Source organism: Catharus ustulatus, chromosome 6 (assembly GCF_009819885.2).
Source record: "Catharus ustulatus isolate bCatUst1 chromosome 6, bCatUst1.pri.v2, whole genome shotgun sequence".
NCBI lineage: Eukaryota > Metazoa > Chordata > Aves > Passeriformes > Turdidae > Catharus > Catharus ustulatus.
Genome location: NC_046226.1, coordinates 59,737,870 through 59,881,580, shown reverse-complemented (window position 1 = coordinate 59,881,580; position 143,711 = coordinate 59,737,870). Strand labels below are relative to the sequence as shown.

General features: G+C 40.8%; 4 protein-coding genes across 4 annotated transcripts; 2 read left to right on the top strand and 2 right to left on the bottom strand.

Annotated features, from left to right (window-relative positions):
- Positions 1-8,500: 8,500 nt before the first annotated feature.
- On the top strand, positions 8,501-16,710 carry OLFML1 (olfactomedin like 1). Its single transcript, XM_033061472.1, has 3 exons — positions 8,501-8,885; positions 10,652-10,940; positions 14,200-16,710. Exons 1-3 carry the CDS (start codon positions 8,769-8,771, stop codon positions 14,976-14,978), a joined length of 1,185 nt encoding a protein of 394 aa, XP_032917363.1. The 5' UTR covers positions 8,501-8,768; the 3' UTR covers positions 14,979-16,710.
- Positions 16,711-29,824: 13,114 nt separating this feature from the next.
- On the top strand, positions 29,825-115,967 carry PPFIBP2 (PPFIA binding protein 2). The gene is given in 28 exon segments (XM_033063621.2): positions 29,825-30,200; positions 47,080-47,177; positions 57,844-58,058; positions 78,045-78,134; positions 81,443-81,556; positions 88,757-88,888; positions 94,414-94,506; positions 96,910-97,018; positions 100,050-100,111; positions 100,605-100,680; positions 101,302-101,399; positions 101,574-101,638; positions 101,890-101,958; positions 102,315-102,375; positions 103,883-103,924; positions 105,451-105,601; positions 106,818-106,850; positions 107,395-107,533; positions 108,128-108,256; positions 109,238-109,388; positions 109,535-109,646; positions 110,086-110,174; positions 110,883-111,005; positions 111,358-111,483; positions 112,220-112,408; positions 112,950-113,120; positions 114,622-114,714; positions 114,717-115,967. Coding segments are annotated over 27 exon segments (2,850 nt in total). The 5' UTR covers positions 29,825-30,200; positions 47,080-47,113; the 3' UTR covers positions 114,771-115,967.
- A 1,264-nt stretch (positions 115,968-117,231) lies between these two features.
- LOC116998170 (NADH-cytochrome b5 reductase 2) lies at positions 117,232-123,723 on the bottom strand. The gene is made up of 9 exons (XM_033063622.2): positions 123,632-123,723; positions 123,387-123,533; positions 122,757-122,829; positions 121,612-121,718; positions 120,492-120,621; positions 119,706-119,789; positions 119,167-119,252; positions 118,507-118,606; positions 117,232-117,584 (listed from the first exon to the last, which is right to left on the bottom strand). Exons 1-9 carry the CDS (start codon positions 123,644-123,646, stop codon positions 117,412-117,414), a joined length of 915 nt encoding a protein of 304 aa, XP_032919513.1. The 5' UTR covers positions 123,647-123,723; the 3' UTR covers positions 117,232-117,411.
- A 780-nt stretch (positions 123,724-124,503) lies between these two features.
- On the bottom strand, positions 124,504-139,727 carry OVCH2 (ovochymase 2). The gene is made up of 21 exons (XM_033062821.1): positions 139,719-139,727; positions 139,228-139,365; positions 137,862-137,953; positions 136,956-137,128; positions 136,647-136,742; positions 135,231-135,382; positions 134,454-134,649; positions 133,333-133,356; positions 132,498-132,588; positions 132,254-132,387; positions 131,697-131,837; positions 131,289-131,419; positions 130,810-130,903; positions 129,927-130,058; positions 129,477-129,554; positions 128,681-128,867; positions 128,398-128,467; positions 127,632-127,827; positions 127,225-127,376; positions 126,757-126,925; positions 124,504-126,334 (listed from the first exon to the last, which is right to left on the bottom strand). The coding sequence occupies exons 1-21, from the start codon at positions 139,725-139,727 to the stop codon at positions 126,312-126,314; spliced, it is 2,478 nt and encodes an 825-aa protein (XP_032918712.1). The 3' UTR covers positions 124,504-126,311.
- Between the last annotated feature and the right edge of the window lie 3,984 nt (positions 139,728-143,711).

Below are 143,711 nucleotides of genomic sequence, written 5' to 3'. Positions count from 1 at the left end.
AAAATAAGCTAGTGGCCAAATCTGATGTGTCACTTTTATGCCACACGAGGCAGTGACATCTTTTTGCACCACCTTTCAGGCAGACACACACAGAGATAATTTTTTTCAGAGGATCTGAAAGAATATACACAATATCTGTGCATGTATTAGAATATACATGACACTAGAATATACAAGCACTAACACAGACCCTAATTCATGCTCTAAGGCTAAAACAGCTCAAAATACACATTTTAACACTGCCACACACAAATTCTCTGCTAACTCTGCCATGGCAGCCCAGCAGGACTGCAGGGATTGCTTAGCAGGGACTGTTCCCCAGATGAGCCCAGCTGTGTTCCTGCACCCAGGACAGGGACAGTGACAATTCCCCAGGGATGTACAGTCCTCCTGCCAGGGCAGGAGTGCACAGGGCAGGCACTGAGGCTGTGGCAGAACGTTTGGGTGAGATGCCCACATTTCCTGTGCAGAAAAGGCAATGACATCTCACTGCTATACCAGCAAGCTGAAAGATGCAGCAGTGTGCAGGCTCCCAAGTGTCAGGAATAAATATGTCTGAATGTGTCCCATTGGAGGGCTAGGCTGATTCAAGTGCAGAAAAGATATCTCCCCCACGTACAGATGCTGCTTGTCCTCTGCTGCAGAGAAGCACAGCAGGAATTTTATGTTTGAACATATGGACGAGTTAGTCATGCCCTATCTACTCAGAGAAACAAACAGAGCCAGGTTGGATGGCTTGCAGGGCAGAACAGCTTTTCCCCTTTTTTTTCTTTTTTTTCCTATAATCCAGTAAAAGGCCACAATGGTGGCACTGAATTTCTATTTTAATCAGTTAACAAAAACAGTTTCTGATTGTCTGGCCAACTGAGGGCTAGAGAGATGGAAAATTTTACCAGATATTATCTATTGCTGAATGGATTCAGTCCTTTGCAGCCTTCCTCCTAACACAAGGGTTTCTCTTTTTTCCTAAGAAAGCTCTCTGCAAGCTGCATATTTTTATGACAAGACTGAAATGTTCTCAGCAGAAAGTCACATTTCAAACCATACAAATTCAGTGTGCACTGAGCCCTGGCAGGTCAAAGGGAACAGATCAAATCCACTTGGTCCAGCACTGTGCAATGTTGTACACTGTGCACAGAAATGTGGCACTTTTTTCCTGGATGGACATAATGAATTTGGGAGATATGACAAAGCCTGGGGAAGGGATTCAGTACAACAATGCTAAACAACAGCCTGACTTCTAAAGAAGAATTAAAGAATTGGTTATCTATTATTCATGACAGCTTAACTTGTTTCTATCCTTTCCAGGCAGCACAGTGCATCTGCTTTATTATTCATCATAAACTGGCACCAGGACCAGATTTCATCTGATACTCTGACTTTCAGACCTGATGGTGCTAACCTCAGACAGAGCACACAGGCCACTAAATCCATTTCTTGCTGTGTGTTGTTGTAAGTGCATGACATATTGTTGGTTTTTTGCAAATATTAGGATAAATGCTATATGTATCATGTTAAAATAGCTTTTCTGTATAAATATAAGCTTTTTTTTATTTTTCTTCTAATAGCAAAAGGTTAAACATAAGTTTTTTAAAAATAGTATGCTTAAACTACCCACTTAGTTAAAATAACAACCCATAAACGTGTAATAAAAGCCCTACAACTAACACAACAATTATCAACACTCACCAACTGCAAAAAACCAAAACCACCACCCAAATTAAAAAATAATTTTAAAAAATTAAACCCGCAAACCAAAAAACACGCATGCTCTAAAAAAGCAAACCCAAAAAGTAGCCTTACTAAACAGTTTCCCAAAAAAGTTAAACTATGCATAAAAAACTATAAATATACAAGTTAATGTATCGTAAAATATATTTAAAAGAGCATTCCCAGAGCAGCTTTGTGCTTTTGGCAACTTGCCAAGCACCCACCCATTTTAACCCTTTGCTTTATGTGTGTCTCCTATTGTCTTTTTATTAAACCTTTTAAACTTTACCAAAACAGCAAAACGTGGTTTTCACATGTGTCACACCTGGAGTTCACCCTGCTGGTTTGGAAGAGGCTCTCTCTAACCTGGAGTTCTGTGTGAATGTCTTGTTTTCTATCCACTTTCAGAAATTGGGTGCAGCACACTGAAGGAAAATATGGAAGTGGAGCTTTGAAAAATGTCAATTTGGGAAGCTCTGCAGCTTGTCTGTCAGGAGACTTTCTGAACTAATGCTCAGATTAATGTGCCTCAAAAATACATCATCTCTTCTTATGTGCTTTCTTTGGTGCTTATTAGCTCAATAGCCCTGCTTTGCACTATAATCGTTAAGTTTATTTTGCTTGGCTTCTCTGGCATGCATCAAGGATAATTTTGAGATCATAAATTGGCTGGCAGAAATAAGTCAGAAATAAAAAAGATTGAAATGACCAAGTTTTTTGGGGGACCAGAATAAAGAGACACAGGAATCTATACCTGTAGATCACCATTTGAAGTCAGAATATGTCTCTTTGGCTCAGTTCCTGAGTGCAATTCTTAATTTTGAATTCATCCAGAGAAGCATTGTCAGAAAGTGTAAAAATTTCAACTAATTTTTCCAGAAGTAGAAATCCCAAGACTCCCACATAGAAAACTGAGAGAGAACAAGACAGGTCTTAGTAAGATTAACAATTACCTTTAGACCAGGATTTGGTGATAGCAAGCAGATATAAATAGCAAGAAAAAAATCCCATCATCAAAATCAAAATCACATTTTGATTTTTCTTTAAAAGTTTGGGTTGTTTTGTTTGGTTTTTTTTAAAGCTTCCCTTGCTTTTAAGTGTGACTCTGGAGTTTAGGCTTGGCCTGTCTTCCCCTGTAGGACTCATTTTTACTGCTAATGTGAAAAAAATAAAGAAAAAAACCAGCACAATGAATTTCACCCATCCTCATCAACTCCCCTTCAGGGCCTTTTCTGTCCTAGTTCCCCCAGTCCATGGATGTTTTCCTGGCTTTTAGGTTCAGGGCAGATTTAATTGGACACTTGCTAACACAACTCCATTCCACTCAGCTCAAGTTTTGTGGCCATCCCCAAAATCTCTGAATGTGGCAGCAGCAGCCACCCAGAAACTCAGTGCAGGAGCAGAGTTTTGGTTTGAACACAAGGGTTTGGGTTTGAAAAGAAGAGTTTTGGTTTGAAGCAAGGCAAGCAGAGAATCCTGAGCCAGCTGCACATCACTCCACCACAAACCCTCTCCGTACCTGCCACTGAAACACCAACATTTGCATTATTCATCCTCACTAAAGCTATTTCTTCCACCAGCTGGTGGCATTTAGTGAGCATTTAGAGGGAGAGTTACTTGCTAGGTTTTGACAGCTTTCCCAGGTATTTACAGAGCCCTTCTTGGTTTTTTGCAACACTTAAGTACAAGTCATGAATCTATTTCTTCACTGCAACAATAAATGGAGCAATACTACATGATTAAATATTACCTTGCCAGTGTTTACCACACCCAAAAAAATAAACAAAAAACAACACAAATAAACAATAAAAACCCTGGAAACATAATGTCCTAGGCATTGAACATTTAAAGTTCAAAAAGTGTCTTTCCAGCTTTTCAAAAGTCATGCCTCACACATAAAAGGCCTGTTTGAAAAATAAACATAACCAAAAAAACCCACACCAGGCATTCTCAACTGAAATGAGTTGGGCAAATGTCATAATCATTTCCTGTAAATACCCTGAATTTAAAGCAATGTCATTTTGGCTACTGCACTCCTGTGAATAGGTTTAATGAACATGAACATTCAAGCAAAGCGAATTTCAGTGACAATATTCATGAGCACACTGGAAAACAAGCCAAGAGCAGTGAAAACTTTAATATTGGTTTATATTGAATTGCATAATTCAAAGTTTGCTTAGTTCTGGGCTTGTACAGATTTAAGTTTCGAGCTACTAGGAATTGTCTTTGATCAACAGAACTGGGGTGGTGAGTTTGGCACTGAAAAAACAAACAGACCATGCAAAGCAACTGCACATGGCTGATTTTTATGCCAGACTATTTAATGATCCATGTCCAGATGAAGTTCTCTGGATTATTTTAGTGGTTTTGGGGGCTTATAGAAAAGATGGGAACAGGCTTTTCAGCAGGGCCTGGAGCAATAGGACAAGGGACAATGGTTTTAAATTAAAAGAGGGTAGATTCAGACCAGATACAGGAAATACATTTCTTACACTGAGGGGGGTGAAACACTGGCACAAATTACTCAGAGAAGTGGGGAATGCCCCATCCCTGGAGAGACTCAAGGCTGGGTTGGGCTAGACAGAGCAAAAGGAGTAAAACAGGTATTTCTTGAAAGGATAAAACAGGTATTTATTGAAAGGATAAAACAGGTATTTATTGAAAGGATTCACCTTGGGCAGTGTCCCCCCCAGCCAGGGCTACACCCAAATCAAATCCAGGCTGGATCCTGGTCAAGAGTTTTTACACTTTTGTAAGTTTTGGTTCATCTTGGGGTCAATTATCCAAGCACAGCCCCAGGCTGTGAAGTCTCAGCCCCTGGTTTGCCCCCTTTCCCTCACTGTTGTTCCTTTGGGTACCAGTTGTCCCTGATTCTCCAGCTGGGAAGGAATTGTTTTGTCCAACTCCCCTGTGAAGAGAACTTACTAACACCTAACAGGAAATTTCAGAGTTACACACTAATCAGCAGAGATTCTGAAAAATAAAAAAGCTGAAACTCAAGGCATCAGCAACACAAAGTTGTTGATTTTGCCATGATTCTGCCATTTAACTAACACCATCTATATGAACAGAGTACAGCTTTATCTCCCTTCCATGATTTCACCCACAGAGCCAGTCCTGATGTGAGCACTGGTTTTCCCTGCAGCTGCTGAGCATCCCAGGCTCTTGCCAGTCCCAGAGAGCTCTGCTGATGCCTTGGGTTTTAGCTGAAACAGCTGTAAAAACTGATGCAGATGAAAACATGCTTGAAATGATTCCTCCTCTGTGCCTCTGAAAGAACTATTCATGACAATTATTTTCTTTGCATAACACCCAACTGTACAAGACACTATTACTGTTAGATATTTATTACTGTTCATTATTGTCTATTCTCATTATTGTTATTGTTAATTACTGTTAGATACTTATCCATTGTTAGGTATTTATTTACTATTAGCTATCTGTTGTTAGTTACTTACTATTGTTAGATGTTAATCTGTGGAATTGTGTGTTCCAGCTGGGTTTGCCTCTCAATTTCCAGAGCTTGGGAGCCGCCTGGTGGAGTTCTCTGATTCCTCTAATCCTCTAAAAAATGGACTCAGTCCCAAAATCCTGCCAGTCCTCCCCCTTATCTCTGCACTCCTGGCTGATATCACTCCCAACTCTGTTTTGTTTTGTTTTTTTTTTACAGCTGAGCACCACTAAAGGACTTTGCTCAGACTTCACATTTGTTGCAGAAATTTTTTGCAGATATGTGAGTCGTTTTCTGAGGTATAAAACTGAAGGGGAAAAAAAAAGAAAAAGTCTGCAGTGGAAGGACTGGAATTCAGTGTTGATTTCCCACTGTGACAAAGATCTTTTCTAACCTCCCAGATCCCAGCATCAGACCAGTGGCCAGAAGTAACAAGGAACTTGGTTCTGCAGAGCCAATCTTCACAAAACTAGAAAATACAGAAGTAGACCACGACACTCTTTATGTTGTCAATACAAAACATCAGTCTGATTCACCAGCCTCAAAAGCTACCAAAGCAGGCAGCTAAAGAAAACAAAACTGAGCTAAAAATTGCAATCACCAACAAAATCCCACATGAGCACACTGGGATGTCACTGGTGCACCAGGCTGAGCAACAATTACTCTGATGCAGGTGTGCATCAATTCAGTAGAAAGCTCTGAATCAGACTCTGATTTTCCCTTTTCATCTATTATTGCTTTGCATGCTGAGGTTAACTAAAGATGAAAAACATAATTAACCTTGTTTTAAGCCAGTTTGGGAGTAAAATCTGGTGTGTCTGTGCACTTCTTGGATCTAAGTGGTAGGAGTGGGGGTTCCCACTTGTTTTCAGGGCTGTAATAACACAGGGCACAGCATTGGGATAGCTCAGGAAAAGCCAAGGGAAAAGGCTGAGGGAATCAGGGATCTTCCCAAAGCTCAAAAAGAAAAATGTCTTGTGATTCCTGCGAGGAGCTGAGACACCAGAGTGGGACTGGAGGAAAAAGAACCTGATTTAGTGTGGCACTTCTCTAGTTTTACCACCTGAAATGACAGAAAAAGACTGACTTATAAAAAAGCCAAAACAACAAAACACAGAATGCAATCCTATGAGTGAAATAATATCTGAAGGAAATGTCATTTTTCCCCCAAATCAAGTACACACTCTGATTTCAACATTGCTTTTAAAACACTGAAAGCTCCATCCAGCATCTGAAATCAAAACCAAAAACACAGATGGAGCTGAAAATGCCTGCTTTTCATTTGAAAATATCTAACAGCTGTCAAAACAGACGCCCAATTGTAAAAAGGTGAAATAAATGCAGCAAAGAAGCAGCACTGACAAAGGATAACATCTCAGCCAGAGAGAGGATGAGAACAGTGAAAAGCCAAATTCACCTGCATTTATACACTTGTTTTCTTTTGGAGGTGTGAGAGGTCTGTCAAATCAAGGGGGCAGTGGTCACGAGAAGGAGTTTCTTGAGTATAAAAACTTTTTGCTCTGTTAGTGTGTAATATTCTGTGCACTGAGAACAATGCCTTCCCCATCTCAAACAATCCTGCTTTAAATCATCATCTGACTTATTGATTTATTTGTTTGTTTGTCTGTTTGTTTGTTAGACAGATAATATGTAGCTGGGGAAAAAAAACAACAACAAAAAAAGAAAAAAAACCACATTTCTGTGTTTATCTAGGTTGAACAGAAGTGGAAAAAATACCAGAACCAAATCAAAATAAATGTAAAAACCCAAGAAATCTCAGGGCTTCACCAGGTGCTGCAGCATGCCCACCCAGAACTGTGCATGGACCATCCTTGCCATTGATAAATGAGATCAGGGTTCAATAAACATGGGAATGCCTCATGTGTAGAAATCCTTGGAAGCTTCTGGAGGACTCTAAGAAATGGTTGAGCAACTTCACAGCATCCAGCCCCATGTGCAGAATGTTTAAGCTTATCCAGGGTGCACAGCAGTTCAAGATATTTTATCTTTTAGATCATTTTCCCTGCCTTAAAGGAAAGAAATTATACATCTGTACCTTGACTTCTAAATAGGTGTTCTTGAAAGGAACTTGAAAATTATGAATTCTTCATCTCCCAGTCATTTCCTGTGACAGATGTGAGACTCAGAGAACAGCTCTGAAGGATTCCATACTCACCTCAGAACTTAAAAAGGGATTTTTTTGGTCTTCCCTGGTGTTGCAGCTGATTATTTTGTGGAAAATAAGTCAGCATGTGATGTCAACATGTTCCATAGGACAGAATCAAGGAAATACAGAATTCCTAAGGTGTTTTGTTCTCTGTCCCCTCAAGAAGGAGCTCTGGAGTAAAGTGAAATGTCACTGGAATGAAAAATCAAATATTAAACTCTCTGTGCATCACTGACTGTGCCTGTAAAGAGGAACTGCCAAATCATGTGCCCCTTTTGGGGTAAATACAGAATAAAGCACAGAATACACAAAATACAAATATAAAATACGGAATGCTCATCTGTGCACTTGGGTGAAATTTGCCTGCAAAGCACACATAGCTAGAAAAATCAAACACATGGAGGGAAAAAAAATCTGCCTGCTGTGGCACACACACTCTTAATTGTGCAATCAGTCACATGCTTGCACATGAGGCAGAAAAAAATGGAAAACAAAGCTTGGTAAGTGTGAGGAGAGAAAAAAAAAAAGTAGAAAAAGAAAATGGGAGGGGAAAAAAGGGAAGAGGTGGAGAATTCTGAGAAACAGAAGGAGTCCAGCTTGGCCTTAGATACAAAGGGAGCTTTCTAAGCTCCCAACACATGGTTTTCTAACAAATAGAGTGTTAGCATGGCCAGGAGTTCTTCCAAATAAAGCATTCAGTTAGGAAAATGATGAAATAAAATAAATACAAATTGCCTCAAATGTAGTAGGCTCATGTAAGTTAATTATAATTAATTTTTAAGTTGGACTAAGTAGAATTATTATTCCAAAATTAGGTGGCTGCCATGAACTCCACTAAAGTGACACAGAGCTGTGCTAAGGGTGTTGATTGCAGCTGGAAAAGCACTGTCAAGAGAAAAGGGAGAAGGAACTTCTTTTAAAAATAATATCTCTGGAAAGCAGAGATAAAATTCCAGTCCTGCTGTAAATAGGCTGAGCAGTGGAAGAGAAATCCCTTTCTTTAGATGGTTTTGCAGGCACAGACATTGAGCACAGACCTCCCTGTGAATCCACTCTGGTCACACAGGAAAGCAGATGGGAGGAGGAAGGAGGGGAAAAACAAATTACTTTTATTTGCATTTAATAAAATTTGGCCTACAGGCTCGATGTGACTCAGTGCTGAACATCTGGGACTGATCACAGGATCACAAACTGAGAAGCAGTCATCTGGCTCCTAGAAATAAACACATTCAGTCCCTCTGCTTTTAGGAAAGCTACTTCCCTTCATGGTGAAACTCAACAGCCATTTTAAGTCCTTTTAATCTTTTCAGCCACAGCATGTTTGGCTTTTTAGGAATTTTTAGCATTTTTTCACTCCAAGTGACGGTAAATCAGATCTGACCTTGGGCTGGTGGTGTTTGGGAACTCATTCATTGCTCTCCCCCCAAATTTCCTGGCACCATGGCAGCCTTGCAAGGGCATTTGCTGCTGATTTTTGCATCCCTGGGAGCAGGGCAGTGCCTGCTGCAGGATGCAGCCCTGCTGAGCTACATGGACCAGCGTTTTCTGTCTCTGGAGGTAAGTGCCTGATGCTCCTTCTGCAGCAGAAGAACTCTGGAAATGTGTGGAGGTTCTGAGCCCAGGGCAGCCTGCATGATGTACCAAATCAGGAGGGTGGAATTCCAGCTTTTTCCTAGGAATGAGTAAAATCATTGCTAAAAATTTAACTGCAATGATCCCAGGTTACCACACCATTTGTTGCAGAGTATCATTTCATAATGTCAAGTTTTTATTCCATTATAATTTTTTTTAATGACATCAGTGAATGTAGCTAAAAATGCAAATGTCTATATAGTAAACAGTCACAGCTCATCCTAGGGAGGAGTATAAACATTTTGTATTTATTAGGAAGGAGATAGAAATTTATCAGGCATTTTTCCTGTGTGCAGATATCCCTACCTGCAAGGGTATTTTAAGGCACATTCATGCAAACCAGCAGTGTGTCTGCACTCTGAATAAACCCTTAATATCTGGGAGACTGAAATGCAGTCCTTTCAATTCCTTGAATTCCTTTCAATTCCTTATATAAATGCACCAGTCCTTGCTTCTTTTTATTTTATTTTACCAGGACTGCATAATGCCTCTTCAGTATTGGTGTGCTATAATCATATATTGTTTATTTTAAATTATTGGCGTGTCCCTGGCTCCTGGCTGCCATTGGCAGACTTAGAGAGAAGTTCTAACTTGCCTGATTTCACATCCCTTGTCGTACAAAGCCCTCATTAGTCTTATCTTCCCAACACAGAAAGAACAGAAGGATTAACTCGATTTTCTCTTCCCATTGTGTGGATTGAGATTTACATTTTCTTTGCCACTCTAGGAGTAACTTCCTGGCAATTTCTATTCCTTTGGCACTCGTTAAAAATGAGGTAACCTGGGGCATTTGGTGCAAGGGGCACAAAAGTAACAGGATAAAGAGTGAGGCAGATATTGGAGGAAACATTTAAAATAAAAGTTTTGTAGAAAGTCATTAAGCAGCTTCCTGGGGACTTGTATAAATGAGGGAGAGAGGAGGCAGCACATAGAAACCGCAGCTCACAAGGCAAACCAACCAAAGATCTGCCCAAATTCCTCATCTTCCCAAAGTGCCAACTGGGCTGTTATGAAAAAGCTGAATTGCAAGAGAAACTGTATTGCTTACCTTTGGAAACACATAATTTGAATTTAGGTGTAAAGAAATAGCTTTTTGGCTTTCACTGTTTGGTTTTTTGTTGGTTTTGTTTGTTTGGTTGGTTGGTTGGTTTTGTTTTGTTTTGGATTTTTTGGGGGGGATGTTTTGTTTTTTAAAGCAAAGAAACAACACAAAACTTCCTCAACTACAGCATTTCAGCAGTTTCATTTTCACCTTTAAGTGAGTGAAAAATAGCCACACCAGATCCTGCCTTGGTCAGAAGAGGTGTGTTCATGTGAAATGTTCATGGCCGTAGATTTCCTGCAGAAAACTCTTTGTGATTGCTTCAGCAGTGCTCCTACAGGACGAGTTCCAGGAAGTTTATGGGAAGCAATTCACCAGAGATCATGAGCTCTTAATTACCCCTGGCTGCTCCCATCAGAGCACTTCTCTCCTTTCAGGCAGCAGAAAGGAGTATTTTCCTGTCAGCAACCACGCCAAGTTAAAAAATGGGGATTTTTGTGCAGACTTTGGAATTTTGGGGAAGTGACACCCATCAGCAGCCCCCTGGGATGGGATGGGTGGGTGCAGGGGCTCTGGGGAGGAGGGAGCAGCATGGTTTGCATCATGAGTGAGGTTCTGAGATACATCCATGTCTTTCCTGTGAGCCAAGAAGAGGCTGGAGAAATGCACCCAGGACGCGCTGGAGTACGCGGAGGAATTCCGGGAGTTCTCCAGGATGGTGTTGTCCCGCCTGGCAGGGCTGAGCTCTGGCAAGGCTGAGCTCCAGAGGGAGGTGGAGGGCTTGCTGACAAGGCTTGAGCATGCACAGAGGGACATTGACTATTTGGGAGCCACCATGGATTCCAACGCCTGCGTGGAGGTGAACGAGGAGCTGCTGGAGCAGCAGCTGCTGGAAGAGGAGCAAGGGAAGAAGAGGCTCCAACTCCTGCTGAATGCAAGTAAGAGCAGTTCATTCCTCCAGAGCTCTGGTGTGAACCACCCCATGTGTGCAGGGATATGTCCTAGTTTGGAGGACAGGTGTCTGCTGAGAAAGGCAGGAACTTCTCTTTGAAATGGAGAATGTAAAGCCCCTCCCTCCAAATTATTATAATTTTGAAATCAAGGGGCTCTCAGACAAAGATATGGGAATTAGGAATAACAGTTCTTTTCTAGGGAAATTAAAATAGAAATACAGTACTACAAAGAAACAAACTCCAAACCCTGACAAAGTCAGAGTACAACCTGACACCCCGTCAGGCAGGGTGTTGGTAGCAGTCCCATTCCATGGTGGCTGCATCCTCCTGCAGTGACAGATGTGGCTCAGTTGGAGCAGTGCTCCTGTACAAGGTGCAGTTTCCCTCTGGAGGTCCAGGGGTGATGTGGAGAAATCCGGTTTTCCTCTGGAGTCCAGTGGAGAAAGGGGCTCCCTTAGTGTCCCAAAACCTCTGTTTTATCTTGGTGAGAAATGTTGGGCTCTTCCCCCTGGCTGGAGCAACTCCCAATGGGATGCAGTAATTTTATCAGTCCCACAGTGGGACTCAATGGCCATGAGCAGAAAATGACTGGCTGGAGGAAGGATGGGTTGTGAAAAGATAAAGAACAATGCCCTGCCTGGTTTCAATGGATGGCCCATTAGCAGAATATCTCCCATGGAGATCAGGATCACTGCCCCCACGCTCAACAGATGGTGATAGAACAGATACCTTTTATCACACTCTGTATTGTAACTCAAGACATTGTAACAGATTTTCATGAGCTGTGTGAGCCCCTTGAGGTTTGGTCTTGTAAAACCTATGGATATGCAGGTAAGACATATGGAAAATACAGTTCAAACATTTGCTCAATTCCTTGGAAGTTACTTTTCATTGTAAAATCTTGCATTACTTCATTACAAAATTAGGTAAAATCCTCTGAAGGTGTGCTCTTGCAAAGTCCAAGGAAAATACATCTCTGAGCACTGCAGCTGTGCTAAGGAATTAATGGTGGTCTTTGTTTTTTGTCAAAACCTCAACTCAAAAATAAATCCATGACTTAATAAAACAATTAACAATTTGTGTCTGCTTTACTGTCCTGCTCTGTCATCTTTCCTCTCCTTTTACTTTAATAAGAGACCACGCTGGCTTGGCCATAAGCAAAGTTTAGTTCTGATCTGAAAATCAGGTGTTATGGTACCCAGCATGAAGAATATATAGAATATATCTATAATTTTTTGTAAACAAAATGGCATTTTATAATTATATTTACCTTAAAAAGTTGAGGTATGGATGTAAATTATGTATGGTAGACATATTTAAAGTGGTCTGCTGTCATAGTAGTAAGAAATGGAGAGTAAATAATGAGAAATACAAATTGTAATTTTCAAAAAGCCAGTGAAATAATTTTACCATTATCAATTATACAATTCCAGTAGAATTGGGCTGATTAAATTTTACACACAAGTTCACAATTTCTTCCTTGAACTTTTCAAGCAGATCAGTTTTAAGGCAGGTGCTTACAGAAGCAATCACCTATTCTGCTTCTGAGCTCTCTTCATACTCCGCAATTCAGTGCTCTGAATATCAATAGCTCTGTTTTTCATTCAGAGAACTTTTGAACATTAGGCATTTTTTTCAGAGGGGGGAAAAAATTGGGGATTTTTAAATTGACTGTGGTTAGGGCACTTTGAAAATTGTATCTTTCTGAGAGTTTCAGCAGGGAAAAAAATTGCTTTCCATTTTCCTTTGTGGGAAATTATTGCTTTTAACTTTATTGTAGCAGTTCATAGCAACTTTATTTTCAATTTATTCTCTGCTGTCAGCACCACTGACTACTCTACTGTCAGATGCTTTTCCCATTGCAATTGATGGCAAAAGTATTCCTTGTGCAGATTTTACAGCACTTTTATAAAGTAGGAAGATCCTCAACTCTGGAAAATAGCAGCTCTGCTTCTATGCTGTCATGTCTTAACCAGACTCTATGATTGTTTTTGCTTAGTCACTTCAAAATGTAGCAGGAAAGAGGTTTTTAAAGTCCACTGTGTTACTGGGCTTGGGTCAACTTTGCACATAGAAAATATCAGACAAAAATCTGATTATTTCCCCTGCAGAGGAAGGCACTGCTAATGTTGCCTAGGGTTTTTGATTCAGCAGCTTTAATTTTTAGATTTAATTTTTTTAATCTGTCTAATCAGTAAATGTTAGGTTGGGGAAAGCTGGTGTGGCTTGCTCAAGGCACTTCCAGAGTGAGGAAAAGAAAAAATCCACGCTGTAGCAGCAATATCCAAAAGCTTTGATGAGAGGGTATCAGCACACAGAAATGACATAAAGATTGCTTTCCACAGGCAGCTGGAACCTTGCCACTGACTTCAGTAGGTTCAGATCAGGCCAAACAGGGGGGCTGGCTTTGCTTTCTCCATTTCATCTGCTGCCAGAACTTCCTGCCTCAGAGCTTTGTTTGTCCTGTTTACTGGAAAGGCTGCACTCCACTGAAAGCAATCCTTTAAACTTCAAATCACTCTGGTAATTCATGAGTGCCTTTGCTAAACAAGCTTGTTAATATGCTTTGCCACTTGGGGTTTTTGTTCCTGGAAAGGATGCTGCTTGATAAAGATCTGAGTCTGAATGCCTGGGTCCTCACAGGCTTGGGCTTTCTGGTCTGAAACATCCCTGCAGAGTGCCCAGTGTTTTGGCTTTCTGTTATGCTGATCTGTTTTTATTTCTATTTATACTAAAAATGCATAAAAAAGAAGCTACTTAAGGATAAGACCAGTCCTGAAACAAAAATAAACAAAATACATGTGGATAATGGATTTTAATTTGTGTGCCTCCAATAAGAAATAAACCTGATTACTTTACTGAGTTGATCTAAACCAGAAGTCAGCTCTCTGCAGTAAAAAATTATGGCCCTGTAAAAGGACAGACAAGAATAATCACAAAATCATTAACTGTGCTCTTGGTCTCCTCTCAGACACACAAACACCCAAATACATAAATCCAAATATCCAAATAGAACAAAACCCAACACTTTATAGGTAGATGAAGACACCACATTTTTCTCAGCAGGAATACCTCACACAAAACCATTTTCAGCACCACTTATCACAACCACACTGCTGACACCTTTACTGATGGATTGACTAGAGATGAATTAAAATGAAATTAAGCAAATCAAAGAAAGGAAACTAGAAAAAATACAGATATTCTAATTTAATTTTTTTTGCCTCTGGGTATTTCCTTGCAGGTTGTGACCATGTGCTGGCAGGCATTAGGTCCCTAAAGGTGGTTAGGAAGACTGGAGGAACGCACGGCTCTTGGATGAAAGACCCTGGCAAAAAGCACTCCAAGATTTATTTACTGAGTGGCTCTGTAAATAATGTGGTTTTGGAATTTGCAAACATCATGGCTTTCATGGGAAACAACCAGACCCTGAAGGCTCACAGAGTGCCCCTGCCATTGCCCTGGGAAGGAACTGGCCAGGTCATCTACCAGGGCTTCCTCTTCTACCACAGGCACGGCTCCCTGAACGAGATCATCAAATTCAACATCCAGAAAAGAAAAGTAGTTGGCCAGATGCGGCTGCCAGGGGCTGGAAGGATGCCTGCCTACCAGCTCTCTGCCCAGACCAAAATAGACCTGGCTGTGGATGAGCAGGGGCTGTGGGCTCTCCATGCAGAGCCAGAGACCGGGGGGAACATCGTCATCACCAAGATCAATGCCGAAGCCATGGCTGTGGAGCACAGCTGGGACACCCCCTGCAGCAGTAGGGATGCTGAGGCAGCTTTCATGGCCTGCAACACCCTCCACGTGGTCCACAACTCTCCTTCTGGGGGCTCCTCCCGCATCCAGTGTGTTTATGATCTCCTGGGGGCTCTCAGTGCTCCCACAAACCCAGGGCTGCAGCTCCCAAAGCGCCCAGGGAGCCACTCCACGGTGCATTACAACCCCAAAGAGAAGCAGCTCTTTGCTTGGGGTGATGGCTCCCAGATCATTTACAAGCTTCACACAGAGAAAAAAGTTTGAAACCTTTAGCAGTTTTCAAAAACCACCAGTCCCAGGTCAACACAGCCATAAATGTCTAGTGAAATCACATTATTCCCACCCGTTACGAATTTCATCCATTTTACACAATTTAAAGCTTATGCAGCCCAGCAATCTTCATGCCCAATTAAGAATATGTGAAGACTCCATTAATATAAATTTCATGATGGCTAAATACCACACATGCACACCCTGTCCTGGTTTAGGGCAAATTTAGGGAGAAAACCTCTGAATGGGGTCCCTTTAGGAAACAGACCCAAGCAGAGTTTCCCCCAGCTGGCTAGGGGAAATATTTCCTTGGAGAGAAGTGGGAAAAAAGGACAGTGGAAAGAGGACATCCCCTGAGATTAGTCTTAAAGTCTAAGGTCAATTTTTAAAAAAATTATTAGCCCATTTCTCACAGGTTGTCTTCCTGTAGAAACTGTTTTCTTCTTCAATGGAAATCAAATCAGAAATCCTCCCTGCCCCAAACACAGTTTGACAACCTTCACAGCTCTGAGGATCACTGTAGAAAGCCTTCCAGCAAGCAATACAAAATCACATGCTTCCAGAGAAATCAGATATAAGTTTTAACAGGAGAGGTTTATTTTACCACAAGATGTAGGAATACACCCCCCCCCACAAACATGGTTTGTATTTAACACAGAACTCATAGAACTCACATCAAGGCCACTGCTACTCATTAAACTTTTAGAGTATTCCCATGAAAATTCCACATTTCTTATCCATGTAGCTGCACAGACCACTGCTGGTCCTGCCAAATATTCACTTTTATCAGCTTCAAGCCGCCACTCCTCACTGGTTTTTGAGCATATCACTGTGTGTGTGCTCCTAGGTGAGCTGCTCTGGAACACACACTGCTTTTAAAGGTTTCACATGTCATTCCTTGGTGTTTTTGCTCATTGGGTTTTTTCACCACCTGTTTGGGAGGCATTTTCCCCAATGTTTCAGGTCACTTCCATGGGTCACAGCAGAATCTTTCTCATCCCATCCTCCACCTCCAGGAAAAGGTGGCTCAGAGGAGCACAACAGGGCAGGTGAGGGCATGGCACTGCTCACTCCTGGGTTTGGGAGCCACAGATAAACTCCAGGCATTTTTGTTTCAAAAATAATGTTAAAAATGTTAAATAATGTTTTAAAAAAATACAGGTGTAGACTGTATTTTTATTTATTTTAACGACAGCTGCATTTGTCTAATAGCAAACAAACCAACACACCAAAAAAAAATCCCCTCTGAATAACCACAAATAATGGTACTTGAAAAGCAATCCACAGCTGTTGCTACAGCAAACCCATTTTGTTCATTGGGCTCAGAGAGCTGTTCTGTTTAAAAATAGCTTGCAGAGAACAGCCAGAGTCAAGGAATGGTTCTGAAAAGGAGTCCCAGAGTACAGTTAGGGGTGTATGGACTGCTGGACTGCACCAGGGATTCTCTCTGCCTTCAGCAAAAGGAACTTTGTCCTTCTAACAGTCCCAGGCTGGGAGGGAGGAGAGCTGGCACTACTTTCTTGCTTTAACCTGGGTTAAGGGCAGTAAAAAAGTTTAAAAAAAATTAAAAATATAAAATTAAAGCCTTTTATTCCTCGTCCGTAAAATGACAACCATGTAAATGCAAAATGGTATCAGCCACCTCTGCAATGCTGTGAGAACTTTCACTGGAAAGGATGTGTGACTTTCTTTATTTTATTTAAGGAATAAAGTCTTTGGATATAAATATGGGATGAGTTCTGCTTTGTAGAAAAGGGATTCTTGGGATGTGCTTTGTGCCCCACTATAACACAGCAGGGGAAAGCCCATAATCTTCTGTAGAAAGATTTTAATGTGAAACCCTCAGAAGTTCAGGCAGGGCCTTCTCTGAGCCTTGTTGCCCTGGAAATCCAAACTTCATGATGAATTAAAGCCCAAGGCGGGGTGAAGCACCCAGAAATCCCATCAGCAGCAAAGGGATGTTAGAAATACATATTATGGCATTGGCTTTTCACAAATAGTAGGGTAGATACTATATGTGTGGTATTGAAATGGCTTTTAAGATATAGTTTTCTTTAGGAGTGACATAAGCTGATAAAGTGTCTTTGTAATAAGTCAACTACCTGCTTGGTTAAATAACACCACTAAAAACACCTGCCACTGATACACCAGCTACCAGCATTGACCATGTGCAGAAATTAAAGACCACGACCCAAATTAAAACTGATCAAAAAATAAATTAAAACCACAGCCAAAAACCACACATACTCTAAAAAGACAAACTCAGGGGGTAGCCATGCAAAACAGTTCTTAGGATATATAAAATAGTTTATAGAAAAGTTTAAAAATGTATGATGGGTCTGTGAATACGCAACAGGCTGATGAATTTAAGGGTGTCTCCAAAACAGCAGGGGTGCTCTCAGCTGAATGCCAAGCACCCAGCCATTTTGCTTTATTGCTTGTCTTATTGTCATTTATTAAACTTTTTAAAATCCAGCAGGAAAGTGAACCTCGTTTTTCCCAGGGAGCCTCCATAAAAGGAGCCCATAAAACAACTGCTGCCTGCCAGCCCTGCTCCCCCATGCCCTGCTCTGCCCCAGGAGGGAGAGGAGATCCTGAGTGCTCTGCACAGAGCCCCAAGGGACAGGAACAGCATCCTCTGGGCCATGGGGCCAGCACCACCAGCACTCTGTGGGAGCCACTGAGACAAGTTCCCCAGCCCTGCAGGTGCAGGGGGGCCAGCACTTCTCACTCTGAGCTTCACTCTTGCTCCATTTTATAGTTCTAAGATGAACTTTTGAGCTGGTTTTCCTCAATCCCCATGGAGATTTTAGTGTCCCATGCTGTAATGGTGGTGTTTGCACCACCTAATTAGCGGCTTGTCTTCATTTTCTTCTGTCTTCACTGAGAGTCAGGGTTAAAAACATGAAGGAGATGAATTTTCTCATGTTGGGGATTGGTTTTTTATTAAATCTTAAAGTATCGAGAGTTCAGCAACACTTCTAGCTACCAGCTAAAAGTGAGCAAAATGGAGATTAATCCAGCTGGTTACAAGGTCTGTTAAAGCTAAACAGTCCAACAGAAAATTAACACCCATATTATTTATACTTCTGAGCCAATAACCAAATTCCCATGACCCTCTGTGCAGCACTGACTGTCCAACCAAAAATTACTGCCTGAAGCCATGAAGAAGAAGGAAGATGAGCACCACCCAAAATCCTCCATCCTGTCCCATACCTATTACATATTATAAAAACCTCAAATTCCAAACCCTTCACCATGTGCAATCACACACTTCTATTTAACCACACACCCATGATTTTAACTCCATCACTCAAATTTGGAGCCTTCTCCAAGGGCTCAGGTCCAAAGCAGTGTTCTGGGGGGTCAGGGGCTGAACACAGAGGATCATCATCAGGACCAAAAAACACCAATGAGCTTTTGACCTTCACCATCTTTATAACATCCACTACTGCCCCTGCTCCCCAAGTCCTTTTGAGCTACACTTGCTCCATGTGCTCATCCCATGTGAAACGCTGGATTTTTGCTTCTGCACATCCAGACCTCCCTCTGCTCTGAGAGCACGATCCTCCTCCTCCCAAAGAAAGCATCACTGCTCAGTGTCTGGCTGTGGACAGCAGAGCAGGGTGTGATGCTAAGAGCATGCCAGTTTAACTGGGTTTATTTTTACAGAGATGAGCTTGTTTGTCAGAAAATAATCTTCCTGTCTCTTTTTCTTCTTCATTCCCTCCAGCCTGGATCTGAAGGATGAGAGTCCCTTTTAGCATCCATGCAAGCTGCCACCATATCAGAAAACACACTCTATACCTTCATTACCTTTATTACAGGTGGGTTTATCACTAAAAAATGCAACTTTTGCCTGCCTGCTGTCCCCTGCACGTTTTCCCCCTGTGCTGTTTCCCACCAGCTGCAGGACACAGCTGCAGAAACATGCATGGGAAGCTCAGCAAAGAACCAAACCCACTAAAATACATCTCTCCTAATACTGAAGAAACAGCTCCTCCTGAAGGCAGAAATCAGCACCTGTGGCTCTGGTTTTGTTTTTTTTTCTTGAGTTGTTGGAACTTTCCATGGGTTTGCACCACATGTAAGAAAATAGCATTCTATTGCACTTCCACCACACTGAGCCCTGAGCCCAGAAAAAGGAATTTACAGAATCCCTGAATCACTTTCCTTCTTATTTAGGGCTGGGACTGACTAATGAGTCTGTAATTACAGGGCTGGGGCTTTTTTTTTGGCTTTTTGCACTCTTTCTTAAGAGTAGGAGAGCAAGGAGAAAAAAAAAATCTGTGGAAAATATGTTTATTTCATGAACCTTTAGAAGCACCTCTAAAAGGAAATACTTCTGAGGTGGCTAATTTTTGAGAGCTCCTAGCAGACACTGACCTGATTTTTTTTTTTTTAAACCACAAAAATCAGCAAAACCACAGCCACACAAAGTGGTGCTGTCATTTCTGACTGTACCAGAGCAGGAGGCATTTCTAGGGTGTAATTCTTCTCAAACTGTGAGCTCAAAGACCCTGAGGTGTGTTGCCCTCACTTCCTGTCATGAAGAGAGCAGTGACAGCTCCAATGAACACACACCAAACTTTTTCTGCTGCCTTGGGTCCCTGCAGTCAAACCATCAAGTCCAGTTCCTCGTGAAGACTCAATTTTTGCCCTACAAAAATTAACCTGAAAAATGGGCAAAGAAAGAAAGATAAGGTGAGATAATGCAGTGAGGTCAAGGGCAAAGACCTACAATTAGGCAGGAATGATTTTCACAATTCCAGAAGAGCCCAGGGCTTCAAAAGCAGATATTGCAATATTGTAGTACCGTAATATTATAATATTGTAAAGCAGAGGAGAAGAGCTGGTTCTCCACCCCACCAAGGGACAGAAATAATTCAGCCTGCAGTCAGGTTAGACATTAGACAATCTGAGTGCAAGGCACAGCCCTCAGAAATTTTACCTCAGAAATTGCCAGGGACAGAGGACTCAATTTCCAGGAGCAATATTGCATTTTGGCAGAGGGTTGATCACACAGCAGTTGCCTGCAGAGAGGAGGAAAAGTCTCTGAGGCCCTGCCTGAGTCATCCTGGGATGAAAAGTGAGAAAAATGAATTTATTATCAAGTGTCTATTTTCTTAATAGGAGTCTGTGCTCCTCCTGGAAACTGGGAGCCCTAAAAAGATAAAAAATTACTCAGCTAGACCAATCTTTCTGTATTTGTACATGGGGCACTCTCTGTGATCTGGTGTTGCACTCATTTGCCTTTGAAATATGATTGGCATAAAATCATTGAAAAATTGAACATTTTGTAACTCTCATCTGGGTCCCCTTGTCCTGTATTTGTGATACATGAGGTTAGAAATAATATTTTCATTCAGATGTCCAGTAAAGATCCCTTTAACAGAGGATTATTACACTAGTTTGTTCTGTGACCTCACCAAAATTTTCTTCTTCTTAATTAACTGGAAAAGGAAAGAATCCAACATATGAACACTAATTTCTAATGCAAAGACTCAGTTCATGAACTTGTTATATATTTTCCTGTTATCCAATCCTTAGTTATAATTAATCCTCTATATAGAATTTTTGGGAGCAGGACTGATCTTATATTTTGTACCTCTCATCTAATTCCTGAAACTCTCTGTAATTATTAACAAATACCCAGACAGAATTAAGTGCTTTTGTGGGCTTTATAAATATAGACTTTTCAGACTATTTAATTAACACATGTGCTTTATCAGAATATTTAATTTAAACAATGCATATGACCAATTGCTTTTTTTTTTTAAAGGCCTTATGGTGCTGGCATCAATACTGCTCATTTTCTTCAGCTGAGGATCTGAAAAAAAAAAAAAAATGTAAACATCATTTCCTGTGCCCATTCTCGATTTGAAATCAATATCTGCTCTTCTCAGAAGAGCTACAAAGATTTATTTTGGCTTGGTGCTCACAGTGCATTTTTCCAAAAGCAATTTTAATGTGTCTGCAAGCTGCACCCTGCTTTAATGCCAGCCCTCCAGTGCCACATGTACAGCTGGAAAAAAAAGCTTTGGTATAGAAAAGGTGCAAAACCTGGTGTAGAGCCTTGTACAAAACCCCAGAAAATGAGAAACATGTCTGAAAATCAGATATTTCAGTCCCAGGGGCTGAAAGGGTGTGCAGAACTTGCATCACTGGGGAAAACAGGACCCCTAAAAAGTTCTATCTCAGAAACCTTTTCAGCAAAAAGAGGAATTCTGCTGAATGCTGTGAATTGCTCCCCCATTCTGAGAGCTAGTGAGTATATCCAGGAAAAAAAATGCATTTCCTATTCCGTTGTTTGGCCTTAAAATGCAAACATAAACTTTCAGGATTAATGACAGCAGTAAAGTCAAAAATGTATTGCTCTAAATTTAAAGAATTTGCATGCTAAGAAACTGAAACCACCTCCAGGCCACCCTGAATACTTTATTTTCCCCCACTGGTATCAGAAGATAAAGACTTTGAATAAATCTTTCCCTCACTGTGTTTTTACTTAAAACAATGTTTGTTTTACTAACCAGCAGGTATGAAGGTTTTTTCTGTGCAAGCTATCCAAAATATGTTGGCAATGGTCATATGCTTGTGTGTTTATGAAAAACAGAAGAGATCTGGGTTTTTTATGAGAAAACGTTTGAGCTCTCCCCACCCACGTTCTGCAATGTAAAACTCCACAGATTTATCAGAGCACAGCACTGATATCCAGCTGGGACAGTTAAAACTTGAAGTTTTTTACTAGACAGGATTTTACTGACTCCCTCTACTGGAGGAAGAGGGCAAGGGAGGTGCTGCTCGTCATGTCCACGAGCAAAATTTTGGGTGAAATATTTTTATTAATATTTATATTATATTTGTATTATTATTTTTATTATTGTCTGATACTACTCACAACACCAAATTAACGTCAACCCTGGAAATGTCAGTATCCATAAACATTGCTTTTCATGTCAGCCCTGTTTGTGTCCAAACTAAAAGAATTTCTGGGGCTGTTTGGTGAGGAAATACAACATCACATGAGTGACTCACCAGAAAAACAGCAAGGAATGCTCATAAACAAGAGGTGAATACTTTTATTAAAAGGAATGTGGTGTGTACACAGGAAGAGGGCCCTGGTATCTGATGATGCACAAGCAAAGCAAAGCGGGAGAGAAATTCCTGTCCTTATTCATTCCATTAGTTCAGGGAAACAAATATCTCACCTGTGTGCACTGGGCAAAGCCAGGGGTTCAGGTTCTCCTATGGTGAACCAAGGAGATTTTTAAAGGAGCCTGGAAAAAGTGAACACCTTCCTAAATGTTTCAGCTAAAAATCCCAAGAGAAATCTTAAGATCTTAACAGCAGAAAAAAATACAATAATTTACAATAGCAAAAAATGAAACAGTTCTAAGGCTGAATCCATGAGCCACAGTTCAGACCTGGGGGAGAAAGCCTCTGTCTAAATCTGTAGCTATGACAGAAATGTCAAGTTTGTGATACTGAGGTTCTTCTTATCATTCATACTAATTATAAATATGATTATACATATGCAAAAAAATAGACTTGCATATCAAGAGCAGAGCACTTCTATTGAAACAAATAAAACTACAACAAAGGTGACTGGCCATCATTATTTCCTGTCCAGAGAGGATTTTTTTGGGAGAGTGAACCCCTTAACTATTTAACAATACAAGTCAGAGACAGACTGCAAACAATAAAGTAATGCATTATGACAACACACACTAACAAATACATCCTGAATTTAAGATTGCATCCTTGTAAAGAACATTAAACTACAACTTACAGTAATTTCACGATTATAAGCCGCACTGATTATAAGCTGCACGTTAGAGTGTGATAAAAGGTATCTGTTCTATCACCATCTGTTGAGGGTGGGGGCAGTGATCCTTATCTCCATGGCAGATATTCTGCTAATGGGCCATCCATTGAAACCAGGCAGGGCAGTGTTCTTTATCTTTTCACAACCCATCCTTCCTCCAGCCAGTCATTTTCTGCTCATGGCCATTGAGTCCCACTGTGGGACTGATAAAATTACTGCATCCCATTGGAAGTTGCTCCAGCCAGGGGGAAGAGCCCAACATTTCTTACCAAGATAAAAACAGAGGTTTTGGGACACTAAGGGAGCCCCTTTCTCCACTGGACTCCAGAGGAAAACCGGATTTCTCCACGTCACCACTGGACCTCCGGAGGGAAACTGCACCTTGTACAGGAGCACTGCTCCAACTGAATCACATCTGTCACTGCAGGAGGATGCAGCCACCATGGGATGGGACTGCTGCCAACACCCTGCCTGACGGGGTGTCAGGTTGTACTCTGACTTTGTCAGGGTTTGGGGTTTGTTTCTTTGTAGTACTGTATTTCTATTTTAATTTCCCTAGTAAAGAACTGTTATTCCTAATTCCCATATCTTTGTCTGAAAGCCCCTTGATTTCAAAATTATAATAATTTGGAGGGAGGGGGTTTACATTCTCCATTTCAAAGAGAAGCTCCTGCCTTTCTCAGCAGACACCTGTCCTCCAAACTAGAACAGCAACTTTCCGTTCTTTGTCCATACATAAGCCGCACCTGATTATAAGCCACACTTCGGGTTCGGACCAAAATTTTAGTCAAAATGGTGCGGCTTATAATCATGAAATCACTGTACACAGTGTAAATCAGTAAATCCCAGGAAATCAGAACTCCTGCAGCTGTGGCACTGAGACCAAGCTGGAAAGAACCCTTCTGAGAGAGGTTGGGCTGGAATTAACTGGGTGGTAAAATGTGCATGGAGCTGTGCAGCTTCTACCCTAAAGCTGTGGTGCAGTTTCTAAGCTGGTTGATTTTAAGAAAGCAAAAATATATCAGGAGACATTTTCCTGGTGACTTCTGAAATGTCATGGAAGTGCAGTGATATATGGGCAGTCATCTACAAAACGTGTTTACAGTTCAAAGGCAGGGCAGAGGGAAGAGACTCTTTAAACTAAAAAAAAAACAAAAAAAAAACCCGAAAAACCAAAAACAAAAAAAAACCCAAAACACAAACAAGCAAACAAACAAACAAACAAACAAACCTCTAAGAGTGAGGAACTGCTGAAAACCTGCAATAAAAATAATAATAAAAAAAGGTAATAAACTAAACAGTCTTAGGTGCAAAATCAAGTCTCAGAAAAACACCAAGTTTATGTCTGAGGGTAGAGAGAGGAAGAAATGAAATGGGAGAATGGCTGAAATTCAGATTTCAGGAAGTACAGCAGGGTTCTTTGACAGGATCATTTGTAGCCCATGAAGAGTTCTGCCTTACAGGAAAACCAAACAAACCAATGCCATAACACAGGCACAATTCACGCCTATATCTTACTAATTATTATTATTAATTATTATTATTATTTATTATAAGAGGGACAGCACCACTCACTGGAGACAAAACACTGCTGAAGCAGCACTGAGCAGTGAAATTAAAATTCAGGTACTGACTTGAAATTGGATATTCATTTCCATGGATTTCCATTCATTATTCTTAAAAATAAGCACCATGTTATTCTGTGCATGAGAAGGAAATGCCTGCATTTCTTTTCTTTTTTTACTTTAATTTTCTTCCTGCAGAGAAGCAAATTCTTTATTCACACAATGCATTTTTATACAGTTTTTCCCAAACCTCATGTGCAACTTTAATTGGTTAACAGCTTTCTTGCCAATTAGTCTGTTGGTTAGCAAAAAGTATTTTCCTTGTCCATCAAACCTCTCTATTCTTGAATTGTTTACATATTTCTTCACTGATTCTCATGGGGCAGATCCACTGTTTAGTCAGATGTGTTAATGAACTCTCATTTACAAGATTACTTTTGCAAGCTGCACTTAGCAGAAGTGACAGGCTAGCTTTAATTTAGCAGGCTTGATTTTATTTATTTTTCTTTTATAATTCCTTTACCTGTCTATGACCCTTGCCCATTTGGTTTTCCAGAGGAAGATATTCAATCTTGGGGGTTTGATTTTTTTTTTTTTAACTAATCTTATACATTACTGAAGCATCTCAGTGTCCAATTTAATGCTTGTGTGAATAAAATATATAAAATATATATTTTATATATATAAAATATTATATATATAATATTATATATATAATATTATATATAATATATACATATACAAATATCATATTTATAATATATATGTACACATATATATAATATAGATACACCTATTATCTATCTATAATATGGATTATATATATATATTTTTTATTATATTATTATACATAATAACGATTATGTAATGACACTGTGACCACACATTTTTGTTGAGATTCTTATGGGTTTATAAGGGTTTTTCACACTCCAAATCTTTCCATGTGCCCAGCCCAAGGATTTTCCCCTTGCTCTGCAGAGCTCAGGCATGTGAGCGAGCTGCTGTGTGTCAGCTGAGTTCCAGGAGCTGACCCTGCCTGCTCTGCCTTAGGTCAGGGTTACATGAAAGGGGTTTGGGATAATCTTGCCTAAATCCCAGCCCACAGCTCGATCCTGCAGCTAAACCAGCACAGGGTGTTTTGTTCCATCCCAACGCCAAAGGGCACAGCCAGAGCTGCCCCCAAAAAACAAAAAAAACCTCAGAAAAACTCTGAGCTCATGGCTTGCTTCAGCTGGGAAAAAGAGGGCTGTGATTTTATTTATTTATTTATTTATTTTAAACAAAACAAAACCAACAACAACAAAACACCACTGGTTGAGAGATTTCCTGAAGAGATAACATGACAATAGATATCTTTTCAGTCGTGAAACAGCTTAGTAACACCTTATGTAGCTCACACGAATTTCTAGCATGTTTGTTGTGGTTTTTTTCCCTACAATGAATTTAGGCATTTTCTAAATTCCCCAATGCTGTGACTGAAGCAAATCCCATGACTCAACATCACCTGGTGGAAGGAGATGGAACACCAGGTTATTTGTGCTCTTTACACAAATTCATATTATAAATTCTGTATCTCCCATCTGCCCGATGGTGAGAGCAAATGCAGGTGTTGCAAACAGCTGTGCCTGCCTGAAAAAAACACTCTCGGCATCCCAGAACTCCATCCCAAAAACTCCCAGTATCCCAAAAAGTCTCAGGATCCCAAAACTCCATCCCAAAAACTCTCAGCACCCCAAAACTCCATCCCAAAAACTCCCAGCACCCCAAAATTCTGTCCCAAAAACTCTCAGGATCCCAAAATTCCATCCCAGAAACTCTCAGCACCCCAAACTCCATCCCAAAACCTCTCAGCACCCCAAAACCTCTCAGCATCCCAAAACTCCATCCCAAAAACTCTCAGCATCCCAAAATTCCATCCCAAAAACTCTCAGGATCCCAAAACTCCATCCCAAAAACTCTCCGCACCCCAAAACTCTCAGCATGACTTGCCAGAGATGTAAAGGCTGAACACGAGATGGCGCCAGGTCCTTGCAGCAGCATCGCCTAAATTCGGATAATTCCACCTAAATTCGGGTAATTCCACCTAAATTTGGATGGTTCCACCTAAATTTGGATGGTTCCACCTAAATTTGGATGGTTCCACCTGCCTCAGGTGCAATTCCAACCGCACGAATGGCTTGCTTAAATGTTTTTTAAAATGCTGAATGAGAGGCACAATGCGTTCCTGAAAGGCTTTTTTAAGGACTGCACATGTCAAAGTTTCAGGAAATAAAAATCTTCTGGAATAAAAAGAGAAGACTGGGGGGTAAAAAAACCCCAAACTGCTCAACAAGTAGAGTTGTCTCTGGCAAAACTATCTACATATTAAGGATATTTTTTTAAGTGTATGACATCTGTCCTGGTAAGAAGTCCTCTGTATCGTGTGTTCTGCTAAATGATGACAGAGGGGGGGAAAAATAATTCTGTTTTCCTATCAGGTAGCTGTAGCTATCCTGCAAAATCTCAATATTCTGTGAGTCCTATGAGGACTGTGTTTTGGGAGAAGCAGTGACGCCAGACTGTGACCAACCCTTGGTGTGACCCTGGAGAAAACATTTCACAAAGAGATCTTGTGAGAATTCTTGAGCAAATGGATACTGAAGTATCCGAGTGCTTGGGAGTGAATTTAGACTACTTTAGTTGCAACTAATTCAGTCTCCTTTATAAACAGGAAAATTACAGCTGTATAAAAAAACCTTTCAGCAAATACAACAGCAATTTGGAGCACGCTGCAAAGTGGTGCATCAAAAGATGATTTTTTTTCCCCTGCCTTAGAACCACAAGTTTCTATCCATTTCTAGCCTTTTAGAGCCTTCATCTCCCAGTCTGTTTTGGCCCTCACCTTTCAGGGACTGTGGTCCATTTTGCCACTTTCCTGCACAATCCAGTGGCAGGGCAAGAAGCACAAGGAAAGGACCCCTGGGCACCTCAGCCTAAGGAAGCAGGAATCAGGAATCTGGCCTGAACTGAAACCCAGCATCTTCAAAGTGACCCATAATGTGACTGTGACACTGAGGAAGAGAAACTTGCTCAATGAGTCTTTTTAACAACATAAAAATGAACCCTGGTGGTTAAATCCCATTGGGGTGAACTCACAGATAACTCTGTTTTTTGAGATGGAAGGAGTGAAGATGGTTGGTAAGGCCATGCCCAGCAGTGCTCTGCTTGGGGGCTCCCAACTTTTCTTTTTTTCTCTCTTTTTTTCTGAGCAGGATGATTCTGCTCTCCCTGAATAAACCCCATTGTTACATAAGGGAGGCCAAGGCTTAACACAATGCCAGCTTTGTGACAGTCATGGGTCTGCAGCACTGCAGCAAAGACAAACCCCTCTCACTGAAGGAGATGGTAATTCTGGAATGGTAATTAGCCAGGAGGCCAGCACAGCTAAGGGAACCCACTGCACTGACAGAGGTGCAGAATTAACTCCCTTATTACACTGATATTAAACAGGACAGACAGGACCAACAGGCTGAAGGCAGCCCAGAATTAAGATTCTCCCTGCTTTCTGGTTGTGCAGCAAAATCATGTCAGAAAATAATGAAACAGAGCTGTAAAATCATGAGACCCATGAACAGAGCTTGTGCTTTGTGCTCAGCCTCCCTCCACTCCTGCCTGTCCTTCCCAAGGGAGTGGCAGGAATTGCAGAGCCTCCCAATTCCAGGCCCTGCCTGACTCTGCTTCTCCCAGGGAAATAAATGCTGGAGAGCAGCAGGGGCTGGGCAATTCCAGGTCAGGAATAGCCAGGACAGGAGGAGACAACCCTGCATCACTGAATAAATGAGGTCCCAGGTGCTGTTCTAGCCTGTGGAAAGGTGGCCAGACACCAGTCCTACACTTCCAGTGAGCTGGGGAAAAGGAGGGGAAACTGGGCTGGTTTCAACCAAACTTTGCCCAGATTGCTCTGAATTCCACAGACTCTTTCCCAAAGGCTTAGCAATACTCAAAAAGCAGGGCTGCCCAATAATTTTTGGTATCAGTATTATACTTATTATATCTGTGTCTATCTATATCCATATCTATATCTATCTATATAATATACATATATTTATAATATATAAATATATAATATCTATAATATATATTTATAATAATCAATATATCAGTATTATATATCAAAAGATGCAAATGTTATCAACAAGAGTTATCTTCCTCTCCCCCCATGGGACCTATTTAAGAGGACTACCTCAAGGCTGAGAGAAAAGACAAGAAACATTCAAAAGCCAAATGAACACTCAGCCCATGGATTCTTGCCAGTTTAGATTATTCTTCAGCATGTTCAGAGATGTTTCAAAGGTGTTCTACTTCACTTCCCATTTTCTCCCTCTCCCACCTTGGGCATGTCTGCTCTGCAAGTGAGGTCCAGCCCTCTGTCTGGAATATCTGGTGTGTGATTCATAGCCTTGGTGCTCTGTGTGAGTTTAGAGCAAAACTAAATTAATACAGAATATTCCTCCCAAGGTTAGAGAGTGGCTCAGTTTTAACACTCCAAATACACTGGAAAGTTACTTTAGTCAAAAAGAGGTTCTGAAATAGAGGAGAAGTGTTAAAAGCAACAAAATTAAGTTAAAACAGAATGTATATTAGACATGCTTAAACTATTTAGGTGAAAGACATCATACCCCAGAAGGAAACTGTGGTGGTCAAAACACAACCACTCCACAAAGAGTGAGAAGTGTGTGCTAATTGCATTGTGTACTGTCTGGAACCTCTTTATCTCACTTTAAGCAGTTACTTTTGTTTATTCAGCCCCATAGAAAACAGAAATGCTCAGAAGCACCCAGCCCTGCTGGGAAGGAGCCACTGCAGCCCAGGTGAACCCTTGGGTCAAACCTTGAGCAAATTTAGCAGATTTTTGCTCAGCCAGGTGCCCCAAGTGCCCAGGCAACAAAACCTGCAGCACTTCTCATATTTCTACGAGCGACCCTGGAATCTCCAGGGTCGGAAGAAAAGCTACACTTCATGAGTGTGTTTTTGTTTGACGTTTGTGTACTTGGAGCCTTCCTGCACGAGAGATTTTTACTTTTTTTTTTTTTTTTTCAGTCACGAACAGAGCATTAGAGGCTGATTTTTAAGCAGGACTCCACAGCGGGGTGTTACGAAATAGTTATAACAATATAAACGCCCTATTTTCCAAAGGGAACTGAGGTGGGCAAGAAGTGCTTTAAGTAGAGAAACACCTGATTTTAGCTTTTTTTCTCAGTCATTACTATCTACGATGGAAAATACATGGAAAAACCTCCCGGAAAATAAAAATAAAAATAAATAAATAAATAAAGTTATGAAAACAGCACAGTTTTTTTCCCAGCAATAGCGATGGGGGGAAATGCAGAGGATTCCCTGAGCGCAGGAATTCCCTGGAGCACCTGCCCGCACGGGGGGGCCGGAGCGCCGGGCGCCGTCATTGAGGGGCGGCACCGGGAACGGGAACGGCACCGGGAACGGGAACGGCACCGGGAACCGGCAACGGGAATAGGAACAGCACCCGGGATCGGGGACAGGACCGGGAATAGGAGCAGGACCCGGAATAGGAACAGGAGCTGGGGCCGGGCTGCGGCGCTCGGAGCGCTCGGAGCGCTGCGCGGTCCCGGCGCTGCGGAGCGCGATCGGGAGGAGGATCGGGATCAGGAGGAGGATCGGGATCAGGAGGAGGGTCAGGATCATCAGGAGGATCATCAAGGGGAGGATCAGGATCATCAGGTCCAGCTCAGCGCTGTTCCAGGCGCTGTGACTCCATCCCGCTCCATCCCGCCGGCCGCGGCTCCTCCAAGGGAAATGTTTATTCTGGCGGTGAGAAAAGCTCCCAAACTCCAGCTGGGCTGGGGGGTGGGTGGGTAAATGAAGCGCTTGGTTTGCCCTAGGGCAGGGGGTGCATTCAGGGATGACACCCAGCTGCAGCCCCACTCTCCCCTTCCTCCCCTCCCCTGGCTTTTTAGAGCTTTTTATTAATTAGCTATTAAAAAAAGCGCCATGAAGGTTGTTTAAAACAGGGGTAAAGCAGCTGGAAATGAAGCTGGCTGTTCGAGCAGTGCAGGGATAAGGGGATGCCAGGTGATCCCCAATCCCATGGATGACAAAAAAACCTCCTCCTAACATCAGCAAGAAGGACAAGGACCCCCCTCCTTGGTGCACATCCCTTGCTCAGAAGAAGATGCAGAATGTGATTTTGGCAGGTCAGCAGCTGCGGGTCCGGCTGTGCCTGGGTGTGTGCTTTGGAAGGTTTGCATGTGCCACATATTTTGTATTTCCACGGCTAAAAACGTGATTGGTAATCTCAGGTTTTTGATTTTAGGGTTGTGGGAGGAGGGGAACCAATGAGGGGCACTTTTCTAGGGTTGTTTTGTTGTTTTTCTAAAAGGGAAATATGTGAACAAGTGCATGAAGAACTTCATTCTGAAACTTGTATGGAAATGGGGAAAGAGGAGGTGGGAGAGCAAAGAAGGAAGAATTACACTTTCCATGTTTATTTATCGACTTTGCCTTTGTTCCTGATTTTTACTTGCATCTGCTGTATGAACTTGTTTCAAAGCTAATGAATCTTTATGCTTCTCTCCATCTTTCTAATGGGGAAACACTTGGAGTAAGACTCTGTATACCAGAAAAGTGAAAGGTCAGACTGGGACAAACATAAGCAAATATGGGGTGTTGTTTTTGAAGTGATATGGGCTTTCCATCCACTTGCTCATGATTCCAGTAGAGAACAATTGTAAATGCCTCTTGAACCTGAAGGAAACCCATAATTTATAATGTATAAAATAATTTCAAGTAAGAAGCCTTAAGCTGAGGGCTAACCCAAGATTGGTCTCACCACTGGCTGCTGAAGTTTTTATTCTGCTGTAGAGACTCATAACTTGCCTGTAACTCTTTTGAACTAATGCTAGCATCACTTTTGGAAACTTAAACACTTTATTTACCTAAGCCAGGTAGTAATCAAGTGTCTTGACAAAATATAGAGCAGCTTATCTGTCACACATCTGGGACTCTGCCCTATGGGAAGCCCAGATTAAAGGGAGGGGGCAGAAACTGGCTGATCTGTGTGCCTGGAACGTGGTAGGAGCTGGGCTGGGAGCATTGCTCCCTGATCCCAGGTTCCCTGGCTGCTTTCATCTCCCTCCCCAGGAAGCAGAGGAATCAGGGGGATGGTGGCAGAGGGCACTGCTGCCATCCTGATTTCACTCCCATGCACAAGGGGATAAGCAGGAAGGAGGTAGGGAAAGAATATAAGATATAAGAGCTGTCTTCCCCTCACTCATCCTGTATCTGATCTCTCTTCTTGTTTCTCCACGTGGTACCAGCAGTGTGGAAAAGTGATCTGGGTGGGTGGGTGTAAGCAAAGGGAGAATGTTTGGTGTGGGCACTGACCACAGAAATGGTTTTGGGCTCTTAAATCCATCCTCCCATTTTACTGTTGTGCTTGTTACTCTGAGTTGGGGTTTCTCCAGAGGCAGCAAAATGTGATTCTCTGTAGCAAAGAGTGTTTGGATAGAGGATGGGAAGAGAACAGATAGACAAGAGTAGAGTGGAACCTTAAAAATCACCTTCCCTCAACACACTGGTAGTGCCAGCAAGCAGGCAGGGAAGGCACAGGGACAATGTCCCATTCCACAAGATGAGGAAATGAAGCAGAACAAGAGACAGCAGCCACCTCTTTGCTATTCCATGTGCAGCTCTGCTTCCGGCCCTCATCTGCCCAACTTGTCTCCTGTTTGCCTCTTTCTGGTCTCCTCTAAACAAACAAACAAACTCCCACAAAACCCACAAGGCACTCATCCCCAGACACTGCTGTCAGTTTTGTTGGGCTGCTCAGAGGCAGAGCAGGAGTTCAGCTCATTTTCCCTACAGCTAAGGATATGTCTGAGCTCAGGCAGCCCTGACCTGGTAAAATTAGCAAAGGACTGTGCTCACACAGGTAAAGCAGGGCCTCCATGGGCTCTGCTTATTAGCCAAAAATCCTCCTTCCTCCTGCTCCCTTCCCCAGAAAAGACATTTAGAGCAATAGGGTGAATCCTGCTCCTTGCTTTACAGGTCTGTAATGGGATGGTTTAGATTGCCAAAGCAGAGAATGATGAATAAGGAAATGTGATTTATGGTAATGATCACTCAGTAAAGGTGCTGTACAAAGAAAGGCTTTTCTATCTTTTCCAACAGTGCAGAAAAGGACATTGTTTAGGACAGTCAGAAGTCACTTTTCCATCAGAGAAGTGGCATCATTCCAGTCTCTGGAGATGCTTATCATTCCTGATTGCCATCTCATCCCGGAGATCACTTCAATCTCTTTAGACACAACCTTGGAAATCTCCTAAGCTGCTGGAGAGGATTTATCAGCAGTGGGTGTCCCTCCAGGGACCCTTACCAGAGCTCTGTGGGTGTGTATGAAATAACTTTGCTTCAGTCAACATCATGAGAACTGGAAAGTTTGAGCAGCACATTAAGTTCTTTAAATTTTCCCCAGTTTGATTTTTGTCTGTTCAGGGCTCTCAAACTCAGCTGCTGCTTTGAAACTGAGGAAACTGAGAGTCCCACCTTTGCTCAGGCTGTTCTTTAACCTTGTCTAAGCACCAGCTCTCAGGTGATGCCTTTGGTAACCCTTGAATTTCTTCCTGTCACACCTTTACAACATTTTAGTTCTTCTTTTACACAGGTGCACACTAAGCAACAAAATAAAGCTGGTTTTTTTTTTTTCCTTGTAGCTAGATGCTTCTGCCTGTATATTCTAGTGTGACATTTTTATTTCAAGCCTCTCTGACCTTGTAACATTGCAGTTACCTCTCGTTTCCCTCTTCACCTGTTTATTTGCTATAAAACCATTTCTCAACAGCTCACTTTGCTCTTGTCTGGCAATTCATTGATGCAGAGAACAAAGCAGTTCAATTACAAGGATAATTTCTTTCTGAAATAAACATAAAAAGTGAATCCTGATGGCACTGTTGCCAGTCTAGGTCAATTTGTGTTTATAATGTGCATCTGCCAAGTTCCAGTGTGGTGGTTTAAAGGACTTTAAGCACAACCTGGATTTTAAACTCTAATTTGATAACCTGTAAAGCAAGATTTTTATGGCTGTTGTGTGGGTTACTAGGATTTCTGTAAAACCTGTGACTGAACCCTGCTGAGGGAAAGAGCTGAATATTTTCAAACTAATCAAAATAGAAAATTTGGTATCTTCAAATGCCTAAGACAGGGCATTATTTCTCTCTCAGATCACCAACAAACAAATGGGGAACCATTAGTGGTTTTCTCAACTCTGTGTATGCAATGTATAAAATACACTTTGTTTCTCTGTTTAGTCAAATTTTCCAGGTTAAATCTGAAGTAACTGAGGATAAAAGTTGAAGATTGAATACAGCTTAAAATAGAACAGTTTATAGAGGGGTAAAGATAAGAAACCTGATGTGACCAGATGGGATGTGCCATTCAAGGAATCCTAAATAATGGCTCTGACTTGCAAAAAGTTGCCAGTATGAGCTGGTGATTGTATGGGAAGCCTTTGGCATATCACCCAAGGAAATAATTGATGGTGGTTTCCTGAAGCAGATGTGAGCTTGGAGAGAAGAGATCAGCTGATTCTCCTTCAACAAAACCTTGCATTGGTTTGGAGGGGTGAAATCACCCTGAAGGCTCAAAGTCAAGGAAAAGACAGGTCCAGAGGATGCCTCTGTTAAAATCTTGCTCATCCCATGCTGACTGGGAGCACTGTTTGCATTAAAGCAACATCAAGTGTGTGAATATTCATAGGGAATGATTCACTTGCTGCTCAGGTCTCGCTGCTCTTCAAGATCAGCAGATTGTGTGCAGTTCTAGTCATTAGTGGAGATAAATCTAAGCTGTTGCATTCTAATCTGCATTTCCAGCACTTACAGTATGGGAACTCCTGTTTTACCTCACCCTCTTCTGAAAACAAGTCTGGTTGGTCTCTGCATTCAGAGCTGGGGTTGTCTCCTTTCTTCTGTATGCACTGCTCATACCAAAGAAAAAAGAAGTTTTATTTCCAATTTGCCCCATTTTCAACCCAAACTTTATTTCAGAACTCTTATCTGGACAGGGGAAGGTATTTGCCACTGTTTTGAATGTAGTGAATCATATTTTTATTCCTCTGCAGTGCAGATGGCAGCATCTGCTTTAATAAAGCATAATCAGAACATCTTATTCTAAGGGCATTGCAGTAAGATTTATGAGTGTGTTTCTGGGATGAGCATAAACTAATGAACATAATCCAGTCAGCTCCCAAACAGAAGAATTCTGATGTTTCACTCCAGACAAAAAAAAAAAATAAAAATCTCTAGCAGATAACCTGTTTTATGTGGATAGGTAGGAAACAAGCACAAGCCACTTATGAAAGTAAGATATGGATTTTTTTTGTATTTAAGGATATTCTCTTAAAGAGTGTGTTCACTACATCTGAAGAAAAGAAAAATTAGTGAGGTCCATATTTTCTTTTCCTGAAGTATTCTTCTGTAAATAAAATAAAAGTATGTGTGCAGCAAATAGAAGTAGACATCCAAAGTATTTTAATATTAGTACAGATTATATTAAACCAGGCATTATAAATGATTTGTTAAATATTTCTTGGCTTAAAACGTTCTTCAATTTAGAAAACCGAATGCATGCAAAGTAGAAATTTTACATGAAACTGTAAAGTGCAGTTTTCAGTTTGCTCTGGCAGACTTGGCATGAATGAAAAGAAAATCCTGTTGGAACCTTTGTCACAAAAAGAAAGGCAAGTTGTCCCAACAAGGTTCTGTACAAGAAGAAGGTCTATCCTGGCCTGTTTTGCAGAGCACAGTGCTGCTGTCTTGTGAAAAATACTGAATTACCCTCAGTAGTCACTCACCCATACCATGCCCAGTGTGTGCAACATTTCATAATAATCGTAAATCAGGCTAAGGATTAGTGAACTGTTTCAAGAACTGAGGTCCAAATCTGTTTTGCCTTGATTGCCTTCTCCATTTTCATTAGGACACTTGGTAGCATCTTCAGTTTCCTCTGCAGATTGTGAAGTGCAGCTGGTTCTCATTTAACTGGCAAAAGAAAGATTTTAGAAAACTGTTTTTTATTTTTTTTTTTATTGGTTGGTTGGTTTTTTTTTTTCTTTTTTAGCATGGGGAGAGGAGTTTGTGTTCAGGGGAAATGGTTGGTTACAAGAGGAATTCATACTCTCAAATTTAGCAGGGATCCACTGGCCATTTGGAGTTTTTATTTAATCAAAGCTTCTGATTATCCAGGACTAATTGCAAATGGGAGTAGCAGCTGCTCACTTCCTCTGGAAACCCAGATTTGGGTACTTAGAAGAAGAGCTCCCAAATGAGTAGAGCTGATAAAAGTGCCATGCTAGGCAGAATGCCCAGAATGTTCTTAAATATAATTTCTCTGTAAATGTGCTCTATTTGCTTTTCTTAACTAATAAGTAAACAGAACTGCTACATTTCATGTCTTGAAGCAAAACTGCCCCTTCTCAATAAGCACTAACAGAGGGGAAAAAAATTCTTCATGAAAGAACTGTATTTTAGTGTTTGCCAACGTGACCATATTCTTCTTTTCAAACAGGAACAGACAGGATCTATATTATTTTGGAATTAATGGAACTGTCTTGAATATTTCTACTTGGAGGTTTGAAAACAACTGAAACAAAGGGGACTAAATCTCTCTTATATAACAGCAAATTAAATTTTCCTTGCAAATTTAATAGAAGAGTACAAAGATGCCACAATTACTGACATGGAAGCAGACTTTGATCCATTTTCTGGACAATTAAATAAACTGAAGGAACTGATAGTGAATTCTGATTCCCTTTTCTCTCCTGAAATAGAAGCAAAAGATAATGTTATCTAACAGATGGCCATGGCAATACTTTATTCTTTTGTCTAGATTTGATTTTGATTTTTCATGCAAGTGGTCCCAAATGCAAGACACTTCTGAGAAACTTTTCATGCAGGTGAATCAGCTGGTAGCTGTTAGGGATTAAAGGACTTTGCAAGTCATTAGCCTGAAATAATTTCATTTTGTGGCTGTATTAATAAACAAGCATTGTTATCAAGCATTAAAATACAAGATTAAGTTATTACCTCAGGAAACCCCATAGGTGTATTCACACACCAAATACGAGTAGCAGGGTTTTCAAATAGTTCTAAAAAGCTGCTCTGAGTCTTAACATGGAATACTCTGTGTAAATGTGTAAAACCCTGGGGTCAGTATGCTCCAGGTGTCATTCCTGCTTTTGAAAGTGCATTTTATGACTTCTGCCCTCTAAAGTAATGTAAGAATTCTTTTTCCAGTTTTCTGCTATGTCAGTACAAAGGTATTTAGTGCATTTATTTCAGAGGCAGTAAAATTTGACTAACTTAATGGCAATATATTGTTTTGGCTACAGTTATAGTCTAGAATTTTTAATTTTTCTATTTATTTCAACCATATGGAAGAGTTTTTCTTGGGGCTGAAAGTAACATGTAGTAGAATTTTAACTACAGGGGTTTGTTTTTTTTTTAATTTGGCTAATCCTTTTGTGTCATTGTTCATGTTCAAGCAGTTAAATACTTATCAAAATCTGGAAAGGAATCCAGAGCAATCCTGTGTATGTTCATAATAACTTGTGGGTTTTTCATGCCCTAAAAATAAGAGGAATTCAGAGAACAAAAGGGATCTTCTAAATACACCCCAGTGATGAAATATGCTGACAGCATCCTGACCTTTAGCTGTAAATATGTTCATAAAACCCAGAAGAGCTCTGAGTTTATGAACAGATCCATTCCTAAGTTCAGGTCTTGCATTCAGGTGATTTGCAAAACTTCCAAAAGCTTTCAGAAATCAGTGTTTTAGCAAATCTGTGAGCCCAAATGACTGAACTGGAATATGGAAACTTTAAAGTTTTACTGAGCCATTAGTCTCCACCTGGAAATGACACATACAGTAATTTCACGATTATAAGCCGCACCATTTAGACTAAAATTTCGGTCCAAACCCAAAGTGCGGCTTATAATCAGTTGTGGCCTATATATGGACAAAGAACAAAAAGTTGCTGTTTTAGTTTGGAGGACAGGTGTCTGCTGAGAAAGGCAGGAACTTCTCTTTGAAATGGAGAATGTAAACCCCCTCCCTCCAAATTATTATAATTTTGAAATCAAGGGGCTTTCAGGCAAAGATATGGGAATTAGGAATAACAGTTCTTTTCTAGGGAAATTAAATTAGAAATACAGTAGTACAAAGAAACAAACTGCAAACCCTGACAAAGTCAGAGTACAACCTGACACCCCATCAGGCAGGGTGTTGGCAGCAGTCCCATTAAATGGTGGCTGCATCCTCCTGCAGTGACAGATGTGGCTCAGTTGGAGCAGTGCTCCTGTACAAGGTGCAGTTTCCCTCTGGAGGTCCAGTGGTGATGTGGAGAAATCCGGTTTTCCTCTGGAGTCCAGTGGAGAAAGGGGCTCCCTTAGTGTCCCCAAACCTCTGTTTTTATCTTGGTAAGAAATGTTGGGCTCTTCCCCCTGGCTGGAGCAACTCCCAATGGGATGCAGTAATTTTATCAGTGCCACAGTGGGACTCAATGGCCATGAGCAGAAAATGACTGGCTGGAGGAAGGATGGGTTGTGAACAGATAAAGAACAATGCCCTGCCTGGTTTCAATGGATGGCCCATTAGCAGAATATCTCCAATGGAGATAAGGATCACTGCCCCCACCCTCAACAGATGGTGATAGAATAGATACCTTTTATCACACCCTGTATTGTAACATGCGGCTTATAATCAGGTGCGGCTTATAATCGTGAAATTACTGTACCTTTTTTTAAAATTAAAAAAAAAATGGTTTTCCCACATATTCAGAATTGGATATGCAATTACCTTTTTTTAAAATTATCATCTTATGACTTTACTTGTTTTACTTGTGGTGATAGTCAGACCTTGAGTGCACTTCTCACAGTTGATGCTGAAAGGTGCAATATATGGCAGGAGAATTTTGGGATCTCTTCTGTATCCTGTGCCATAGGAGCATCCACTTTGTGGAAGCAGCACAGTGTTTTCCTCAGATATTCAAAATTGGATATACAATTACCTTGTTTTTTAATTATCATCTTATTATTGCTTAACTTGTTTTACTTGTGGTGATAGAGGCAAAGTAGCAGTGCACAGAGATGGGTGTGAAATACAAGAGCTGAGCAACTGAGTGAGTTTTCAGTGGATCCCTGAGGAGCCTTCCCTAGGTAAATATGTGTTTCTGTGAGCAAATACAGCTCCCCCATCACACAGGTCACTGGGGAGGCCTCTGTGTCTTGTCACATTCATTGTGGGCTGCTCTGCTTCCCTCTAAAGTCAGCTTCTGATGTCAGTGCATGCCTAACCTGTCTCTAGGCATCTTGCTATTCACTTTCCTCCTAGGATTCCCTGCAAAAACAAGGATAAAGGGTTCTTCTTGCCACCTGTAATAATGTTTCTTCAGCTGGGGGATGTTTTATGTTTCTCTCACCTCTGTGAATCTTAAAAGTATTAAACACTGCTCTTGGATGTCTTCTGTCTGTCTGGCAGCACTGCCTGCCTGTATAATGCCTTTTTTGTTCAAAATCAGAAAATCATGTTACTCCATTAAGTATGGATAGGAATATGATAGGAGGCTGGGATTTAAAACCCAGCTGTGGGCACAGGGTTTGATACAGATAATTCCTTAGTGTTGGCCAGTTCTGCAAGGAGTAAGAATTCCCTCATTCTGAGCAATGGAGGAGCAAAACCAACAAAAGATGTCACTTCCAATGAAGGTTTTACTTGCCATGAAGAATTCTTGCCTCTTGGTTAGGATGTCCAGGTGCTGGAATGATGAGTTACTTGTCCACAGAATTGTCTTGTCAAAGTTTAGGGCTTGACACGATCAGTGATCTCAGACTTAGGGGGAATTTAACAAAGCTTGAGGAGAAGGATGGACCACTGAGAGTGGGCCCAAAAAACCACAGAATTTTCAGGCCACAGGGACTTTGGGCAGAATTCCCAAGATAAGGAGGAAAGCCAACTCGACAGCTAGTGCAACTCTGCTCTGTGTGTGGGTTGGTCTCTGCACACCAGGTGAAATAATCTATTTGGGTACCTGCTCTTGAGGCAGAAAAAGAGTAAAAACATGAATATAGCTTGTTTCCCCAAAGATATTATCATTAATCTTCAGGAAGCAATCTGTATAGGAATATTTTGTTTGTAAGCACAGGCATTAAACTGGCACAGCTGTTAAAATTTATATTTTTGTAGCTATGCTGAGTAATGTGGAATATGGTGCTTTTCACAATGACCCAATTGCTCTTCCCACTTTAGCACTGTTAATCCAAGTGGATTCAATTTTGTTGAATTTGCTGGTTCCAGCAGAAGTATGTTTTTTTTTTTCTTTGTTTCCCACAGACACTTTCCTCAAAATAGCTACTGAAGCTTCAATTTATACAGAAGTGCTTGATACTGTCAGTTCCTGTTAGTATGAATTCAGCATATTTGTACCCACAGATGCAGGTTGGGTAATATTCAATATTCAGCCTTTATTTATAAATTACTGCACAGAATGTTTCAAAGGGGGGAAAAACACTCACATGAAGATGAAGTTTGCAAAGTCAAAAAGTTGACTTTTTAGTACACATTTTCAGCCTTTACATCTAAAGGTGAGTTTAGACTTCACAAGAGCCTCAGTGTCACATTTGTAAAGCTGAGGGAAATTCAGGACAGAGCTTCATAATCAGAGTAACCCAAGAGTAGTTTTGTAATAATAAATATTCATAAGAAATATTTCTCTTCGTTGTGGCTGTGTTGAACTGTTCCTCTGTGCAGTCCAACTCAGGTTTTTTACCTTGGATATCTTTTGGATGAGAATTGCCTCTATGGGTTGCAGGGAATCAGTTTTCTAGGAATGCCCTTTGTTCTGAGGTTGTGCTGCAGAAAAACCCGTCTTGGGTCCCTCAGCATCATCCCCTGGTGCCAGTTCCTTCACTATTCCAGAGTCTGCCCATCCTAAGGAGCATTTAGTGCTCTCCACTCTTCCAAACCTCCAGAGTGAGCTGGTTCTGTAAAGATTCCTGCCTTTTATTCTGCATGGGAGCATCCACTCCTTCACCTGTGTCATCATGTAATTCTCTAGAGGCATTTTTCTAAAAATCAGAAATGCAAAACTTCTGAAAATCTGAATTGCATGGGCTGCACCAGCTCTGCCAGCTGCCTGTGTCTGCTCTCTGTTGGTTTTTACAATGATGCTCTTTGTACATCAAGGATCTGGAGAAATGGAGATTTGAAAATTGGACCTCCATGCATTTCTTTGAGATACAAGATCTGGCCCTGTGTTAGCACTGTTTAGTTTGCCTAAATTTTCAGTTTTACAGAGGAGAGCATTGAAAATTTTGCTTGTCATATCTACCTAACCTCTCCCCACTGCTGCCAAGGGTTTGTCCTCTGCTTCACTCTGGGGCAGAGTTAATTTGGGCATGAATTCTGTGTTCACTTGTATCATAACTCCTCACCTTTCAATTTACCAGAGCATGAATTTGCTTTCAGGACATGGGCAAGGTGTGGCCTGAGCAGTTTCCCAGGCTCTGGAGCTGGGTTTAAGTAACTTCAAAGATCTCACTGAAGTGTTGACCTTCATGGAAGAAAATTCAGAGCTGTGACCTTGAGGCCAGTGAGATTGGAAGGAAAATTAAAAAAAAAAACCCCAGAGTTTATTTTAAATGTTTAAATTTTGAGGATCTAGCTTTTCTTAGTTGTAAAACTCTCTGAACTAGATGTGAACTGCAATACCAAATCTGACTTTTGTATGTGTTTATTTTAAGAGGAGAAATGTTCATATTTTGGCTCAGAAACTTTCCTCTCGTGCATTTTATCAGGTAGGGCTTTGTTCTGCTGAAGTTTCTATCCAAACTATTTATTCATTGTGTTGCTTTCTTTTTGTTAAATTTTAACTAGCTAACAACTGGAACAAGTTAGGTGACAGAGAAGTGAACTAAAATAATTACATTAATTTTTATTAAAACTAAAATAATTTTTGGACTTAATACAGTAACAACTAATGCAATTTTGGTTTTAAGATTTGCAAAGTCAGAAGCTGTAACACTTTTATACTGTGTGTAACATAGAAAACTTTAAATATCTGATAACAATATGAAATCAAAAGGTGAAGGGCTTTTTTTTAGCTCTTCTGGACAAGGTTTAAAGCAGCACTGAGGAATGAAGGGCTTCCTGCAGCTGCTGGAAGTGTTGGAGAGGAGCTGAGCAGAGCTCCCAGTGCACATGCCATTCTGTCAGCGTCAGCTTTTATCAGGGGGGTGAGACTTTGTGCAAACATGAGTCAGGAAATTTGGTTCTGGGACCAGTAGGAACTGTAACTCAATATCCACCAGGCCTGTGGGGGAGTTGTTATGAGGTTCTGTTCCCCCCAAAATTGAAATTCAGACTTCTATTAGCAAAATTAATGCCTTTATTTTTCAATAGAGATGTTTGGCTTTGACTTTGCCGCTTCATAATGCAGCAAGTTTAACTGTGCTCTGTTCCATTCATGTTTTAAATCAAATTATTTAGTATACCGTGTTTAAAAGCTTCACTGCTTTATGCTTTTTATGCTCTGACTCATCACAAATCTGGTGGTTTTACAGTGCCAAGGTGCTGTGCTTCACTCAAGGATATCTCCTCACATAATGACCCCCAGCAACAGGTTCAACAGAGACCTGAGCAGTTCTGTCACCTGCCTGGGGTAATTTGCTATCAGGTCTTTGTTCAGCTTTGGCTGACCTGTATTTCTCTTTAGAGCTGCCCATCCTGCCTTAGTGTGGGCACTTTCCAGCTGAAAATCAATTTTTTTTTCATTCGTATTCTAGCTATTCTTTAAAAACCCTTTGAAATAGTCTTGGTTTTACTAATTACAGAATGAGTAATCAATGAAAAAGTGGTTTTTTACTTTTCTCCTAGCCCAGTGAAGGGGAAATAGAGCAAGTACTGTCTGTATGAAGAAATAAATGAGATTTAAGCAGCGTTCTAGTGACCATCAGAAATAATTCTGTCCCCTGAATTGTTTGTTAGTTAGGACTAAGGATTATCTTAGAGAGCCACAGCAGGTTCTAGGGGCCAGGATCCAACATGAATTTATAGTTTTTGTGACTGATGGTGCTGGAGGGATGGATCAGTGGCTGTGCTCCTGTTTGGATGCTGCACAGAGTGTGGCTGGGGGGAAAAGAAAGGGGGAAAAGAGAGAGGGTGGAATTTGGGCACATTTCTGCATTCCAGGGCTGGAGTCACCAGGAGGGAAAGCTTGGAGGACTGCTGGGGTTTATCCAAGGCACTCGGTATTTCACTGTGCCATTAAGAACAAAGCAATGCTCAGATGTGAGTATTTAAACAGTTTACAAACATGTATTTATCCATCCCAGGAAAACAAAAAAAAAAAAGGTGGTGGTACTTAATTATAACTTCTAAATGTAAGAGGAATTCATAAGCCACAAAGATCTGGATTTCTGGAGTTTCTGTCAAAAGCCCTTGTAATTGATAAAGTTTGCAGCCTCATCATTATGATCAACCTTGGGAAAGCGTCTGAGTTGCCTAAATCCACATTGTTCATATTCTTACCTCTGGGTGGCTGCTGGTTCAAGCCAGCCATGAAAGATTCAAATTTAATTAAGACTTTTCATCATTCTGAAGGACACCTTGCTCACAGTGAGTATGTCTGCTAAATATTACGTTCCTTTTGGGCACAGCAAGTTGTAGTTTTGCATAGAGGATGTAGGTTAAGAAATTTGCAATGGATATTGTCTCTGAGCACTAAAGTTCTACCAGAGATTTTTCATTTTATTTGAAATGCAAATCTCAGATTAGATGGATTTACAGTGTAAAACTAGCTTAGCAAAATAAATTTCAGGAATTCAGACCAGTTTGCTTTGTCTGCACTTCCTGGAAGATCTCATCACTTAGGCAATTATAACAAACAGGGTTGCAATATCTCTGTGGGCTGGGCTCTAAATTAGTATAAGCATGTGGCTTAGAAAGGATGGTGATAATTTAGACTTATGTCTGCTTAACAGTAAAACTTTGGCTATTAATAGCAAGGAATTTTTACTGATCAGGCAGAAAAGTAAATTCTTGTCCTCCTAGAGACCTGAAAAGGTGAGTAGCCTGGTTCTTCTATTTTGCTGGCATATGAATTCATCTAATAAATCCTAAAGGTTAGAATTTGCTTATACTGAAGCTTTTAATGTGAGAGGTAGATTTTGTTCATTCCTTAACAAAGCTGAAGAAACTTGGGGTTTTTTTTAGAATAGGTGTATATATTTACATAAGTAAATAAGTCATGGTGTTCTTCATCTGTTGATGCCATTCAGGAATGAAAACTGTAAAAAATACTTGTAATTAAAATACCAGCAAACAGAAGGATCCTGTTTGAGGGACTGTTACAAGTGTCTTGTTATTTAATAATAATTTTTAAATATTTTGCCTTTGAAGATATTTCTGTAGAATTAGATCAGAAATGGTAGCTGAAAGCCCAGGAAATGTAAAAAACTCTTTTCATAATACAGCCAAGCTCTAAGAAGGGAGTGTCTGGGAAAGTGAGACTTGCCTGGAGCACAAGCAACAGGTCTGTCTAGAAAAAGATGTCAAGCAAGTAATATCACATTATCTCTCTGGAGCAAAGAACACTGCTTTTATTAATAAATCCTTGTTTGATCAGCAGGTTTTGCTATAGCTTAGTGCAGTTAAGCAGCAAATACAAATAAAACAGGCTGGCTGCGGAGGTGGGCAGGAGAGAGAAAATTTACTCCTGCTGCAGCATTTCAGCAAAACTTTCTGGGTTTTGCCAAGCCTTTGATGGGAGGTTTTTCCATCAGTGAATCTTCAAGTTTGTAATGCAGTGTATCAGCATTTTCTGTGCCTTTGTCACTGCAGATCTTGTCTTTAGAAATTATGAAATGCTGTATCAGATGTTGACAAGAAATGTGGTGCTGCATTTCCTGTTCCAGCAGCTGTGTGCTGCTCCAGCTTCCATCACAAACAAAACCACTCTAAATATAGCTCTGTGCTATATTTAGAGTTTTTCACTCCTTTTCTGCCTTCTTCTGAGCTGTGTTGGAACTCTGGATACTGAGAATTTTAGATTTTCTGTGCTGACAGGCACTGACCCCCAAGAGAACGCTGCTTTTGACCTGAGGCCTTGGAGAAGCTTCCAAAATTGAGTGACACAACTGGGATCACTGGTGTGTGGTTTGCATAGAAGTGTGTGGTATCACTTGGTGGAACACTTAGAATTTGAGGTTTTAGAATATAGTAATATATATGGAGCAAGATGGAGGTTTTAGTGCAGAGGTTTCTTTCTTTTTCACCTTCCTCTTCATGGGTCTGGGTGGTATTTTTGTAATGGGATAGAAAATTCTGCATTGTGGGCCACAGGTATTTGGTTATTGGGTTAAAAGTAAAAATAATTCAGGTGTTAGTTCTGAATTGGACAATTTGGGCTTAAAAGGCCTTGTAGAGAGATACATCTCCATTTTTACCTTGTTAGCTAGAAGTGCTGCAGCACTCACTGCAATACAGATAAGAATTAATAAACATCTGAGTCCAAACACGAAATTCCTTCTCTCAAGCTTTTAATCCCGACTCTGGCAGAGAAAAAAAAAGAAGATTAAAAGGTGATACTGCTGCCCTGATTGCCAGCCCAGCTGTGGCCATGCATTCCTGGTGGCACAGGGAGCCTGGGTGCCCCCCTGGCACCTGTTGGCTGTAGGTGGATTTCCTGACACTGAGGTGTTTATTGCCTGTGCTATGGATGCTTTGAACTAGAGGAAATGCTGCAAGGCAGGAGGATCACTGCAGCTGAGGGATCTTTGGTGGCCTGGGATGTGGCAACAGAAGGTGGAAGTCTCCCAAAAACCAATAAGCAGAAGCAGCAGGATCAGGGAATGTGTCTGGAAAGCTCACCTCTGAAATTCCAAATTTTTATCAGCTGACTTAATGATTTTACAGGTTATTCTGAGCACAATTTTTTATTCCCAGTGCCATTAAATGAAATATTTGGGTGGCATGGGTGGTTAAATTTAGCATTGCTCATACTTAAAAGATTATTTTTGACCAAAAAAAACCCTAAGGACCAAAACCACCCATTCATTTGCATTAATCCTAGCCCTGGGTGACACTAAAGATGGGGCATTCTCACATTGCTCTTCAGATCAATGTGACCTGAAGTTAAATCCTGCCTTACCCACAGTGACAAGCCATAAATGGCAGAGTTCAAACTGGAATGTTGCAGTTTCTGACTCATCCCTGCATCTGTCTCTCTGGATCCTGGGCTTATCCCCATTAACTGGAATCAACATAGGATGCTGATAGCACAGAGATCCTTAATAAATTAGCTTTCTTTGTCCATGTGTCACCAGCACCATGGAGAAAACCCCATGTCTCAGGATTCTTAGTTTCCAAGAAAATAATTTTGCTTTCTTGGTACAAATTTCCATTGTAATATTTGTTTCAATTCAAACCACTTGAATTTTTAGCATGAGTAATGCCATGATAAACACAGATTAGTGGCATTTCAGTAACACAGACCCATTGCCTTTACACTCTTCCCAACCTGATTTACTTAAGGATATTTCAATCCATTATCAATAATGGATAATATTATAATATAATATCCAATAATGTAATTGGATATTGGTATCTTTTGTGATAGCTGCTAGAACTGAACAGTTTTCAAACCACAGCTCTTCCAGCTCGCTGTAAAGGAAGGCTGAATGCCAAAAAAGACTGAATTACAGCCTTCATGGGAAAGAAATGAAAATACTGTGGCCCTTTGTGGGCTCTGAGCTGAGTGTTGGAGCCCTGTGAGCCTCATGCACAGGAGACAGCCCTGTTTCCTCTCTGTGTGGGCACTGCCCTCGTGCTTCAGCCATGAAGGGATGTGCAAAAAGGGATTTATTGCAGAGGGGATTCTTTCACTGGCACTGAAATGGACTGCAGAAATTCTTCTCCCCTTGGAAATGTCATCTGCAACTCAGAGTCCAGCAACACCAACTCACCAGCAGAGACTCTGGAAGGTTTTTCTGTCTTTTTGTTATCCCTAATGTCATGTAGTAACGTGTATTTAATCCTGATTTAAAGCAGCAGCAACTTCAGAGAACTCATACCTGGGACATTTTGGTTACTTGAACAGAAAGAATTGGATTTTCAGGGTCATGGAAGAGTGGTGGAAAGGTTGAATGGGGATGTAGAGAGAGGAGTGAAAACTGTGGAAGAATTGTCTTTACTTTTAAAAGCAGAGTTTCTACAGATTTCTGCTCATAGGCTGGAATGTTTTGCCCCATGTCCTCATTCCTTCATTGAGCCTTAGTCAATCCTCTTTTTTTCCCCATAGAGGAAAAAGCTGAAATGTCCTGAACTTTGAACCTAGAAAATCATTGTTAAGGACCAGGACTATCTCAGACTTCCAGTATTTTAAATTCTTTGCCTTTTTTTTTTTTTTAATTTCCATTTGACTGTTTTAGTAAAATCTCTTCCAAAAAATGAATCATTTATCAAGAACAGGAACAGTTTTGTTCATTTTCTTGTTCCTAGGCTGTATTTGTGCATCACCAGGCTGCATTACTAAGCTGTAGCATGGTTTTGTTTGTGCAGCCTCATGCATAATGTGACATTGAAATAAATTTTGCCATCAGGCTATTCAGTGCAATACATATGGTTTATTCTGTCTTTTCAGCAGAGGGAGTAAAGATCTGAAGAAATCCCAGATCATGGCTTCTGATGCCAGTCACATGCTGGAAGCAGCTTTGGAGCAAATGGATGACATCATTGCAGGTACAACAATGCTTTGTTTTACACCCAGCTATCTTGAGATTTAACCATGTCTGGTTCACTTTTTAATAATTGCTCTCAATTCATCAAGTTCCCTGACATGCAGGTTTCACTAGTAACACTCTGGTTCAATAGCTATGTGGAGAAAATAAAATAAAGGAAGTCAAACAAGCCCTATAATTTCCCTTCAGACAGGTGAATATTGAAGTAAGAGAGATTTACTTTGCTTTAATGCTCTATGGAAACTTAAACACATCCTCAGCCATGTGGTAACATTCTGTATTTCATGGGTTAGTTGTTTATTTCTGTGTGCCTTTAGAAAAAGTTTTCACCAAGTCTTCTGGCCAGCTGGGTGATGTATGACTGCAGCAAACGTACAGATGTAGGAAAATAGGTGTGTTACATAAAACTAGACATAATTTGGTTATGCCTTGGGGTTTGTGCTCACACACTGTTAGCAGGAGCTCCTTAAAGGAGTGTCAGGGTAGGGCCATGAGCTCATTTGTGCACAGTGGGAAAGAATTCACTAAAGCTTTATAAATCTAAGCAGTGACACCCAAGCTGAGCCTCCTTCCCTGGTGATGAAGACAATGACATCAGCCTCTTGCTGCTGCAGCTCTGCTGCTCCTTGATCTTCCTGCTCTTGCAGAAAAGATTTCTGTCCAGAGACTGGTAGGGCTTTAAATGTCACCATCAGGCTAGATCATCAGCCAGGATTTTTAGTTTAAACAATCAGTAGTGTTTAGTTTGTTTGGTTTTTTGCATCCTCATACGAGTCTTCACTTTAGTCCTTTACTTAGGAAAAACTCCATTGTTTGGAAAGGTTGTTTAATTTATTTATTCATTTATATTTTTCCTTTGTAAGAATAGATAAATCTTTTTAAGACTGTTTAAATCTGTTGTCATTCTCCTCTAGCCAATGTTCTGTGTGTTCCAGAATTATTTCTTGAATATTCTGGCATGACTGAAGGACTGAGCAGATCTGCTGGAGTCTATACTTGGATACAGTTATTATCCCGATTTGTCTGAAACTGAGGAACAGAATGATTATTCAAGTTTCATTCCCCCTAATTCAATCCAGTGAGCTTCTGTATGCAATTTGGGCAGGGACTGGAAAACAGGAATGGCCTCTCCTCCTGTATGGTGAGAGAAAAAATAAGGTAGAAAACTCCTTTTAAAGGATGTCTGTAAGACTTTACTGAAACAAACCAGGATTGAATTTCTTCAAATGTGGGAAAAATCATCTGTACAAATGTAACTGCTCTTAAAGTTGACAGATAATAACAAAAAAATCAATTAAGAGCTTGTGCTGTTTCAATTCCCTCTATCCAGATTCTGTGGGCGTCTCCAGGATTCAAAGGTTAAACTTCACGACTGATGAAAATTTAGGTAGCTGATAAAAAAGATGTTTTCTTTTGCACTGAGGCCTGAGGAGAGCCACACGCTTCTCTTGGCCTCAGAAATTTCATCTTCAGGCACAAAATTAGCATTAATCCCATTTTAGAGAAGTCCAGAGATGTGTATCTGCCACTGCTTAACTTTTGAAGCTTAATATAAATGTATATATACACAAACAAAACCACAGCCTCTCTCTGTAATCTGCCCTCACTTCTTTTGTCCACTTGATTATCATTAAAATATTGGACTGTGGCCTCGTCCTTTAGGGGCAAGAACTGGGCATATGCAACTGTCTATTACAAAGTATTAACAGATTAAAACACATAAAAATGTTACAATACAACGGATAATTATAATATATAAAAACATTGCAAATAGAAATAAAAATATTGTGAATAGAAATAGAAATATTGCAAATAGAAATTAAAATATTGCAAATAGAAATTAAAATATTGCAAATAAAAATTAAAATATTGCAAATATATATTACAATTATTTACAGATTTGCTCTGCCCAGTTCCAGAAGCTCCAAGAGGTGACATCTCCCATGCACAATTCTGATGAATCCAAGCAAGAAGTCCCACTGCAGCCTGTGCTCTCTCTCCATGCAGCACAAAACCTATTAGTGCTCAGGCTGCAGGAGGAGAGGCAAGATTAACAAATTGGATTTCAGTGGCCTGATCAAATTGGACAGATAGGTCAGTGCTCCCAAGTCTCTTCTGCCTCAGTGCATCTGCACTGTTGGCCCCCCCTCGCAGCTGGATCAGTTAGGCACGCTGAATGATTAGCCTGATTTGGCTAAAATAGCAAAAGGGGCTAATGTGATTGGCAGTGCACATCCCTTGTCCATTAGCTGGAGTGACTTGCACTCCAAGCAGAGGTTTCCTCCAAAGAAAGCTCCATGTATCACTTCCATCTGCTCATTCTTCATTTGAGGGGCATGACTTTGGCATTGCTCCCCTCTGAGCTTTAACCAAGTCATTGCTTGCCCTTCTATTCAACTTGTACCCATTGATTAAAATGTGTTTCTTTAAGGTTATTTTTCTTTGCAATATGCCATAACAAATTGCTACACTTTTTATTTTACAATTATTTTAGATCAAAATAAACTCTCTGTCATTAATTTGTAAATCCATTATTTCCCTCTGTGATTAGTGACCATTAATTGTGAGGTTTAATCATCACAATACAGTTTGCTGCAGCTACAGGGTGTCTCCAAATTCACCAAGTCACCAGTGTAATTAGTGACTTTCCAGTATTTATGGAATATATATATGGAATATTATGGAAAAATAACCAGAGCTCCTGCAATTATTGCTCACTGGAAAATAATGAGCGAGTTAAATGTGTTATGACATGGCTCTGAACTGATGTTTCAGTGTTAGCACAGGAAGATTAAAGAGTAAATGCAATTAAAAAGTTGGGCAAGGAGTACTCATGTTTGAATTCCCTTCTCCTGAACTGGCAGAATTTTGGTGCTCATTTCATGGTTTTGGAAACCCAACCACTTCCCACAGCCTTGCTGGAAAAGGGATCTCCAGAGGAAATTTTACTTAAGAGATAAACATGCCTTTAGTTCAAGTTTAATTTATTTTCCTTGTGGGATTTACCAGCCAGAATTTGAAGGAGGACCTGGTTGGGGGAATTATTAAATCACCTCCAATAAGTGATGAGAACTTGGATTCCCAACAAAAATAGAATGCTGGCACTCACTCCAACTCCTCTGGCTGGACTTTAGGTTCTGTGGAATAAAGTTTCCACCGATTTCCTTGACAATAAATAGAAAGAAATCACAATATTTCCTAGTGAGCTCATCCTTCACCCCTGAATATGTCATCACAGGGCTCATCCATCCCAAAGCACTTTATCTGGAGAGGATGGACAGCTCTGTTCTGCTCATCAGGGCTCAGATTGTCCAGGGCAGACAGAGAGCACTTCATCCTATTTTTGTGTATGTTGGGGAGCTGCTGGGGGATCTGATTTGAAGTCCATGCAGCTGCAGAAAGCCTAAAAAATAACTTCTATTTCTTCTTTTCAGTTTGCATGCTTCCACCAAGTTTTATATTTTTATCATGTTTCATATGATTTATTTTATTTTATATTAGATCCTATTCAAGTTTGACAATACTTTCAAATCCAAGGTTTGGTTTTTATATTTATATAGCTTTTTATAATTGAAATAGGAGTCTTTATAGAATTTCACTTCAGAGCACTGAGCTGACTGTAGTTAAAATAATGATGAGCAAAACAAAACAATTTAAATACTTAGCAATTTCCCTCATTGTAGATCAGAGTAAGTGGACAACAACAGCTGCAGTGGTTTTCTTGCATTTTCTAAATACATTACAATTATGGTAAAAGGCTTTGCTTCAGTTATGATTGGTGCATTTCCTTTTCATTTCTGTTATTTTTCAATCAATGATTTAGGCTATTTTGTATGAACAAAAGAAATAATATATCTGGAACACTTCTTTATCTTATTTCTGCTATGCATTAAGTAATTAGTGAGCATTTGTGAAGTTACAATATTGTGGCTTTTTTAACCATTAACTACAGTGTGTTTATGCAGAGATCTTATAGCAATAGAGATATGAAAAAGGAGATTACACAGAAAATTACTTGAAATTAGGTTTTTGATAGAGGAATACATAACTTCCTGTCATAACTGTTCCAGAAAATTATGTGGCAAGAATGATGAGGGCTTGGGGGGAAGGGAAAGGTAAAAAGTTGGGTGTGACCTCTAAACATCCAGGATATTAAAAAAGAAATAGAAAAGCTTAACACAATATTTATCGTTTATAATTGGTGGGGTTTTATTTTATAACACTTAAAATTTGTTTAAGGTGCTGACATTAATCTTCAGACACTTCAGAAAAGCTGATTAGTTAACTCCTCAGCTATCAAGAGTTTATAGCAATTAGAAATATTTTAAACACTTAAAAATAGAGTAGTCCATTGTTTTTCTATTTACCCAATTCACCATTTTTCATGTCAGCTCTCTGTGACCTTGCTTTTAATTTTGTTAACAGCTCCTGAAATAAATGTACACATTTGAATAACCATTACAGCCATTTGTTGCTATAACCAGCGATTTATTAAGGCTTTTGCACGTGCTGTAGCCTTTTGGTTAAGCCCTTTTAGAATGTCCAGGTGCATTTTTGGTCTGTGTTTTAAAGCAGTGAACATCAGAGCACCTTGCATGCTGAGCTGTGCATGTGCAGCACTGGCTGCTGATCCTTCCCCAGGGTTTGCAGGGAATTTGGAATTCCCTCCATTTTCAGTGCTTAACCATCCTCACTTTCTCAATCCCAGGGCTCTGAGCATGGGAAGGAGAGGGGAGACTCAACCTTGGTTGCAGGACTGATGGATTCCCTCTTGCCAGGGCAGAGCTGACAGCACTGAGAGCATCTTTCCTATAAATACTTAACTGTCACTTAAAAAATCAGGTGTTTGAAGCTACTTGCTGTAAGGCAAAGTGGTCCTTTGAAGGTCCAACTCAAACTGATTCAGGGATCAGCTTTGTCTTTGACTTCCCTTGCAGGTTCCTGCTGCTCCAGCAAAACAACAAAGTTACAAGTTTTCTTGAAAATGGGAGTTAAAACCAATTCAAAATGGAAAAACACTCAGTTTGAATATGCTGCTTTAAATTCTTTATTTCTGGTAAGAGAGTGGCCAAATCCCCATGGGACTGAAAATCTGAGACACAAAGGTCCTTGTCTAGTTTGGAATTATGTGATCTGTTTTTCAGTACAGGAGTGAGTCACTTGTTTAAGGCCAGTGAACAGAAGAAGTTTGATATCACCAAATTCAAATTCTTGTCTTGTCCACTTCTTGCTTTAAGCTAATGAAATTGATCTGAGAGTATTTTTTTAAATTAAAACAGTGTAATATTAATGCAACAGGCTTTATTTATTTCCTCACAAACTGAATGCTCTTATTACTAACAATAACAGATTTTTTGTGCTAAAAATACTGTTTTACTTTACTGGTTTCACTAGTCCTGAATACACCCCTTTTTATGTGTAATTAAATAGGAAAAAAAAAAAAAGAGAGAAAATTTTTGCAAATATTTTTTATTCTTTAATTAATGGGTTGGTCCTGTTCTTCCTGTGCAATGGAGACTCCCAGCTGAATAATCCATTCTCCTTTTTTCTCACCAGGCTGCTTAGCTTGTGTTTCTGGATAGGAGAGACTTTTTTTTTTGGTGTAGCTGCTTTGTGTAAAGTGCTGCACATCACAGCTCAGCGTCTGGAAGCATGCAGGAAAGCAGCCTGAGTAATCACACCTGTCATTTGCATAAGAAATTATAGACAGTTCTTGGATATTGTCTCAAAGATTCCATGTGTGATTGTGGGCAGAGCTGAGCTGCAAATCCCCAAGCTCTCATCTGAATGTGGTCATTAACCTTCCTAGAGCTTGGAAATTTTTTCCTAGGGCTTCCTGCTAATCCAGCTTAATAGTTCCATTTTCCCCCCTGTAGTTAAAGATGTAAAAGCAGAGATTTGGGGAGAAGTTAATACGAGCTGTGCTTCCAAACACACAGTTTGTGGTGTGTGATGAGGAAGGGCTGGGTGAGCTCCCTCCTCGCCCATTCTGCAGGAGGTGAGCAGCCAGGAGGCTCCCGTGTGTCCTGTCCTCACTGCTGCTTTACATAAAGTCACATTTTCAAGGCTGTCTCCACGAGAAAAGGAAAGCTGGGCTTCAAAGAAAAATTGCACTTTGTAGTCTTGAAGGAGAGAGGAAGAACTTGGACAATCTATATGCTCACTGGGTAAAAATTCAGGTAATAATTCAGGTAAAAATGTGTTCTCTAGCAGTGTAATGACTGGAAGGCCAGAGGAAATGCATGTTTATAACTTTATACTAACCACTGTTGGTCAGGTGTCAGACATCCTTACCCAGCATAAATGCAGTTTTTTGTGCTTACTGTGGTGTTTTTGTTGGTTTTTTCCTGGTTTCTGATCTATAGGAGCCAGCAGTCTTAGGAAAATCTCTTTTTAACCACTGATGGTTGAGCTGTGCATTACCTGGAGGGATTTTTTTTTTTTTGAGAGTGAAAAAATTGGGATGAAAAGGATCAGAAGTTAAGATGCAAGGGAAAGTGAGAGATCAGACACAATATTTACTGATGGAAGCTGTGTGCTGGATGAATGCATCCTCCACAGGAGGAGAGGGGATTTTATAGCTGGCCTTTCTTTTTATGGCTCTTCCTTTACTTGTGCTTAGTAACTTATTTTTGCAGGCTACTGGCAGTGCTGTTTTGTGAATAGGTTATGTATTTGCCCAAAAGGAATGTTTCTTTGAAGCCACTCTGCTAACTGCAAGGGACTCGGAGAGAAAAATGCGCTTGCACAGTGAGGGTGTAAGAAATGTGTAACTTAAAAGTTGTTTTGCTTGTTTTAGTACTTATTTTATTTTTCCTGCCTGCATATAATGTGCAGCTGCCTTTAACCTCCTCCACTCACTGTTTGGGGAGGCCAGGAGTGAGCTACTTGGAATGTCTTGGTTCCAGCACTTTTTCTTTCTTTTTTTTTTTTTTTTTTCTTTCTTTCCTGCTCTTCTAAAGTGAACATTCAAGATGAGTAATGGTGTTCCAGGAAACCATGGTGTTGGGTATTGGATAAACATCATGACAAAAGATTCCCCCTGTGTCCTGTCCACCCCTGGAAAAAGAAGTGAGGTGCAGGAGGACTGTGACTTGCTCAAGAAAAAAAAAAAAAGTACTTTTGCAAGAGTTCATTTTGCCTGAGTATTGTAAAAATTCTGAGTTTTGAACTGCATTCTCCCCCCCTTCAGTTATCTGTAGTAAAGCTGTGCACATATAAAGAGCTGTTAATGGTAGAGAGTGCTGGTAACAAATAATGCTGTGTGGCTCATCTCTTTATTTCCATTAATCTGCAAGAACATCCAGATTCTTGCTAAAACTTCATGTACTTTGCAGCACAATGGTGTCAAGGCTTAAAGCAATGCAAAGAAATAGAATTATTTATAAATTTTTAGAATTATTCACTCCTCCACAGCTCTGTTTTCTAGGGTGTGTTCCTGGTGAGCAGTGCAATCCTACTTAACATGCAACTAGAGGGAAAGCAAATAAGAGAAGCAAAGCCTGGGGTTCACTTGAATTTTAGCAGTAAATCAGGAAGTTTTCTGAATTGAAATGCTGACTTGGGCTCTGCATTTCTGTACCTAGTGCAAAATGTGTTGTTTGCTGCACTCCAGGGAGTTCTCATTTCCCCCTTGCAACCAGGAGAATAAAAGGTGCCCCATTAGCAACCCACAGCAAAGCAGCTTTAAGGAAATCTAGAATTTTGCAGCTTTATCCTTTAGAGAATTAGTTTCTTAAAGGTCCATGTGTATGTTTGCCTGGTATTTTGGTGGAGGCAAATCAAATAAAGGCATAATGAAATGTGTGAATATCACCAACACTGAATTTTCCTGCATAACCTGGGACTGTTTTCTGTGGCAGGCAGGAGTGTTGTAGCCATGATAATGCAAGGATTGAGGCAAGAGGTGACACAGTGAGTCACCTGGGCTGGTGATACTGTCCTGGAGAAGTGCCAGTGCTAACTAAAGGATATTAATATTTCAAAAGTGGTACATTTGATGTAGGTGGATATTCTATATAAACTATCTACCTAGTGCCATTAACTGAGCAGTTGTTATAAATTATATTTAGCTTGGCTTTTTTTTCACACCTGAAGTATTTGTTGCAGGCCTGTAAGTTTATGTGGTTTTGTTTGGTGTTTCCCTCTTGTCTGTAAGTAAAGAATATTCATAAAAATAACATGAAAAAAAAAATCAACAGCAGAATTCTCCTTTTGGTTTTTCCCATTCCATAAATACCTTAAATTGCCAGTTCACTGAAGTGGTAGCCAGCAGAGCTGATTATGAAAAAGCTTTGAATCGTGATTTTCTAGAGTGAAAAAAAGAAAAAAAGAAAACTGTGGCATGGAGCTTCCCAAAAAGAGTGAGAAATGGCACAATAACCAAGGAATCAATAAGAAGTCAGTGTCATGTATCAGTTTTGTGAGTGCACCTCAGAATTAAGGAATAAACCACTGGCTGAATGAAAAAGGTGTCATTGGTCATATGGAAATCTGGAAATCTGTTATTTTTAGTTTGATGGTTTAATATTAATCTGCATTAGGAGATAAATAAACAGAACCAAGCTGTCCTGAGCAGCTGAGGGCATAGAAATACACAAGAAAATATAATTTAGTGGCCAGAGAACACAAGTCCTGCAAAGCAGCCAGCTGATCCTGCCCTGCAGAGGAAGTAATTCAGGAAGCCAAGGTTGATTTACAGCGAGCTTGTCTCGTGTGGCAGCCTTGGGGGCACCGGATATGGAGGAAACTTTATCTTGGCCATGGTCTCAGCCAGAAATTAAGATGAGATCTTGCACCTGAGGTATTGAAATAAACTCATAAGCAGAGGAAGTCAGCAGGCTCAAGCAGAATATTCAGAGTCTGAAAAGAGATTAATATAAAATGCTCCAGTGGTGAAAATGGCTGTTGCTTTACCAAAATAAAAAGAGAAAAATCCTGCTAAAGAACCTTTCAAGATTACTAGGGAGGGCTTTTCATAATTTAAAACAGTGGGGGAAAAAAAAACCCACATAGATTGTATGCTAGAATTCAAGCCACACAAATTTTTGCAAAGACATGAAAGACTACTTTGGGTCATTGAGAGAGTTTTTGAAGAAAACCTGGCTAATATTATTTAAATTTTCTCAAAGGTTGTGAGTAGAATGAAGCATTTACTAAAAGAGAAAGCAAGTATTGTCTTTGTTCAAAAATTGGTTGGCATGGGGGGTAATATTAGCATTAAATGATCAGTGAGCAGTTTGGTTAAAAGCTGCTTTAGGTGTTGGAGTTTTTTCTGTGTCCTGTGGTGTCCTCACGAGATGTGGATCAGGCTGCATGTAAAATGAAACACTGGGTTCACACACAGTTTGCAATGGCAGATAAATGAGCACAGCAGGCAAGCCAGCACTGATTAATGCAAGGTAGTGTGCATTCAAGGAGGAGATCTGAATTCCTTATACATTTGTACATCACATCAGATACATCTGCTCATGGGAAAAATAAACTTGGCAGATCATTTCCAAAGAACCCGTGAAGATTTTTGTTCCTTTTGTTATTAACGTGTTAAACTGTGTTAAACACAGGAGTAAAAGAACAATAGCAAGGAGATGATTAAAATCCCCTTGTGTGCATCACTTGTGTATTTTTCTAGTGAATGCTAAATGCTGTGTGCAGCCAGTGCAATGTGAATGATCAAAAACCTAAAACAAATCTCCCATGAAGTCAAACAGGAAGGGAAATTGGGATTGTTTGTGCCAGAGAGAACAGGAATGAAGACATGTACAATCTATTATGTGCTCAAGGCAGTCAGTTGTAGATAAAAACTTTTTAAAGTAGAGCAAATGGAAGTGTTCCACCTGACTGGCTCTTAGACACAAAGGCATATTAAATAAAATCAAGGTCTGAAATTCAGGACTGGGAAAAGAGAACTTATTTTAGTGTGCACCTCTTTGAAACACACAGGGTGCTAAGACAAGAAGTTTTGGAGATGTTAGAATTTGTCTTATTTATAATTCTTCAGTAAGTGAGTTATGGGTTTTTTGTTGTTGAGGAAAAACATATTTGTGTTGGAGGAGTGGCAGTAGAGAGACAATGCAATTCAGAGAACTTTTTGTAACAAACAGAGCTAGAAAAGTTTCATATGCCATATTTATTGCCATTGCTAACTTTTGTGGTGTTGCTCTCTGTGGGAGAGTTCTAAACCTGCTCATGGTTTTATATTTTTTTAATATTTTTTAATATCTATATTTTTTATATTTTATATTTATATAATTTATATTTTTTCTAGATCTGGTACCATGATCTATTTTTCTTGTCAAGGAGCTGCATCAGCCATTCTTGCATTGCTTAGCAGTGTGGGGGAACTTTCAGTGGTGTAGCTGAGAAGTTAGTGACATCTCATGGTAACTGTGGAAAATTGCAGGTGATTTGGGACAGGCTTTGGGGTTTAGAATTTGGGCATTCTTTTTTGATATGCGTGTACACACCTCTACCATTTAATTCTCCAGATTTCATTATTTATCTAGAGAATAATTCAGGTATTTCTGAGCTTGAAATGAAGAATTTCAGCCTATAGTGAGACCTGTCAGTCTGAAACCCAAGTATTGTAATGTGCCTTGTGTTATTAATTTTCCACCTACAAAACAATTATATGGCATTGTGCTCTCTCTTCTTTTTGTTGATTTTAGGCACAAAGTCAGCTGCAGAGTATGCCAATGGTGGTTATGACATCGTGTCCCCAGCTCCATCAGTGTATCTGGGCACATTCCAGATTTTGCACCTCCTGGAAGATCTGAAGATGGCCCTGGAGATGCTGGAGGACCCCCAGGAGAAAGAAGCACTGAGGAACCAAATCCCAGGGGCCACAGCAGTGTGCCTGAGGGAGTGGTTTGAGGAGAACCTGGTGAGCTCTTATTTGAGATTTCCATTTTGTCTTCAAACAGGGCTGGGTCAAGGATTTTCATATTATTTTTATAATAACTAAAATAAATAATTAAAATATAATAATAAAATTAATAACCTTTTCAGAACATAATTTATATAATATATAATTAATATCTTATTTATATTCTATTCTATTAAATATATAGTATCTATATTATATGTAATATATATAATTGTATTTCAAACAATAACTGCTATAATATATAATTAATACAATATTACCTGCTATACTAAATTATTTTATAATAACTGAAATCTGCATACTTAGAGTGCTGCATGCGGTGGTGAGCAATAATAAATAAGGATTTTACTGCTTTATGTGCTGATTTCTAAAGCAATGCAGATATAAGAGTAGAAGAAGTTGATAAAATACCTCATTTTGTCCTTTGGGGTGACAAGAGAGAGTAAAAATGAAGTACAAAAAAAAATGCCTTTTCTGTGATTTTTTATTTATTTTTTTTCAGTTGGTTTGTTGGTTTATTTTATTTATTTCATTCTTTTCTGGAGATAACAAATTTATTTCTTACAGTTATATAATATTTGTTGTATTATTACAGTAAATATTTATTTTTTTACAAAATTTCTGGTTTTCAAACTGTCAGTTTAGAATAGATTGGCATTGTTGAAGAGACAGATCCAGACTGGCTGGTCCCCCTTTCCTTTTCCTTGCTGCATTTCCCTTGCTATCACTATTAGGAATATTAGGAATATAATATAATTAGGAATCTCCAAAGCACCCTGTGCACCAGGCAGTGGGGTAGGGTGGGTTCCTCAGGAGTAAAACCTGCCCCAGCTTCAGAAAACTTCCTAGATTAATGGTTTATGGATTGTTAATGGTTTTTTCTCCTGGCTTTGTCAGTGCATGTGATTTTTATGCAATATGCCTGTAGCCTGAGGTTTGCTGTTTGTTTTCTGCTCTGTGCTGGCTGTAACCCAACCTTGTTGGAATTGGCTGCTTTTGTTTGGACTTGCCAGCTACTGGCTGAAATTCTTCACAGAGTTCAGATCCATGGCTGGAAAATCCTGTTTGGGCCACATGAGAGAATGGAACAAAAATTTGGTAGCAGTTTTGAAAGCTGAAGGTACAGGCAACATTTAATTTGCAATATTCGATTTTGGATTTAGATATCCTCAGGCCAGCTCTTACCAAATGCTTGCCTCAGCAGAAATGTTAATGATTTTTTCTAATCTTTATGATACCTAAGAGATGAGTTTAGTGCATAAAAGAGAAATTTTCAGAGTGGCTCACAGCAGAATTGGACCTGTATCAAGAGCAGTACTCATTTGATAAAGTAGTTGGTCACTCTGGATTGAGAGCCAAGAAAAGAGGGAAAATTGTGGTTGGGAGTGTCTCTAGTGCTGCAAGTAGAGATGAGTGGATTTAAAATATTTTGCATCAAGGGAGGCGAGTGCATAGCTGCTGTGACTCATTTGAACATGGATAGTAGTCTTATGTACTTTAAGACCTTTTTTTATATTTTTCTTTTTGAATGCAAATAATTTGCAAGCATGCATATAATTCCCATGGAAGCAATCTGATAAAATTCAATGAAATGGAATATGTATTTCATACTTGTGTCCCATACTGAAACTTCCTTCATCCCAGCCCAGAGCTAAGGAACATGGCACTTGATGTGTGCCATGTGCCAGGACAGCTGAGGCAGAGATCTCTAAAGAATGGGAACTCTGCATCTCAGTGAACCCACTCCCTCTGGATGGAAAAAAAGCACTTTAGTGATCATTACTCTGTGAAATGCTGGGGTATCTTTAAAAAAACCCCACTCAGATGGTGAATGCTTCCCAGTGGAACTTGCTCCAAAGTGTCTTTTCTAAATATTCTAAGTGTGGGCTAATAACTGAGCACAGAGACCTGGAGTTTATTGTAATTGTTGTGCTCAGCTGAAAAGTTCCATAAAGCATTGTGGGGTGTAATTGAATTCCAGCAAACGTTGTCTGTGAAATGAGTGTGACAGGCAGAGGATGGTGAACAGATTCCTTGGAGATTTTATTGTTCAGAGCTGCTCCAGGTTAAACAGCAGCTACAAATGGAGAAGGGTTTTCTTTTGTGGCTGATGAATTTCACAGCTGTTTATTTTGGGGGTCCATGCACCTTCCTTTGAAGCTTCAGAGACTACAGCTTTGTTCCTAACATTTTACCAAAAATATCCCCAACTCCTCCTGGCTGGGCACACACAAAAAGCCATTTCATGTTTTTTAAAAGCAGATGAGTATGCTTCTTTCAAGAGAAGGACGTTATTCTCCTTCACTCCAGTGTGTGGTTGAAAACTGTATTAAAAATCATTTTGGGTTGTTTTTAAGGCCAAAGAATTTACAATCATAAGGCCATGTAAAACAGTTATTTTCAAGGCATAAGTTTTTAATACAATTCTGAAGTAGTTAAAAGTCTATGTTTAATTTTTTTTTCCTTCTATTTTAGGTTTGTCAAAAGATTTTCACAGCTATAAAATTCTCATTTCTATGTGACACAGAACCTTTCTAAATTCAGTCCTAACTGTGTCAAACCTGTTTCACCCATCTCAAACCTGAACTGTTCATAGAGCCCAGACCACAGAAGCAAAAAACAAAAAATTTGACCTTTTCAAAAAGAACACCTTTAGTTCAGCAGATGCTCTCAGGGACCAGGGTGGGTGTCCCTGCTCTGGGACACAGCAGGATTTGGGATTGCAACTCAGAGGACAAAGTGGCTGAACCTTCTTCATGCTGGTTTTATTGGAGGAACATCCAGAAACCAGCATGGGGAAAATAACTTTTCTCATAAGGAAGTTGCCCCTTGGCCTCATAACTCAATTTCCAGGCACATAGCACCAAACCCTGGGATTTATCAGACATGAAATATCACCAAGTGATGTTTCTGATCCATTTTATTTTATTTTATTTTTTAGCCAGTGATAACTTTGATATTCTTTGTCCCATCTGCTCTAGGTGTGAATACAAAAGATGTGGGGAAATTTAGGTATGGCTAGAATAGGAAGATTGAGACATCATGTTTGATACCTGGTATTTCCTGCCCTATTAACTCTTTTGACAGCAGCTGCTTCATTCCTTTTCTTCTGGAATCATTGGTGATTTGGTGTTTCCTCCAAGATTAAAGCACAGCATCTGCTGAGCTAAAGGTGTTCTTTTTAAAAAGCCAATTTATTTCTTTTGTTTGCTTCTGTGGTCTGGGCTCTATGAACAATTCAGGTCTGAGATGGGTGAAACAGGTTTGACAAAGTTGGCACTGAATTTAGAAAGGTTCTGTGTCACATAGAAATGAGGATTTTATGGCTGTAAAAATCTTCTGACACACCTAAAACAGAAGTAAAAAAGATTAAATATAGACTTTTAATCACTTCAAAATTGTATTAAAAACTTATGCCTTGAAAATAACTGTTTTACATGGCCTTATGATTGTAAATTCTTTGGCCTTAAAAACAACAGAGTCCTGGGGATTATCTGGGAGAGTTCATACAGAGCAAATTTGTGAGTAGATTCAACGTTTCTTGTTAAATATTTCAGCATTGCCAGTGGCCACATGAGCTATCACAAAGCAGATAGTAATTTCAGCATTAAAAATTAACTGCTGCAGTGGCAATTTGGCTTTGTGAGCTACAGGAGAATGTATTTAGTTACATAACTCTGAATTTCCACACTGCTCAGGCTGGGTTTTATTCTCTCCACCTTTATGGAATCCTTTTTTGAGTGAAGAGGAACACTTGTGCTATTACAATGGAACCTTAATTCTCATTTTCAGGATTGCAAAACGTGATCTTCCTCCTAGGGGAACATCTGTGTTTAAAGTGAACCACTCCATCATGTAGCTTTATATAAAGAGCCTTAAAATGCCAGTTCTTGAAAAGTCATCAGTATTTTCCTGATTATTCAAAGGTTTTTTGGAAGCTTGACTCTGGAAATCTTTCTAAATATTTTCAATTTGAGGAAAGGGAGAGAAGAGGAGAAGAAATAGTAGAGAAACATGTGGTAGAGGTAATTTTTAATAGAATTTGCCTTATAAATATGTGCTGTGCTTTGTTTCTTTTGAAGATCTGTTCTTTAGTGGTAAAACCAGAGACTTTTCAGCAAAAAAAAAGATAAATGCCTTACAGTCACAGTTGCTACTCACTCATAATTAATTTTGCCCCAGTATCCTCACAAAGACCTGAATGAAAGCAGTAAAGCCCAGCTCAGAACTCTGACTTGATGGAGCTTGTGGAGTTTTGAAGCCACTTCAGAGTTTTATTTTAAGCATGTGTGAAAGTGCTCTGCTGAAACCTAATCACTGGCCTCTCTATTTCACTTTTGTCCACGATTCATTTCAAAGAGAGGCAGAAAATGACTGAGCTCAGGGCACTTCCATGCACTAGAAAATATTATTTTAGAAAAGCATCAATGGCATTTTTTCAGTGCAACTGAATGTATTTGAGCAGTCCAAGGCAGTGTATTTCATTTATCTGCTGGTGGATGTGAGTGTGCTGGAGATATTTATAGCTGGGGACATGAACACATGTTAGGCTGGGTAGGGAGCAGCATGGACAGCAGAGAAAAGCAGCCATTCCACAATGTTTATTTTCGCCAGCCTGAAACATTAGATGGGTTCTGTGTGCTGAGGAGGTTGGAGGTTGGATATCCCAGCTCCTTTTTGGATGCTTGGGCTGGGAAATCTGCTCCTCTCAGAGCTCCCCAAGTGCTCAGCAACCTGTGAATGCAGAATTCCTTGCAGGCAGTGGAACTGCTGCTCTGCAGAGCTCTTTTAGACATGGAACTTTTCTAAACCAGGCTAATCTGTGCTTGCTTAGTCCAGGAGCCCAGCCCATCAGCTCTGACCGTGACTGCTGAGTGCAGCAGCTCTCAGAGAAGCAGGAAAGCCTCCTCTGTGTGAAGAACTGCAGTAATTTCACAACTATAAGCCGCACCATTTTTACTACAATTTTGGTCCAAACCCAAAGTGCGGCTTATAATCAGGTGTGGCTTATATATGGACAAAGAACAAAAAGTTGCTGTTTTAGCTTGGAGGACAGGTGTCTGCTGAGAAAGGCAGTAGCTTCTTTTTGAAATGGAGAATGTAAACCCCCTCCCTCCAAATTATTATAATTTTGAAACCAAGGGGCTCTCAGGCAAAGATATGGGAATTAGGAATAACAGTTCTTTACTAGGGAAATTAAAATAGAAATACAGTACTACAAAGAAACAAACCCCAAACCCTGACACAGTCAGAGTACAACCTGACACCCCGTTAGGCAGGGTGTTGGTAGCAGTCCCATTAAATGGTGGCTGCATCCTCCTGCAGTGACAGATGTGGTTCAGTTGGAGCAGTGCTCCTGTACAAGGTGCAGTTTCCCTCTGGAGGTCCAGTGGTGATGTGGAGAAATCCGGTTTTCCTCTGGAGCCCAGTGCAGAAAGGGGCTCCCTTAGTGTCCCAAAAGCTCTTTTTTTATCTTGGTAAGAAATGTTGGGCTCTTCCCCCTGGCTGGAGCAACTCCCAATGGGATGCAGTAATTTTATCAGTCCCACAATGGGACTCAATGGCCATTAGCAGAAAATGACTGGCTGGAGGAAGGATGGGTTGTGAAAAGATAAAGAACAATGCCCTGCCTGGTTTCAATGGATGGCCCATTAGCAGAATATCTGCCGTGGAGATAAGGATCACTGCCCACACCCTCAACAGATGGTGACAGAACAGATACCTTTTATCACACTCTGTATTGTAACGTGCGGCTTATAATCAGGTGCGGCTTATGTATGGACAAAGGATGAAAAGTTGCTGGCACCCTGAAGTGCGGCTCATACTCAGTGCAGCTTATAATCTTGAAATTACTGTAATAGAAATGTCAAATTTTTGCAGTGGATGGGGCTGATTTGAGATCTCTTTCTGAAAAAATGTCATTTTCTTCTACCCTTGTAATGATCAGTGATGTTTAACTGAGCCACCTATAACCACAGAGCTTAACCAGGATTGAGTTATGGCTTGGAGGGCTCATGGAAGACACCAGGAATTATTCCATGTATTTCATGAAAATTTTCCCAGGTTTCAAGGTGCTCTACTGCCATACATGAAGTTTATCCTGGTGCTGTCAGTGGAACTCTGTAGGAAGCCAAGATTTTGTACAGAAATTGCATTTAATCCTTCAAAAAGATGATTTATTCAGTTCCATCTGTACAAGTCTCCTCCAGCTCTTGGCCTCAGTGCCTTGCTTTGCCCTGATTTGGGATAAAATGGGATATTTCCCATTAGTTCATCTTCCCTTTTGTGTCTGAGGCTATGCATGGAGTCCCTTTTCCATCTCACCTTCTGACCCCTCACTAGAATCTCCCGCTGCATTACTTTCCAGTGATTTAAATGTTAAACACTGTATTCATTTAGCAAACATTGGTGCATAAATGTGTTTTTTCAAGTGGAGCTACAGGAAAGACTGGGAAATGTTTTCCATAAAGTAATCAACAGGGAGATTGGTGAGAGATAATTGTTTCCTCAAACAGTGGTGCTGACAGAAAAGGTGTAGAGGTCACCTAGAGAAACTGGAGACAAAATTTAATTTTAAAAAGTCCCTGCATCGATTTGGAGGCATAATTTGAATAATGGAAGAAGAACATAACTTTGAAGTATTTCTCTGTATAACCCCTACTCACATCTCACAGAATTTGGATGGATAGATTGACCTTTTGAAATTTGCTACGTCTTACAAATAATGACAAACAGAGCAATATTGTATCCACAACAAAGTTATTTCATTTTCTTTTGGATTAGCATGCCAATAACCCAAAACTAAATATTTTTAAGGCTTTTGTGGCCATTCAAAAAGGGGGAAAAAACACCACTTATTTTGGATATATTGTCTAAACGTGTTGGCATCCTATTTCTTTCCAGAAGTTGGAGATAATGGGCTTAATTTTCCTCAATAATGAAATGCTTAAGAAAAAAAATAATTAAAATAATATTTGTATACTCCTTATCAGAAATAAGGACTTGTAAAGGTGTATCTGCAGCTCATTCTATTTGTTGTTGTTTTTTTTTTTTAACTACTTTTTCCATTCTGAAATTTAGAAGAGACTAATCTGACATTCATTATAGCAAGGAGAGGCAAACTGCTACCTGGAAATGTTATTGGTGTGTAAGCAAATATTTGGTGACTGTCTTGTTTCAAATGCCTTATATACTGATTTATTGCAGGTTTAGTAGTTTCAGCGGTGCTTTGAAGTGTTTGGGACAGGAAACTAATCCTCACTTATTGTAATGTGTTGTGTGGTAGGATGACAATCAGTGTAATTTCACGATTATAAGCCGCACAATTTAGAGTAAAATTTTGGTCCGAACCCGAAGTGCGGCTTATAATCAGGTGCGGCTTATATATGGACAAAGAACAAAAAGTTGCTGTTTTAGTTTGGAGTACAGGGGTCTGCTGAGAAAGGCAGGAACTTCTCTTTGAAATGGAGAATGTAAACCCCCTCCCTCCAAATTATTATAATTTTGAAATCGAGGGGCTTTCAGGCAAAGATATGGGAATTAGGAATAACAGTTCTTTACTAGGGAAATTAAAATAGAAATACAGTACTACAAAGAAACAAACTCCAAACCCTGACAAAGTCAGAGTACAACCTGACACCCCATCAGGCAGGGTGTTGGCAGCAGTCCCATTAAATGGTGACTGCATCCTCCTGCAGTGACAGATGTGGCTCAGTTGGAGCAGTGCTCCTGTACAAGGTGCAGTTTCCCTCTGGAGGTCCAGTGGTGATGTGGAGAAATCCGGTTTTCCTCTGGAGTCCAGTGGAGAAAGGGGCTCCCTTAGTGTCCCAAAACCTCTGTTTTTATTTTGGTAAGAAATGTTGGGCTCTTCCCCCTGGCTGGAGCAACTTCCAATGGGATGCAGTAATTTTATCAGTCCCACAGTGGGACTCAATGGCCATGAGCAGAAAATGACTGGCTGGAGGAAGGATGGGTTGTGAAAAGATAAAGAACAATGCCCTGCCTGGTTTCAATGGATGGCCCATTAGCAGAATATCTGCCATGGAGATAAGGATCACTGCCCCCACCCTCACCAGATGGTGATAGAACAGATACCTTTTATCACACTCTGTATTGTAACGTGCGGCTTATAAGCTGGTGCGGCTTATAATAGTGAAATTACTGCTGTATTTTATTTCTGTGTCAGTGTACTCTGCCTCTAACTGGGGGAAGTGTTCACAGTGATGTTGGTGTTCTGTTAAGTAGAAAATATTTTTTAGATTATATGTGAAAACAGAACTCAAGTTTATTACATTCTCTTCTAAATAAGTTTCATACAAAAAAAAAATTTTAAAAGGGCAGGGTTCTTGAAGAACTTGGGCTGGACAAAAAAAAAAGTATTTTTTTGTGTTTGGGCTTAGTTGTTAATTAAATTTTATTTGTAGTGTAGGGAGTTGTGTAACACTTCTAGTTACTAGTTAAAAATGAATAAAACGGAGATGAATTTAGCTAGTTGCAAGGTTTTTTATAGTCAAATAGTTTGATTAAAAGTTGACACATTATTTATACTTTTGACTCAACAACTAAACATTTGTGATTTACACTGTAGTGCCAATTATTTAACTAAAAACTGCTACTTGAAAGTGTGAAGAAGATGGAACAAGAAGGAGGAAAGACACAACACCTAAGAATGTCTGCTTTGTCCTATATTTATTGTTATTTTCCAAAATTCTAAACCTTTCACCATGTGAAATTACACACTTCTATTCTAACTACACACCTGTGATTTTAACTCTATCTATAAAATTCGGAAGCTTTTTCCAAGGCCTTAAGTCAAAAGCAGTGTGTACTTGGGGCTCAGTGCTAGAGAGCCCAGAAAGTTCCAAACTCCCAGGTTTCTGGGCTCCAGAACCCATGGCCATCCAAGTCTGTTTAATTCCAAATCTGATTCTTGACTTGAATCCACAAATGGAGGCAGTAGGGCTGAGTGTGTTTTGTACTGGGAAAGGATTCTTTGTTTGTGCATCTGCCAAATGTTATTTCTTGCCTGTTTCCCAGGATATTGTTTATTTTTTTTTTTAAATTATCACAAGCCAAGCAAACAGGCTCATCTACAGACTGCAGTGTATTTTTAAAATTTTGTCCCAGGAATTTCTTCTTTCCCTGTCACGTAGGCATTGTCAGTACAATTAAGATTCTAAGACAAATTTTCTTGCTGGAAATACTTCATCTAGATTCCTGAAGCCATGTTTGCCATGAAAAAGGGATTTCTTCCATCATTGTCTTCTACACAAACATCCTAAGTTTCTTTATGCACAATATTCCCATATTTTACTCTCTGTTTTTTCACTCTGAAGCTCTCGCATTTTCTGCACCATGAGAATGACAGGTGTGAATTGGCATGCTGAAAATATTTTCCCTTTTAAAATCTGGTCATAATCTCTTTATTTCCAAAGCAACCCAGACATAGGATTGGGAAGGAAAACAAAAAAAAAAAAAAGAAAAAACAATAGAAAACTCAGAGGAAGAGATGTAGGAAAAGTTGATCATAATTCTTGGGGATGAGTAAATTTTTGTGGCATTTCTTGGCCTTTAGAGAGCAAGTGTGAGTTCTTTTAGTGTTTTCAGGGGCTGATTTGAAACAAGAATGATCTATAAGTTACTGATGAAAAGGAAAACTTGGAGGACTGCTCTGACTCCTCCTGCTCGTTTGCCCTTGAATTTCCCAGGAGATACAGAGGCAATAGAAGAACAAGATTGACCATTTGCAGTTGTGCTGCACCAAAACCTGTATTTTATCACAAATAAGTAAAATTTTGAAAGCAAGGCTAATAAATATAATTTTTTTTTTGTGTCCATAGGGCCCTGGCTGGGTGGGAAAAAGTGGTGGAAAAACAAACAGCTCTGTGCTTCTTCAGCTCAGGGTTGGTAGAAGAGGGAAAACACCAGACAGTGCCTTTCCCTCCCCTGAGGAGGATTTCTGGATTTTTTTCTTGCCTCTTCACAGTCTGGAGTGGAAGGACAAGAGAAGTGTAGCTTCTCATTTACAGCCTTGCTGCTTTCAGTTCCAAAACTCTTGCAGCATGTTTGTTTACTATTTAAAAGAGGCTTCAAGCCTTGTTTGAAGTATTTGGCATGCTGACTAAAAGCAGGGGCTCACGTGGCTGAGTGGGTTTTGCTGGTTGTGAATCAGCACTAAAGTTCTTGGGCTGGCACCTTTGGTGCTCTGCAAATGGAGTTTTTATCAAGCCTGGCAGCATTCAGCAGTTTTCTATATGGAACTGGCAAATAAACCCTAATGGAGCTTATGGAGTATATAAACTTTGCTACCCTGAAATATTATAATATAATATATATTATATTATTATTACCCTGCATTTGTGCTGCCATAATGTGTGTGTTCTTTTCTTTTTGGGAAGGCACTGGAGAAAACAGCTTGGGGGCAAGGGAGCAAAAGCTGGATCAGTCTCTGTCTGGGGTAACACTTGAGGGTGCTGGTTCTGCAGTGGAAGGGGGTTTATTTCTTTTTTTAGGGGCAAAGAAGCTTTTGTTTCTTTGTTTTTTAGCTCTCCACTGAGCCAGAATCTGGTGCTCAGTGAAGAGCTACACACAGCCATGGATTTCCAGAAAAAGAGAAAAACACACACACAGGATGAGGCAATTGCAGCATATTTTCCTCCTTTTCAGCAGAGAAGCCTCCCTGCTTTCCCAGAGAAATGGGGGAGAACACCCCAAGCAAATCTGGGGTGTTTGGTTTGCGTTCAGCTGGCTCCTGAGAGGTTCAGGCCAAAGCTCAGGCTGGATGTAAAGTTCAGTGTGCAGGTGACAGGGAACATGTGACTGTCTGGAATGCATGCTGTCAACATTCTGCCTGATAAGATGCAGAAAATGCAGACACTCACCCCTCAATCAGGAAGAATGACTAGCAGAAAGCAGGACGCCTTTTGGTGAAACCCAGCCCAAGTGGCACGGCAGAATAAGGTATGTTGGCATTTTTAATGCTTTTAAAAGGAGAAATGGATGCTACCCTAAATGCAGGTGGCACTAGGAAGTTTAGCAACACAGTTTTCCTGTGGTTTTTAAAATTAAGAGCACAATCATTAGCTGATAAAGTGGGGTGGAATGTTTTGAGAGAGGTGTTTCCTCCTTCCCTGAGTAAGACTCAGATGGGAGTCTCAGAGCCAGTGCTTTGAAATGGATGAAATGTTGAACCTAAAGCTAGGGGATATGCAATGCTGTGAGGTTAAGTTTTATGTGTCTGCTAATCTCCACAATTAGATAAGATTTTTTTGGGGAAAAAAATGCTTTATACTGTTGGGCATTCATGTTTAATGTCAAGACATTCCTCATTCAGTCTCCAGCTTGTCAGCCCTGACAGACTGTGATGCACAGGGAAATCTGCTCTATTAAGTTGTGGGTTTTTTAATGCAGTCTTGATGGTGTATTAAGATTTTTTTTTCCCAGATAGTGTGAGCTGTTCAAGAAATAATTGCTCTCATCCACTTTCAGACAGCATAAAATAAGTATATTCTATGTTCAGGGCAACCCAAGTCAGATCTGCTTTTGGAAAAGGACAGTTCTTTTCTCCTCACATTTACTGGTGATTTTAGGTATCCCAGCACCTTGTAGCACTGACTTGCTAAAAGTTCTCATGTTTTTCTTGTCATATGGCTTTAAGTGAGAACAGATAATAAACACACGAAGGGAACTGAAAGTCTAGGTTTATGTCCTTCCCTCCTAACTTTGTGTTGTGGGAGGTTCTCAAAGCAGCTCCATCAGGTCAAAAGGACCAAGAATGGTTGAAATATTAAAACCCCACATCCCCCTGAGGAAATTTTGTCACGTATCTGTGCCTTGCCCAGGCTGGGATGTGGGTAGGAAAAGCTTTATTCAGCTTCAGACCTTGAGTCCTTTATGCACAGCATTAGTACCACAGGCAGCTTTGATACTGCTGGTTCCAAAACAGCTGGTTTAGTGCTCCTTAAGCCCAGGGCTCAGCCTGGCTGAGCTGAAAAAGGAAAATGTTCTGAGATGATCACAGAGATTCCATGGGGGCAGCTGCCTCTGGGTCTGCAGAGTGTGTGACAAACAGCTGCCTGGTTTAAGGCCAAAGCCACTTTGGACCAGGGGGAGAAACAGTACTGGAAACTGGAGTTTATTGGGGAAAATTCAGAGTTATGGGTAACTGCTGTGTGCAGGCACTAGAGGACACCACAATAGCAGGCAGCACTTTAAATTCCCTCCTAGCCAGAGCGTTGCGTTTATCTGGGTGTTGCAAACCCGAGAAGTTGCCATGCTGTGAGATCCCAGCTTCAGCAGCAGCAGGCAAACATCTTGGAAGGGCATCATCATCTTCTGCTGGGCTGGAAAATCTCCTCTTTGGCAGCAGCAGTGTTTATGGGATCATTATCTTATTCACAGTGTCGTCCTGGAATTCCTCCCCTTTTCTAATGTCTTTCGAGAGGACAGGCAAGTAATTCAAAGAGCAGAGCTTATTTTTAGGTTTAGTCTGAGCCTGAAATAAATTGAGAAGGCTGAATAGTGTTACAATAAACAGGGAGTAGAACAGAGACAGGAAATAGGGGGTCTTTGGTAATGAGTTCCAGCCACTCTTGGAACAGAAAGCCAGAGAAAGCATTACTTGAGAATAGTTTCTCAGTGACAGCTTAATAATTTTTAGCTTGCTGTTTAGCATTAAAGGGGAACAGTTCCTGCAGATTTACGCTGTTCTGGAGAGATCCTATTTTAAAGGTCCTTCAGCAAGTTATATTTTTAATGTTTTTAGGGTTGCATTGTTGTTGCTGCTAAGCGCCGTGCTGTTTAAAAAAGCCAGATGTGTGTTATATACACATCTGGGAGCAGCCTTTGGGATAAGACCGTGGCACAGGGGCAGAGGATTCCAACTTAAAATATGAGCAGGCATTGAAGGTTTCAGAAGTTGAGGGCTGGAAGGGGAAGAAATCACAGCTACATCCTGTAGAACAAAGCGGCGCGCCAGCTCCCAAAAATTTCCTTTGAACCCTGGGAATGTGACTGCTGAGATGGGCCCGAAGCATGGATGGTGAGATTGATGTTTACAAGCACTTCACGTGGCTACAGAGGGTGAGTGACTTGCTGGCGTTTGTTTTTTACTCTTTCTGAATGCACATTTAGCAAAATCTCAGTGAGGATTCTCCTCTTTGCAAAAGGAAAGTGCCTCAGACTTTAAATGGTGTGAGTTTCTCCACCAGAAGTGAATTAAAGACGGAGGAGGAGGAGGCTTAGGAAGGGTGGGGAGAGAAAAATCAGCTGTCTTTGTCTTTAAAAATGAACCTCCAGGATCAAACTTGGAACAAATGGCAATAGATCCTGGCAGTGCCACACAACAAGTCCTGCATGGGACAGCAAAAAGGAGGAGAGGCTCTGGTTTGCCATGCTGGGCTCCAAAGGGAAAAGTTTCCTGCACAGCTCTGCCCTTAAGTGATTCTGCGTGAGACTTTTCGGGATGCCTTTGTCTCGGGTAAAAACTGTGCTGGTTTCCTTCTGTGCCTGCTACTCTGCGGAAAATATAGTTTATTTTTTTTTAAAGGCAGGGCTGGCTATTGGTGTTTTTAGTTCTGTGACTGCATGAGATTGTTTGTGCCTTCCTTTCTGTAAAAAAAAAAAAAAAAGGTAGGTTTGTGCAGCTCTCTCATCGCCTTGAAAAAATCGGTTTTTTTCTGTTTTGTTTAGATTTTATGTTCTCAGAATTTGTTTTCCAGTGTTAGAAAAACCCATGAATGGGACGTGACTAGATCCCTCAGAAGAGATCCCTAGAGATCCCTATTTTTTAAAATCACAATGGGGATTTAATTGTGTCACAAAAGGATCACATTCTCTCCTTATTCTTTTAAAATCTGTTTTAGCCTGTGTGTGCTTTTCCTGCAAATTCTTGCCTGTCTATATGTACACATACAAACACACATGCAAAAGTTCTCTTGGGTTTTTTACTAGCTGTATAAACACAAAATATCTGTCAAACCTAATGTGAAACACAATTAGGAGCATTTATGTCGGGTCATTTCTTGAATAACTGTAAAATATTAATGATAAATAAGTCTTTAATAATCCTGAAGTTAATTTACCAAATATTTGCATCAGACTCTGGAAACTTTCACATTTCTGGAGCATGTCTGTGGAGGGGATTAAATGGGAAGTGAAGAGGCAGCAGGAAGTAGCTGTTGGTAACATTATACTATTAATTTAACCTGTGCTCTGTGCAGTTACAGCTAATTACCTCTTTAAAACAGTACCTCTTTAAAATAGAATATCTTCAGCTCACATAGTAATTTGCTATTTACATGAGGTTGTGGATATGGTGTGTCTGCCACTCCTGCTCTCAGAAATTTCATTTTTGTAGAGGCAGGCTTGCTAACAAAAAGGTTGATAAGGTCTGCTGTGCTCAGAAAGGACAGTGTTTAAATGCAGCACAAGATTTTGCAGGGATTAATAATTTAATTCCCTTTATGTCAGGTACATAAAGGGGAATATCAGTCCTGGCAAGCTCTTTAAAGGGGTGAGGGAAGGGAGGAGAACTGAAAGTGATCTTGCATTGTTCCCAGAATTTCAGCAGTCTGTTCCCAAATTCCTTTGACAAGTGATTTAGAAACCAAAAAAAGTTGAAGCAATCTGAGTTCCTTGATGGATTCTCGCGTCCAGGAATCCCAGTGTCTCACATCTGGCACTGACTCTTACAGCACATAAAGATTTCAGTTCCTGCAATCACAAACTGCTGCTCCTTGGCTGATAATAAAATCATGAGTTGCTTTCAGAGTAACACATGGCATTTTAATAGAAAATAACTGCAACAGATTCCATAAAGCCTTGGTGAGGTATGCCAGAGCTGGCTCAAATTTCATCATTAGCAGAAATCCCTCCAGAGACCCAGAAGGGTTTTGATGTTGCAGGGGCTGGCTGGGCTGGATTTGTGTGGTGTCTGTGGCTTGGACTGGGTTAGGGCAGCAAACAAGACCAAAAATCATGAGATGCAGGCAGGAAAACAACAGCTACAGCTGCTATTTTCAGATGCTCAGAGTGGAGGGTCTTGTTTCAAGCACAACATCATTGGAATATAATGTGCACATGGCATCTTGCAAGAGCAGCAGGGGAAAAAAGCACTATTTAATTTTAAAAAACACTAAAAAAGCACTATTTAGATCAAACTGAAATAATCTGTCACCACTTTTCAGCTCTTTCCATTGGACTTTGCTGGTGCCAAGGTGACCTGTGGAAATGCTGGGTCAAGGATGGCCGGAGGGATGGACAGAGCCAGGGGAGGAGGAGAGGGAAAATTCCTCGTGTATAAACAAGTATTGTGTATTCCTTGCTTTAAAACCCACAGCTCAGGCAGCAGCACAGCCATAAAGCAGTGGTGGGCACCTTGGGGGAGGAGTTTTTGCAGGTCATTATTTCTGGGGAAGTGTTTTTGCAGGTAATTAATTCTGGGTTCTTCCACAGGATCTGAGTGTGGATCTGTTAAAAGTTTGTGCTGCAAACTAAGAGACCTGAGATACCCCCACCACCTGAAAGTGTCTCATTTTTAACAAATGTTCTTTTGTCCTCCCAAGGACAAAAAAAGGATTTTTTTTCAGAAAAAATATCTGGATTAAATAAAATTATTTGTTTAAAATTCTTTTGTTTTAAGGGCTGCCAAAATTTACCTAGCTCTCAGTTTCAGATTATGCACTGTCAGCCTTTTGCAAGTGACTGCTATTTTAATTTAGCCAACAATGGCAAATAAAAAATCCTGCTGTTGATTTACTAATTGCCTTCAGATGAAAGGCAAGAATTACAGATCCAGAAATCATGTTCCAGCCTCCTCCTCCTCTCAGGCATCTGAGGGAATGCACACATATTGAGATGGGTGTGTATCTGAGGCAGCACTAGTGTGCCAAGAGATTCAATTTGTATTGCATCCATAGGCAGATGCAAATAAAAATATTTACAGTGTAAGCTGCTCCCTCATCACTCATCACAACAACTCCTTGTGACTCAGAGCATAATTCCAGTGACCAAAAAGAGTACTGCAGAGGTGGAAAGACCACTTCTAAATATTTTCAACTCAGGCTGGGAAGAGTCTGCAGTGTACATTTTCTGGTGTTGGAAGGCAATACTGAGGTTTGGTAGCTTGTGGTAAAGCTGACTGGCTGGGCTCTGCTGGCCAAAATCCTCATTTTCAGCTCCTTTTCAGCAAAAGGCAATCCATCAAGCATGTCCCTAATCTTCCCCATCCATACAAGTGTTGTGGTTGCCACAGGCCATGATAATAATTCAATTACCAGTGGAGCTGGTTCATGTGGCTGAGGAGGAGGGAAAGGGAAGGTTGTGACATGACCTGTCTCCTCAGAGGAGGGTGACTTGTTGAAAAAGCTCACAAATCACCACGTTAACCAACTGCCAGGTTTCTGTTCCCAGCTCCTCCTTGCTCCACAGCTCAGGGTGAGACCCGTGGGGTTTGTGACAAATTTCTGAGTCACAGCTCGCTGGCCAGCTGCAGAAGTTGGTGGGGTTAGGATTAAAATTAATGTGCTGGAGATTCTTGGTGCTGAAAAGGCACACACGAGGAGAACATCAACTGACCAGCATTTCCTTTCATACTTTTGCTGATAAATCCCCATTTTGAATCAAAGCCATTGAATTGTTCTCCAAAGCCTGATTTTTTGTGTGTGTGAGTGACACATAAGAAGGAAAACTCAAACCCTTTTCTTAATTACTGGATCATGCAAGTGGTTCTTGAGACACTTGGAACTTTCCAGCAGCTGTCCAATGTTATGATCATATTAAATCAGTGATTTATTCCCCAGGGATCAGTGGGGGACTTAATCCTTTTTGGGGTCTGTATTGGGATCTGGACCCAATCCTCTTTGGGGTCTGTACTGATGGTCTGGACCCAATCCTGTTTGGGGTCTGTATTGTGATCTGAACCCAATCCTGTTTGGGATCTCCTGCCTGACAGCAGAGGGGAGCTGGGGGGAATCAGCCTCTTCTCCCAGGAAACAGTGACAGGATGAGAGAAATGGCCAAAGTCGTGCCATGAGAGCTTCAGATTGGAAAAATTTCATCCCAGAAAGGGTTGTAAAATATGGGAACAGACTGCCCAGGGAAATGGTGGAGACACCATCCCTGGAAGAGTTAAAAAAAATGTGTAGATGTGGTACTTTAATGGTGAAAATGGTGCTGGTTGGACTCAATCTCTTTTCCAGACATAATTCTGTGATTCCTGTAGGCAAAGAACTTATGGCATGCCGTTGATTTTTTTATCTGCAGTGCTGCTGCCATCAGCATGTTTTTAGCTCCCTTGCCTTAGCATACCTTTCCTTCCACTTTATCATGTGTTATCATAAACTCTTTTCCATATTTTGTGCAATCTCTCCCATTCTTTCATTTCAAGAGGCATAGCTAACATATTTGGCTTATAATTTGTTGATCTCATTTTTGGTCTTTAATGCTGGAATAATAGCTTTATGGGAAATCCTGCAGACTTTTAGATCTGTGCAGTCCCATGGCCAGTGTTTATTTATTGTTTGTGAGTTTTTTAGAGCAGCTGGAACCCTCTGTGTGCTTTGTGCTGTAGGTGCTGAATTCAATTGCTGCTGGTGCCTGTGACATCTCGCTCAGCCTCTGCTCAGTCCTGGCTCTCCCAACTGCAGAATGCACTCCAGCCATCCACAGATGGCCTTGGCTCACGTTACACTGTTTTATCTTGTCTTTATACAGGCCACAAAGAATTAATGGGTCTCAAACAACTGCTCTGTGTCAATCAGACACTTTTATTTAGCAGCTCATTTTTCTGTCTGCTGCACTTTCCTGTGCTTTTCTGAGCCCTCTCTGGCTGACCTCACACCTGCACATTTAGAGCCATTTCTGTGAGGTCTAGGACCTGAGTTATATTTATCATGGGGTCAAAAACTTGACAAAAGTGTATTTTGAGTGGAGTTAACACATTCATCTTTTGATAAGGAGTACTGGTAAGTGAGGTGAGGAATGAGCACCTGCACATTCTGTTTTCAGAATTGAATTGTTGACCCCTCAAACAGGGACAAAAGACCAAGGTTATTGACTTTAGAGGTGATTACAATTAAAAGCTTGCAGCTATGCTAAAGGACATGATTAAAACATAAGAGCACAAGGAAAGAGTATAAATAATAGAATGCAAGTCGGTGCAGACCTGCTCCAAGTTCTACATTTGAGCAGAAACAAAGAGTAAAAGCAGAATGAAGAGTGGGCTGGCAGCTGAATAAAAGCATTTTAAAGGGATCTGGAAGTTATGGGTCCTAGGCTGAAAATATATTAATTTTATTTTATGTTTAATACGGATAGAAATAGGGCCTGAGAGTCTGTGAAAAGGTTTTACCACTCAAGCCAATTCCAGTTGGAGTCCTGTGTGATCCTTCTAGGCGCTTGATTTCTAAAGCTGGGGAATAGTTGGTGGAGAGGAATCAAAAGTAAGCAACAAAACAAATCTTGAAAAATTAACCTGTGAGAAAAAGACAGAAAAGCTCATATTTTCTTTCACAGCATGAAGAGGGAGCTGCTAACTAGAGATGTAGAGATAATCTTCGAATATGTAAAAAATCTCTGAAGTGAATGGCAGGACCTATTTTTGAATTTGTGGTGGTATGATAACCATGAAGCTGAAGGGATGATTCAGATTTGGCATTAAGAAAAATGCTTTAATGAAGTAGATGGAGAAGCTGTGAACTCCATCTCTGGAGGCCTTTAGGAGGAGACAAACCAAGAATATTCCATCCTCAGCCCTCGGATGGAATAGTGAACCAGATGATCTCTTCAGACATCTTTCATTGTGATTCTCTCATTTCTTTCAAAATAATCAGAACAAGGGTGCTCGGTTGTAAAGGTGCCACACTTGAAAAGTGTCTTTTGATTGGATAAAAATTTGATTTCTTGACTTGAACTAATTAGCCCCATGTTTATTTTCAGCATCTGTTTTACCTTTGGGCCTGTAGACCTCAGTATAGCTCAAGAAGCCACAAATATATTAATTTTTTAAAAATCTGTTCACAAATGTTCTGTTGGAAAAGAAAGGGCAGTTGGGAGGAGAAGGATTATAATTCTGTTGGTGCCATTGTGCAAGGAGCTATAAATGAGCAGTCAGCTGCAGTTGGAGGGAGCTCCTGGATTCCTGTGTGAGCTGAAAACCAGGCTGAGTGTTGAGTTCCCTGCCAGAAATGCAGTGCCTGCAGTGGAGCTGGGAAATCATCCTCGGGGGGCTCAGGTTTCTTTGGGTGCTCTGAGCAAACAGCTCCACTCCCACGAGGTTTCATGTGCAGGGTGAGCCTAGGAGGCTCTTCTAAACTTAAATAAATCTGCAGATTTTTGCATTTATTTTTTTAAATTGTGGTCTCTCTATACAAAGAATTACAGTTCATAGGAAATGGGGTATAATAGTTAAGGACAAGCCATGTTTTAGAAGGTTTTGCTCCCTCCTAGAAATCCAGGAGTGATTGAGTGGCTAGAATAGTTCCTGGTAAGAATTGGATCATTTTAATAAATGTGTAATTGCTAACAAAAACTTCTAGTTTTCTTTCAGCAGTTTCTAGGAATAATACACCTATAGCAATTTTTACCACTTGAAAGTAAATGCAAGATGCATTGACTTTGGCAAAAGACCATGGAGACTAGATGTTTCAAATTAAATGGGTTTTGTTTTGGTAAAATTGTATTTTCCATTGAAATTATAATTTTCTAGAAAATACCAGTCTGTTCATTTACCACTCATGTATGCTGGAAATGAGAGAGAATTCAAAATACAGTTAAAAAAAAAAAAGGTACATTCTTAATGACTATTAATTTTTGTTGTACAGTAAGTACAGGCTTAATACATGTGAAATAAACAGTTCTGGTCTATACATACTTTTTTTTCATATTTTTCATCTTATAAAAACTGCTTAATGTGCAAAACTCATATTAAGTATTGCTTGAAACTTGAACTGCGAAAATTCTCACAGCATTTTTTTTTCCTCCCAGTCACAGGTGAACCATCATTCATCCAATAATGAAACTTATCAAGAAAGGCTGGCTCGATTAGAAGGTGACAAAGAGTCACTCATCCTGCAGGTATGTCCAGAAAAGAGAAGAATATTGACTGACAGGTAGATAGAGCTGGGATTTTTTCCTGTTTAGATGCTGTACCAGAATTGTTTACATCACTGAAAAGCTTAAGGGGGAGGGAAACAGGGCTAGAGGAAAATTTGGCAGTAAAATGCATGCCTAAGCTCTAGCAGGTTTCCTGTTTCTCAGCTTACCTTTTCTAAACAGATCCTGTGTCCCATGTCAGTTCTCCTGGAGAAAACACATGTGGCACAATTTAAAAAAAAAAAAAATTCTGTCCATTTTTGCTGGTACTAAACTGTGCATTCCATGCTTTCTAAAACCAAAGCTGGAGATTATTTAAATGGTCTTTGCATATCCCTTCATGCTTTCAAATGCATATTGCAAGCACATATATTTATCAAACAGGAGTGAAGTGTGTTGGGTGGGTGCTCTCCCTGCTTCCAGGCACCAGTTTCTGTAAACATGTTTTATCCTGTATGTTCTGCTCACACTTGTGTTCACCTACTGAGCAGAAGCCTCACTGCTGTTGTTAAATAAACAATAAATGTTTTCAGACACAAGCTTTGGCTTGGTTGGGTTTGGTTTTTTCCTTTCATTACTGTTAAACTAAGTTGCTGTGACCAAATTTAGGAAAAAACCCACCTGGCTGAAAAACAATCTTCTGGTTGGAATTTAGGTGTGTGCCACAAATTCCCTTTACAACTGATATTTATTAGGTCATTTTTTATTGATCAAGTGGCTGTTAATGGTGAAAACTTGATTTTCTGAGTAACAACAAACAGCTTGGCACACTGTGCATTCCTGGTTTGCTTGTGTGAGCAGCTCATGAGTGGAGAGGCAATTAGGAGCCAAATCCAAAATCCAAATCCTGCAGAGCTGAGGCTGGAACTGGTGCACCTGTAGGGATCTCTTTGTTCCCCCCATTTCATTTGTGCCCTGTGCATCAGCTTTGGTGGATCCAACAGGGCTTTCCCTCTCTTTGCCCTGCAGATTTTTAGGAACTATTTCTTCATCCACACAAACAGGCATTCAGCCAGCCACATGCACAAAACACATTTATGGCATTTTGGGACCTGCCTACAGCTTTTCAATGTCTCTCCTTCATTTTACTCCCATCACCTCCACCCTTCCATCAAACCCAAAGGGTTAGTCAATATTTATATATGCTCCTTTCATCTCTGCAGAACTCCAAAAAACCCCAGGCAAATAAGATAGACCAAAACCTCAGCCTGGAAGATGAACAGCAGCAAAGATGCCAGGGTGGAGCTGGGCTTAGGACCTGGCTTACACCAGTTCTTCTGTCCAGGTACCATGAGGAGCCCAGGCAAGCCTCAGGCTCAGGTCCATGGCCCTGGGGATGCTGCTGGGGGTGAAAAGAAGGATGAGAAAGGGCTGGAACAGAGCTCCTCTATTCTGAACAGGCTGAACTGCACCAGTGGCTGCCCCACTAGGGTTACAGCCCCATGGCTGTGACCTGCAGGGAATGTGAGTCTGGGAGCACTCCAGCCTTGCTTCAGACTCCTGAACCTTTCTAACACTTGATTTTTCAGCTGAGTGTTCAATACCCCTCAATTTACAGAACACATATTGCCTACAGGCTGAGGCTTGCAGGTGCTGGAATTGCCAGCGTAGCATAAACTGGGATTTGGTTCTGGGTGCAGCCTGCAGCTTCCTTGAAGAGTCTGGCAGATGTGATCCTGGACAGAGGGGAAAATACGAGCTCCAAGTGGCTGCTGAGCCTCAGCCCAGCTGCTGGAACACCCAGCACAGGCTTCTAAAGCTGCTGAGCTCCCACTAAATTCCTTTGCAGCTCACATTTAACACGCAGAGTTTTCCTTCCAGGTCACAGTGGTATTTAAACCTAACCTGAAGCTCTAAATAAAGCTGGTTTCCTTTGGAACTTGCACCTGAAGGAGAGAATTCAGTTTATTTCTTCGTGCCTTCTGACCTCACATGGGGCTTTTTTGTGCATCATCCCTCATTTGATGGGAGCAAAACAAAGCAGACAAGCAGCAGATTTCCCTGCAGGGAGTTCTGCCCAGCTTGGATGTGTCCCTGTGCCATTTGCCTCCACCACTCCCATCACTTTAACAGAAAAAAAAATTAAATAGTCTTTTATTTTAATTTTTATTTTTCATTCTTTTTTTTTCTGTGATTCTTCCCCAGGCATGCTTGGCTTTGTGTCTGCAGGTAAAAGAAATAGCTCTCTCCCTCTGCAGCTTCCCTGAAGTGAACTCGAGTTTTCATTGGGTTTTTAGACATGCTGCATAGTGGATATATCTTGAAATTTCACTTCCACATGCTGTACATTTTTATTTTGTTTTATTAATAAAGGTGTTGCAGGGTTGGATGTGAGAGCTTGTATAAGTTGTTGCTAAGGCTTTTCCTTCAAAGTGGAGTTTAAACACCTTAGGCTCCTCTGTTTGTTTTAGATAATATGTTTCTAGAATTATAAAGGCTTTTATATAACTAAAGAGTCACAATGAATATACAGAGTGTATGTTCTTCTTAACATAAGAATTACCACTGGGGTATTTTCTGTATCTTTCTAATGCTATCCTGGGCGCAGTTTTTGTGCTTTGGAAGATTTGGGTTCAACTTCTGTGCTTTTTTAATTCTCTGTACCACCATTCCCACAGTTCTTTACCAGGCTTGCTTATTTATTTCTTTTCCTGTGGTTCATTGTCTGTATCTCCCTGCTTTTGCTTTCATGTTTTGGCTTGCCAAAGCCTGGGAATTTTTGTTGGAATAGAACTTTGGCACAGCTAAAACTTGCCTTTTACTCATGGCATTCTTTATAGCTGTAGATAGGTAAGCTATCAATAAATTTGTGTTCTTGTAAGAAGCAATTGGTTGGGAGTGAACAGTTTTCCTACTTATCTTATTTTACTTTACTTATTTTAGGGAGTGAAATGCCAGCAGAACCCAAAATGGGCTTGGCATGCTCCAAAACCACACAAAATATTTCTAGCATCCTCTCTTCTTGCTTGCTCCTCTCCAATTTTCCGGATTTTTACATGAAGGCACCCAGGCTTACCTTGAGGTAGCATTCCACCTCTTCTTGAAATGCCCTTTTTTTTTTTTTATATCAAAACAAAGCAGGGGAGGGGAGCTGGGAGGGCGGGGTTGGAGCAGAACAGAGGTAAGGCTGCAAAACTCAGCTTGCTGCAGTGCACAGGAAAATCAAAGCACTGAGGGCTTTAAAAGGCAACTTCTTGTCAAAACGTGCATTTGGATGTTGCATGCATAAGGTAATTGGAACTTATTTCCAGTCAGTTCAGTAGCACTGTGCTTCTCCTCTCAAATTACAGGTGAGTGTTCTCACAGACCAGGTGGAAGCTCAAGGAGAGAAAATCCGCGACTTAGAAATCTGTCTGGAGGGGCATCAGCTGAAGCTGAATGCTACAGAAGAGATGCTCCAACAGGTAAAAAATCTGCCTTGGTAAAAACCTGCCTTGCAGAGCTTCCTGCACAACCTTCAGCGTGTGGTGAGCACACATGGTCAGCATGTCTGCAAGTGTGACCGCCTTTGGCAGCAGGATAAAACCAGGAGAAAAAAAAATAAAATCTCTTTTTATTGTTCTCCTCCTGCTTTGCACTTCCCCCCCACCGCTGCCAATAAATGTTTCTTTATTTTCCTGTTGCAGAAAAGTTTTACTGGCTGGTTGCATAATGCTGTACGTGGCAGCATGTGAAATGAAACTATTGTGTCTTATTTGAGCCGTGCGCATTTGGACATGGCTGAGTAACTGGTTAGACAGGTTAAAAATGTATCTAATGCATGGAAGAGTTGTAGAATGAAGAAGTTTTATTCAAATACCTTCTGTTTTCCAATGGCTTTGAAGCTGAACAAGCAGCAATTTGAAATTAATTACTGTATCAAGTTCATTTCTAGAACCATTTTTCCTTAACTTTGGAGCTTTCTCCTTATTTTGATATGAGAAAATTAATATATAAATACATTTTTTCTTTATTTCAATCAACAGTTCCAGGCTGCGTGATTTGATCTTTGCTCTTTGATGTTCTATGTTGAGGGAGCAGAACAAATGATAAATGTAATACATTACAGAACTTGCAGGTCTACTGATTCCAAAGTTCTTTCCCTGTGCAGTTTTCTGTTACAGATGCAGATCATGCACTGTTAATGCAGTCCATAGACACCAAAAATAGATTTGAAACTGTAAATAAGCCTCAAAAATCTCTGCCAGAAATGTTTAGGATAGATGCTGCTCTCGATGAGCAGAGTTCTTCTCCCCACACAAATATTTTGTGTTATAAATTTGCTATTTTAGTCCCTGTGAGATACCCAAGCCTTTTAATGAACTGGTCATAGCTTTAAATTATGGTAAGGATCCTTGTGCACATGCATGTAAACAGCAGCAGTCTCCATAAGATAAACTTGGATCCTAAACATTTTAAATTATAATTCCCAGAGGTTCTTGAAAGAAACCTTCCCTCTCACACAGTCCAAAATGCTTCCAGCTGGGGAAGGCTGTGTTCTGAGGGGGTGTCTTTAAACATGCAAACAGTGAGTGCATGTGGGCTTCCAATGGGACCTGAAGTGAAACTCGGAGAACAGTGACTGTTTAACTTGTGGGAATCTGTTTTCAGACTCCAGGAAGGCATTCACAGCAGAGAGCAGAAGCTTCCTGCTCCAACCTAAAGCTGGAGAATTCTTTGATTTCAACTAAAACTGTTAATTCTTTCTCTGATTTAATTTTTTTTTTTTTTTTTTTTTTGCCCAGAGAGTCTTCTGAGGAAACTGTGAGCTTAAAGCCCCATTTCCCAGAACACTGAGGCATCTGGAAATAGAATATAAAATGTTTGCATGTGCCTGTCTGGAGTTAGGCACTCATGAACTGCTTACAAAGCTGATCCTAAGGTGATAAGCCACAAAAGGCTGTACCAAAGCTAAAGAAGGCAGAGATTTTCCAGATATATCTTTAAAAAGCCTTAAATCTAAATTTTGGGATAACTTTGAGCAGCTGTAGTGGTTGTTTCTCCCAGTTTATCCCTTGGGATATGGGAAGCCCAAGTCAGAGAAATTGCACATTTATTGTCTCAGCACAGGAGCCTATTTAATATCATTTATTTTGAAGGTTCTCTTCTCAATTCATCTTGTTGAAAAGATTATCCTCTGTGAGGAATGAGTTGAGATTTGGGCAGAAGAGAATGAGCTGATCATGTGATGATTGTGCCATTCATGGAAGATATGTGGCCAGTGGACTTTTCCACAGATAATTTGTCAGCAGTAGAGTGAGTGTGGCCTCAGGGGCTCACATAGAAGGGTCAGTCAGGTTTTGGGGAGAGTTGGGTTCAGATCTCCCCATCCAGCTGCTGCTATCCTGCTTTTCAGAATGACTCCTGTGACCCTCTGCAGTGTAAATTCAGCTTTATTTCGTGGCTCTGCCTCCTTATTTACAATACAGTTAACTCCACTGGTTTTTGCCTTTGTGAACTTAAGTCAGCTGCTTCCTCTAAGTGGAAAACGGAACAATAAAGATAAAGCCCTGTCTTTTGAATTTTGAGAACTATAAGAAGAGTGACTCATAATTAATCCTGTGGGGGGAAAAAAAAAAAGGGAACTTTAAGATATCCTAATGATGGTAGCTGGAAGTTCCACAGCAGAAAGGGTATCTAATGCTACCCTGCAAAGTAGTTTTTGCTGAATTTGTGCTAGCAGAGACTTGCCCTCTTTGGCAGGGTGGGGATACTGGCAAAAAAAATCCCTCTGGCTCATGATTTATGCCCAGTTGTTTTGAACCCTGCTACAAAGTGATCAGGGAACCACTTCTGAAACAGCAACTGGAATAAAAGTGCCACAAACAACATCCAGTGGCTGTTCATCATTTTGGTGGGCAGAGATGCCCTGTCATGCCTATGGCACCAAACCCAGTATTTTATTCTGCAAGGACTTTTCCCACCACAGATTGTAATTAGGAAAAGTATTTTTCCACCTTGAAGGTGTCTGTGTTTTCTTCCTTAAAAAAAAAAAAAATGAAGCAGGGCTTTTCAAAACTCATGAAAGTCAATGGTAAAACTTTAATTCAGTCCTGAAGTATAATTCAGGCTTGGCCAAGGAACAAGGTCATCCTTCATAGTCAATGGTCACAGAATCATTTTTTTTTCCTAGGAAAACAATTTATGCTGTGACAGTCCACTTCCAGTATATCAGCTGCTTTAAAGTGTGAAGTTACAGCCAATTCTAGAGAGCAATGATGTGTATGTGTGTTTGTTCTAAGTCACTTTGTAGCATTACTAAGTAAATAAGACACTTTTGTTCCAGTCAGTTTTAAGAAAGAAATTTTGATTTTGGTTTGGGGTTTTTTTGATGTTTCTGTGGGGGTTTCTGTTGTTGTTGGTTTTGTTGGTTTTTTTTCTTTTTTTGTTGTTGTTTTTTCTTTTTTTGAGAGGAAAGAGGGCCTTGGGTGCATCTCCTATCAACCTGCTGTAGAATTGAAAAGCAGAAATAATTTTTTCTCTATGAAGTTGCCCTAAACTGCCCCAAAACAGAAGTACCACCTAATTAATGTAAACTCATGAGTGCTGGGGAATCAGTGCTGTCAGATTTAACAGCTGTGCCATGTCCATCTGAAAAATGGACACACAGATTTCACCTTTATGTGCATTTGTTGGTAATTATCATGAGTAATTCCAGTTTGTCACCTCTTTGCAACTCCAGAGCTGTGCTTTATTTCTTTAACAGATTATAATTTCCATGGAAGCTCTCTGGAATAAAGGACAGTTCTGGTCTGGTGGGAAGGGTTTTACCTGAACCTGACCTGAACCAAATCCCAGATGTGGTCTGGCCATGTCTTTGTGCCTTCCAAATGATTTCTGACACAATCTAGGGACTCTTGGATAGTTTTGTTGTGTGAACACGATTGTGTCTTCAGTGAAGTGAATTTCCTTTGAAAAGTATGAAGGACTTGGCTTTAGGATTTTTTTGTGTCTTAAAAAAACACACACAAAATGTGAAATGTTTGGGCGTAAACAGGAGTGGATCTCTGTTCTTGTGTCAGTTTATGGCACACTTCTGCCTGGGTGCAAGGGCCAGAGGAAAGTGTGCCAGACAGTGGGGAGCATTATAAAAAACTGGATTAAAAGAATGCAGGGGGAAGCTAAATCAGGGCAGGAACTTGAATCCAGCACTGCTCAGAGTGTACTTGCTCTGGTTTTGCAGTTCTTCCATGCTCAGAAGAGCCAGAGCCCTGTCTGGGTTGCAGGGCATAAATCTGGTGTATGTTTGCTCCTCAGGAACTCTGCTGGCTGGCAAAGGCCATTCCTCCAACTTTCAGTTGCCTGAGTTATCTGATCTGAGATGAATTTCAGCACTTGTTTATAGCATGCAGGAGCTCCTTGCCAGCAGCTGGCTCAGTGGTTCAGATTTTGAAGCGTGCTCTGGTTGGGCTCTAAGGTTTTTCAGAGCCTGCTCCCAAGCTGTGCAAGCTTTATCTCTCCAGGTGAGCATTCCAGTGCTTTGCTCCTCTGCAGTTTAAATCTGCTCCAAGAGCTGCTCCAGCTGGCAGGGATTTGGAGAGCTCTGTCCTTTCCCTGCCTTAACCATGAAATGGGTAAATGATGCACTGGAGGGCTGTAATTCCCTGCCCTGAACCATGCCATGGGGATTGCACACGTACATGGCTCTCAGCTGTGTCTCCAGCTAAGCAAATATCTTATTTCTGCCACACAGCTGACTGCTGAGAAGTGCACTCCTCACTAGGGGTGCTGGATTTGGCTTGCCAGGTAGGTGGCTTGGTTTGTCTGTCTCTCTCAAGGCTTTTAATCAGGGTGAGAAGTAAGGGGGTTTGTATTTTGTACGGTGCACGAGCACAAAATGGGATCTTTGGTTGTTTGATTTTTTTCCCTCCTCACTTGACTAAAATCTCACTTATGGTTTCTCAATCAGTGTATGGCATGATTGTTTTTGCTGTTTAGTGGAGAGCTAAATATCCTGGAATTTTCTGTGCTTGCAGCTGGGAGCCTAAAAAGTTGTGGCGTCCTCTTTTCAAGCTATTTCTGTCATGTTAGATTTTATAAACTGTTCTATAAGAGTTATATATTTCCAGGACAACTAAATGTGAGAGTGAGATATGCAGCATGTGCTGCAGCTTCCTGGGGAATATTGGAAAAGTTGATTAAGTATTTTAGAAATACGCAGTGTGAGTTTTTAAAAACGTGTTGATTTTGGCAGTAGTCTGCTGTTCTTTGATCTGTCTGATACTTGTGTCATTGCTTCTGCATGCCTCCTCAATTTTTAAAGTTAAAGTTGAGTTTAGAAAAAGAACTTTAAGGAGGTAAATTGCACTTAAACAGTATAATGTATAGGACATTTTAAAAGTAACAACAAGTATCTTGTTTCTGAAGAAGACTCCCTAGGATATGTTCTATATCCGTTCTATTTTTCAGCTAAGATTCTCCTAAAGCTGCCACAGCCTAAATTACCATTTTGCCTGTCTTATATTATCTTTTTTTTTTTTTTTTTTTTTGGTTGAAAACCAGAACATAAATTTGTGTTTTCTTTCCTTACAATTGCATATTTATTCCGGCCAGATTCAAGTTGCATCATACCGCTGAAATACACTATAATTTCTCTGTAACAAAATGGTTCACATTCTAAATGAGCTGCTCGCTGGGAGCATCTGCTTGAAGATGGAAATAATTGCTTCCAGATGTTCCTGTTTCAAGAGGAGACATTTACTTCAAATGGCACTTGCTTTCAAAGCAAAAGTTGGGTCCTCTGGATGCAAGAGGAATTATCAGCTGTTTTAAATCAGGGGAGCTCCACTGAAAACAAACCAGGGCTAGTTTGCTGCTCTGCCTATTTTGAGTCATGAGGTTTATTCCAGTTTGCTCCAGAGAATCTCTGACTCCCCAGCTCCGGAGCAAATTGTAAAATTGTGTTTGGGCTGATTAAAAACAAAACAAACCCAAGCAGCTGCCTTCATGCTCGCTTGGACCAGGTAGTGGCTCCGTGCTCACACAGAGCTGCTGAATTTGGGATGAGAGGAGTGAGTGTGGATTGCTCTCCTCTGCATGGCTGGGGGTGATTTAGGGGTCTGTAGGAAAAATAAGGAGTCTTGCCAGATGGTGCTCTCCAAGGATAGATCTTTTGTTTAAAACCCCTGGAGGGATGCTGTGGCTCCTTGCCTTATTAAGAAATCTTCCTCCCATATCATGGAACACCATGTCAGTGCCCAAAAAAATTCTGAATGTTGTTTTAGCTCAAAAGTGAGCAGAGTCTGTCCATGGGGCCAGAGTTGCCTCATCCTGCTCTTCTTTCTGCTCTTCAGTGGCTTTATTTCATATCAAAGCTCCCACTTTTAACTCTGCTGTGCAGAGCCTGCTTCAGTCTGCCCTGGGATGTGCCTCTGAAACTCCTGCAAATGAGTGTTTTTTGGAAGACAGAGGAGTTATTTGCAATTACAATTGTAATTTTTAATCACCTGTGTAGAAAGCAGCACTTCCTGGTATTTCATTAAGTGACTGCCTCTGAGAGTTTCTCACTGAGAAAGTCAGTGCAATATCTTGCCCTGATTAGTGCTTGATTTATTTCATTTGGAGAAGAAAAAAAAGAAAAAGACCAAAACCATGAGGTTGCATTTCTGTTTATTTTCCCATCCATCCCCAAATACCATTGCCAATGTCAGCAGGAATGGGCATGGCATTGGGAATAGTGGGTGGCTTGGATAATTGGTGTTGCAATACAGATGCAAGTTCAGTTCTATTTTTAATTTGTGCAATATTCCCCACCAGACTAAAATAACTTACATGCAGAGCAGATTTTGAAATAAGCTTTAACTCTGTAATCTTTGAAATAACCTTTGTGGCTTCTCCAAGCCATGGTCTACAATGTAGTGCACAGTTTGGGGCAGAGGGAAAGATGAGAAAAGGATGATGGACGTGGTGGTTTCTGATCCCTCAATAACATCAGCATAGATCCAGATTACTTATGGCAATCATATTAATCCATGTAATTAAGAGCCCAGTCTGCTATGATTCCTCAGTGTGATCCACATGATCAACGCACTAATGGGATTTATGAATTATCAAAAAAACTTTTAACCATTTGGAAGCCTACATTCTTTTGTTAAAAATCAATTTGGCGCTTGGAAAACTAAGTTTGAATTTTTCAGAGGCTTGAACTCCTGGTGGGACTTTTTTCCTTTTGAAAACAGAGGTGGCAGAGGATTGCATTAGATGCATGTAATAGTGTTGTCTCTGCTACTCAGTTTGGTGAAGGTGCTCGTTCTGCAGCTCATCCTTTATTGATGACACGTGACAAAAAGGTCTGCAAGGCAATCCTAAAGCGTGGCCTGGGCTGATGAGTGGCTTAGGAAAGCACCAACTCTTTTGTAATGTGCCATTGTGCATGGTTGTGTCTGTTCAGCCTGATTTTGGTTTTGATTTCATGTCTAGCCCAGGGATTAACTTTGCCATACATTTGCTTGAAATAAGGAGCGGGGCGCGGTGGTTTGGTGATTAACACAGAGCATTTAGATTTAAATAAGTGCAGCACTTGAGGAAAACACACTGAGGGTTGAATGTGGGCCTGCCAATAAAGCACATGGCAGCCTGTCAGAGCTCACATAAATAACTGGGGGAATATTCTGCTTTGCCTCCAGGAGCTGCTCAGTCGCACATCGCTCGAGACCCAGAAATTGGATCTGATGGCTGAAGTTTCAGACCTGAAGATTAAGCTGGTTGGCATGGAAAAGGAGCAGAGTGAATATGAAGAGAAGCAGAACAAAGCTGAGGTGAGGTGTTTTTGTTTTTTCATCAGCTTGTTCTGATTTTTTTTCCATCCATGGTGTGCTGTCACCCACCTGAGCTTTTGAGCTGAAACCAGCACGGAAAAAATCAGGATTTTATGAATTCAGTGTGGTCATGCATTTTCGGGGTGGGGTTTCTTTTCCTCTCTCTCATTATACTTCAGAGGTTGCTGCTTGGCTTTCATCGAGGCCAAACGAGTCTGGAGTCCCTTCCAGAAGCATTTATTGCAGTGGGTGTTCACTTAACCCTTTCCTGTCCCTGGCAGCTGGGCTGACATGGCTGTGCCAGGCTTAGCAGAGTTCTCCCCTCATTTTTGTGGCAGAAAACACTCAGCTCATTGTCAGGGGTACCACAAGCACTGAGATCAGGGATTTTAATCTATTTGTGGCACTTGGGAGGTGTCTTTCCCCTTGTGGCTACATAATTAATAGTGCAAAAAAATATCATGGGCTGGAGGCAATTCCAGCCCTTACTCCTTTTCAGATGTGGAGAGTTCTGGACATCAAAGGAGCTTTGGGTTTTGCTGTGGTGGTTAAGAAAGGGAGTATGAAACAGGGAATTCATCTGAGCAACATCCACATCAGGGTGGTGAGCAGCAGGTGGGAGCTGGGAAGGAGAGGAGTTGTGGAACAGAGAAATTCATACAAATTGCCATGTGTTGCCCTGCTCAGTGGTCCTGTAAGGGAACCAGCTAAGCTGGCAGGAGAAGAGTGCCTGGAAAGGAAGGAGTGCTGGGTCTGAGATTTATATACTGCTGAATGGAAAGAAAAAATAATAATAATTAAAAAAAAAAAAATCCAAACTTTGTTCCATATTGACTTAGGAGAATTTGAAATGCAGGCAGCATTGGGAACTGTTTGCTCTCCAGAGCTTAGCATAGCTGATAACTATGCATGAGTACTCTGTAGCTCATTTGGGGTGTGTTTGCTTTCAACTTATTTATCCTCTGAAGTTTTCTTTAGAGATTCAAAGATAACACAAAGAGAGCAATTGCTGGCAGAGCTTGCAAGCCAGAGAGGCACCAGCTGCTGGTTTTTTACCACCTGTGGCCCTTCTCCTGTCCTTTCAGGCATAATTCCCAGTGCCTTGGAGGTGCTGCTCAGTGATAGGACATGGAAAATAGGATTCTAACCTGATGGAAAACTTGGGAATCGCTGTGCTGAGTGTGTGCTGAATTATTAACTAGCCCAAGGTGTGATTAAGTTTCTGGTGTGTTGGAAGTCACAAACCTTTGTGTGTGCAGAGCAAGGAAAATGGGTGTTGTAAGGAAAGCTGGGGGAAACAAAAAGCATTTTTGGTTTGCTTGTGGAGCTACTTGTGTATTTATTTCAGATTCTCCTGAATGAGCATTAATCAAATTTATCAGGAGCTGCTTTCAGTCAAAATGGATGCTTAGTTGAACTCTAATGCTTTGACCCTATTTCTGCTCCTTTTCCTGTCAAATATACTGTTTTTTAAACACAGACACAATTTCAAACATCAGAATGAAATTGTTTAATGTTCTTTACGTTATTAGACTACAGCTGCTTTAATATTTTGGTAATATTTTGAGTGTTTTCCTGAACTCTTTCCTCCACTGCCCAACTACATCTTTCTAATGAAGAAACCATTTTGACAAAAAAAACCACAAAACACCAGTCTACCTGTAGTTTGCTCTTGGTTTTGGCATCCAGCATGTGAACCATTTTAAACAGCTTGTTCATGATACTTCATGGCTGACCCTGCTATTTCTAAATATAATAATGGGGTTTAAAAAGTTTAAAATTAAATGTGGCATTGCAGGATCATTGCAGGTCCACCACATCTTCTCTCTATTATAATTTTGTGTCAGCTTATTTCACAGCAGCTGCTTCCAGTCACTTAGAATTCATCTAGAGAATTATTCTTCTGGTTGGGCTGGGAGGAAAGAAAGCAAATTAAGGCATCCTTCTAAATATGAGCGAGTTTTAATGGGCAAGATTGGTTTCACTTTATCTCGTGCAGCTGTCATTTAGGTTTGGTTTTAGTGAGCAGCAAAGAGTTTATCAAGCATCTCTAAGCTCCTCTCAAAGGTATTGATTTCACACTGAATGCCACTTGTCTCTGGCTCTTCAAATGCACATACTAAATATAAAGTGCTATTTATTTATATATATTACAGAGGGGCCAGAATAGCTGCTTTTACATGGACTGTCTCACCCCTGGCTTTGTCATTTTAATTCATTTTCTGGGGAGTAATGCCATACTTTTGTCACAGTAATGCTGAGAAGTCTCTGGAGTCTCACCTAAAGGGGTTCTGTACCTGATTAGCCTCAGAAATTTTGAAAAAGTGTTTTTCTTAATGAAGCAAGGTATGAGGAAGCAGCATTGTCAAAAGGTTTATGTCTGCTGTACCTGAAGGTGGACAGAAGAGACTTTCTGTCTGTCCTGCTCCTTCCCTCTGTGCCTTTGGCTGTAAGCTGCTGGCAGGCACTTTGCGGCTCCTGTAACTTCTGAATTAAATATCCAGAGCAAAGCTGCTTGCAATTCCAAAGAACCTGAGTCAGTGAGGCTCTGACTCCCTCTGGGGAGTCTGGTGTGCTGCCTCACCTGAACCAAGGTGGTGAAGTTGGTAAATAAATGTTCCTGCCAGGTCCAACCCCCAGCTGGTGCTGCTCTGATGCTGGAGAATATGGTTAAAAAAACCCAAACCTAATCCTCATTTATGTCCATTAAAGGTTTGTTGGGTGAAAGAGGATGAACATCAGGCACTGTGATCCCAATTGAGCATAATATGTATAAAGTAAAATGTATGTAATGGCTTTTCTGAATTTCATCTTTAGCACAGTGAGGTAGAAATCACTCAGTTGTGTGAAACTCTTCTGTAAACATTCACAAAGATTTACCTCACTCTTAAAGCTGACTGTGGATGCCCTGTCCTTGCTGTTCCCCAGCTCTAAGACTCCTGATTTTACTGCAGAGTTGAGGTTACAGGAGAATTGTTGGCAAGTCTAGTGAAGAAAATAATAAAAAAAAAATTTATTTGCCACGTCATCTGTAGTTCTGTCCACTGAAATCTTTTTCTCTCCTTCAGAAGATGAATTAAGCTCCTCAAATTTCCACTTGAGGAGATTGAGAAACCACAAAGCTTTTGTTATTAATGTGCATGAAAACTAAGAAAAGGGCACTTCAAACCTGTGATAGCTGGATATACACTCTGTTTGCTACAGGGTTGGGGGATTCACATGAAATACCATACAGATTTTCATACCTTTGGTTTAATTTCTAAGCTGGATTTTTGTGGATTTGTGTATCACACAAATCCAAGAAGCTGCCCAGCAAACTGGTGCATTTTAAAGCAATTACTTTTTCTTGTGTTATCCTCCTGATTTCTCCTGCATCTGTTGCTTCTCTCCTTTTCCAATCAAGATCCTGCCCAAAGAGATCATGGAGTTATTTCTTCCCTGTGCTGGACCTGCAAACAGAATTAATTTGCTAGTAAATTCTGTGTATAAATAATGAAAGAGCAGGCTATGGCCCCAGCTGAGCACTTTGCACTTTCTTCCTACTGGAAGTGCAAATGAATGCAGTCAAGTCCCATTTCAGCAAAAGTGTACCTCTGAGCCAGCATATTAAAATATGTTCCAAATTGTGCCTCACATAACAGCAAAACCTTCCAAAAAAAAGTTTCTGATCTTAACTTCAGAGTCAGAATCATGAATTAATCTGGAATGTGGGTTCTGTTCCATGTAAACTGTGGCTTTGTGCAATATTCCAGGTTTATACTCATTTACATCTGCTTTATCAGAAAGGAAACACATAATCTGTCTTTTTAAAGTTTGCCTTAGATGTGCTTCTTTGTGCTGCAACTGTAGAAATATATTCTTTGCATCATTTTTTTCCTCACCTTTCTATTTTTTTGTCTTTTTTTCCCCTTTTCCTCCCCTGTTTTCAGTCAGTAGTGAACCTGATCAGTGACCTGCAGGAGCAGATGTGTAGACTGCAGCTGGAAATTAATAGTAGGATCCAGGAAAGAAAGTCTCAAGATAGGAAAGCAGAGTTGATCCCTAATGGTCCCCAGTCTGGTGCAAGATCAGTAGAGCCTGTGGGCCAGAAGAATTGCTCTCAGTGTGAAGTATGAGCAGCACCCTTGGCAGAAACCTCTGCTTTGCCTCTTCTCTCTCCTGCACAAACTCAATTCCACTAACCACAGCTGCCTTGGGAATGTTTTGCCATTAATCTCTGTGGCTTTCATTAGTAAAGAGTGAGAGTGCCATTAAAAAAAAAAAAAATGAACGGGGGGATGAAAAAATAAAAAATCCCACCCCAGGCTCTCCACCCCAATTAGTGGGACAAATTTGGTCACCATTGATGGCTGCCTACTAAAGCACAGAAATCTGCAAAATCCAGGCACCCCTTTGAGATTGTTCACAGTTTCCCTTTCATTTGTAAGTCTGTGGTGCTGGTGGGGTGTGGGTTTTTTGGATTTTGGGGCTGAGATTTGTCTGATGTGCAGCATGCTGGCATGGTTTGGTAGTTTGCTGCTTTTCCTCATGGTGATGCCACCAGAGCTCCTCTGAACTCAGATTATTGATTCCTGGATCTCTTAAAAACTTAACACAGGTATAAAATGATTTCAGCTAAGACTCTCTGACATGTACCCTTTTTTTTCCTAATGAAATAGAAAATGAAAAAGAATATGAAATGAAAAGAAGCATAATAAAAATAATCTGCTTGTACTTTTAAAATAGCAAATCCAACAGGATTTTGTTTATTCCCTGACATTGGCAGGTACCAGAATTTATAAAACAGTTGTATTTGATCAAAAATGTGTCACGTGGCAAAACAAAATCTACTTTGCATAAATGGCTTCATTTCACTGAAGGTGCAATGATAGTGGTCTGCCTAGAAAAAATCATTTTAATGTTTGATTTCAAATCAGGTTGTTGCCACCCCTCTTTGGTATTCAAAATTTCCATGCCCAGATCTCATAAGTAATCTGCTCGTATTGTGAGGGAGTTATTCAGTAGTTTCTCTCATAGGTTTTATGTTATAAAAATAACCATTTTGTGTGTCAGACCTATTTTGAAAAGAGTGCTGCTGTTTCTGGGCTTGTTTTTGTGCAGAACTACTTAATGGACTATCAGAACTGCAAGCTGTAGGTTGGAGAAATAATCTGAGGGTCAAATCTGGGAGTCATTCCAAATAAATCTTCATGTAATCCAAGATGCTAGTGTGGTGTTTAATGTATACACTGCACAGGAGTCCAAAATTGGGTCCAAAATTTTCCTTGCTGCAGTTCATTTTAAGACATTTTGTCTTGTCAGAGCTCCATGGAGGTTTTAATAACATTGTCCTTTGGAACGAGCAGAATACAGTTTCATCAAGGAATGGGAGAAGGGACATTTGAGGGACAGCTGCTTAGAGCAGGTCACAGTTTTTAGTGTGGTGGTTCAGTGTTGGGTACTCATGCATGATCTGTAATTCAGGACTGTGGAAAATTAATATCTGCCAGAAAAACCTTACCTTCAATCTCCTTCTTCCCCTGCAGGGTTTGTTGCAGGAGCTCAGGCATCTCAAAATTAAAGTGGAAGAGCTGGAAAATGAGAGGAACCAGTATGAATGGAAATTGAAAGCAACTAAAGTAAGCAGAGTCCTTGCATTTTCTAACAACAGCTGGGGAGGGACACACTCCACTTCCCATCATTATTTGCTTTTCTGACATTTTCCTTGTGGCAGGGCAGCTCTGGAGTCCAGTTTTCCCTAACCATCTTTGGAATCAACACCTTGCTTTGGAGGTGGTGCAGCTTTCTTTGTCCCTCCCTGCAGTTTTCAGCCTGCTGCTTCTTGCAATTCTTATTTCAGGAAAGCACAAAAGGCATTTTTGTGAGAGCAAAGGCATTTTTGAGGGCTTCCTGGCCTTGATTTGTGTGATGGTAACAAGTGGGATGTGCTTTCCAGCCTGAGGAGACATGCAAATTTTGTTGGGTGTTTGTTTGCTATGGAATTTTATTAAGCCCAAAATCCACCATTAGCTCATCTGCTTTGACTTTGTGTGTATCACACACTCCCATTGACCTCAAATCCTACAAAGATGCTGGATCATAATCTGGAGAAACTTGACATGTGAAACATTTAATCATTACGCCCTGTAATTATATGTTCTAGTGGAACATTCTCACTATTATTTATAGTTTGAATTTTTAGCCCTTTTCCACCAGATTAAAAAGCACCATATGATTTTTTCCTTCTTGTGCTGCAATCACATCTCCTTTCATTTGTGCATGGTATGAATGATTGACTCCTGAGTTTGTGGTTGAATCTTGGAGAAACATTTCAAATTATTAAACTGAATTTTCTATTTAATGCTCGATAGCTTGATCCAGACATGACAAACAGCTATTATTTGTGTTAGCATTTCATTCTTTTGAGACTTCTTGGATGAATAACAGAATGTTGCTGTCATGTCTTTTTTTCTCATTAAGATAATAGTTCTTCAATCCATGAAAATGTTTTCTCTGAAATGGTGGGGATGAACAGTCTTTGGGAAAATATTTTCTCAAGCAGTGTGTGGCCAGCTGCCAAGACAGATAGAAATTATGGAAAATGTAGGAGCAGAAGGAAAATAGGAAAGAAGAATCATAAAACCCACTGAGGGAGAGAAGATGCAGGACTGGGAAGGAAGAAAAGTACAAGGAAAGAGAGAGGAAGCAAAAAAATAATCAGAGATGACAGGAATTAGAGATGAAGGGAAAAGAGAGCTTTTAAAAGAGCTCTGGGATCGAGTAGACCAAGGGAGGCAAATCCATATCTGGTGTTGAGAGGGCTGCAAGCTTTTGTCTTCCTGTTGTTCCAGCCTCTTAGATGAGAAATTGGAATATATCCATGGCTGGATATAAAAAGAACATTAGTCAGTGGGAAGTGCAGGAGCCCTTCAGAGATGCAGCAAGGCAGATTCTTCTATTCCACGTGGAATTTTGGGCAGAGTGGTGACGTTGTGCTGCAATCCAGCCTGTGTTTCCTGGTGAAAATAAGTTTGTGGGATAATTAATCTGCGTTTCTGCCTGTTTGCATAGTGTTGTTTGCTGTTTTGCATCTTTCCTGCTTTATTTTAGTGTTTTGAGAAACTGGTCATTCATTATTTTTTGGGTCCTCTTTCCTTTTTTCTTCCTTTTTCCCCTCCTATTTTTTTTGTCCTTTATCTGCACCTTTATCTTGGTGTGTTTTTGTAGGGGAAATGCAAAATGTTGACACACAGAGGTTTTGAGACCTCTGAAGAAAATCTGTTCAAACTGCTGGCTTAGTAAAATATGCTGTGAGCAGTTTTTCTCATCAACACTAAAACCAGATTAAAATCACTGCATTTCAAGCTGGACAATCACAGAACTCTTCTTCTCTGTCTTGTTGAACTCTTTCATGTGGGATTTTCTATCCAAATCTAGTGGCAGCCCTAAATTTCCAGTAAATATAAATGAGCACTGGTGTTTTGTTGCATGTGTGTGGTTGTTTTCCAGACCATGCTTTCCTTACATCCTGTTTGCTGTTTTGAGGAAAACCAGTTCTGTTATCTTGCTGAGAAGGATCAGCATTAATACATTATCAGTTATAAGTATAGGATTATTTATAATTTATAAATATTTAAATATATAAAATGTGCTTAGAGATTTTTTAATTAGGATTGAAAATAACCAGTATCTGTTTAAAAATCCTTTTATATATTTTAGAGTACTTCAAAGTCTGAGTTCCCTATAACAGCCATTATTACATGACCATCTCTGTAGCATTGAGAGCTTTCCAGAGTTTCCTCACCTACATAAACCCATGAAAATGTTACATTTCTCTACATCTGTCTTCTCCAAGAGATTATTGAGTGGGGGAAAATGAACTTCTCTAACAGCAATAGCAGCATAAATAAGTTTTTCTAGTGTTTGTGAAATATTCTGAGTTGGTAACCAACCTCAAGACACTCAGACACCTTCTAGTTCCTGGGAAAGGCTCACAGAAAATGGGTGGGGAAGTTATTCTGACTTTTCTGTGCTCTTTTCAGGCTGAGATAGCCCAGCTGCAGGAGCAGCTGGCTCTCAAGGATGCAGAGATAGAACGTTTGCAGAGCCAGCTCTCCAGGACCTCCTCATACACTGAAGTGGCAGAGAGAGGTAAGAGGAGGGCAAGCAAAATTAAACAATTCCAAACCCTCCCTGCACTCTGCTTTGGTAGCAGCTTGGAGCAGGATTGCAAAGGGATTCAGAGAAATACAAGAATGGACTTGAAATTTATTTTGGGAGGAGAGGTGGTGTCAATTAAGTCTGAGTGAAATTCTGCTCCAATCTAGAGGCAGCACAAATTGAAATAAGCATCCTCAAGGCCCTGGAACTCTTTCTGTTGGTGTTTTATTTATAACTGTAAAGACTCACTGCAGTTCAATGCAAATTTATTTTTCAGGTATACCTTGAAAACATGTTTGAAAAAATCTTTACAATTTCTGGTTTTTAAGGAGAAAAAAGGTCACAGTACTAGCTAAGCCTAATGATTTAGTTTCCAAACATCCCAAAAGTGAGTCATGGTCCCCTTCCTTCATGGCTGTGCCTGGTTCAGGCTCCCTGTCCCAGGAAAGATGCTCCAGATGGGCTTTGAGTGTCCCTGCCAGCCTGGGCTGTTTAGGGTTCTCTGGCTTCTGTTTTAAGCCTGCACTGTTGACACAGGTCAGTGACAAACAAACCAGCTTGTTTAGCCTTTGGTCTCCACCAGTGGTGCCACAATTCTCTGAAGTATTCCCTCCCTGGGGCTCCTGCCAGGAGAATTTGGGATGAGGAGCCTTTTTCCTCTGCAGCAGCGACACATCCACGCAGGATCCACATCCAGAATTATTTGTGTGCAGTTTGCCACAGGGCACCAGCTTGGCTGCTTCTGTGGGTGTAAACTGAGGCTTCCCCAGGCTGCCCTGGCTGGGATGGGAATTTATTTCCATGTCTTGTCCTTCCTCCTTCCCAGGGCTCCCCAAAAACCTCCTGCACTTCAACAAAGCGACTTTAACTCAGCTGCAGAGCTTGTGCATGTGGAGAGCTGCATGTCTAACCACAAAATTAGTTTGTCTAACAGCAGTGCTTGGTAGAGGAACCCTTCCACTAATAGAATTTTGTGCTTTCTGTGAGATTCCCAAATAATTTATGGTATTTCGAAGGAAAGGTAGCGTGGTATGTCAGCAAATCCAGAGCTTGGCAGCGTTCAGCTTCTGGGAGGGTGGTAAAGGTGCCCTTGATTCCAGTGGCAGAAGAATCACACCCTCTACAAAATCCATGGGCTACACTCAAGGAAAGCATTTAGACTGTGTTTGAATGGAAACAATAAAAACAGTTCTGGGGGAAAAAAAAATATTTATCAGAATTTTAGGTGGTCTTCTCAAAGTTGAAAAGTGATGTCAATGTGCTTGTAGTATGCTAGAATGCATATCCTAATTAAATTGCAGCATTGATCTAATATTTGCTTTTTCTACATACTTTATCTGACTCTCACCACCGTAGAGGAAGTTTTTAGGAGGAGGCTAAAAGAAAAACGTAAGCCTTGCCCTTCCCTTTTTGGCTTTCCCTCACTGCTCCTTCCCCACCAATGTTAACTCAGATGCACTCTGCAGCAATAATTCCATGTTTGTTTGGGTTGGGCTATCTGATTGTAACATACACCAGGCTCTGCTTCCACTGCTTGCAGCAAGCAGGCAGCTCCTGGCCCTGCTCAGGAAAATTTCACTGCAGAAATAAAAGGCCAGAAATAAAAATCAAACTGTTGGACTTCAAAGGGACGTGGTCAAGGTTAACAGAGCCAAAACCTAACAATTACCCCCTTCTATTTGCACATATGTAAACCCCAATATTTAATTTTGGGAAAGATAGCTTTAACTGAAAGCCTTTCTTTTTGGAAGGGAGGATTTTGGCTTTTTTTGTTTTTAAATCACTGCGTTAAATTTAAAAGAGAAAAAAAAAAGCTGAATAAATGTCTCCATACTTGATGATGTTCATGAGTATTATAAATAAAATATAATTCCTCTAGTGTGCTTAAATCTACCTTGACACCAGTCCTTTTTGAAGTCTAATATTTACAAAGAGAAATTAGTGGGACTGTGATTTTTTAAAAAAGTCTCCCAATTGCTTGCCCACTGCCTGCTGGCTTTAGTTGTTGATTTGGCTCTGCCTCTGCATGTCCTGTGTGTCTTCTTTGAGAAAATATCTGTAAGGTTCATTTACATGTTTTAAAACTTAACCATGGCAAGGTGTGCACTTCCCAGAATCCCTGCAATAAAAACTAATCACAGTTTTTTCAAACAGTTCAGCTGGGACATTGTGTGTTCAACACTCAGTCGTAAATCCTTTTTTCACAAATGCTCTTTGGCAATGTTGATTTTCCTTTCCCTCTCTCCCCTCATGCCTTCATATCTGTTTTCATGGTTTTTTGGGAGCAGTTTTGATGTCAAAGCATGTTCCAATGGAGGAACTCTTTCAGGTTCTGTCTCCATCACACTTGGTTTAGTCAGGAGGACTCCCAGGGACTATTGTGAGAGAAAAATGAGTGATTTGGTTCAGCAAAGTCAGGATGTGATTAAAACCTCACAGATTTCCAGCAAGTGTGTTTTAATTGGTAAAACATTACTGGAAAACCTCTGTCACTAAATTGTGTGTGAGGAAATTGTCCATTAGCTCGTGAGGCAGATTTTAACTAAGTCATTCATACTGAAACATTTACGTAAATAACATTTTACAGGAATTCCTTGTATATCAAACCAGCTTTTTGTTATTTTTCATTCCCAAGTTCATGGATGTACTTTAACTGCCTCTCAGAGGGAATATATTTTCAATCCTACTTTAAATTATTTCCTTAAGTATATAACAGCAAACACACTTCACACTCATCTTTTGCAAAATGAGCTTCAGTGTTTCTTTTCCATTGCTTGACTTGCACAGTTTAAAATAGTGTTATGTAGTCTTTTTTAAGCAAAACCAGGATGTTTGTGTTGAGCAATGGTTTTTAATGTTCAGCTTCTGAAAAAAATCTATATTAAATGTAGTTTAGTACTCTGGCCATGCCACTGACATGGTTTTGGTTGTTGGTAAGAACACAGGGAGAGTATCACAAAACTCTATTTACAGTAAACACAGCAAGTCTTGTCTCTCTTACAACATTTTAAAACATTTTCAGACCAAGAAGTTCAGCGGTTGAAGATAGGAATGGAGACATTATTGGCTGCCAATGAGGAAAAGGTAAGAAAATAATCTTTGTTCTGCCTGTTAAGAATGAAATTATGGTTTGGAATATTCAAAATAACACACTTTCTGTAAGGACTACATGAGAAAAGGGGATTCATTCCTCAGGAGGCTGTAATTTTTGAGGTAATAAATCTAGCCATGGGATTTTCCTGGATGGTGGCACACTCATCTAGGATCACACAGACAAAAATATGCATCCCTAAAAACTTCCTTTAGCAAGTGGGGAATCCAGACAGGATCCATTAATTCTGGAGAACACTGATGTGGCTCATAACATTTATTTCTCAAAAAAGCCCTCTGGTTTCCTTATATCTGTAATTTCACATTGCCCAGCAAAGATTGTGTACAAAGGCAAATAACAATCCTTACAAGGCACATGAAAGACTGAGCCTGTTTTCATGAAAATCACAGAGATGTAGTCCAGTGTTTCTGCAGGTAAAAATGAGGGATTTCAAATGTAATTTAATTTATTTAACATTTTGCACAGGACCGTCGGATTGAGGAGCTGACACTGCTGCTGAGCCAGTACAGGAGGGTCAAGGACATCATGATTGCAGCTCATGGTAAAATGTCTTGTGAAAAAACTTCCTGGCTTTATTTCAAGTTTATGTGATGTTTCCTGTGACCATCAACCAGGTTTTGCAGCATAAAATGATGCTAGAGTGGGAGAACTCATTTATTTCCCTTCCACTGAGGAAAACCTTGCAAGACAAGTTTTGTTTGAAAGGAACAACTGAAAACCCACCCTGCTCTGCTGCACAATTCTGTGTCTTTAACTGCAAAACCTGAGGGGAAGAAAAAAAATAAATCTTCATCCTAATTCCCATTTCCACTGTAGGAAGTGGAGTGGGTTTTAGGACAATCTCATTTTAAGTTGGAAACTTGAGCTCCTGACAAGACAGTTTTGTTCCATGCCCCCCATCACATTAACAAGCAGCAACAATATTTCTAGGCCTTGCATGGCAGAATGGAAACTTGTGTTTAACACAGAAAAATACGGAATTTATGGAGATTGAATGCATTTAACACACAGAATAGGGAATGAGAGTGGATCTCTCTCTGAATGTTCAATAAGGAAATAAATAAAAAGAAGCAAGGAACAAGCCATGATGCTCTGGATTCTTGAGAAGACAAACTTTGCCTGTTTCTCTCCCTTTTCCACTTTTACTCTGTGATGCTTTCAGGCTCTTCTGTCTCTGGAGGCAGTGATGAGGAAATTGAGGCAACTTTAAGGAAGTGGAATCTTTTGAACAACTCCCAAGGAGAATTACTGAAAACAGAGGTACAGATGTTCCAGAAGCAAGTTCTGCTGTATAAATAATTTTTTTTGCTGTTGGTTTCTCTGTAGTAATGTAGATGAGGGTTCAGCCCTGGCTGAATTTTTTGTATTTCTTGATATGGAAATTTAGCAGCAGACACCAGAGCTGCAGGTTTGAAATTCTTGTATTTTACCCAGGCCTCTGCAGGAGAATTGCCACCAGCTGTACTCCCTCCAGTGCCACACAAAGCTTTGGAAATCAGGCAAGACCTTGTGTTTCATGTGGGTGATGATAAATTGTATTATTTAGGCTGTTTTTAGCTGTTGGCATCTTGTCCTGACTGCTCTGGGCTTGGCTGCAGTTTTGGGCACTTGTGAAAGCAGTGCTTGTCATGGAGGTTTGCAATGCCCAGATGGTGAAGGTTTCAATGATAGGAATAAATCAGGGTTTTTATGTATCAGAAGATATATGCACTGCAGTCCTTAAAACCATAAAATTTATTTCTGTTTAAAGTGGAAGCATTCCAATACCTTCAAGTAATTTGACCTCTCCGCCGGAAGAATCTTTGGACGTCACAAAGAGGTAAGAATGAGCAACTTTCATTGAAATATAAAACAATTTTCCTTTCTAAAATCTCTAAATTCTGCACATTGCTCACAGAGAGTTAAGAGAGTTAAGAGCTTCTAAAACCATGTGCAGATACCAGAATAAAGCTGCCCACTGGTCAGAGGGTGCCTTGTTCTTTCTGCCTTCATCTATTGCAGTTCTCAATGATATTCAGCCTAAAAACACAATAAAATACACAAACCTCTTAATTCTGAGCTGTGTTTTATGCAGACATGATGTGATTTCTGCAGCTGTTGTGCATGAGACACTGGTGATACCCAAACAAACCCTGTTGTATTAATTGCTGCTTTTTTTTTTTTTCCTTTTCTAAGGGTTCCACATCAAAAAAAGTCAAGCAGTTTAGAAGACTTGCAGAGTGAATCCTTGGATAAGGTTGGTTTATTTGTAATCACAGCTCCTGGTGTTTAATGTCACAGCTAAAAGACCAAGATCAAGTATAAATATTCATTTTGTTATACACATGGTAACTTGAACCACCACTATCTCTGTATGTGAGCCCTAAAACAGCTCAGATTATTTTCCCCCCATTTCCAAGCTGGCTGACCCACCCATGTGGACACACCTTCAAATTGTTGCCCTGAGAGAAACCAGAATATTTACATGAAATACAAGAAATAATGAGGAGTTTGTTAAACTGCAGTACTGTTCTGTTTATGAGTGGTTTTAAAATAATATTTTTGGTGATTTGGAAGTGAAAAAAATAAGGCAGCTAATCCTGAAAGTAGCTAGTTTGGGACTGGATGTTTCCACATGTGTTTTTTTGTTTGTTTGTGTGTTTTGTTTTGTTTTGTTTTGTTTTTTGTAACTGTGTTTTCCCTGATACAAATGGCTTTCCTGAAGATGGCAGTGATGCTGCCTTGGTTAAAGCAGCGCAAAGGCTTTCATTCCACTCCAGAACAAAACTCCCCAATTTGCAAAGTCTTGTTACATTGTGGTCCACAGCCTTGTTTTGTCATTATGTACACTGACATTTTTCTACACTTTTCTAATTCTGCTTTGTGAGACTGTTATTGTTTTCTGTACTCAAATTAGGCTAATGACCAGCTTACCTACCCAGTAATGTTTAACCAGATACCAGTAAAATGATTGCTCCAGTTCTCAAATTTTTAATTTTTTTTCCTAAATTTTTTAATATTCTTCTTGAATTGCTGGAGATGATAGTGACCAAGTAGAATGTGTGAAATTTGTGCTGCATTCATTTGTAGTCACACACATGTGACAAATCAGAACTAACATTTAATTCCATGAAGAACTGATGAAGGTTTTCTTGTCACAGCTTTTAGTTATTTTCTTATCTTAAACGAAAAATCTGAATTTGTCTGTGTGATACAGCTGGGCCTACACATTCATGCTGGAGTTATTCTGCCTTGTCAAAGCTCAAATTCCCATTGCTTCCAGCAATAACAATAATAATAATAATAAAATAATAAACCACATCAGTGTCCCTGACCTAACTGTGGTGGAATTTTTATCGCTTGGTTTCTATCAGAGCTCTTTATGGTTTCAGCTGGATCCATACAGGATTGTGTGTGTTATTTTATATCATATTGGTCTGCTAAACAGCTGCTATGTTCCAGCTCAAAGTAAGTCTAAAGGGACCACCCAGTAACCTGGAAATAGCAAAATTACTTTGATCACAAAAGAACTTACACAGGAATTTTGTAGAGTGGGGAATTGAGCAAACATAATTAGTGTTAAATATTGGATTGAGATGAAACTAAGAGGTAACAGTCCCTGTAATATATTGTGCATCCATAAATCACCATCTCCATATGCAATAAGACTGCATTTGATGTTCCATGTATGTATGTTAATACTAACATTTGTCTGTTGCTTTTTTCCACAAAACTTTGAAATTGCCCTCCCTGAAACTCCATAGTATGTAGATGGAAAACCAGCACAGCCTGTTGTAGAACAAGAGGTATATTAACTGCATCCTTCCCTAACAATTCTCTGGTGTGGTGTGATGTGATGGTATGGCTGGTTTGCATTTTATATTCATTTTCTCTTCAAAATGTTTGCATAGCTCCAGTGCTGACAAACAAAACAGAGGTAAAGGTTTGAGAGGGAAATCTTTCTGGTTTTTTTTTTTTACTTTTTATCCAGAAGTTTGTTACATGAAGCTGAGGTCAATCAGGCTCAGAACACACACTCTAAGACATAATTTCTCTACTCTTAATATTTTTGGTACAAGTCAGGATGTGCTCCTGCAGTTGCCAAAAAGGAATGGAGTTGAGGAACTGAGCAATCTGGCCTTCAATTGTAATATCCAAAGAATCCTCCAGGCCTTGGAATAAGAACAGATAAAGCAGTGCTTATCTCACTGAATTTTTAATGTGTCATCCTGTCACTGACAATGTTTAAAACAATTTTGTTGCAGGGGGTTACTGAATAGGAGCACACTGTAAATTCCTCTGTACTAAATATGTTTTGCCTATTTCCAGTGCAAAGTTCTATGAAACATTTACCAGTGTGGGTTTATTCCAAAGCACATATTGAATGTGCACCATTCTCCCAAAATTGTTGCAGCTGCAGGTTCCTTGCTTGTCCCAAAAAACATTTCTGTCCTACCAGAGTGTTGGCTTGGCCATCTTTTCATTCTTCAGTACTGAAGAAAATCCCTGCAAGCCATTTCCAAAACTGTAGGCAAAAGTATCTCTGTGCTTTGCCTGGAAAAGTAATTTATTGGGCTCAAAGCTATCAGATTTATGGGAACATTTAATCTACCCTTCTAAAAGGAGCAAGGTGCCCAAGTAGAGATCACTTAAATGTGAGGAAAATTAGGTTCTGTAATAGAGCTGGCAATTATATTTAGCTGTAATTGTATTTAAAAAAAAAAAAAAGACTTCATATTTACAGTTCTGTCTATGCAAAGAGATTTTTGTCCTTACAAAAGTTAAATTTCTGTACCTCAACTTTGGTGTTGATTCTTTTACTGTTATTAATGGTGGTGGGAAGCATGTTGGGGGAGATTTGAAGCATACAGATACTTCTGGGTTAAATTCTAGCAAGATACAATTGTGAGGCAGAAAAAAAGAAAGTCTTGTGGAAAACAGGGGAGAAAAAATTATCTAAGAGGTAACTAAACAGATTTAAAACAAAGCTAACCTTGGAAAGATCAAACAGTTAAATAGTGACAGGGTCCCAGAGGAAAGGGAGACAGCTAAAATAATTCTTATGGCAAAACCAGGCAATATTTAACATATATTTTAAAGTAATGCAGAGTGGGTGAAGTGGGGGGAGCAGAAGAGGGAAGGCAGGGCTGTGTCTTAGCTGGGAAATGTCAGCTGATGGATGGGTTTAAATGGAATTATCTGGAAGCAGGAACATGCAGGGAGTGCAGTCATTCTGCACCACACTTTTTCTCTCAGCTTTGAGAACACTATGTACCAGATTGCTGTGAGCAGTTTGATTTTGTATTTACTTTATCTTTCCCTCTTTTCAAAGCAGCAGAGTAAGGCAGTGGGGAAAGGCAGCAAGTACCAGACTCTGCCAGGAAAGCTGCCCCGAGCCCTGCAGAACGGAGAGCAGGGCATGCACAGCTCTCCTGATGGATGTGGCACAGGGGACAACGATGACAGCAGCATCCCAGGCCTCAGTATGTACCTGGGATTCACCCACAGGGGAAATCCAGACTGTCTGAGGGGCTGGGACACGGGGGGAGAGTGAAGGATGAGTTTAATTTAGAGGGTTTTGTGTTTGTTTGTTTGTTTCTGTTGCACCTGACAATACCATTTGAAACTTTACAGTACAGCTATCGAAACAATGAATGTTTTGGGTAAAAATTCTCCTTGCTTAGCTGTGGGGGACCCACTAGTGAAAATTTAAAATTTAATTTACTACACATCAGTGGATTTTGGAACTACAAATATATTTCCATTCCACAACCACAGCCCTGTAGAAGCCTGTATTAATTTCTTTTCAGTGACACCTTAAGCACAGATTTATTGACAAAAAGGTGTTAAGAGTGAGGCACAGGACCAGGTATTTTTTTAGGACTGAAAAGCTTGGGAGCTCGAGCACAAGAGAATCCCATGTGATTTTGAAGTCCTCCTGCACTTTAAAAGTTACAGTGGATTTTCTTTTCTTTTTGTTTGTTTGTTTGGCTGTGCTTTTTTGTTTGTTTTTTTTTCCTTTGGTGGGGGTTGTTTTATTTTAAAAAATAATGGTCCCTAAAGCTGCTAGCACACTGCAGTTTCAAGATTGCAATAGGCTTTTTTGTGGTTTGTTAGGGGTTTTGAAAGAGCTTTTCAGTGATGGCAACTTTGTAGGCAATGCATGAGCGATGCTGCAGTGCCTTTAACTGGATTACCCAAGGGTGGGTGAGCTTGTAAAGGGAAATGTTCTTTTTCTAGAAACAAGCAATGGCTTTTTAAACACACTGAGTCCAGAGAAATTTTTTCTGCAGGTTGGTTTGTATCTTGCACGTGCAGTAAGTTCATTCCACCTCCAATTCTGCACCTCAGAGCAATCTGATGTTATCTTAGGCATTGCTTCATTTCAGATACTCTGCAGCCTCCATAGAGCTCTGTAGTCTTTGCTTCAAGAGCTAAAACCTCCCAAGAATAGTCAGGAAAGCCCAGACAGATCCATTTTCATCCCTACCTGTCTGAGATGACCTGTGCAGAGTCCTTGGGGCTTGTGCACATCAATGCACATTCACTTCCACATCGAGCACACCTGCTTCTTCTTCTTTTTGGTTCTGCTTGTAATGCTTAGCTGAACTACTCTGCCCTTCTGTAACTTTATTTTGCTGGTGTTTTGTATCCTCTTTGCTTCTCCATCTGGCTTTCTGCTTCTTGGGATGACTGAAGATCGCGGCAGGAGTGTCAGTGCACCTGTGCTAGGTACTGTATCCCAACAAGATGCAACTTCTAACTCGCATTTTGCTGCTTGTTTCTTTCCTTTTCCCCTCCCTTTCCCTACCAAATACTAATCCCAACTCCTTACATGCAGTACTGAAATGAAGTAATAGCTCCTGATGTGTGGCATTCACATGGGGTTGCTTTTTATGGCACTTACCCCTGGTTTCATTTTGGTTTTGCTGAATTTAGAAAAATCCCCACCGATTTTGATGGAGGAGTTGAGGTATTAAGAGCAGGCAAGAAAAGCTTAAATGAATTCAAATAACGTAGTTAATTTTGTTATTTCGGTCCTTTCTATTTATTTTGCCCAATGTTTTATTATTTTCCTTTTTTTTTTTTTTTTTTTAATCAAATGTCCATCTCTTTTTCATCTTCTGAGCATGTTGTTGTTTTTTTTAAATACAAGAACAATTTTACAGGTAGCTGTACTTTTGTATCATGTCCTGCATTTAAACATCAGCCTCCCAGACAGCAGCTTCATCAATAATTGGTATAAAATGTGACTCTAATACTGTTCTTAACCCAGGAGAAACAGAGAGCATGGATGGCGCAGTGGTCTCTGATGATCTTTCACCTCTCTCTTCGGGAACGGATTCAAGCCCTCAATCTCCATGGTCTCCAGAAAACAGAAAGAGTCCAAAAGGGATCAAGAAAATCTGGGGAAAGTAAGGTCCTTTTTCTCCTTTGTTTTTTTTTTAATTCACTGTCAAAGCATTTCAGCTGAGAATGAAGCCAATTCCCAGCCAAATTTCAATTATCTATAGCAAGAATAACCTAAAATTTGGGGAGAGAAAGCAGCTCTGGGATTGCATGGGTGTGTCCTTATGCACACAGTGGGGATGGAAAAATTGCTGGGAGTGTTCACAGTGTCATGCTGGTGAAAGAAATAAGGCACTGCTGTCATCTTGTTGCTATTAATTTAGCACGCCAGCAGTTTTATTAGCCGTGAAAAATTAAATTGTAGCAACTTGCTCATTACAAAGGACACCAGGTAAAAAAAAAAAAGAGGGAGAGCAGAAAACAGAAAAATTTAATCTGCTTCAGCCATTTCCAAGTGTGGATTAGTAATTGGATCAAAGTGTTACAGCTGCTCTGCGGAGCTCTTTTTTTTCCCCTCCAGAGTTCTGTCCAGACTGAATTTCCTAGAACTCCTTCAGCTGCCTGAGGGATTTGGCATTAGCTGTCCCTGTAGTTTCCAGGCAGAACAAACACCTCTGCCAGCAGCTAACAGCCCTGTCGTGGCACTCTTGTCTTGCAAGAATTCGAAGGACTCAGTCAGGTAACTTCCCTGCAGACGACCTGGGGCTGGCGGAGTTCCGCAGGGGAGGGCTGCGCGCCACCGCTGGACCGCGCCTATCCCGATCCAAGGACACCAAAGGCCACAAGAGGTAAGGGCTCCTGCTCTCCCTGCTGCTGCTAAATGTGTAACCACTCCCTATATTGCTTCTTATCTTCTTTTTTTTTTTTTTTTTTTTTTTTTAGTCAGAGTCAGAATTAAAAGTACGAGAGAGGGAATTTTGTGTTTTAAATTTTTACCTACGTTACAGTGAATGCTGTAGTTAGCTAGCAAGCTAAAACTGAAGAAATGGCAATGTATCTCTCTTGTTACAAGTTTTTTTGAAGTTTAATTGTTTAATTAAAAACTAACACTTAAATTATTTTTTACTTTTGACCCAATGACCAAACACTCATAATTCACAGTGCAGCATTTTTTATCCAATTAAACAAGATCCTACCTAGACCCATGAAGAAGAAAGTGAAGAAGAAAACAAAGCTCCACTCTAAAACCTCCATCTTGTCCCACACCTATTGCTATATTCTAAAACCCCAAATTCTAAACTCTTCACCCTGTGATATTACACACTTCTATTCAAACTCCACACCAGTGATCCCAGTTCTATCACTCAATTTTGGAAGCCTTCTCCAAGGTTTCAGGTTAAAAGCAGTTTTCTTTTGGGGGGTCAGTGCCTGTCAGCACAAAACTCCCAGTTTCCAGGGTTCCAACATCCCTTCTCTTGGGGAGTTTGCCCAAGCACTTTGGTTCACATGAGATTGCACACCAGCTGGAAAGAATTTCTCTGGTAACAAAATAATCCTGAGAATCCTCCAGCTGCAAGGTGGACTGTTCAAAATTCCACCTTGTTAAACGAGGAGAATAATTACCTCCTCATCTGCATAATGATGAGGATTCAGCAATTCCTTTTCAGACAGAAAACAGGGAATTTTTATCTGCCCTGTTTGTAGGTCCCAGTTCCCAGGACACTGACAGATTTGCTGCAGCGCTGCTTCTGGCACATGATGAACTTTCCAATATGGACATTTGTTCTTTCCTTTAAGATTTTTTTCCCACTGTTTCTTGTGCTTTTCAGTGACCACAATGCCCCATTTGCCCAGTGGAGCACTGAAAGGGTTTGTAACTGGCTGGAGGACTTTGGCCTGGGCCAGTACGTGATTTTTGCCCGGCAGTGGGTGACATCAGGGCACACGCTGTTAACTGCCACACCTCAGGACATGGAAAAGGTAATCACTGCTTCTCCCCACCTGCTGATTCTGCCCATTCCAGCCTCTACTTTTCTGGAATCTACAGCATCAATTTTCACAGTTATCTGGTGTAAGGAAAGGAGCCAGAGGCAGGGCAAACTCTTTGTTAATGGTTTTTGTTGCAGGAAATGGGAATAAAGCACCCACTGCACAGGAAGAAATTGGTTTTGGCCATTAAAGCCATAAATGCAAAACAAGATGAGAAGTCTGCACAACTTGATCATATCTGGGTGACACGTAAGTGTTTGGAATTGTCTGGGAAGGGATTTCTCCCAAAATTCAGCCTGATTCACGTTTAAGCAGTTACCAAACATCTTTTAAAAAGCACTAAGCTTCACCAGAGAAGAACTGAGGATTTTTGTGTTGTTTTGACATCCAAACGTGCAGCTTGTGGTGTGCTCTTCCCTGGGGAGCTGTGTGTCAGACAGAATTCAGTGGGTGGGCTCCATTCTGCTGCAGATGTGCTTCATCACCTGTTGGATGCCAAATGTCACAGGGCTGGGGTGGACAAAGCTGGGTGGTGGGGATTGCTTCTGGGCTGCTGGCAAGAGGCTGTCCTCAGGAAAGGGGAACAGGCAGAATGAGCCACCTGAATGAAGGCAGGCCAGGCAAGAGGGGAGAAGGGCTTCATTCTCACTGCTCTGGATTTGGTTCCCCATTGCTCTCACATCTGCAGGGTGGCTTGATGACATTGGCTTGCCTCAGTACAAAGACCAGTTTCATGAATCCAGAGTAGATGGGAGGATGTTGCAGTACTTAACTGTGGTAAGTACAACCCTTTTCCCTCAGTTTTACCAATTTTAACTTCAGGATAAGCAAAAACTTTTATTAAAGTTGTTTGAATTTTTGCAAGACAGAAACAGTGCCAGTAATAACTCCTCTGTGCTGCCTAGTGCATTGAATCTGTTCCTAAGGTCCATAAAATAAGTCATATGTAAGGGCTAATTTCTGCAAAGTCCTTCTTCCAATGTCATGTAGCACCCCACAATTAAAAGTAAAATGACCTCTTTTAAGTGGAATCTCTGGAGCTCCTTGTTCTCCACACTAAGTTAGCAACAATATTCAGCAGAATAACAGCAGAAAATCCAGAGATTTGTACAGCTATGGCCACATCCTCACCACACTGTGAGCCACACACAGCCACTGTGTTTTCTTCCCATTCTCCTGCCCAAGTCTGGATAACTGAGACCTGGATTTGCCTTAACAGGCTACACCCCTGCCTTCATTTTTTACCCAGGTCTTGATGTGGTGCAATGTTTAAAAAAACCCCAACAAACCAACAAAAGAACCCCCCAAAACCTGCACCCTAACAAAACCCAAACCCTCTCTACAGTATAAACGTTCACCTTCCCTAAACCACAGTTAATCTAATGTTAAAAAAAACCACACAGCGAATTTAAACTCTTTCCTCTTGGGGAGATTATCTGTTTTGGTGTGTGCTCTGTACCACCTACAAGTCTCTCTCCTTCACAGAATGACCTCCTCTTCCTCAAAGTCACCAGCCAGCTGCATCACCTGAGTATTAAATGTGCCATTCACGTGCTGCACGTCAACAGCTTCAACCCCCACTGTCTACGCAGGAGGCCAGTTGAGGAGGTAAAAGGATGTTGAAATCAATTGATTTAAGCAAGCACTAATTACCTGGTCCCAAAGGGGATAGAAAGTCAGCAGTGTACAGTGATACAACAGAATCATTGCTTCTAGGGACTTGCACCTAAAGCAGCAGTTATGCCACTTGTAAGTTGAATCTCATGCATTGCTCTTCAGAAGTTATTTGCATAGTGGAAAAAAGTTAATTCATCTTCCAAGAGAATAATTTGGAATGATTTCTCTTGGCCTGACCTCATTTTTAAGATCTGCAAGGTTTTTGCCTTACTTGTTTTGTCTTAGCATTAAACACTGTCAACAACCCTGTTGTCAAAACGTTCCCTTTTTATCCCTGTAACAGAGCAACGTCTCTCCTTCCGACGTGGTGCAGTGGTCCAACCACAGGGTGATGGAGTGGCTCAGATCCGTGGATCTGGCAGAATATGCACCCAACCTTCGAGGCAGCGGGGTGCACGGCGGCCTGATCGTAAGAATTTACCCTTTGCAAACTGCCAGGCTGTGATACAAACCATCTTTTGTCTGATGTTCACCAAGCAGGAAGAAACAAACACATCTGCAATATGACAGCGCGATCAGGCCTTCTGAGGAGCCTCTTTATCTGACCCACACACCTTCACTTTACAAAGGAAGGCTAAAATTAAAAAGGAACAGCTGAAACACTTTCTATAATCAAAGCTGAGCTATGAAAGCAGCACATAAAAGGAAACCTGAACTGTGATGTGCAAAATTTGCTTTTGGATAAGGCATCACTGAGTGCTCCTTTAAGCACCCTGAAATCACAGCAGTCAGGAATGACATTTTTTTAATTCAAAGCATTCAGAACTGCTTGGAGCTCAGTAATGTAAGGGTTCTGAAATACCATGATTCTACTGCTGTAGAATTTTTGCAAAAAATGCAGCAGTAGGAATCGTGCTAAGATGAAGTTTGTACCCTGAGTAGAGCAGAAAATTCTCCAAGGAAACTTGTTCAGCCCAAACGAAGGTACAGTCTGATGATAAATATAAACACATATCTGCCTGATCACGCTCAGCATTTTTTCTTGGCTCCTTTCAGGTATTTCCCATTCAAACCCAGTATCATGAATGGGCTAGAAAAGGTCTAATATGAACAGGTACTTAGTGAGAAATCCTCTGCTAAGCACTGTAGTAGTTTACTATTGCAAATATTCATATATAAAGTAATTTTTTATTTTTTTTCCCCAGATTCTGGAACCTCGCTTCAATGGTGACACGCTGGCCATGCTCCTGAATATCCCACCCCAAAAGACCCTCCTGCGCCGCCACCTCACCACCAATTTCAACGTGCTAATTGGCCCAGAGGCACAACAGGAAAAAAGAGAAATCATGGAGTCAGCAGCATACACACCTCTGACCACCACTGCCAAAGTTCGGGTAGGTACTGCTGCAAAAAGGAGAGAGGTCAGGGTCACACTGCTCCGATCTCAATTACAAAGAAAATAAGGGAAAATGCATTTATCATCCACCACAACTCCAATTTGGGAGCCAATGTAGTTAATTCAGAATCTATGTGCTTGAATGACCAGGGTATAGCAGTAAATGGACAAGGGGAGGCTTTTGAATGTTTAAAGAATATTAAAGGAGAGATGTCACTGTCAGACTGTCCACTCTTAACACAAATAAAATAAGGGACAGACATGGACAGGGAGAGGTGAATTCCAAGAGTGCTACATTTCCCTTAATTCTGGACCTTTTACTATATATCTGTCTGAAAATAAGCATGCAATCTGTTCTGTCCCTTCTTAGAAGGACCATCATGTAAATGCATTTATCATCCACCATAGCTTCGAGAACAAATGTAGTTAATTGAGAATCTACATACATGAATGACCAGGGTAAATGAAAAAGGGGAGGATTTTGGATGTTTAAAGAACTTGTCTCACTCAAAACTACCTGTGTTGACTCCTTATTTTAGCCAAAGAAGCTCGGATTTTCGCATTTTGGAAACCTAAGGAAAAAGAAGTTTGACGAATCAACAGACTACATTTGTCCTATGGATACAAGCCCGGTTGCTACGAATGGTACCTCGAAAAACTATGGTGGCTACAAAGGACTGAGTCCTTTCACTGACAGGGAACTGGATCAGGTGGGACAGACAGACTGATGCCATGCTCATCTCATCCTCTCCATGCATTCCAAAGCTTGCAAATAACCAAATGTTGCCCTGTAACAAACTCTTTGCTACATCCGCATGAACTCACTGAGAAAAGTATTGCCTGTGGACACTGGAAAGAGTTCCAGACTAAAAAAAGCTGTTGTTTTTTTTTTTTTAAATCAACATCCTCATAAACTCATCCATCCTCAAGCCCTTTTTCAGGACTATGACACCTTTACACTCTGAAGATCGAGGTATTTTGTCAGTCAAGGGCATGGTTGCAGTCAACACAAGACTTTTTGTACTTCTAGCTTTCATAATTTTAGTATGGCACACTATTTTTTTCATTATCTTTATGGGTGGTTTTTAATGTAATAAATTCATTTGGACAAATTTGTACAACGTTATATTAAAGTACAACTGGATTGTATTTTTTAACAGACAGTAATGAGAGAATCCAATAGAATTTTTCTTTCACGGTGTACAGTGGGGAGTAGTTCTGCTTAGACAATATATGTGAGGACAATGCAGCAGCAATGAACAAATTATTAATAAACCAATAGTTAATTCACTTTTGTAATGTAGTGGTGAACTTGTGAAACTGTCTAGACAGCATACAGAGAAATGATGAAGACTAAAACCCATCAAATTTTATTTCAACTTTGCTGTTGTGTAAAGGGATGTAAACCCTGAAAAACGGAGCGCTCCTGGAGCCTTGTGTGAACTTTGGCAGCACACAAGAGCCACACAGAGGCAGCTGGAGTAAACTGGCTGACATAAAAGCAGCTTAAGCCTGATAAGAGAATGGTCACAACACTGAAAAGACTAACTGTGAAGGTAATTTTTTTCATTTGCATGGTTTAGTGCATCTAACATCCCATTTGTGTTCATTGGCTCACCGTGGTCCCTTGCACTGTACTGCTGCCAAGCAGGGAGAATACCAAACCCTGACTGAGTGTGGATGTCCACTTGCTCAGCTGAGAGTTGTGAGGAAATGCATTAACTTGGAGCCAAGAACTTGCACTGTGCAGCTGTTCAAGCATGACAGACTGGATTGTTCTCTAGGAGCATGGTCTGTCTGTTGAGCATGACTTCTGAGCATGTGACCCATGCAGGAAATCACAGTGCTCTACAGCTGGGGACATGTCTATGTAAAAAGAGGTAGGACTGTATCAAGGACATCTTGCCTGTGAAAGAAGCCTACCAGAAACCTGTGTTAGAGCATTTGGAAAGTGTTATTTTTTATTGATAACATCACTTAAGCTTTTTCTTCTTTTTCCAAGTTTCATGGAATCAATCTCTCTTAATCCATTCTTCCTATCATCAAATGCATTTTCTCATACCTTGTAGCACGGAGGCATTTTTGTGAAGGAGCTTTTAAACTCACCCCAACTTCATTTGTCCAGGCACAGATCCCTCCCAAAGGTGCATGCAGAGTGAATAAAATTGCACATGCTGTCTGATTTGAACTGGTTGCTGACTGCTTTTACAGATGGAGCACTCAGAAGGCACAGTAATGCAAATAGGGGCTCTTTCCCAAGGCATAACCCACCTCACGGTACGTACTCATTCCTCTCCTGTTCCTAAGTCACAAATGTGTTCTGCCAAAACTCACTGAAACTTGGTCATTGCTGCTGCTAATGAAGAGTAAGTGGGCCTCTGTTCTTATTAAATACCTCTTTACAGCCTGGAGGACATTCAGTCAAAAAACCCCTGCTTTTAAACTGCTAAGCTTAATTTAGGCCTCTTTTAAGTTGTCATGAACTCTGCTGTCTCTTTGACAAAATGACAATGTTCATCCCCCTAAATGAAAACACTTCAGATTTTGCAGGTAACCACCACCCCAGTCACAGCAGCCAGGAACGTGGTACAGACTTTTGAAAATTTATGTGAGTTAAAACTCTGTGCAAAACAAAACAGCTCACTTTTGCTTCCTCGCTCCACAGAAGCTAACTCATTAAAAAATAAAAATAAGTGACTGGAAGGACATAAGGAAGAATTACAAAATATAGTTGAGGTGCATGCCAGACACAAAATCTCTAAGAATTTCCTCAAGTAAAAATATTTAAAGCTGTATTGAAGAAATTCCCTTTGATTGTGTGTGGCTCTCACCTTGTGAGCCTGAGCTGGGTTTCTGGGAACCTCTCCCCAAATACCCTCAGTCCCTCCCACCTTGTTCTTTCAGACACTGCTGAGCCAGGATGAAATGCTCAATGACAGCAGGTTTTTAACACCGACCTTTGAAGACTGGAGATGATGCTCCAGCATGACCAAGAACACCACTTGTACCTCATACCTGCAGGAGCAGCCAGGAGCAGCTGGGAGCCCTGGAGCAGGAAAATTTTACCTCTTCTCTGCCTCTGCCACCTCCCACGTAGCATTTCCTGTTGTCAGTGTAGCCACACGTTACAGGTAACTCTCCTCTGTGCTGTTTTCCCACATCATGCAGTAGGAAACATGGGAGAGGAGTGGGACTCATGTCCAGAGTCTGGAAAGTAAAGACTGGCAATGTTTTGTTCTTTTATTCAGTTGCCTGTTACATGCTATGTTGATGTACATTTACATGGAAGACCTTTTGTAATTTTTTATTTTTGTAATTAACTTGCAGTGCAGGAATCATGAATATGTAACTGTGCCACGGGGGCTAACCAGAACTCCCTGAATTCCCTGGAATTCAGCTGGGTGCTGGTGAGGGCAGCAGCAATGGCTCACTCACCACTCCTGTGCTCTTGCCAGACTGGTCCCCAGGAGGGATTTCAATCTCTCCTCCCTTTCACTGCCACCTGTCCTGCCCTCTTTTTATCCAAGTCAGTGCACTGTAAGATGGGAAGAATGGAACAGAATACTGTCCCTCAAGCCCTTGCTTTTATTACGATGACAAGCTGCCATATTCACAAACCTTTACCTAAGGCAAAAATAACTGCAGCAGGAAATTGTAACTCTGAGACTATCAGGATAGTACCAAAATAAAACAAGGATTTATTTTCTTTAAAACACCTGACAAAACATATCTGTTGCTGTTGTACTGAGCTAGACAGGACTGCATCAGAGGGAAATATGGCCTCTCACTTTCTGAGGGGCTGAGGGTGAAGCTGTCACCTCTACAGCAGCAATTACTTGTGGCATCTGTTTACATGTACATCTCCTGTGCTAATGAGCTATTAATAAGCTCTCTTGGTAAACAGAGAAATGCCAGAAAAAAATCTCCTAAACTGTATGGAAAAGTACTTTATACAGGGCTGTTTGCATTACTCTCTCCTTGCTGGCTGCAGGTGTTGCTTTAGATTCTAATACAGCATGAGGGCAGGTCACTGCCAGCCACAACCCTCCCAAACCAAGAGGCAAGCTCCAGGCCTGGCCACAGGATGCAGCAAGGGCTCTTTGAGAACTAATTGGGGTGCTTTTGAGAGGTGATCAATCCTGGTCCTCACTTCACCAGTCTCTCATGACAGACCCTGCACTGCATGGTCAGGTGTAAGAAGATAAACACATGATTTCATTGTCCACAGGGGTGAAATCAAGGCAAATTCCTTTCAATTACTGCAAACTGCAAAAAAAGGGGAATTCAGAGGAATGAGAAGTAAGTCTAGGCATCAGCAAAGTACTGCTGTTTAGTGTTTAATAGAAGGTATTAAATGTACCAGTCTGGCAATGCAGTCAGTGCTAGTGACCAGCTCAGGTACCACAGGCATTGGAAATCCTGTCAGGTCAATTAGCCAACAGACTTGTTACAGCACTGCAAAAGGGACTGGCTGCTCCAGCAGCCCTGGGATATTCCAAACACACTATTTCCTTTCTCTTTCAATGCTGTATTTACAACTCAGTGTGTTGCTGTGCTAGCTTGGCTGTGAATAGTCAATCCACAAAACAATTGATTCTTCTTTTAAATACACGTAGTAAGAAATACTAATTAGCATAACACCGGTATAAATGCTTATTTTTTGAATGTTATGAATAAATTCTGAATGTTCCCCTCTCTCTTGCTGACCATGGAATGATTTAACATGAATTCATGTGGATGACCTCTCACCTGAATTTTTTTCCCCTCAGAATTAATGTTTTATACTAATTTCAGAGGTCAGACTAAGTAACTCACACACAATTCAAGATGATTTCTCAATTTCTTAGTGTTAAAACACACAAGGTGGTTATGAAGTTATAAACCACAGAAATTACATCAAGGGGTTAAAACACACACACACACACTGCACAGTTGCACATCAACTGCTCCTGTAGAAAAATATGCAGTCATTCCAGAAAAGGTTATTAGGTGACATCATTGTTAATAAGCAAATGTACAGCTCTTGGGATAGCCAAGCTTGTCCAGGTTGGGCTGACAGGCAAACTGAATCATTGGTGGTGGCCCACACATGAGAATGAGGGTGTCACTGCCAGGGGGAGGCAGGTGGGCTTTCAGCATGTCTGCAGTGACAAAGCCAGAGCTGTACTTCCAGTCTGCAACAGAGAAATTAATTCAATTACTCTGAATCTCTTTTAAAAGGCTGAAGCCTTTCTAAACATCTTTAAGTAGCTGAAGAATAAAGTTATGGCACCATCACTGCAAACCAGGAGAGGGTTAAATTTCTCACTCAGCTCAAACCTAGTGATCCCCTTCCCTAGGGACAACAAGCATGTAGATAAAAAAGATCTGGTTAACAAACCATGCAGGTCTTAAAATAAATTATACCATTTAGAAGATATGAGCAGGCAGGAATAAAAACGAAGAGTCAATCAGCTTTTCCAGTGCAGAGAGGTCACCCAGTGGCAGGGAGAGGTACTGAGACCTGTACTGTTTGTTTTTTTTTTGAGATTACAAAGTTCAGTGATAACAAAGTTTTACCATGTAGTTTAGTGATAAGAGAAATTAAAAGAGGAAAGAAATGCTGAACTGTTTCAAGCAGCACTATTATTGAATGCATCTGCCATTTGAAGTGAGCCAAGTAGGAAAATGATGCCTTAATCCATACATGTGGCAGCTCTGCTTCACCAGAATCTAATCTGGAGCTGCTGCACAACAAAGATGTGCACATAATGCTTACAGGTATTAAACAATTTCATGCCAACAACATGCTGACATAACCTGATTTGGGAGGCAGCCCAAAACAGAGCTGAACTTTGGATGAAAATTCCCAAAAACTGAAATACATTAAAAGATGCAGAGTAACACGTCTAACCCAAATGAAATATAAGCTCCCACTTTTTAAGGCCCACCTGGCTTAGAACCCTTTTTAAAACAGGGTGTGGGGTAAGGTTTGTTTCTGAAGAGTTTCAAAGTGTAAAACAAGAACACTTGACATTACTCTGATGTCCCCTGGAGCAAGAGTGAATCTCTGGCTGTTGCACAGGGATGAGCAAAGGTATTTCCATGTGTCCCTACCTTTTGGAGGTCTGTCCAGTGTGTACCACAGCACAAACTGCTCAGGATGTCTCTTGGCAATGTCTTCTAGCTCAGCTCTCAGCAATATATCATTTTCTGTCTGCAAAATGAGAGTGATGCTCAGCTCCAAACCATTCCAGGAGCCCTCTGATGGGAGCTCATCTGCCATTCACAACAAATGATAAAAACTATGCAAATCAAGAAATTAATTTGGTATTTTGCCCCTTCCATGATAGCTATTATCATTATAGGCTTCTGTACATGGAGATTATTAACACCAAACTGTGAGACTTAGCAGCCACCTAAACACAGTCCTAAAGATGGCAATTAGAATTTTTTTAATCCAGACAAAAATCCCAACGAGCTGGATTTGTCCCTGGCCCTGGCAAATGTCCCTGGAGCAGCATGGTGAAGGTTAACTGTACAGACAGATTAGTGGAAATAAATCCTGTTTCCTTGAAATCAGTGAAGGACAAAGATGAGCAGAGGGATCAGGATCTGGTTATTTATTCCCTAATGTAGGAATTCAGTGAAACTGTGAGGAGACACCTGAAAGTGTGACAGAGTATGGAACATGTGCCATCAGTTTAAAAAGCTCAGAGGGTAGCAAAAACAAGTGGGCTATTAAAGAAGAACAAACAGAAGGGTGAGAATACTCACCTGATTAGCAAAAAGAAGGTAACATTTTGTGGAGTCCTTAGGATCACTTGTGATCTGGCGGATCAGCTGCAGCATAGGAGTTATTCCTGTTAAAAACCAAAATGATTATAAAATGGTTCTTCTTTCCATGGCCACAGTTTCAGCATTAATGCTGCCTCCCTTCAGTCTTCTCAGTTTGCACATGGACTGCAGAGATTGGGGGCTCCTATTATGAAGAACAGTTCCAAATCAAACCCACAATTCCTGTATGCAGGGCTTTTCTCTTCAGGATTCTCTATCACATAATTTTACCCTCAAGACATTCTCTTAGAATGCTTTTTATCACTGATGAAGTGAGTTCTCTGAGGTCACAAGGTAAATTACTATTCAAAACCTCAGGCTGCTACTCCCCAGGACTGAGCTCAAACCCCTGGAATGCCTCAGTGTTGCCACCAGAAATGCAAATGTAAGTACTCCTAAAGTACAGTGCTAATGCTCACATACATCCACAAAGACATTTTCCACTCTCTAGACACTCCATATGACAGGTTTAGTTTTACCTGTTCCTCCAGCTATCATCCCAAGGTGCTTTGCAAACTTCTTCTCTGCTTCAGATTTCTTATTAGGCTTGATCAGAAAGGTACCTAGAAGAAATATTCCAAACCTGTACATTAGCTTCCAAACAAACATGGGTACAAGTTCCATGGGAATAAATTACTACAGGTGATCAGTTAATAAAGACCAATCTTCTGGAAATCCCTCCCTTCTGCTGAGATAGATTCATCAGGGATTGCTGGTCACAGGAGGTCAGCATCCAGAGAAGTGCTGAGCACTCTGAGGTGAGACTTCAGTGCACAACTCCTCTCAGTTGAGATCAGTGCAAAATCTTTCCCTTGTATCCTACAAGAGGATTACTTCTCTGAGCTTATTTCCTCACAGTCAACTCAGACCTGGTTTGATTATGAAGTGGAGCTGGCTCTCAGTCAGCTGGTAATTCAGTAACAGCACTGGGATTCTCAGAGGGCATTTTAAGCCACAATCTCACTTGCTTCTAGAATGGAGCATCGCCCTCCATATGAATAGCTGAGGTATTTTATTTCCAGTGCAGACTTCTCAGTCATATAATGCAATAGCAATTTTTTTCAGATTTATAGTCCCAGGAGTGAGACACTCAGCAGTTACACAAAGTACTCTTTCCCATATCAACTCTGACAGGCTTATAGTCAAGTCTAGATAATGTGGTTTTTCCTCTTTTCCACTTAAAAAAAAAGAGGCTCTACAGTTGTCAAGTTTTATGAAAATAACCAATAGCTCCCTTTTGCTCTCCCACCTCTGTGTCACAGTACCTGTCCCCTTGTAGACCAGCAGTCCATTTGGCCCTCTGAAATCAATGGTATCTCCAATCTTCATGTTGTCTAGATACTGGGACATCTTCCCACCTTCTGGAAACTTGGGGTTCACATTTTTGTGGTAGACCTGTAAGAACAATCATTTGCACATTATCAAGCACTAACTTTCCTGCAGCCAGTACCACAAACTGTAGAACACAGTCCTGCAGGCCTGACATCCAGCACCTGAGAAAGAAATCGAGGCAATTCTTTGCTCTCAGTTATCTCTTGAGTCTTGCAACAGGAAGCAGCCAAAATAAATAGTATGTGCTGCTGGGCACATGTCCCTCTGCTCCCTGCAAACAGCCAGGATAACAGGGAGGGCTGGAAGGCAGATTATGTGCTGCTGCCCTCATTTCACTGTTGCCTTATGTCACCCCATTTTTGTAGCTGCTCCTTCTGAAAACAGCATTGCTGCATCTCTTCCTTCTCAAACTTTCCCACACAACTGCTTTTTCAGCTTTCAAAGCACGTAAGAAGGATTAAGCAGTTCATAACCATTCACTAGCCTTGCAACACAAAGAACAGAGCATGCAAAAAACCAAAAAAAAGTCTGGATTTTTGCCTAAGGACAAACTCTATCATAGAAAAGGATTAGGAGATCCAGAAGTCCTGGGATGAGATAATCCTGCATCCCCTAGCTTAAAGGATTTCCCTTGTTTGACTTGTTTTCTGCTTAGAGCTCTTTGCAGTAAGCATTAGCAGCAGCACAGGCATCTACAGGGAGAGAGATCAGTATCCATGCACTGCCAAATAAAAGATATTAGGGGAATTCCTAAAGTATTGCCAGGGAAGTGGTTCTCTCCTCCCTCTACTCCTCCTCTGCCACCCCTCAGTGCCACACAGCAGATGCACAGGACACAACTTACTATTCAAGGGCAGTGTGAAATGAGTTGTTTGCCAATGCAGTCACCCTATTTGAAAAAGATGAGATCTGATGAAAATGATATTTAATGAAATTTGAATGAAAGACGATGAAATTTGATGACTAAATCAAAGCAAACCATCTCACTAAAATGAAGTAGTTGCCCTCCTTCCCGTTAGCAACTAATCTATATTAAAGAAAGACAAAATTTACCTTTATAATTAAATCAACATAACCTTTTGTCTCATCACTGGAAACAGGGGTATAGGCTCGAATCACCAGGCTCCCATCAATTGTTGCAGAAAGGTAAACGTGTTGGCCTGGGGAGAAAGAATTACAATCTGTTCATGTTTTTCATCCCTGGAGGATAAGAGGGAAAGGCAGGTATTGTAACCTGCAATGACAGAGAAAATCTTTGCCATATAAATGCTCTATGAAACACTCAGGTTTTTCTCTTTTTTCAGCACTGAGCAGGAATCTCCCAGGAAGTAATATAGCTTCAGGATCTTATTCCTAAATTCTTAAGAATGAATCTGGATAAACACTAGCATTGCAGAGTACATTTCATTTGGTTTACCATTTGTCTAGTTAATTCCATTTCTCTTTCCCACACAAGCCAGAAGAGTTTGGAGAGAGACAAGCAGCATGCCAGGACACGCTGACAGCATGGAATGGGGTGTCCCTGACACCTACCACACAGCACAGGGAGCTGTCAAACAGTGCAGAACAAACAGAGCCACATCTGCGTGCACATCAGACACAGAGGCTTTCCCCTGCACAGATTATCTAGCACTGATTCAAGGTCCAAGGTTCAGTGCTATCAGTGTTCCAGAGTACAGGAAAGAAGGCCAATCCCAGGCTGAAATTTGTGCTGCAGAACTCCAGAAAAAGTTGCCTGGAAATGCGTGTAACTCAAAGGTAGGTGCATGCACAAAAAAGGCTCTGAGTATTTCAGCATCTTCCCAGGCAGCACAGCAGAGCTGTCCCCTTTCCCTGCCAAAAACCATGAGGGCAATTGCCAATAGACTGAGGGGACCAGATGGAAGTAGAATGCAAATAAGAAACACGAAAAAGCTTTGACAGACACCACTCTCGCTTATATCCGGACTGATGACAAATTCCATCAGGCTCAGTTCAGTTCCACTGCTCCAGTCCTAACCTACACCACACAGCTGGACAAAGCACTCACAAAAGATCAGAAAAACAACCCTCTGGGAAACCTGACATTTCTCTCTCAGACAGCAGCATTCAGATGCAGCTCTCAACCCCGTGCTTTGCTGAGCCTTCAATTCACAGTCAGAAGTCCAAGAACTGCGAGAAACTAGAAATATAAGTAACTAAGTGTTCACAGTACTTACCTACAGGTAGTCCTAATACATGATTTGTTGAGGGTAGCCCGAATCTGAATTTCTTAGTATCGTGACTGATTTCCTAAAAAACCAAAGTTAGAATGAGGTCAGCATCACCACTACTTTGAATTTCAAACTCTACTCAACACAATATGCTTTAGCAAGCCTGCTCTTTGTTAGCATGCAAGACAAATGGTGGGAAAGGACACAAATAGGGGTTTGGAAAATGAAGTTGAAACAACCAGGAGTTTCAGAAGCAGTTTTCTCCACTTCCACAGAGAGTGACCCGTGCCTGCCTGCACAATCCCTACAGCATCTTTGAATAGATAAAATCAGGAAACCCTGTGCCCAGGGCCAGAAGAGCGTGTGCCAAAGATCAGGGAACACAGGGCGTGCAGAAGCTCAGGGCTTGCTGGGTGCACCCAGGATAAAGAACCCAGGGAGGAACACGGCCAGCAGCGCTCAAACACGCAAAACATCGGGAAATGACACCGTGCGCTACCCGGGAGCATCACAGCGCGGCTGCGGGGTGCCAGCCATCCCTGGGGGGCTCTGGGGTTTCGATCCCCGGGCCAGGAGCCCCCCAGGCCAGCGGCCCCGCGATGCCCCGAGCCCCCCGAGTCCCCCGAGCCCCGGCACCTCCTTGTCCAGCAGCCGCAGCGGGTACTTGGCCAGCGGGTCCTGCAGGGTGACGGGGCCGCTCGGCCTCCGAGCCGGCCCTCGCAACAGCAGCAGCAGCAGGGCGGACGCCGCCACCACGGCCACGGCGATGGCCACAGGCACTCCCTGTGAGGGGGAGAAGGTGGAGAAGGGCAGGCGGTGAGGGCACGGTCCGGCCCGGGAGAGAGAGCACGGCCCGGCCCAGCCCCAGCCCTGGCCCTCACCGCAAGCGCCTCCATGGCTGCCTGCCGCCCTCAGCTCCCGCCGCACGCTTCCTCCTCGGGATCCTCCTCCTGCTTCCTCCTCGGGATCCTCCTCCTGCTTCCTCCTCGGGATCCTCCTCCTGCTTCCTCCTCGGGATCCTCCTCCTGGATCCTCCTCCCGCTTCCTCCTCGGGATCCTCCTCCTGGATCCTCCTCCCGCTTCCTCCTCGGGATCCTCCTCCTGGTTCCTCCTCAGGATCCTGCTCGGGATCCTCCGCCTGGGCCCGGCCGCCTCAGGTGAGCCTCGCTCCGGCCTCAGCCCGGGAGCCAAATTCTTGTTTTCACCGAATCGATGGAGGTTGGGAAAGACCTATGGGGTCACCGAAGCCGACCTATGGCCGGACAGCAGCGTGTCACCAGCCCGTGGCACCGAGTGGCATGTCCGGCCTTTGCTGGGACAGCTCCGGGGACAGTCACAGCCCCTTGTGGTGACTGCACCGCTCCATCTGCGCCTTGGCTTTGTTCTCTTCTGCCTTCACTCAGAGTCAGGATTAAAAACACGAAGGAGACGAGTTTTCTCGTGTTGGGGCTTGGTTGTTTATTAAATCTTATTTAAAGTACACAGAGTTCTGTAAGAGTTTTAGCTACCAACTAAAAGCGAGCAAAATGGAGCTGAATCTAGCTAGTGATAAGGTTTTTTTAAAGCTAAACAATCCAATAAAGAGCTGACACTTCTATTATTTATACTTTTGACCCTCAGTGCAGCACTAGCTATCCTACCACAAACTACTACCTGAAATCATGAAGAATGAAGCAGACAGAAAATATCTATCTTGTCCCATACCCATTACTGAATTAAAACCTTCAAATCTAAAACCCTTCGCCATGTGAAATCACACACTCCTGTTTTAACCACACACCCATGATTTTAACTCTTATCACTCAAATTTGGAAGCCTTCTCCGAGGCCTCAGATCAAAAGCAGTGTTCTTTTAGGGGGTCAGTGCCAGAAAGCACAGAAGGTTCCAAAATCTCAGAGTTCTGGGATCCAACATGCTGGAATGCAGCAGTGCTTTCCCCTGTGTGACCCCTGGATGTGCCCTCCCTGGTATTTTTTTAGGGTTTTTTTGGTTTTTTAATCGATATTCCATTTGCATCAGAAAACCATTAACATTGTTGCTAAAACAGTTCACACTGGCACCTTACAAGAGACTAAAAAGATGTGACAGAGAAAAGCAAAACTAGGTTCCTTGTAAAATCATACTAGGAGAAACACAAAAGGCCAACATCAAGCAGCCAAGCAAAATGTTAGTGCCATATCAAATCAAAACCTGACATTTAAGGAGAGAATTTAAGACAGGAATTTTCATAAGAGATAACAATCTTATCAGTATATAACCACTGCATTCAATATCATCACAGCTGATATCACCTGTAGTTCTCACACACTTTTTGCTTTTCCACTTGAAATCCTTGTCTTAAATTAATAAACAGGTAAAAGCCACTGTGTTCTTGTTAAGCAAAACAGAATAGCAGTCAAGAAATAATACACATCTGCTCCCAACATAAACTGAGTCAGTCAGCTAATGGCAACTTCCACCACAATCAAACATTAACAGGCTTCTATAATAAAAATTTACAAAGGATATTTTCCCCCCATTTCTCTCTGAAGATGTCTTCAGAGAGTTTAGCAAAGATAGAACACTCTATCAATAATGCAACACAGCTGTGAATCTGAATCACTGAATCTCATAATCCTTCCACTGTTACGTATTTTCATAGCTTCACAAAAAACTCATGCTCAATATTTTGTGGGCTTTTGCCTCAAACTTTACAGGGAAGAGAAGAAAGTGGTGAAATATGTTTACTTTATCCACTGGAGAAGAAAGTCAGTGAGATTACTGTTTCTCCAGCTACAGAATAAAATTAAAGGTTTACAAAAACCCAAAGAACCAAAGTTCAAAACTAATACAATAAAAAGGGAGGGATTTAAGGCATCAAATGCTTGTATGAGAAAAACTCTCTAAATATTTTTTGCTATTAATAACAACAAAAACTAAGTGAGATATCTTACCTTCTAGTTATTATCTGGATCACTGAGTCAGAGGAGGATTATTCTTATTCTACCTGTTTTACCATCCTACTAATCTAGTTTTAAACACTAAAGCTGAGAGCACAAGGGTCTGCAGAGCTAACTGGAGCCTGTCACAACAGATGTCTGTATAAGCAGCCTTTTGGACATCAAACAAATGTTAATTTGTACAAGTTAATGCCTAGATTAATTAGGGCAGCTGTCAGTTCTTGCATGGTCCTTGGCCTGTAACACCTGTCTTTTCAAACACTTTTGTTCACACACCACACAGTCTATGAAACCAGAACCTGTATTAAAAATACCCTGCAGTGTTTTTATACTTTCCAGCACTACATTCAAGCACATGCTTGGCTCATGTGGCTTATTTTCCCTCTTTTGATGGATTAGAGTGTCAGAAGCCTGCAGGTCACTTGTGGCTGCTCCAACACACGTGCAAAGCCAAAGTCTCCCTTCAGGTAAATCAGCAGTGAATTCCCCAGGTAAGTGTCAGCTACTCTGGGATCTTTCATCAGTCAAAAACCTGCATGCTCCCACCAAATTTTGTTTTCAGGGACATTTGTGCTTTGGGAGTGTTTCACAATGGGCTCCATCAGAACTGTTCTTTTGACACTCACACAACAAAAAGGGGGAGATCTGAAAAAAAAAAAAAAAAAAAAGAAGAAGAAAAATAAAGCAGGGTAAAATTGATTACAAAGATTTATTGATAAAGACAGGCTGTAAACTTGTCAAACTGAGCTGCCAGCATGTGTCAGTTCATGCTCCTCTATTTCCTCCCAACCCTGAGCAAAGAAGCTGCAAAGCAAGGGAAACACTCACCCACACAAGAAATGCAGTAGAGAGTGCAATAATAATGATACAATTGGAAGAAATAAGGTTTTCAGAAGTTACTGCTGATTTGTTTCTTTTCTGGGAGTTCACCCAAGAATATTTTAAATAGCCAAGATCTCAGGGAGTGCTGGACATCCAAATACAAAAATGGCACCCTGAAAAGACCTGGAATTAATCATCTAACAATAGAGTTAATTTAATTGTTTGGGTGTTTTTTTCATACATACCACTACTATTAATGTTCTTCTTGATCCAGTCAACAAAAAAACCAACATTGGTGTATACTCCTGGGTAGTTCTTCCTTCCACATCCCAAGCCCCAGCTGGTAATGCCATGGAGGGTGTAAAACCCCAAGTTGTCTTCTGAAGGACAAACTAATGGGCCTCCAGAATCACCCTGCACAAGGACAAAGATGAGCCAAGGTCACTGCTGCTGGTTTTAAAATCTCAGTCCAGCAAGGAGAGGTCCCAGCTGCTCACATGCTTGGGGTTTTTCATTTTTAAGAGACAAAGGAAGGCACAGCCTTTGTTCAAGGGAAGTGACTCTTTTTGCAATATGGGTAATTAAAATTTGACTGCTGAGGAGTCTTTCAGTGTAAATCACCACAGCCTGTTTGCAAGAAAGCAGCTTTGGGAGGTTTTACATTTCCCTTTCTAGAACCCATCTGGCCATATCCCAAGGGTGATGTAACTTACTGTGCATGAGTCCTTGCCTTCCTCCAGAGGGAATCCTGCACAGATCATCCCCTGGGTCACTTTACTGGCAAGGTTTATGTAATAGCTCTGACATATGTCTGGTGCCAGGATGGGGACTTCCAGCTGCTGCAGTTTTTTCCCCTTTTCTCTGTCTTGAATTAAAACACATCATCCAGTAGAGGCATGAATTAGTGGCTCCAGAAGCAATCTTTACTCCTTTTCAAATCCTTTTCAATCTAAACTGATTTCTCTCCTCCCACCCACATCACTTCATGTCTAGCTGAGTTTACACAAGTAAAATCTTTTTAACATCCAAAAACTAATGTACAGACAGAAGGACTGTTCCAGCACAGAATGTGGTATTCAAAACACAGTCACAACATGCCCAAGCAGCAAAGGTTGCATACCTGCTTCAGGTGCACCCCACCCTGTGACCACACATGTCCTGGAGGGCTGCAGCAGCTCCTGCTCGGCAGGGAGGCACACTGGGAGCACGGAGGGGCTGAATTCCAAGGGCTCAGCCAGCTGCAGCAGGGCAATGTCACAGTCCAGAGTGCTCTCGTTAAAACTTGGGTGTATCAAATGCTGCTTGACTGGCCTTTTCTAGGAAATAAAGACATTTTCTGAAAGGCTTGGGAATGTGAGGCTTTGAGTAACTTTGGTTTTATGAATTTCCCAGATACCCTAAGAAGGGAACACGTTTAAAAGCAGCTCCAGAAACCACTAGCTTTCTGATACTAAAAAAATCAAGATTCTGCATCTGTGACATACAACAGGGAACACGCAGAAAACTCCATCCAGCAAAGGTATGAAAAGAGTCTTGGAAAAACATTTATCAAAACGTTATCAATATTTATCATTACCAAAACATTTATTTATTTCATAAAACAAAAAGTGGCAATTTGTGCCCTAATTCTTTCTGTCTTGGTGGCAGTCACCACTGAGTACAGAGACAAGACATCTCTCACTCCCACATCCTCCAGGATTCTGAGCTTTGGAGCTCAGTAGAGGCACAAATCTGTGTTGACAGTCACACAAAAGCTGTTGTGTAAATGCAGATTAGCATCAGCAAGCAGGATTGCTGCATCGTGGACAATTTGGGAAGCACATTTACATTAAAAGCTATTTTGCAGGATTGATTTGTATTTCAGTGCTAAGCAGAACACACAGTACCTGTGTGTACTCTTGGTCTGTAAGATCATGAAGTCCTGTTACCACCATCCATAAGTCTCTGTATGCTTCCCTAAGGGAAAAAAAAAATCATTGTCAGGCTGATGTAACAGCAGTCTTGAAAACGTGGATCTGAAAACCTGCTATGTTCCTAGCACCTGTGTGTGGAGCCAGAAGAGTCCAGAGCCAGTGTAAGCTGCAGGAGGTGTAAGCAGCCCTGTGGCACCCTGGCTGGAGCCAGCAGGAACACACATTCCCAGGGAAGGACTCATCCCAGTGCACTCACCTGGAATGAAGGCAGTGGGCAGCTGTGACAATCCAGTCTTGGGCAAGGACTGCTCCTCCACAGATGTGCTCTGCTGCAATTTGTACACTGGCCTGCCAAGGCCACGAGTAGGGCACAGCTTCTTCACCTCCAATTATCCTGCTGAAGAGGAACCTGGGCTGATTGGAAGGCATTCCACAAACATCCCCTGAAACAGAAAGCACTGATGCTCCAAGAAGTCTTTAGAGGTGAAGACTGTGAGAAGTAAAGAGCAAGCCCCACAGCTTCTCAAGCTCCACCTCCCTCTTTTTTGCTAAGTCTTCCAAATTCCCTCATTAAAAAGGAATCCAAATGTTTAGATCACCATGAGGAGATGATCTTGGCAAAAACAGAGCTTTACCGAGGTGAAAGCTACCATTACCTTCAAAAGTTTTAGCCTCAAACCTGCAATGACAGGGACTCATCCCATTTTCCATAGAGTACTAGAGGGGAAAAGGAGAGCTCTAAAATGCTGGTTATTATTTTCAATTACTCTATAGCCTTTGTAATTGTTTTCACCAAAGCAAGCAGGTGTAAACTGACATATGAGCTGAAATGTTACTGAATTCCTGTACATGACTTAGCAAGATGAAGGAAACAAGAAAAATTAGGTTCTGATAAAGCCAAAGCATGTAAATGCCACTGTGCATATTTTTATTTCCTCAAAATATCTTAGCAAAAAATCTGGGCCAACTGCAACCATTAGGTATTTGGAGAATTTATAGTCCAAAAGGTATTCTCTATTCCCATGAAGGAAGCATGACTGAGGTTGTTTTACCTGTTGTAACCTTTATTTCTTCTTCAGTAACATTCATGCTTTCAAAATCTTCTCTAGTTGAATTCACAATATTTAAATCTAGGAAATGAGGGTGTTGAGTGTGTTAGCAGGATGTCTTGATTAATATTTGTATCATAGAATAACTTTTATATCCTTATTTAGTTTTGTAGAAGAAACAGATTTCTGTGCTATTACGGTATTAAAGTGCTTTATAAAATGCACCACAAACACAAGTCTCATGTTTTGGCCAGATTAGTTGTTTGTCCTCACCATTCATTAGGCCTTTGTTTAATGCCTAAAGACGTTCACAATCCATTCTTTTTCATTGAAACAATTTGTTAGATGAGAATCTCCTAGAGCAAAATAATTCTGAGCAGCCAGTTGGCTGAAGAGCCCTTTGTGCTTCCCCAAGGAGGCATTTCCCCAAGTTTTTATTCAGTTTTCTGTTACCTGCCACATGAACAAAGGAGACTGTAGCTCTGAATCCTCCAAAGGTCTCTGTTTCATCAGAGTGGAAGACAACCAGCATCACAGCAGAGGAGCTTAGAACAGGTGCTGGCAGGGCAAGTCCACAAGACTTGACTGAAAATGAGAAAGCAAAGGCTCACTACAAATTAACAGGTATTTTTTAATCAATCTTTCTCTCAACAGTGGGTGCACAATATTCTGTCTATTCCAGCTTTCAGACAGGAAGGTAAAATAACCATGACCAAGAGATAGGCAGGCTGAGGCTGAAGGGCTGATCCATTCCTGGTAGCCTGTCCTGGTTCAGCAGTTTCCTCACCAGAACAAGGAGTCTCTGGTGCCATTTCACAACAGTCTATTGCAGCCCCCCAAAACTTCATTACAAATCAAACACCCAGCTACCTGCTTTTCCCTAATCTAAGCACCAGCTTCAAGCAAGTGCTGAACACAGTTTTTTGGGATAGGCCTTCCTCTCATTCACTATAAGCCAAGTGCCAGAAATTACATGAATGATGCTCTGGAGCGAAGAACAACTGGGCTGTGAAAAGGAGATCTCTTGGGTGCTTTGTGTGTGATCATTCCTGTAGACCCAAATTACTGGGCTATGTATTTTCTTCATTGGAATTAATTCAGAACTGCACTTCACACAGAATGGAAACACTCAGAAATGGTTCACTTCAATGTGGCTTTGCCTCTGTAAGTTGAGAAGAATTAGCAATACCTGCAAGCATTTTTCAAGGTACTGAAACTAGGAGCTATAACATTACCTGAGACTCCACAAGTAAACTTCATTTACACTGGACAATAGGGCTAGTAAAAGTCATGAAACAAATAGAACATCCCCAAAATAAAAAATCAAAAGTCAAACCAATTTCCTTCTTTTTTCCCACATCTTCATACACAGTCACAGCATCATAGGAGCAATCTTCACTCTCTTCTACTTCAAAAGACTGGTATGTAAGCTTTAAATAAAAAATAAAAGAGTGGACCTTGCTGTGAAAATCATTTGGAAAAAATGCAAAGATCTATAGGGTCTTTAGGATTGTGAGTGATTCCTGCAAGGTTTAGTTTCTAAGACATTCAGAACCTCTCACAGATGACGCATAAATATTAAATTTTCTACAAGAATCTGTAATGATAAAATTTAACCCAGGAAATCCTATTTTACCATAACCTATCAAATATAAACCTGTCTTTTGGGATGAACAGTGATTCCTCTTAACTGCATCCAGCAGAATGATTCAGGCTCATGTTGCTTGATCTTGTTTGTCCTTAAGTGCATAATTTCTTGTTAACTCAGTGGTGCCCATGTCCATCATGCAGACACAAAAAGGATTCATGCTCTACCTTGACTACGTGCTCTTCTGGAGCACAGATCACCCACTGACAGACTGCCAGGTTGCTGTAGTGCTCTGGGTAGTTCATACTCTCCAACACTCCTTCTTCAAAAAGGACAGCCAGGGACTCACAGCCAGCATCTGCAAATCCAGGCAGACAAAAATGGAAAGGAAAGGAGCAGCTGGAAATGCTGTCAGAACAGGAACATCAGGAGTTCCTTTAAGATTCAACTGCTGTGCATAGCAAAACCCAAATTAATTATCCAGGATGTGTTCTTAGCCTCAGCTGCCTCCCTCAAGGCCCTCCATGAAAGCATCATCCTCACAGAAATACCTTTCTGTGGTTTGTTTTCTGCTGACATCTCTCCAGCTCCCCACCCAAGAGTGTAGGCAGGCACATGGCTTGGCTTAAACTTACCAGGGAGAATATCTGGTGTAAGAGCTGTGTAGGTAATGGAAAAACCAGTTCCATAATCCTCATCATCAGAAACAAATTTCAGCCTCATGCTATTGGAGCCAATCAAAATAGGTAATGGAAGATCTCCTCCACAGAATTTCCCTGAAAAACAACGTTAGAAATAATCACAGTGTAAAGCCTTCAGTTACTTGAGAAAATGTGCTTGTACCATTTTTAATGCTTAGCCATAAAAATTTTAGGATGAAAAGGAAATTTCCTGTTCATCCTTCTACTTTCCCTATTAATCCATTAGCCCAAATAGATTCACACTATTAAAAATTGAAAATCATTGACACCAGAAACCTGATACAGCTCCCTACCAGGTATTTTCCAATCTCTCCACCTCCCACACTCTTATTCTTTTATTTCAGATCCTCTGTCTCAATGTATCAACCAACCACCACATCCTCACAGGGTGCAGTGCTGTTAGAATGAGGAGGGCTCTCACAGGTTGTAGATTTTAAAGGTCTTTTCCAGCCTGAATTATTGTTTCAAAGAACAAGGGGACAAAAACTCACCCACGAGTCTGTCATCTTTTGAATAGACTGATAAAGAATCGTGGTCACAGAGCATTTCTGGCTCTACATCAAAGTGGGAGAAGCTAAGCCGTATGTAATTCCCTTCTGGCACACACACAGTCCATATACACAATCTGGAATGAGAAATCAGTTCCCATTCATGAAAATGCAACCCAAACCACCCCAGAAGCTACACTTGTATGGGGAATATTCTCTGGGGGAGGACTGTGTTTTCTCTGCTTACTGGTGGTTTTGATAGAACTGTCCAGGCCTTCCAGGAAAATGCAATTCCCCTTCTCTGCTGCAGAGTTTGCCATCCTGAACACTACAAAACGCTGTGAGGTGAAAGAATTAGGTTTGACACATCTGCAATCAGCTGTTCCACCAAAAGTCTCAGACATCTGGAGGATGTTGTGAGACAGGATTGCTCAGCTGCACTTTGTTTCTGCTGGCAGACTGATGTTGGGTCTTTTATTTGGAATTCTGGTAAATCACCTTTAAACCCCATTATCTGGGAGCAAGAACAAAGCTCTGCCAATGAGCTCTCATTTTTTTTGTAAAAATGGCAGTGCTTGTTTTCTTTACCTCAAAGAAACTCTTGGCTATGTGAAGATTTCAGTACAGATAATTTTCTGTGAGGAAAAATGGATACCCCGGAGCACACCAAAAGTGATTATGGCAGCCCATCTGTAATAACGCCCTTGGTTATGTTACAGCAGGAGATTTGTGCAGCAGTTCAATGTGCTGGTAAAAATTACTTTAACAGAAGAAGCAGAAGCTTTCCTCTTCAGCCAAGTGGTGGCAGAAACACAACACCACAAAAATCATCTCCTCTTGTCCTTCCTTCTGCTTGCAAGGCAGCCCAGTGAGAGCAACATTTATTAAACACAAATTTAAGGAGTCAAGTACTTAGCAGATTATTTCCCCTGCAGCATCCTGGGAAGAGCAGTAAAAAACTTGTAAAAATGTTTTTAAAAAGATTTTTTCCTTTATAAATTATATAAACAACTATTGGTGGGGGAGAGGCTTTTTGTGCTCTAACACAAATAGAAGACAGTGGGGAAAAATAATGTACTCACCTGTGGAGCTTTTCACTTTCAGATCTAATAAAGGAGGGACAGGGAAGGGGGAGGAAAAAGAAGAATAAATTATTATAGTTTCATATTCACAATTTATTTTTGTCCATGTTAAAGGGCAGCTGGCACTGAGGCAAATCCCAGTGCTTTTTGGGGACACAGTGCCTACAATAAACTAGGGCTTGGAATCAAAACAAAACTGCAAGTTCAGGCAATGCTGATGTTGGAATAAACAATTCTGGAGTAGCCAGTACCAGAATTAACCATTTGTTTCAGGCCACTACTCAGAGTCTTTTTCAGAAGCTAAACTCTTTTCAGTTTTCTCTGGCACATTGTGGGGGTTCCTTCTCTGAATCATCAGCTGACAGTGGTTTCTAACAGTAAATTTTATTTTTCCCCTCCCAATTTTTTTTTCCTCTCAGTGACTAAATCTCTTAAATAACACCCCCTTCAGTTTTTCAGTTCTCTGTGTAAGTTTTAATACAGTCTCCAAAACCCTTCAACAAAATTAGCCCAAACTAGAAGAAAATATCAATTTGGTTTCTTACTACTCTCACTAAAGTTCACCCCTGCCATTTTTATCTCCAGCTCCAGACTTTGGTGCCTGATGGTCACAGGCACATTTCACAGGCACACAGAGGGAATTCATGACCGTTTGGGGAGAAAAAAAAAATAAAAAAGCACTTCAGAGCATGACTTGTCCCCATGTTGTCAGATGTCTGATCCAACATGTTTTAGTTGAGAAAAATGACAAGTGACTTCAAAGAAATGCACATGGAACCTCTGGTGCTTTCAGTTGGTGGATTTCCTCTTAAAAAAATAATAATAAAGATTCAATAAACATGCTAACTGGCTAGCTGCATAAAAGGATCATTAAAAAAAATTAAAATTAAAAAAAGAAAGAAAGAGTCCAAGTAGGAGGCAAAGTGGAAGAGAAGCAAACATTTACAATTTGGTTTTGACAACTACCAGTCAGAACCACACACTTCAAGGGAATGTGAAATGCTGCAGTGCTTTGACAGGAAATCATAGAAATGCTGTATCCTGAAAAGAAAGCTAAAATTGAATTAATTTGTGAGGATTTGTCTCAAGGGAGGGATGCATGACAGTGGAGACTCAGTTACCAGCACTCATGTTCTCCTGCAGCCAGGGCAGCACCACGCTGAGGTCCGTGAATATCCCTGGGGATCCTCTTTGGGAATATTTCTTCTCCTTGTTCCCCATCCAGCCACGGGCACATCCCATCCCCCAGGAGATGACACCAGCAAGGGTCCAGGCCCCGTGCCTGCCTCGACACAACAGGGGACCTCCAGAGTCTCCCTGGAAAAAAGCCCAGCAAAATCCCACAGTTTGTACAGCTGAGCGACCCCTAAAGGGTTCACTGAGGTCTCTCTCGTGCCTTACTAAAAACCTGCAACACAGGGGACAGGTGTTTTTAAAAGAGCTGTGAAGACACACAGGTTTTGGGGTGTTTATAGTCAGGATCAGCAAGAAGGGGAGAGACAGATTAATTCTCTCATGGGTGCATCTCTGACATGCTTGAGCACGTAAAAAAGGAGTGAGGAACAATCACGTCACCCTTGTCCCACTTCCTTTCCTTCCTGAAATCCAATTCTTTCTACTTTCATCTTTCCAACAGTGATTATTTTATCAAGTGTTCTGAAGTTAGAAAGCCCTAAGCGTTATTGCACTGGGGTACATTGCAAAATTGCTCTCAGGAACTCGTCCTACAACCCATACAATAATTAATATGGAATCGCGTCATTAAGTGCATTGCCCCATCAGGAGCTTTTGAAAGAATTCCTACACCCAAACCTCCCAGTTCAGAGTGAATTTGTTTATTTTGGCTCAGAGTTGCTGAGAAACACTCCCAAGCTCACAGGGCCCTGTGTTCAGTTCACCTGGCAGGCATCTCTTCCTCCCCCTGGGAAGCCAGCACACATGATGGTGTCACCTTGGATGGGTTTCTTCAGAGTTGACAGAGCTCTTGAACACTCTCTGCTGTTCAGGATTGGGAGACTGACCTCATGCAGGACCTGAGGGAGCAGTCCATCTGAAACACAAACCAACACTCGTAAGAAAAGTTGGAAGGTAAACGCTGTTAATACACCACAAAAAGCTGTTGGAAACTAGCTCCAAGCCGTGTTATGGCTTTGGCAAACATCCAATATTTTGTATGCAAACTTGAAAAAATTACAAAATGTTTCAAAATCCAAATGCAAGTCTAGATTTTGCGATTACCCACTTTGAAGTAATTTCACGATTATAAGCCGCACTGAGTATAAGCCGCATCTCCAGGTGTCGGCAACTTTCCGTTCTTTGTCCATACATAAGCTACACCTGATTATAAACCGCAGGTTACAATACAGAGTGTGATCAAAGGTATCTGTTCTATCACCATCTGTTGAGGATGGGGGCAGTGATCCTTATCTCAACAGCAGATATTCTGCTAATGGGCCATCCATTGAAACCAGGCAGGGCATTGTTCTTTATCTTTTCACAACTCATCCTTCCTCCAGCCAGTCATTTTCTGCTAATGGCCATTGAGTCCCACTGTGGGACTGATAAAATTACTGCATCCCATTGGAAGTTGCTCCAGCCAGGGGGAAGAGCCCAACATTTCTTATCAAGATAAAAACAGAGGTTTTGGGACACTAAGGAAGCCCCTTTCTCCACTGGACTCCAGAGGAAAACCGGATTTCTCCACATCACCACTGGACCTCCGGAGGGAAACTGCACCTTGTACAGGAGCACTGCTCCAACTGAGCCACATCTGTCACTGCAGGAGGATGCAGCCACCATTTAATGGGACTGCTGCCAACACCCTGCCTGATGGGGTGTCAGGTTGTACTCTGACTGTGTCAGGGTTTGGGGTTTGTTTCTTTGTAGTACTGTATTTCTATTTTAATTTCCCTAGTAAAGAACTGTTATTCCTATTCCCATATCTTTGCCTGAGAGCCCCTTGATTTCAAAATTCTAATAATTTGGAGGGAGGGGGTTTACATTCTCCATTTCAAAGAGAAGTTCCTGCCTTTCTCAGCAGACACCTGTCCTCCAAACTAAAACAGCAACTTTTCGTTCTTTGTCCATATATAAGCCGCACCTGATTATAAGCCGCACTTTGGGTTTGGACCAAAATTTTAGTCAAAATGGTGCGGCTTATAATCGTGAAATTACTGTAATTCACAGGTAGGCAAATAAGCAAAATCCCATTTTGAGATTGAAAGTTCTTAAGGTCAGTTGAAGGTTACTTTTGGTCTGTGCAATCAGGCCTTTAGTTTGAGGAAAAAATAATAATAATAATGTGAGTAGCTTACTTTCCTTTAAACGGCCCCAGCCACAAGCAGTGCAGATAAATCCTGCTTCAAACTTCTCACCTGGCTGAGGAAGGCATGCTGGCAAAACTGATGCACCTGCCACACAGGGACATGAAATTCACTGGTAAGTATTTGAAACAATTGCTAAAAGCTTCCTTTAGAAGTGTTGGAGGGTTTTTAACAAAAAGGAAATTGTTATTTTTGTGGAATCTGTAAAATTAATCTCATATTGACCATTTATCTTCTGCATGCAAAGAATAATAACTTTTTCTTCATGGAGAAAAAGATGAGGGCTGACTCTGGTCTTACTGAAGTTGAAGGTGCCATCCAGCTTCAGAAGGGCAATGTCATAGTTCATTGGAGTCCTGCGGTCAAACTTGGGGTGCTGGATGACAGATTTGACAGGCAGTGTCTGCTCACTGCTCTCCCTGAGCCCCAGGTCGTGCTCTCCTGCAGTGACTTGCAAGTATTGCAGTAAGTTCCTGTGGAACAGAAAAATTAAATTAATTAATTAATTGAATAAATTAAATTAATCAGCTATGCAATCTTCAACATGAAAGGGGGAAATGGAGTTGTTTTCAAACAGAGAAGCTATTATTTCTGATACCCAATACCTTTCACCTTCAGATTTTAGAGCACTTCAGATGTGCAGTCAGCAGGAGCTGAGTAAGCCCTGTAAATAGGAATTAGGAGATGAAAAGTACTGAGAAGAAAAATCCTTTTGCTGCAGACCTGACCACAGTTTGGTGGTCCACTCAGGAACCAGCTCCTCTGGCTGTGTTTAAAAGTGTTCAGCCACATTTCTTTTTGAAGGAGGAGGGAAGATTTGGACATAGCAAGGTATAGAATAAATAAAATCATCTCTCTAGAATCCTGAGTTTATTTTTAAAAATATATAAAACCACAGTGAATTCTGCTTTAGGGCTCCTGGTACCAGACCAGCTGTGCAGCAAGGGAACACAAAAGCAATGAGTATAAACTATTATTCTGCTTCCAATAAATTTTTTTACATAGACTTCCAAAATCAGTCTTTGTCAATCTCTGTAAGTTTATTAATTTTTTGAGGTGTTCAAAAGGGTTTTAGTCCCTTTCTGATAAAGCATGGAAAATAATGAATAGAAATAAAAGGGTAGCACCACAAAGAGATGCTACAGCACACACTCACATTTCCAATCCATGTTTTCCTGCACCTGCTGCTGAAATCCCCATCCATACCTGTCCAGGGTGCAGTGAGCTGCTGTCACCACCCACTGAGCAGAAACAATGGTGCCTCCACAGAAATGCTTCTGCCTTCTCTTCAGGGAAACCTGCAGCATTGAAAGAAGACACTCCCAATAAATAAAAAAATCTTTGGGTCTGCTCTGTCTGCCTTTGGGAAAGAACAGGGAGAGCACACCCAGGAGTTATCCAGCATGGTGGATTCCAGAAATTTGGGGGTTTTGAGCTTTCTGTGCTTTCTGACACTGACTCCCTGCTTTTGACCTGAGCCCTTGGAGAAGGCTCCAAATTTGAGTGATGGAGTTAAAATCGTGGGTGTGTGGTTAAATAGAATTGTGTGATTTCACATGGTGAAGGGTTTGGAATTGGGAGGTTTTATAATATAGTAATGGGTATGGGACAAGATGGAAGATTTTGGGTGTTGTCTCTGTCTTCTTTTTTCTTCATGATTTCAGGCAGTGGTTTGTGCTTGGACAGTCAGTGCTGCACTGAGGGTCACAGGAGTTTGATTATTAGGTCAAAAGTATAAATAATATGGGTGTTAGCTCTTTATTGGACTGTTTAGCTTTAAAAGACCTTGTAACTAGCTAGGTTCAGCTCCATTTTGCTCACTTTTAGCTGGTAGCTATAAGTGTTGCTAAGCTTTCTGTACTTTAGATAAGATTTAATAAACAACCAAGCCCAAACACGAGAAAATTCATCTCTGTGTCTTTTAATCCTGACTCTGAGTGAAAAGAGAAGAAACTCCAGCCAAACCACTACTTAAGTGGTGCAAAATCCACCCACTGATTAAGTGGTGCCCTTTACACCAGCACACACACTTCCATGGCATTCTCAGAATCCCTGAGCCCAAGAGATCCTTTATAAACCTTGCTGTTGTCCCCTCAGCTTGTGTCTTGGGGCATTTATTATTTGTAATAATATATTATTATTTGTAATAAATGTGTTATTTTTGTCCCCAGGGCACTCAGGCTGTGAGGGTGAGTGGCTGGTTGAGAGTTTTGGGAGTTCTGCAAGCCAAGGCTGCCTGGCAGTACCAGGGGTTTGGGGTGGTGTGCTGTGCCCTATTTCTGAGCAGTTTCACCCATTTACAGACTCACCTACACCTACTCTTCCAGAAAGGGTGATAAACAAAATCACCTTCACAATAAATAATTTTTTCCTAACATCCAATCTAAACCTATTTTCTTTCAGCTTGAAGCCATTCCCTCTGGTCCTGTACTCCATGCTTGGTAAAAAAAATCCTCTCCAGCTCTCTTGTAGGCTCCCTTCAGGTGCTGGCAGGCTGCAGTGAGGTCACCCCAAAGCCTTTGCTTCTGCAGGGCTTTGTCCTGCAGATAAATCCACATTTTCTTGTACAAACCTGCCATGGGTGTGAGCCTTGCTTCACCTGGTGCCCCCCAACAATCCGAGAGAAAAGGGCAAAAGAACTCCAGGCGCTGGTCTCTTGAGCTTTCTGCCCACACTTGGGATCTGAGGGGAAAACAAGGAAGGATTCAGGCTGGATTCAAGTTTTATTTCTGTTTTGGTAACACGGGATTGTGCAAGGCATGGCCTGGTCCAAAATTCAATCTCTGCCATGTCAGGAAAGAGATCTTGTAATTCCTGATACAAAGTGCCCAGGCTAAAGCTAAACTGGGCTAAGAAAAACATGTGCAGGTATTCACTTTCCAGCACGTTTTGGAATATTTTGGAACTAAATCACTGTTTCATTATCAATTTCAGAAATCTCTTTGTACCCAGCACTTGTACTGAAAATAGTTTTGACAGAGTCAAAATGCACAATAGACCAGCAACAGTGGCTGGATTCCTCCAGAACATCTGTAACTATGCCAGATTTATTTCTTAACTCACTGTTGTCATCACCTACCTTGGCTGAGTGAAGCTGATAATCTTCATGTGTTTCTGAAGGAGAATATTTATAGAAACAATTGTCTGCAGGGATAGTTATTCATTGGGTTGTATTTTAAGGAAGACAGAAGCAAAGCAACCAGTTCTGCCAAGCAGCAAATTGTAAAAAATGAATTCTTTGTAGTGCACTTCCCAAACCCAACAGTGGTCACAATTTTATCTTTTTTTTTTTTCCTTAAAGATGAATACTTGCAATGAAAACTCATTGAAAGCACACCTCTAATGGTTTTTACTACAAATGTTAAACTTTCTGTTGTGAAAAATGTAGCATCCATAATCCTGGACCATTTTGTTGTTTTCTGGCAGATAGGAGAGTGCATTCAAAGGATGGAGGACCAGCAATTGTACAAATTGTCTGGGAAACGTGGAATTTTGCAACCTACCAAGTGAATCCATCATCTACAGAAAGGGGTTTGCTGTCACCTCAGGATTAGCATGGTCAATTGCAGTGGCACAGTTATTCTGACACACTGCTACTTATACCAGCTTTTCAATAAAAAAAGGCTCTCTGTAGAAATGAGCCTGTTCATTTATCTGATTTTTTTCCCCATTCTTCCCTAATTATCACTCCACATACCTTTTACCCTTCGTGCAAAATAACAAGAGAAAGAGGAAACAGAGACAAAATTTAAAAAGAAAAAAAAATTTATGTTTTACCACAAAGAATTTGGTACTTGGCAAATGGGAATAAATAAATTAATAAATAGATCTTATTCACAAAATAAGAATTTTTTTCTTTCCACATTGAATAATTGTATCCTCCCTTGCAAGATTACTTTAAAAGTTTTTTTTTTGCATTAATATTATACCAAACTGTTCTTATCTGTGTTTTGACAAACTCTGAAAGTCCCAAAGCTTTGCAATTTTTAATTCCAAGAGACTCCTGACTGCTTTACAGGCTGCTGGTTTCCATTCTTGTTTTCTATACATTAATAAACCTCCATGAAGGAAGCAGGAACAATTGCTATCATTAATTGTCCCAAAAAAGGAATACTCTGGATTTTAAGAGATAAGCCAACAGAAGGGAGGACCTGCTGTGTTCTGTTTGTACCCCATGGGTATAATGACAAATATTTAGTCATAAATCACACTTAACATTGTTTGCTCTGAATCATCAAGGAATCAGGTAAAATTAATAAGAATTCCTCATGGAAAGAAAACTTTCATGCAGAGAACTTTGAGGGTGAAACCTTGATTCCAGCACTGCCTCCCAAGCTCGTCACTGCCTTAGAGCAGAACCAGCAGGAATAAAACTGCTGAAAAAAGTGAATTTTCCCTCCTACCTTTCTGAAGAGCAGCTGGCACAGCACAGAGCAGCCCCAGCAGCAGTAGCAGCTCCCTGGGGCAAAGGCACATCCTGAAAAAACCACAGAGTTTGTGACACAGGGAGGGAAATCCAGCCCCAAACCCTGCAGGGCAGCAGCAGCTCCTTGAAGGAGAAGTTACTCATTAATCCAGCCCCAAAGCACTTACCTCCACTCAGGAGCTTTTCATAATAATTTTAACCATTTAAATCATAATTTAATAGAGCATGGTTCTTCTACACCATCACTGGAGTCTTTGCTGTGAAATACTGAAATCCTCCCTGAAACATTTTTTTGAAGGCAAAATTAATTTATAATTTAATTTATCATTCATTGCATGCTTTGCTAGCAACACTTACCCAGGCAGATCCACACATGGAAATAGAGCTCACATGGAGAGAGTATCAGCTGCTATTCCCAGAAATTCAACCATTTCTGCAGCTTTTGGGAAGGCAACATTTTCTGTTTCCTGTACACTTTATATTTAGTATATATCATATTCTAAACAAGATAGAATGTCTTGAAATCCTGCACTTCATTAATCTCACAACTCATGTACTCTACTTCTGAATCCAACAGTTCTTAACTGAAAGCAGATCAGTTTTAACATGGACTACGTAATGTATTTACATTTGGATAGTTGGGCAGGAATTTTGATTTTCCAACAAACTTATTTTTCACCTATTGCAATTCCAATGACTCCAAGTTTGTTGTAACCAAAAAAAAAAAAAAATCAAGTCTTAATTCTCAAATTCTCATTATTGCCTCCCATTTCCCCCAAAGTTTATGAAAGATCCTGAATGGCACCAGAAAAAAAAAGTCATCTCAGTTTAATTATGCTTTAAAAGCCACCATCCACCCTCACCTTGGCTTCAAAAATTCACTTTTTTCAGTCAGAGCCTTCGTGTTACTTCAAAGATCAATACATTGAAAAGCTGAGGGATTTAGGGATTCTCAATCCTTAAAACCACAACATTAAATACCTCTGCAATTCCCAACCATAGCTTCCCCTCTCCTTTATTTGTGACTTCTCAAACAGAACCATGCTACACCTCCACTTGGGAATTTTGGACTTTTTTTTTGGGATTCATGTACTTTTTTGGACCAGCAGAGATCACTGATAAATATACCTGACTTGCAAAAGACAAACAAGATTTCAGCTCAATATTCCCACATGAACCCTAGCTAATCTGGTCTCCTAGTTTAGGATTATACCTAGGTTTGGGTAAAAAAAAATTGTGAAAAAAGTCCTACAAACTAAAACTTTGCAGTAACAATGCACACTGTGCTACCAGTTCCTTTTTCAGAAAGATTCATCTCCACGATTTTTCAGTCACCCAAGCCTTTTTTGGGGAGCAAATTATTTGCCTGAAAATTTATAAAATAAGCATTTATAAAAAAAGCCAGAGAGAAAAGTTTTAAGCCAGCATAATTTTGAATATTTAATTCCATCTATTAATATTAATGCCAAAGTAAAGGATTGAATACGTGCCCTGGACAGAACAGCCCATCCCTTTCACATTTTACAATTTAAAGCATCAAAATCCATCCTGAAGCTTCAGCCAGGCTCAGCCACAGCCCTGTCCTAAGAGTAGACCCAGAACTTTCAGCTCAGTTCCAAGCTTTGTGAGCAGCTTGTGTTCCAAGCTCCTGCCTGGCTCTGGGGAATAAATGTGTCTCAGCCAAGTATTCTGAAATGAAAGGTTGTTTTTGGGTAATGTTTTCACTCCAGCTTTCTAAATTCTGCAGCTGGCCTGGCAGGGCACAGAACAAAGTGCACAATGGCAAGAATGTTCAAAGGAGCACTTGAGGCAGTAAGAACCCACAGAAACCCCCCTAAACATTGTTTCCCAGAACATTTGTTCTTTAATTCAGGATTTTGGATGGGCACCAAGATCTAGTTGAGTCTCCTGTGCAAAAAAAAAGCACAATTTTAACACAAAATGCACTTTTCCATCCTGCAATGCTCCACAGTTGATGTACAAGCCAGAAGTAACTGGTAACCAAGAACTGAAAGAAGCAGCACCTGCTGGCCTTTCCCCACTTTTCACTTCAGCTGCATTTTTCCATTTTCCAGTGTATCAGAATTATAAACACAAGCTCAGCTACTTACATCTGTGATGAGCAATTTTCCTTTTGGAGCCAAGTCTTCTCCCAGCCAGAGATTTTACCTTTCACAGCAGACAAGACCAAAACCAAACAAGGTGAACAATGTCAATAAATGCAGAAATACTGCAGGCTATGGAAAGCACAATGCACTGAGGTATCAGCCAAAACTTCCCTTGGACTGAGTCCAGCCTTGCACTGATTAATTGGGAAAGGACAAACCAAGGAAGAGAGAGGGAACAAAACTGTGCTTAGCTTGAGTCTTTGACCTGAATATCTCAAAATGCTTTGTAAGGGCAGATCAATACTAATGATTTTCAGCTAAGATTTGGCACATGGATTAAACAAATCAGCAGCAGTCAGAAGCAAGTTGGTCACTTAACTCCCAGCTTATTCCCCTTGGGAACTACAAAATTGCAGTTGTTTTGTGAAATGCAAAGTCTTAAACAGCACAGTGTCAGCTCCTCAAGGTAAATACAAATTAAAAATAATAAATCCAGTACCTCACCTGCTTTTTGGAGAGCAC

Coding starts and splice junctions, on each gene's coding strand:
- OLFML1 (XM_033061472.1), top strand. CDS start 8,769: ATGGCAGCCTTGCAAGGGCATTTGCTGCTGATTTTTGCATCCCTGGGA. Junction 8,886..10,651: donor AGCGTTTTCTGTCTCTGGAG/GTAAGTGCCTGA, acceptor CTGTGAGCCAAG/AAGAGGCTGGAGAAATGCAC. Junction 10,941..14,199: donor CCAACTCCTGCTGAATGCAA/GTAAGAGCAGTT, acceptor ATTTCCTTGCAG/GTTGTGACCATGTGCTGGCA.
- LOC116998170 (XM_033063622.2), bottom strand. Junction 122,830..123,386: donor TGCGGCTGCTGGACAAGGAG/GTGCCGGGGCTC, acceptor TTGGTTTTTTAG/GAAATCAGTCACGATACTAA. Junction 120,622..121,611: donor ATGTTGATTTAATTATAAAG/GTAAATTTTGTC, acceptor TTGTTCTTACAG/GTCTACCACAAAAATGTGAA.
- OVCH2 (XM_033062821.1), bottom strand. Junction 128,868..129,476: donor AGAAATAAAGGTTACAACAG/GTAAAACAACCT, acceptor TTTCTGTTTCAG/GGGATGTTTGTGGAATGCCT. Junction 127,828..128,397: donor CAGACCAAGAGTACACACAG/GTACTGTGTGTT, acceptor TTTATTTCCTAG/AAAAGGCCAGTCAAGCAGCA.